The sequence below is a fragment of the Nannobrachium achirus genome, assembly GCF_963921795.1.
Source record: "Nannobrachium achirus genome assembly, chromosome: 24".
In the NCBI taxonomy this organism is placed as follows: domain Eukaryota; kingdom Metazoa; phylum Chordata; class Actinopteri; order Myctophiformes; family Myctophidae; genus Nannobrachium; species Nannobrachium achirus.
Genome location: NC_137831.1, coordinates 41999427 through 42143605, shown reverse-complemented (window position 1 = coordinate 42143605; position 144179 = coordinate 41999427). Strand labels below are relative to the sequence as shown.

Below are 144179 nucleotides of genomic sequence, written 5' to 3'. Positions count from 1 at the left end.
CATCAATAAGTTGAGTTCTATTGGACTAGATTTAAAAGAGGTGCATTGTTAATGACAAGATAGATATATAGCAAATATCTTGATATACCGGTATGCAAATATCTTGAAATATACCCTTTTATATAGCATATAGAAGTACTTTTTAAATTCTAATTTTTATTTCACTATTATTTAGAAGTTAGCCTAAATGAGATAATGTATGAGAATGACTTCACATCATAAGCTTTCACAGGGACATGCTGCGCCCCTGATTCAGCCCGGGAGAAAGAGTTGGAGAGGCCCTCATTGCGCGCTATAGAGAGAGATCTCTCTCTATAGTGCTGCTGCTACTCAAAGATTTGCCATTTCAGATCATGACAAGTGACAAGCCAGTGGGCCAATTAATGTACATGAGTTATATTTCGTCGTTGTCGGGTGGAAATCTTATATGTCCAAAACCGTTTGTTTTGTATTTATCATTTTAAAAATGATTTAAACTAGTGAAAACAGCCGATCTACAAGCACACAACGCCTCGCACCGTGAGGCGTTGTGTGCTTGTAGGTCTGCTGTTTTCACTTCTTTTGTACAACAGCCTTATATGAAGCAGGGCTTTGCCTTTGCGAAAAAATGTATAAATTTGAAACTTGGAGATGCGAGGTTTCTGCCCGACAGTGACGATTTACTTTGTTGGCCGCCCAGCACCCCAAAATGGAACGAAGGCCGACATTTCATTTTTTCCTAATGGCCGGCCTGGACCGGCTGGGAATGAACCGGCCGTTCGGGAGTTGTCCCGCTTTTCCCAATGGCCAGCACGTCCCTGAGCTTTCACTCTCTCCACTGTTATCTCCTCACCTTCTGTAGACAGTTGTAAAATGACAGTCAGTGGGTAAGCTGCTATAGACAGAACATAAGTTAATATCCCAGTTGAATTGAAGACAAATTAATATTCTTTAAATGGTGGTTGTTTGGTGCTTTTTTTTGTATAGAGAATGTCCTTATTATTCCAAATGCAATATATGCTCCGTCAAATAATGATTGAACATGAGAGAACAAGCTGATTAAAGTTTGAAATTTTGATGGGATTTTAATATTTTCCATTATTTTGTTTTTTATGTAAAATAAAATGACCTTTCATGTATTCATTTAATTATGTCATAGAATGAGCACATCTGGAGATTAAATGTAAATGCCATTGCATTATATATTCATTTTTGTCTCATTATGTCGTTAATTATCATGATCAATTATAATGTTTTGATCATTGAAAATCAAATGATCTTTTATTTGTCACTTTAATTCTGTAATTAATTAATTGTGAATATCAAACGGGGGTCCTAAAAGAAGACAAAATAACGAAAAAGGTACGAAGAAGAAGTAAGAAAAGGTTGTCACCCCCGATCTGTTCAATGTACCGGTACATATTTTTTATTTCTGATTTGTTTACTGAACATAATTTTTTTTCTTCTGATTTCTGACTGTTATATGATGTTTTGCATAGTATTTTTATGTGTCTGTCATTCCATTTTTCAATGAATTGAGTACAAAGGACCCCAATGGAAAACAAGCCATAGTGACCTTGTATTGAACTGTAGCCTACTTTCCTGTGCTTTTTTCTCCCAATATCTGCCACATCACCACACGTCACAAAATGATCCAATCGTTGTCATGATCCAGTGATAGTCTAACGTCAGGAACTTCATGCAAATGTATGATAGGAGGAACCATAAATATGGAATGACTGAATGTAATTTGACTTCAGCTATTATTAGCCTGAGGTAAGTGGCTGATTCAGTTCTAGTCCTGTTAGAGCCTGTGATCTTTTGCATTTATTTAACACATCTTTACAGATGAATCTAATATACCTTGTGTTTTTTTTGCTGAATTGTATCTCCTTTTTTTCTTTAAGGTTAAGACCTTCCTAATACTGTATATGTCTACTGTCAATGCAATGGAATGTGAAGGAGGGAGAACTGTGACCATATTGTCATGGAATGTAAATGGATTTCCAAAGAAAAAGACGGCAGTGTTAAATCACCTTAAATCCCTGCAAGCTGATATAGTGTTTCTTCAGGAGACTCATATTGGACCAAACAAAGACAAACCCCTATCTACTTTGACTGTTGAACCCACATTGAGTCCAGATTACAGCTTGGGAATCTTCACATTGTACAAAGCCAACAGCCGTGGGGTTGGGGTGCTGATCAGAAACAACGTGGGTGTGGAGGGAGTCACGATTTCCGAGGACGCCAAAGGAAGGTACATAGTCATATCTTGCACAATTTCCGGGGAAGAGTTTGTTTTTATTAACATCTACAACCCAAAAGATGAGAAGATTGACTTTGTTGGGAACAGTGACATCTCTTTCTCGCATCCGAAATCTGGCAATTTGATAATAGGAGGAGACTTCAACACTGTCCTTGAGAAGCATTTTGATAAGACTTCAGATATAAAAAATCGTTCCCATATAGATATGCTAAAATTACTGAGGGTATTTTTAGATAAGGCCAAGTTGGTTGACCCATGGCGAAGTCTTTACCCAGATGCCAAATGCTTCACTTACTTTGGTGACTCGAAAAAGGGGAAATCAAGACTGGACTATTTCTTTGTCCCGATAGAGGTCTTGCCCATGGTGAGAGAGTGCAAAATTCATGACAGACCTCGACATGAAGGCAGGCAGGACTATATTTCTGACCATGCGCCCATTTCAATAAAGATCCAAATAGATAATAGCAGGTGGCAATTTAACAAGACTTTATTAGAGCAGGAGAACAGCGTTGCACATTTTTCAGCAACAATCCAAAACTTCTCAAGAAGGGACAGACAAGCAGACGAATGGCCTTGCTTGAAGGCAAGACTGAGCATTGAAGCTGTCGGATGTGAAAAGAATAGAAGAGAAGAACAAACCCAGTGTAAAAGGCTTAAGCAAGATGCAACATTCTCTGCTACCATAGCAAAACATGCGTCAGATGGAACAGCTCATAGATTGATGGTCTTGCAGGAGCAAGCAGAATATGGAGGTAATTCAAAATATATACATTTGAGCGTGTGTATGTTTGCACAAGTTCTGTAGTGAAATACAACTAGCTTCTATCAGATTTAAATATGTTTTTTGCCTAAAACACTGATTGTGCTTTTCCTATAGGTTCAACCTTAACAAATGAAGGGCTTCCCATAGCACCACAGCAAAGTAAGAAGACAGAGCTTCTGGAGTTCTTGGACAATCTGCACAACAGAGGGAAATTTGAGGAAATACATTGCATTCTAAATGCCGTTTTAGTTGAGGACATTTCAAAGAAAGAAATTCTGACAGCCATCCTGTCGCTCTGTGATTCAAATGAACCACGCCCCGATGGCTTGCCTGTCAAATTCTACCAACATTTCACACACCAACTCCTTGACTATCTTCAAACATTTTTCAACAAGCTCCTCAATACCAAGGCAGTCGCTTCCAATTTCAGCGAATCATTCGTTATTGATTCTTCTGTATCTGTTGAGCACAGTTACTGCAAAGGTCTGCTACAGCGAGAACAGGTGTTCAACTGTGACTATGAGATTTTGACGTGGATTCTTGCAGAGAGATTGCACGGTGTTATAGATCATCTCCAAAACCCAGGCCAACATAGTCCACGTCATCATATTCAAGCTTGCGTTGAAGCTTTTGAGAAAGCAAAAGTCAGCAAACGTCCTACTCTGGCAATTAGACTGAAATTAAATCCAGGGACACCAAATTGGGCATACGTGTCACAGATGCTGCAGTATCACAAGATACCAGAAGGATTTCAAACTGTTCTCGAGCTATTGTTAAATGGTCATAGTAATGACTCACAGGAAAAAGGTTTAAGAACTGGGTGTCGTCTTACTCTACTTTTAGTACAGATCTGCCTGCATTCCCTCACTCAAACCATTAATAGAGAGGAGACAGTTCCTATCACAAGTTGTGATAAAGTTGGGGACAGCGATAGGATGAGAGCATTGATGGACTCTGATAAGGCCGTGTTTTTCATTCCAAATCAATTCCAAACGGTTGAGGCCTTTGAGGAAGCGCTCGTGAGCTTTTTGGCCAGCTCTGGCCTTGTGGTTGATTACGGATGTTCTGAAGTCCTCTCCGTTGGGTTTTCAGAGTCCTTAGTATGTTCTAAGATGTTGAAGCAGTTCAAAAATGTCTCAGATGGATTTGGTTTCCATGGTAAGTTTATAGGCTAGAGCAGGGGTTCCCAAACTTTGTTTGTCTCAGGGCACCCCATACATATTGTCCAAGGCACCCCTACATTATAATTTTCACTCCCAGCACCTTATATTTATAGCATATCATCATTGTCGGGTGGAAACCTTGTATGTCCAAAACTATTCGTTTTGTATTTATCATCTATAAAATGTATTAAACTAGTGAAAACAGCAGATCTACAAGCACACAACGCCTCGCATCGCGAGCCGTTGTGTGCTTGTAGATCGGCTGTTTTCACTAGTTTTGTGCGACAGTCTTGAATGGTGAAGCAGGGCTTTGCTTTATTTGACACTTGGAGATACAAGGTTTCTGCCCGACAGTGACGATATTTTAGTGATTATGTTGCGAGGAAAACGTTGAGATAATAGCCATTTTGGTTAGAACTGACTGAAAATAACTTTGTACTTCAAGTTTAAAATTATACTAAATATTGTGTAAGTGTCCAAATAAATTCCAAATATTATCATATTATCTCGCGGCACCCCAGGACTGCCGTCACGGCACCCCAAGGTGCACCGACTTTGAAAACCCCTGTTCTAAGATGTTGAAGCAGTTAAAAAATGTCTCAGATGGATAGGGGCTTTAAAGCCGTGACATCATTTTGTAGGCAGAGGAGAACTCTGCCCCCAGAGCATTTTCTGTCCCTCGCTATTTCAACAGATCCGAGACAAAAATAACGACTAAAGTATAATTCTAACACTTTCCTTTCAACAACAAAGAGAAGAAAAATGTGTAAATAGTAAAAATAGTAAAAAGAATCACGGAAACTGGGGGCAGAAATTCTCCTCTGCCTACAAAATGATGTCATACTTAACAGCCCCATACCAGGGGTTCTTGAATGTTCTTATATCAGAAAGGAATTACGGTACATTTACAATGCTGTGATTCCTTCCTGCTGATTCTATATCTCACCAATGTAGTTTAAAGGCTACAGAAAGATGTTTCTGAAATATTACAGCTGTGCCAGGGATCCTGCTTTCATGTTCATAATGTCAGGAAAAAACATGTTAGCTAAAGTAGAATAAATTCTGTTCTAACAACGGAACATTATAACCAGATGCTTGAATTTGGAAACTACCGGTAATATACCAATTGCATTGAAGACAAATTAATATTTTTTAAATGGTTGTTGTCTATACCATTCAAATGAAATAGTTTACCAACTAGTATATTATCTCTAAAGCAGCTTTCAAAATGTATGTATAGAGAAATGTATATGCTCAGTCAAATAATGATTGAACATGAGAGACCAAGCTAGAAGCATCTACTGATGAAAGTTTTACACTTTGATAGGATTTTAATATTTTCCATTATTTTATTTTTAAGTTAAATAAAATGACCTTTTATGTGCGAATATCAAACGGGGGTCCTTGTATTTAAAATGTTGAGAAAAAAAGTTATAAAAAAGAAAAAATGAAGAAAAAGGTAAGAAAAAGTTACAAAGTCAAAGCCTACCCCCCAATCTGTTCAATGTACATCTTTTTTCTGATTTTGTTTACTGAACATAATTTTTATTTCTGATGTTTTATATGATGTTTTGCATAGTATTTTTATATTTGTCTGTCATTTCATGTTTCAATGAATTGAGTACAACAAACCATGGTGCTTTAAACCCTCTTAGCAGACCTTGTATTGACCTGTAGCCTACTTTCCTGTGCCGATAGAGTTTTGATTGCTTGAAGACTTTATTATAGCCTAAGTTTGCATAGGAGAGGTCAGTTAATAGTTTCATGACAGTACAGTTCACTGGTGGCTTACAAGGTCAACAAAAAGGATCGACACCTCAAAAAAGATTTTGGGCTTGCTATGCAGAAAAAAGAAGAAAAAGAAATCCTGTACATAGTGTTTTTATAGCTGTGATATTATTGAATGTTTTCTTTGCTTGCTATTTATTATGTCCACATGAATTAAATACAGAGGGCTTTCAACGTAAAAAAAAGACTGTAAGGTCTTATTTGGGATGTTCCTTTTAGGCAGGGTGTTACTGTACTTGTAGGCTACTGTACTACATTTCAGTTGTATTGACTATACTGTTCTCCATTTTTTGTCTAATAAAATAATCAATCAATCATATAACATTGAATGACAGACAAATAAAACAGTTTTATATGCAGTGGCCTACAATGCAGGAAACAAATAAGAGAAACAGTCGTAAAACACGATGCAACATAGAGAGGTCAGGGGGAGGTAAGGTTCTTTTGTTGATTGATTGAAGAATTTATTAGAAGTTTGCAATAGAAAAAAGTACAGTTTCATGGCAGCACAAGTAAAACTAAACTATAGAAAAAAGTACAGTTTCATGGCAGCACAAGTAAAACTAAACTAAAAGGAGATCCTAGAAAGCCGAGGCTTATTTCCACAGGAACCACACTTTAAGTATCTCATATAACATTGAAAGACAGATGGATAGAACATAGTACTTTATCTAGGATAACATCAATTTCAAAAGCAGAAAAAGCATAACATAACAGGTTAGGCTAAGATTTCAATCAATCAATCAATCAATCAATCAATCAATCAATCAATCAATCAAGTAATCAATCAATCAAGCAAGCAATCAATCAATCATCAATAAATCAGTCAATAAATCAGAATCTGAGAGTGATTCTCAACATGTTTTATATTAGTATATCATTTATAAATGTATTATTCATATATTAATATTATCATAATTATTTGTTTTCAATTAAAATGTTTAGCTCTCAATTCTAGGGTGTGAATGTATTTTTTTGTTTATAAACATTATCCTCTCATTATTTTTATAATCTTTATTCAAACATCATGACAGATACAGTACAGTACAACACAAACACAAATGACAAGTTATCAACATCAATATAAAACAAATCATAGCCAGTTGTTGATATTATTGACCCTGACTTTAATCTTTATTGGTAGAATGTGCTGCTGTTTGGCTTTGATGGTAATTGTAACAAGAAAAGACACGAGGTAGCCTATTTATAATTAATTTAATAATCATTCAGGCCAAATTTCACACCCAGGCCATAAGTCTAAATTTAGTCACTCTAAAGGCACTAGGCAGCCATTATTCATGTTATTTGAGATGGAAGCCAAACAGTATATTCAAACAATTCGTGACTCAAAAAATAAGAAGGCTGAGAAAACTATTATATATTTTGTGTTCACATTTTAATATTTTCGAATGTATTTTGAGGAACCCCCAGGCCCGCTTGACGGTGACGTTCTGGGTCACGTGACGCCGTGAGATACGCGGAAGTGTCAGGGTAGAGGAAGCCTTGGCGGAAGCGGGCAGCTGTCAAGGAAGGAAAAAGAGATCTTTGGCAGAGAAATTTGACACAAAAGAAGCCGCAAATAAAACCATTACAAAACGATTTAGATCCTAAACCCCGTTCCTAAGTCCTCCTTCCGACCCGGTGCGTCCCTCCGCCGCGATGATTCTGTTAGAAATCAACAACCGGATCATAGAAGAGACGCTGACGCTGAAGTTTGACGCCGCTTCCAATGGGTGAGTTTTTTGTTCCATCCAGACCAGTTTAGCATCGATGCTAAACGTCTGGCTAGCAGCACGGGCTAGCCGATCAGCCCGTCTGACGGCCAAAGAAAGGGGAGGAGATCGAAGCGTGCACGATCCAGGGTCTGAAATGTTTGCTGCAGTTTATAATTGATCATTTAAAAAAAATAGGTAGACAATCGGGCACCGCTAGCCAACACACAGACACACCTAGATGGGGTGTGTCTGCTGCTGGGTGCCATGGCATTGGTCCGAAATGGCATTGTTCCTACATCCCATTATAGTCAGAATCAGGTGATGTTAACCTGGTGAAAAAGACTATGCCTAAACCTAACACTAACCTCAGTAAAACTATGCCTAAGCCTAACCCCAACCTCAGCAAAACAATGCCTAAACCTAACCCTAACTAAATTCGGACTAATGAGATTTCGGACTTATGGGCAGTCCCCTGTCTGCTGATGCTAACAGGCTACCTACATTACAGCGAGCTATTAGCATGCTAGCGGTTTTGTAAACGGGACCTGGACGGTGATCAGTTGTGTTATTATTATATAATATGATCACTATGATGATGTCTCTCTTGGTGATTTAAGAATCGATCGATCGAATCGGCGTTTAAACAGCTAGGAGGTTGATCGGGTTGATTTCCACATTGAATGAGAGATGGTGTGGTGGTGGTTCTGCCAGCAGCCACTGTCAGGTGAACTGCATGTTATGAGCAGAGAAGTGGTTCTCAAACATTGCAATTTGAAGGTCTTCCCCTTAACTTTGACAGCGTACAAATGGAACCAAATGGACCCGTCCGGGTCCATTTGGTTCCATTTGTACGCTGTCAAAGTTACAGAACCTATTCGGTTCAATTTAGACCCCCATAAAGGAACCTAAGAGTCCCTGGAATCCACTTTTTGAGAACCACTGACATACTACATGTCATTTCTCATTTGGCCAGTGATTATGCATGATAATTATGCATGCCATTCATCCGTGTAACGTTAAAAAGCACTGTAAATGCAGTAATGCACCAGTGTGGGTGTTTGTGTGTGCCACGGTGGCCAGACCATAAACCTAGCCCAAGACATCGCCCTTTCCCCCGGCGGCGTTTCTTCCGCATTCCTGGGTCAAGTCATTGCAAGCCAAGGCTTAATACTGTAGCCCTGCAACCTGGGCAAGTCTCAACAGTGCTGTTTTGCAGAGAGTTTTGCAGTTTTTCAGAGTTATGAATAGCAGATATAGAATATCTAAAAGGTTGGCTTATATAAGTGTGTGTGTGTGTGTGTGTGTGTGTGTGTGTGTGTGTGTGTGTGTGTGTGTGTGTGTGTGTGTGTGTGTGTGTGTGTGCGTGCGTGCGTGCTACCTTGTATAAAATGTCACAATGCGACATAGTTTACACAATGCTGTACCCCCTCCAACTGTAGGCTATATATGTTCCCCATTTTCAACAGTTTTTATTGTATTTGTGACACTTGCTTTGGCAATGTAAACTTGTGTTTCTCATGCCATTAAAGCTCATTTGAATTGAATTGTATATGCATGTAAGTATATGCATGTAAGTTAGTTTAAATATTTATCAGGAATTCAGGATAGTAACCCTATTGTATACTGACAAATAGCCTTAGCAATCTACAAGCTCACAATGCTTATCACAGAGCTTGTTGTGCTATTTCTTTTTAATGTGGGGAGTCTGGGGACATTTTCACCTACAATCATGAGCCCAAATTGGGACGCCAGGTTAAGAGTTGTTAAGCAATAGCTCAATAACATACATGCCTTCAAAATAACAGTGGGTTTCTTGAGGTTCAAGGTTACTTTATTTACCCCTTAGGGAAAGTTCTCTTGGACATGCCAGCTGCCACATAAAAAAATATGTACTGTTACCACCACTGTACAATTATGGTGCAGTAGAAACACGAACAAACAAGTACAGACCTAGTGCATTCAAGTTGCTTCAAATACTACAGTGTGCATCTGTCACCTATGACAGTGTTTGTTCTCAATCTTTACGTCAAACTGTGTTTTCTTCTTGGCAGAACCAAACCAGAGGCTGTGGAGGTGACCTTTGCAGGTGAGGTCATATGTAGTTGTATGTTATTAATGTGAAACATCCGTTTCATTTTTTTCTTAATATGCATTAAGAAAAAAATGTGGCATTGTCATTAACCGTTTACTTCCATGTCGGGATTATCAGCACAGTAAAAGAGTTAACTCAAGTGTCAAAATGTATCCTTATGGGTCAACTTTGGGACTTAAATTAGGTGTAGAAGTGCTCAATAAGAGAAAAATGTCTACTAATAGAATAAAATGAAATTAACCCAACCGATAAGAGATTTGCAGAAGCATTACTGACTGTGATATTTAACCTCTTGGAACGCTTGCGTCCCTATTGTGTGGTCTGCCAAAATTGCATTGTGAGCGTTCTTGTGAGCTTGTTGATAGGCTATTTCGGCAAAGAGATTGGGTGTATAGGGAAAGGAGGACAGAGCCTAGTATAGAGTCTTGGGGGACTCCGTTTAACTAAGTATATAGGGATTACGTGGTTAAAAAAAGATACATACTGTAGTTACTGCCCTTGGCTCAGCCTTATAGATGACCAGTAGACCTTATGTGACAAAGCTGATTCTGATAGATGCCCTATAGGGTGTCGCTCTCCATTACGACATGTCGCCGCTCCGAAATTGACTTCTTATTGTCGGAGTGGCAACACTTCCATAGGGGTTAAGTTTAGGGTAAGGGTTAGAGATAGGGTTAGTGTCAGAGTGGCGGGGTGTAACCAGCCTTATATGACGGTAGACCCTAAGCATTTCTCTGCTGGCCGTAGATTTCGATGGCGTCCTGTACCACATCTCCAACCCCAACGGGGACAAGACCAAGGTGATGGTCAGCATCTCCCTAAAGTTCTACAAGGAGCTGCAGGAGCATGGGGCTGACGAGGTGAGAGAAGTACACCTACACACACAACGAGGGTGGCTTTTTTTCTTCTTTTTATATATTTTTTACACACCCTGAGGTCTATTTCCCAAATAGGCTGTGTCTGTAGGGTCTTGTTCCTCATAGACTTGTTTTTCTTTTTAACAAGTTAAGACAGAAGCTGACATGTTTGAGCCAGGCTGCTCTTGCAATCACTTACCACAAGATTTATCTGTGCATATGTGTTTATTTAAAAGAAAAAGTCACACACACAGATGAATCTTGTTGGAAGTGATTACAAACCTCGCGCGCGCACACACACACACACACACACACACACACACACACACACACACACACACACACACACACACACACACACACACACACACACACACATATTCATACAGACATAATTTACACTCTTCCTCTCTCACACACACGTGTGTGCACGTGCTCTTTCTTATTCACACATACATGCTTACGCACAGTCCTGTTTCTGTGCATCAACTACTGTGATTCAAATCCGTCTGTCACGTGATGGTTTCATGAGAGAATGTAGTTGGGTTTTCGCTGCTCAAACCGGCCTAAAGGCAGAACCCCCGCTGTCGACTAATAAATGTAAAACCTCAACATGAGTAAAGCTACAGAAAAGCTGAATATGTCGGCACACAACACCCTCTTACAGACACACACACACACTCCTTCTCCTTGTATGGAGATAAAGCCTCTGCAAGAGGCCTCTGCTGAAAACAGGAAGCTTGCTCTGTGAGTCAGCCCGAGTGAGGAAGTGCTGACTGTGCCGGAGCGCCGCCCGCCGCTGCTGAATGAAGTGCCTTGGCCGGCTTCCAGTGGACGTCTGCCAGGGACGTGCTGGGCCCCTGATTCAGCCCGGGAAAAAGAGTTGTAGAGGCCCTCATTGCGCGGCATATCTCTCCATAGCGCTGCTGCTGCTACTCAAAGATTTGACATTTCAGATCATGACAAGTGACAAGCCAGTGGGCCAATTACATGAGTTATATTTTGTCGTTGTCGGGTGGAAACCTTGTACGTCCAAAACCGTTTGTTTTGTATTCATCATTTAAAAAATGATTTAAACTAGTGAAAACAGCCGATCTACAAGCACACAACGCCTCGCACCGCGAGGCGTTGTGTGCTTGTAGATCTGCTGTTTTCACTACTTTTGTGCAACGGCCTTGTATGATGAAGCAGGGCTTTGCTTTGCGAAAAAAATGTACACATTTTAAACTTTGAGATACGAGGTTTCTGCCCGACAGTGACTATTTACTTTGTCGGCCGCCCAGCCCCCAAAATGGAACGAAGGCAGACATTTTATTTGTATTTTTTTCCTAACGGCCGGCCTGGACCGGCCGGGAATGAACCAGCCGTTCGGGAGTTGTCCTGCTTTTCCCAATGGCCAGCACGTCCCTGACGTCTGCCCTCCTCTTTCGCTCAGATTCTACGAGTGCAGACGCAGGGAGGCACTGGGGTTCAGCAGCACCATGAGGCCCACATGAAAAGGAAGCCGTTGACCAGACGGGATGCAGAGTTAGCACTTAGCAGTGGTGGACAAGTAGGCAGCAGCTCATCCCCAGACCCCAGTTCAAGTCAAAAGTATCGATGCTACTGGTCAAATATCATTCCACAACACAAAGTGAAAAAGTACAAATCACAAACAGAGTAGGGCATTCACCAAATATTCGAATATTCTAACAATCGAATATCAAAAGTCACTATTCAACGTTGTTCACCAAAGTCGAATATTCGCTTATTTTATTATTTTCTCTTTAAAAAAATATATAGATTATAAAGCTTGGCTAGATAGGAAGTCATAATAATGAGTTGTCAATGTCCCTGGTGGATGAATTTGTTAATGCTCTATAACGAGGGATTCTCAAACCTTTTTAGGCTGTGACCCCCAAAAGAATCATATTTGAACTGGGGACCCCCACCCTGACAAGCACTTGGAATTGTAGGTATTACATTTAATTTGACTCTGTTTCGCAGATAAATATTTTGAAAATAGCAGATCTAGTAGATCGGCTATTTTCACAATGTTCGCCTCTTGCTTACTTAATATTTGACAGTTTGGCCAGTCCTGTCGAATATTTGACTATTCGAATACTTAGAGGTTGAATAATTAGAATACTAAAAATCACTATTCGTGAATGCCCTAAAACAGAGTGCATTTTGGTTTTGTATATGAATGCATACTGTATTGAAATGCAGATATGAAAGTCCAGATATCTTTTTCACTATATATGGCTTAAGTGGTTGGTTATTTCATGATGTACCTTTTCCCCTTTTAGAAATGTAGTTGTGTGAGAGAACACTATTTGTCTTGGAAATGTAGTGGAGTGAAAGTATCCAAAAATACAAATACTAATTTAAGTATAGATATTCAAAAAAAGTTTTAAGTACAGTATTCAAATAAAGGTACTTTTACTGTCCACTGTTCCAAGAACTAGAAGGGTTCCTGCCTGGTAAATCCAGCATGTTTCCAATGAAGGCTAATCTTGCAACCGATGCATATATCAAGCATTGTGTTATCCAGTGGTGCTTTGGGATTTTCTTTTCCGGGCGGACGGTCATTTATTTATGCACGCGTTTACACAGTCGTGCACCGTTCGGTGCCGTCCGTGCGTCCGTGAGGGAATTTTTCCGACCACACGGCGTCCGGTCGCGTCCGGCCTCCAAAGCGCTACTGGTGTTGTCTGTTGTAAAGAACTAGAAGAGTTCCTGCCTGGTAATCCAGCATGTTGCCAATGAGGCTAATCTTGCAACCGATGCATATCAAGCATTGTGTTATCTGTGTTGTGTTACCAAACCATGGGCTTCGCCACAGCTTTTCTGTGAACTTGAATGCTAGCTAGCGTTCTGCGTGGGCAGGCTGGAGCAAGAGTGAATCCTCTTTCACCTGAAACCCCACAAGAGCTGCGTCAGTGGCGTCAGTTCAGAAAAAGCTAAGGTATGGCAACATGATACCAGTCATGTTGCCATATCTTAGCAAACAGGCATGATACATTTATTTTAAGTAAAAAAAAAATCTCCCCGTTTCTACTGTTTCTTGGGCTGGATATGGCAGGCTGGAACAGTTGTTCAAGTGCAGCTAAACGTGCCACAATTAACAATAATGCATTGCACCTGTGCAGCTGACCTGCGGAACCTGGGAATATAGCATTCTGTCAAGACGGGGGAGAATACAAGTGTGGAGAATATAATTATAATACTTTGTTAAAGTGACCATGTTGTTTAACAACATAATAAACCAGCACAGATAGACAAAGACACATTCATGGATTTATATTTAAAAGTAACTATTATTCCCCCCCCCCCCTGGACCCTGGGTATGGCAGCTGCATACCCCTGCCATACCCAATTGACGCCCCTGAGCTGCGTGTCTTCCATACCTCCGCCTGATTTGCATGATACCACCTAGCTTAGCGCTGTCCATTCCGCAGTGACAGGTAGCGATTTGGGACCGGAGCTCCGTGTCTATTTTCATCCTAGCCGAGCTGCAATTATCTGCTCAACACAAGCCGCCTCTGGTTTGTCACTAATAGACAAACCCTGTTTGTGGTAGGGCAAGTTTGTCTTGCTGGCTTTTTGGCTTTCAAAGATGCTGACAGATGACAATAAACTATCTCATGTGAAAGTTGATAGTCTACCAACCTTACTTGACCTACCGTAGTGTACAGTATGTATGTTTTTCCCGTTGATACCGATATATATATGATACACACATTGTTTCTCAACCCTTTTTAAATTCAAAGGCTTGACATCTCTTGTCTGAGGGACCCCAATCTACACTCTAAAATCCACAGTGATAATTTAATAACTGTAACCAAATGGGCCCGTAAGTGTTCATTTGAATGTTGATGTCACATTCAAAGGCATTACTGAAATGTCTAATATAGAAGTTGCAGAAATGTCTATAATATAAAAGCTACAGATCTTTAAGGGTCCATTTGGCTCCTAACTTATCAGTCATTTAACCATGTTGAGAGCCAGCGGGATAACCGGATGTTGTGATCCTAATTTGTACTAAAAAGAAACAAAATAGCTCGCACTCACTTTCTCTGTAGCTCCAATTCTTTTATTTAGCAAACAGCAAAAAAATATACGTTTCGACCCGTAAGGTCTTCTTCAGTATGACAGGAAACAGGAAACCCATGTCTTTAAGTACATTTGTGACACTGATAGTCATTAGCCCCACCTGGTGTGTGGGCGCATATCAGTGATAAGTTAGACATGATTTCGTAGTATAACAAGATTCACAGCAGTTGTATAATTACAAATAACTGTACATGATTTTCTAGTAATATTTTTTTATGTTTTTTTCTTTTTTATAAAAATAAACAATTCTAAAATTAAAAACTTTTCAAAGGAGATCAGATCCTAACTCGATTCAACCCTTATGTTTATCAAATCACAGCAATATAAGTAGACTCTCACAAAAAGTAAACCACCTGTTATTTTCTTTTACAAAAACGGTCTAATATCAAAGTCCTCGTTTAGACCTATAGGCGCCATTGTTTTCAGATATTCAATCCACCACACTTCTCTCTTTAAAAGGAGATTGTCTATATCACCTAATTTGTACTAATCCATATACAGTTGACAGTACCACAACAGTAACACAATGATGAAATACACTTGCTACTAATACTACTGTAGGTTGGATTAGATTTTTTTTTATCCAACTTTTGTCCAGCAAAACCTCACAGAGCCACCTCAGCCCCATACGAGCCAGAGTTCCAGGGAGGCGAGAGACCTTTCTCATGAAAATGACTTCTACAGACTAAATACATCAGCTAGGGCTGTCACAATTATGACATTTTACTTGACGATTAATTGTCACTCAAATAATTGCGGTTAGCGTTTTAATTGTGTATTTGTCGTTGACAATTACATTTCTGTTTGGCTTTGTAGGCTTTGAAGTTGCACATGGCAGTTATGACACATAACCTAAATGTACAAAGAAATGACTGACATATTTGACAACTTTATAAAAAAGAACATTGATTGTGGAAATAGCCAATCTACAAGCTCAGAACGCGCCGCGATGCGACGCGTTGTGTAGATCTGCTATTTCCACTACTTTTTGAAAGTGTTTGAAATTATTTTAACATTTCTCAACATGGAAACGATTATGACGATTAGGCAAAATAATTGTGATTACCTCAAATAATTGCGATTAGACGATTATGTAATAATTGTGACAGCCCTAACATCAGCCAATACATCATTAGGCTGGCGGAGTTGCCCATCGCCGTTTTCATATGAGCGAGCTCTCAAGTCACAGAACGCTTTGGGAAATGTTTTGTTCACATTTTCTCCTCAGTTTCATGATAGGATTCAGGTTAGAAATAGGCAAGCTTTCCCTTTAATGTTCCTTTTATTTTGTAATGTTTCGTCTAACGGCTGTGTATTCCTATTTGCCTCGGTTTCATTGTTCATCGAGACGAAATAAAATGTGTTAATCGTGTGATTCCTGTCATTTCAGCTGCTGAAAAGGATCTATGGGACATACCTTGTTGCTGCAGAGTCGAGTAAGTTGCAGTGCAGACCAGTGTTGATTTCGTCGACTAAAACTATGTAGAAAAATGATTGTCGACTGTTTTTTTTTTTCACTTACTAAAACTAAGACTAAATATATTGACAATTTCGTCAACAAAATAAAAACTAGACTAAAACTTTAGGGAGGGACTAGTGGAGAAGAGTCATTTTATGTTTGGTTGCTCTCAGGTGTTTTGTGCTGAAAATAGCTGATCTACAAGCTCACAACGTGTCCAATAAATGACATTTCTTCAAAAGACTGACTAAAACAACACTGGTGCAGACAAAGCATTCAGCCTGACATGGCTTGTGTTGCATGAAAGAGATTCCCTTGAACCTATCCGCAAGTTCATCCATTGAAGCTTTTGTCCTCAAAGGTATTTGACCGTCCATGGCTTAAATCATGGCTTAATTGGTTGATTGACAGCCTGTCAGAGTTGGTGCCTTTGAGCCTGTGCGTTCACCCAGTGAAGCCTTTGTCACCTTGTCATCAAAGACGTCTAGTTTTGATTTCCGGTTTATCCGGTCCGGTGTACGATCTTAACCCATTTAGGCCTAGAAATTATTGAATGCTTTAACCAGTGAAAAATAGCAGATATACAAGCTCACAGCGCGGCACCGAGTGCCGCGCTGCGAGCTTGTAGATCTGCTGTTTTTGAAAAAGTAACGAAAATGTGTGCAAATCTTTGAATATATGTATTTTCAAAGCGAACGTTTGTAACTCAAATTTTGCTTCTGGGGGGTCCCCGGAACTAGATATTTTGAAATGGGGGTCCGTGTGGCCAAATAAATATCATTTTGGCGGACCTTGACATGAAAACGTTTGAGAACCACTGACATAGTAGTCTCTCAAGAACAGACAAACTGAGCTCCATTTAAGTGAAAAGGACTTTTTCTTTGACGATGGCTGGCCAGATTGCTGACATAGAAACATAGGGTTTTCAAAAAACCTTAGAAGGATTCAAAAGACACTTATAGAATCGGGTCAAAATTCTAATTTTCACGATTTAAAAAAAATAGCAGATCTACAAGCTCGCAGCGCGGCACCGAGTGCCGCGCTGTGAGCTTGTATATCTGCTATTTTTCAATAGTTAAAGCATAAAATAATGAAACACAAAATGTGTACCCGTTCTAAATGGGTTAAAACCGGTTTGAATTCATGAGGATCGACTGAACATGTACACTATCATTACGAGACGCGCTGGCAAATAAAAAAAATAGCCTACAGCAACCAATGTCAATATTGTCGCGTTTGCTTACGTGACAGTGCTAAATCAGCAGTCTGCATTTTTAATAAGCCATATTCCATATATCATTAAGCCATATATTGCATTAATAATAAGCCCTGTTTCATGTGATTTACATAATGCTTGTTTACATATGGAGTTATGCACTGGGCTTAGATGGGAATCAACGATGCGTAGCGTTGCACTGTGGAGGGTTCTGTAGGCAAACCGGACATTGCGGTTGCACAGTACAACAAGCATGTATTACGCGGCAAAATCTCGATATTCCGACGGCCTGAACGTCCGACGGCATGGAGATCCGAATCCGATGTCCCAGAGAGAGAGGTCCCCCCCCCCCCCATGCGCAGAGGTTGGCATGATTCAAATAATTTATTAATTAGCCTAAAAGCCAGCAAATAAATAGCCAAATCTGAGAACATATCAATATATAAGGCCAAATCTCATTAAAAAAAAGTATAAAAGCTATTTGAGATGTTTATAGATTAGAATCTTTACACACCTGTTTCCAAATAATTAATTATATAGCCTAATTCCAGTTCACTGCGCATATTATGTTGGTCATTTCAATTAAGCTCTCTCACTCACTGTCAGCGCTAGTCTGAAAAGAGTCGAGCAGCTCTAGTTTAAACTATAGGCTATAAAATGACACATAGGCTATATAGAATGGATTTTCAGCCAAGAAGTTGTGAATGAAAACGTAGGCCTGTGCTTTGTTAGTGTCCTCGCCTCAAGTAAAAGCTGGATTATTATTTCTTCAAATTGACTGGATCCAACCTTGGTCACAGAATAAGAGGTAACATTCAGGTTTTTATCCATTATGCTTTCACATCAAACAAAGTAATCACTCAACCTGTGTGAGTGTAACCAAGTTTAACATCTTAAACATCACATGCTGCAAGCGTCGGCAACCTCAGTCAGCCCGGCCGCCTCTCTTCCTCTTTCTCTCCTCCTCCGGTGTGTGTCTCCGCTCTCATAGGCTACTAAATTGAACAGCCTTTCGGACTTTAAGGCAATCGGAAAATCACCACGCGCCCGTATTACGCAGCAGCTAGTGGTTGCCATAGTTGTACACATTGAACACACAAAAAAAACATACAAAAAGAGCGATCAGCGAGGGAATGACTGAGCTGACCGGTATCAAGGAGTCAAGGAGGAGATCACATGGTCACACAAAGTTTGTTGATTAAGTTTACAAAGTGTGAATATCTAAACATTTGACCCCATTACCTGCTGTCTAAATCGTCAAGGGTTATCTTATCCAGTGTCCATAAGATCAAAAGCTCGTCTTTGTCAAGTAAGCTTCAGTTGGTCAATCAGAAAAAACGTTCATTGTGTTTTGACAAGAAATGTCTCCTGACAGAGTGACTAACTTGGTGTCAAAGAACATAAAACCCGTGCCAATATGTCAACATTATGGATTTGAATCTGATGATAGAGATGTGCAGAAAGTGAAAACACGTAAAGACTTCCTTTAAAAATACTTATTTATGACAACTGCATTTCCCCCACCTGATCAATACGCACCCCCAAGTGGCCAAAGTAGCACCTGCATTCCCCATCCTAAGGATAAATGAAGTGGAATCTAATCTAATACATCATTGTGATACCCTATGGTGGTATCATGCAGATATGAAACAGTAGGCTTCTAAAACCTATATGTTGCAGATTAAATCCACTGCTTCCATTGCAGTGCTTTGTGACGTCATAGTTCCTTTTTCCCCAAACGTGACTGTCGATATCTTATCAGCCGACTTCCTCAATTTGAAACTGTTTGTTTTGTGTTGATACAAATGCCTACCGTAAAAGTTACATTACGATAGGCATAATAAGCCTTTTCGGTGCAATTTTGTACTTGTAAATTAAACCGTAGTATCTGTTCATGTTCTGCTAAAAGGACCAAAATAAACTGTTCAAACTCTTCAAAGTAACCCTACACAGTAACTTTGTGTTTGCATCTCTGAGAGTGTTCAAATGTTACCAAATGGACCTGTAAGGTCAGCGTATTTTGGATTCATGGCAATTTGTGTTTTAAAATATTTAACCACTTGTCTTGAACCATCAATACTTAATAAACTTGACCTTTCACTCTGTACTCTGCTCCTTTTCCCCTCCACACCAAAGCTCCTTGCCGAAAATAGCCCATCTACAAGCTCACAAGGCCTTGCAGCGCGAGGCCTTGTGAGCTTGTAGATCTGCTATTTTTGGCTAAAGTTCTCAGAATGTGGACTCTAGGGTTCAAGTGGTTAATATAAAAAAGGCGAAAAAAAAGTTTCTATCACTCAAAGATTTTGAGGACCCTATGTAGTAACCCCTGGTTTACACTCAGAGTTAAATTAACTAGGGATGGAAATCGGAATCGGACAATATAAAAAAATCGGCAGGTATGATATCAAACCGGCCGAATCGGTGACCAGCAGCACTGACATAAATACCAGTTTTATGCCAATTGTGTCTATGGCACTGCACAGCATGATGCTCTGGTCCTGTGACTAAAGTAAACATTAGCAAGTAGCAGCCAGTCTACTTAGTGGCAGCCTACAGAATACAGATGGTGCTGATTACCTTTGCAATAATCCTGTGTCAATGTCGTCTCCAAAAAGAATAGGAAAAATGCGTCACCTGCTTTCCTCCTGCCTAGTCCAGACGGTCATATTAGACTGGATATGGTCTGTGATTTTGGATATTGTACTATTGTGATTGATTTGGCATTAGTGTTCTTCTAGCTTATTGGTACTCAAATTGAAGTCTTGTAGGCCTACTTGGCCTGAAAAAAAGGGTATTGGAGCAACCCTATTTTCTAGTTCGGTAGAAATCGGTATCGGAAAAATCGGTTTTGGCAGGTCAGACCTTCATAAAACCGGGGGATCGGTATCGGCCAAGATTTTTGCAATCGGTCCATCTCTAAAATTATCCAATTAATAATAATTTTTCTCAGGCTACAACGTGTCCCTGCTGTACGACCTGGACGCCGTGCCGGCCAACAAGGAGGAGGTGATCCACCAGGCGGGCATGCTGAAGAGGAACTGCTTCGCCTCCGTCTTCGAGAAGTACTTCCAGTTCCAGGAGGAGGGCAAGGAGGGAGAGTCCAGAGCCGTGGTCCACTACAGAGACGACGAATCCATGTAAGAGTCTTCCTGGTCCCGTTTCGAAAAGGGAGAAAGCTCATTTGAGATGGTTTGACTCGGGAAATGTTATGTTTTGGCACGTTTGTCTCGGCGAGATATCATGTTTTGCAGGGTTCCCACGGTCATGAAATTCCTGGAAATATTTTGAAATTAGAAAAATATTTTTCCAGTACTGGAAAAGTTTTGGAATGTATCAAGGGTCCTGGAAGGTCCTGGGAAAAAATAGCTATGCATAGGGGTGGCTCGGTATCAACATTTTGTTATCGCGGTTACCGTCCTCCCATTTACCGCCGGTATTGCGGTAATTACCGCACCCCCGTATCTATTAATTAAGGTTCGGCGATAAGACAAAATATTCCTATCATCTGCCCAAAATTCGTCTCTCCACGGTCCTATAAGCACGACTGCTCGAGTTCCCCGTACAGCACAGTGGGTCTGGCTTTTGAAAGTAGCAGATCTACAAGCTCACAACGCGTCGCGTTCGCAACGCTTTCTGAGCTTGTAGATCTTTGCAGTGTCGGGTTACTATAGTAACGTAGGCTACAGAGGCGTCAATTGGGTATGGCAAGCTATGGCACCTGCCATACCTAGGCTACAGGGGGAAATAATAAAATGTACTTTCATCGTGCCTGTTGCTAAGGTATGGCAACATGACTGGTGTCTGTCATGTTGCCATACCTTAGCTTTTTCTGAACTGACGCCACTGGTAGGCTACTGGGGCTTCACTGCACGCTGTTTGTGAACAAACCAGATGAGACGGGTATAGTGATTGTGTACGGTCTGTGATTATGCAAACTCATGTCTCAAATCGCATTGATTGAGTGGTGATATAAACATAGTAAACAGGTTTTAGTTACCAGACTTGACAGAAAAGGTTGTAGTCGAACAATGACGGGCACACGCGCTATACTGTAAAAGTACTCACTAGCGCTGATTCCATTTTCGGTTTTAGTCCTCGCGTCGCGCTCCGCCCGTATGAATAAAAAAGAAACGGCCACGAGGTATGTATAAACATACTTGTGTGAGTTGTGTCGTGTGGATTATGGAGAAAGTTTAACGCTGCTGACCGAGGCTACTGCACTTCTCCAGTGTCTACTGTGTCTCACTCTCTGTCGGAGACTGTGACGGGTCAAGTTTCCAATTGTTCCAAACATGTGGTGCGCGGCCCAGAGCAGAGCGGCATGAAGCGCATGCGGTCCTCGCTTCTCCCCCGTTTTAAAACTCGCTCGTTCTCATTAAAAATAGCCTATTTTTTGTCTTTTTTGACCGCGGTAAGGACCCTGACACCGCGGTAGGCTGCGGTATACCGCGATACGGCGGTACGGCGGTTACCGAACCCAGCCCTAGCTATGCATTGTCTTTGGTTATTGATTGTGTTAATACCTCTGAAATGACAAATTAAACATGGGCCAAATTGTCAAAATTAGAGGCAGAAATTTTGAAAATAGCAGATCTACATGCTCACAACGCCTCGCGATGCGAGGCGTTGTGAGCATGTAGATCTGCTATTTTCACAATAAAACCGTGTTATACAAAATTCCTCAACTCTTAGTGCTCGTCAGGGTGGGGGGGGGGGGGGGGGGGGGGGGTCCCCAGTTAGAATATGATTATTTCGGGTTCACGGCCTGAAAAGGTTGAGAACCACTGGCAATACACTAACCTGTCTTTAGGCATTGCGCATAGGAGTAAGCGACTCGTTATTGAGCTGAATTATTGTTATATAGTCCTGGAAATTGGGTTAAATATTCTGGAAAAGTTTTGGAAATTAATTGGTAAAGAAGATGTGTGGGAACCCTGGTTTTGGCACATTTGTCTGTCTACCAATCAACACCCAAATTATCTTTCATCGAGTGGTGCTAACGGCTCCTACGTTTGGCTTTGTGTGTGTATGTATGTATGTATGTATATATATATATATATGAGCACGGAGGTCTAACGTCACGGACAGAAAGGCCCATACAAAGGGATATGCATGTGTGTCGTGTTTTGAAGTGTTTTTTTTTTCTTTTTTTTTTTTTAATAATGGACTGACTCCTTGTCCACCCCCAAAATCTTTTTTTTTAATGATTACTCACGCCATGGAGACTGGAGTTCAATAAAAAAAAAAAAGTATTACCGTATTTTCCGGACTATAAGGCGCACTTAAAAGCCTTTAATTTTCTCAAAAAACGACAGTGCGCCTTATAGTCCAGTGCGCCTTATATATGGATCATTCATTGACATTGACATTCCCTTTAGCACAGCTCCATCTGTTGGATGCATAAGCGTCTATTATGTGCGCCTTATAGTCAGGTGCGCCTTATATATGAAAACAGTTTGAAAATAGACCATTCATTGACAGTGCGCCTTATAGTCAGGTGCGCCTTATAGTCCAGAAAATACTGTATTTGCATTCCTAAGACAGAAAATTGATTATAGTAAATTTACCCACATTGATTCTGAATGGGGACCCAAATACAAGGCCCTGGATGGGGACCCAGATGCTTTTGGGTGAGAATCAATGGGGGTAAATTTACTAGGCCGTTGACCCTAAATTTACCCCCATTGATTCTGCTTTGGTGAGGGTAATTTTAGTATAATCAATTTCTTTGTCTTTGTAATGCGACGAATACAAAAAAAATATTATTGAACTCAAGTCTCCATGGCATGACTAATCAATAGAAAAAAATGTAATTTTGGGGGTGATCTACTCCTTTAATATGGAGTCATATAACATAGATAACATCACTGATGACTAACGTAATGTCATAGACTGCACAAATATGGAGTTCCACCCGGCCCGGTGAAGACATGTGCTCCACTGAGAAAATTGGTTACACCCCGCCACTCCGACATGTCTCCTTTCCGACATGTCTCCATTCCGACACTAACCCTATCTCTAACCCTTACCCTAAACTTAACCTCTATGGAAGTGTCGCCACTCCGACAATAAGAAGTCAATTTTGGAGTGGCGACATGTCGGAATGGAGAGCGACACCCGAGAAAATTGTTCTAGTTTCTTAATTTTTAACCCAATAACCCGGTGGATGTCTAAACGTCAAATTCTTTGCAATTTCTACCTAAACATTCACGACCAGCTCAAGGCAAAGTGCAGTTAAGACTCTGACCGACCTGCTTAAGATTCTCGCCAGATTGCGGTGTGACCTTAAACCAAACGCTTTATTTTCCCCTTATTTTCATTCCTACCTTAATCCTTGTATAAATGGAGGTCACGTCACTTGTCATGTTGTGTCCTCAGGCAGGGGCGTCGCACCAAATTCTGGGCCCTGGGTACAAGGATTCACTGCGGGCCCCCTGTGAATGTTCTTCACAGGGGTAGGGGGTTTAACCCATTTAGACTGGAAAAACATTAGTACACGTTAGTTTGTGCTTTAACTATTGAAAAATAGCAGCTCTACAAGCTCACAGCGCGGCACCGAGTGCCGCGCTGCGAGCTTGTAGATCTGCTTTTTTTGAAAAATCTTGAAAATTTGTGCAAGGTTTTTTGAATGTTTCTATGTCAGTGGTGCTCAAACCTTTTCATGTGAAGGACCCCCAAAATGATATGTATTTGGCCGCCGACCCCCATCTCAAAATATTTAGTTCCGGGGACCCCCCAGAAGCAACATTTGAGTTACAAACGTTTGCTTTGAAAATACATTATATTCAAAGATTTGCACACATTTTCACGACTTTTTCAAAAATAGCAGATATACAAGCTCGCAGCGCGGCACTCGGAGCCGCGCTGTGAGCTTGTATATCTGCTATTTTTCACTGGTTAAAGCATTCAATAATTCTAGGCCTAATTGGGTTAATCCTCGTCACTTGTCACGTTGTGTCCTCAGGTATGTGGAGGCCAAGAAAGACCGGGTGACGGTGGTGTTCAGCACGGTGTTCAAAGACGACGACGACGTCATCATCGGCAAAGTCTTCATGCAGGTCAGTGGGTCGTCGAATGCAGGGGTCTTCAACGTTTTCAGGCCAAGGACCCCTTAGTTGAGAGAGAGATGAAGCAGGGACCCCCACAACCTGTTTATAGATTCCATATTGTGTAATCGTTTGACAGCACAATCATCAGTGTATTTTGGATTCATGTCAATTTGTGTTTTCAGATATTTAACCACTTAAACCGTCAATACTTAATAAACTTGACCTTTCACTCTGTACTTAGTGTGCTCTTTTTCCCCCTCTACACCAAAGCTCTTTGCCAAAAATAGCCGATCTACAAGCTCACAACAACTGCGAGGCGAGCTTGTAGATCTGCTATTTTTGGCTAAAGTTCTCAGCATTTGGACACTATGGCTCAAGTGGTTAATATAAAAAAAGACAGAAAAAAAGTTTCTATCACACAAAGATTTGGAGGACGCCCTACATTAACTCTGAGGACCCCCTAGGGGTCCCGGACCCCCTGTTGAAGACCCCTGGTCTAATGGTCGGGTCGGCGGGACGGGAGCGAAACCCGACCGCACCTTATTTGTCCAAGCTTAGGGTCTTGTGTTTAGGTTCACACTGGTCTGAATTTGTACAGGTGTAAAGGGTGAATGGAAACTTGTGTACTATCACAAAATGAGGCTTTCGAGGTTTTCTCCTGCAAGATAAAGGTCCATTTTATTTTGGGGCCGGCAGGGGCGTCAATTGGGTATGGCAGGGGTATGCAGCTGCCATACCCTGGGTCCAGTGGGGAAAATAAGTTACTTTTAAATATAAATCCATGAATGTCTCTTTGTCTATCTGTGCTGGTTATTATGTTGTTAAATTACAGTAAAATAACTACAATTGCTAAATGTAACAAAATGGTCACTTTAACAAGGTATTATAATTATATTCTCCACACTTGTATTCTCCCCATCTTGATAAAATGGTATATTACAGTTTACAGTTTACAGTTTAGGCATTTAGCAGACGCTTTTAATCCAAAGCGACTTACAATAAGCAGATACAACATCGCAATAATAAACAAGATAATAGGTCAGTACATTAACAGCAATATAACAATGTAAATGGATATCTATCTAGAGAAAAACACAATATAATCAAGTTCTAAAGAAACCTAACAAACAAATGTTAACTAGCTTCATGTATGGTCATGGTATATTCACAGGTTCCGCAGGTCAGTTTCATTATTGTTAATTGTGGCACGTTTACTAACATGCCAAGTTTAGCTGCACTTGAACAACCGTTCCAGGCTGCCATATCCAGCCCAAGAAACCGTAGAAACTTGGGTAAAAACGGACAAAACCCGACCCCATCTTTGCCCTACCCTAGCTTTTGCTGAACTGACGCCACTGGGGGCAGGGGGTGAAAGATTCTTCTCTCTGTATGTCAAACATTGCGCATATCTTTTTACACGTGTGCATATATGTTTGTGTGTGTTTAGGAGTTCAAGGAGGGCCGGAGAGCCAGCCACACGGCCCCACAGGTGCTGTTCAGCCACCGGGAGCCTCCTTTGGAGCTCAAAGACACAGACGCAGCCGTGGGAGATAACATTGGATACATCACCTTCGGTCAGTCCTTTACCTAACTGGTAGAACCACCAAACCTTAAAGAGTTAACATTGGAGAGGCCAGTCGTAGCTTTTAGAACCACCCAACGTTAAAAGGCAAATTAGTCCTGATGTTTTAATTTTGCGTGGATATGTGAAATTCTCACAATGCTGTCCTGTGCGTTCTGTGTCAAGAGTTCTCTCTCAAAAGATCCCACGTTAACAAAAGAAAGGGCCTACATTAACAAAAGAAAAAAAGGAAAACACATTTATTTGAATTGTTTAAAGGGGCACTCCACCACTTTTCAACCTATCTTCATATAATAGGTACTCACTAATGTTCATGATAAAATATCAAAATTTTTTTCTACTCAGTTTGGGTCTCATAGGAGAGCTGAGGGTGGGTCAAATCCTTCTACCGGTGACATCATCAATGGGAAATGCAAGCTAATAGAAACTGCAGGCTTTCTATTCCTGAAAAAGTTGCAATGTTAAAGTGGAAGCCATTGTTCTCGTGATAATAAAAATCTAAATATTTTTTTTCAAAAACATTATTATTATTTTTTTTTGTCAAACGGTAGAAGGAGTTGACAGCTCTCCTATGAGACCCAGACTGAATAGATTTTTTTTTTGCTATTTTATTATGAACATTAGTGAGGACCTATTATATGAAGACAGGTTGAAAAGTGGTGAACTACTCCTTTAAGTAGCGTTTATTTTAATTCTCCTGTAAACAGGCTCTTATTTCATATGCTACTGCAGTGTTTCCCAAACGTTCAAATGTCAAAGTCTCCCCATAACTCTGACAGTGTACAAATGGAACCAAATGAACCCGTAAGGGTTCATTTGGTTCCATTTGTATACTGTCAGAGTTACAGACTTGTATGGGTCAATTTAGACCCCCCTAAAGGAACCTAGCCTCGTACCTGCCCTCTTCCGGAAACCATTTCATTCCTGGATAACGGAAGTTGGTCGTTTACTAGGCTAAAAGGAACCCACAGAGTTGCTGGAATCCACTTTGAGAACCACTGTGCAACTGTATACTATTTTCTTGTCTTGTCATTAATGTTATACTACCTGAATTGCAAGTATTTTAGATACACAGAATCTAACACACCCTAATGTGAGCTAACCTCTGGCGTTCTCTCTGTTGGTCCAGTGCTGTTCCCTCGTCACACCAATGCCAATGCCAGAGACAACACCATCAACCTCATCCACACCTTCAGGGACTACCTGCACTACCATATAAAGTGCTCCAAGGTAATGCTTAGTTCAGCGGTTCTCATACTTAGAAAAATACAGGAACCCCCAGTTTGATATGCATGTTATATTTGAGTCGGACCCCAATCTACATGATAAAATCCTAACTCTGGCAGTGTACGAAACTTTGAATGGAACCAAATGGGCCAAGGCCGGGCAATATATTGAAAATATATCGATATCGAGGTATCAACATGCGAAGTATACATATCAATGAAGACGGCTTGAAATGAGGTATTGGTGATAAATGGAAATGGAAATAAGGCATTTCATTTCTTTATTCTATGGGTACTGTGCAGTTTGCATGCATGGATATGCTATTCATTATCTGGGTTAGGCAGGCAGTGGACCTAAAGCAGAAAAACAAAAAACTATTAATGCAATTGTTTTTACTAATATCGTGAGTAATATCGATATCAAGGTATTCAACGATGATATCGAAGGCTGTCCAAAAATCGCCCAGCCTTAAAATGGACCCATTCTTGCACTCCCAGAGTTACAGAACCATAACTCCTCAAGGACCCCTGGGGGCCCCGGACCTCAGTTTGAGAACCACTAGCTTAGTTCACGTGTACCCGGTTGTATAAATGAAGGCAATAGGCATACATGTGTATTAGGGCTGCATGATTCTGACGAAACACAAATATTGTTATCGTTAACAACAATTCTATTTATCAGAATAAAAAAAATGTTCTATAACTATTAACTAAATTACCGCGCTCAAAGCGGTGTGAAAGTCTATAGGCGTTGTTAGAATATTCCCAAGGCTGACGGGTACGGTATGTGAAATTCGGCTAATGGTCTCTAAGATCAAACATAGCGAAGTGAACGCTTCATGCAACCGGTGTTTATCATTACTGACCGCCCTCCTACTCCTCTCGTAACAAAAGGAGTCGCCGGCCTCCATTCCTTGCCTTTACGTAATGACACGTTCCATGCCACATTCACCGCGTTACTGAAACTCGTACACAATAGAAAGTCCAGTGGAGCGGGTGGGGGTGAGTGGGTGTACCGGTGAGAGAGAGAAAGAGCTTCCAATTTGACCTTAACCTCTAATTAAACCTGTTCCCTTACATGATTGGCATTTCAGAGGCAGTTATGTCAGTAGTAACCTAGTATGTCAAAAATGTTACGATGTGACACTGAAGACAAATCGTCTCCAATGAAAGGCTTCACTACGTTAACCCTGGCATCCCTGTTTTGGGCCATTTTCTTTTTAAAAATGCCGTAAAATGGACCCGCAAGCTCACAATGTTTAGATTTGCAGTTTTCACTTGTAGCTAGGGCATTCACGAATAGTGATTTTTAGTGTTCGAATGATTCGACCGCAAAGTATTCGAATAGTCGAATATTCGACAGGACTGGCCAACCTGTCAAATATTAAGTAAGCAAGAGGCGAACATTGCGAAAATAGCCGATCTACATGCTCACAACGGCGTTGTGAGCATGTAGATCGGCTATTTTCACAATATTTATCTGCGCAACTGAGTCACATTAAATGTAATACCTACAATTCCAAGTGCTTGTCGGGGTGGGGATCCCCAGTTCAAATATGTTTATTTTGACATTGACAACTCATTTTCATGACTTCCTTCCTATCTAGCCACGCTTTATAAACTATTATTTCTTTTAAAGAGAAAACAATAAAATAAAAAAAAATAACAAGCGAATATTCGACTTCGGTGAACAACGTCGAATAGTGACTTTGATATTCGAATGTTCGAATATTTGGTGAATGCCCTACTTGTAGCTGTGCTATTTTTACTATTTGTGGTTTGTAGTATCTAGGATGGCATGGTATATGTGGGTTAAATATGTAAGTAAGAAGCTGTAAGGAGAAGAAAGAACAGTTTACAGTTAGGCATTTAGCAGACACTTTTAATCCAAAGCGACTTACAGGTAATACATCAATATAATATGCAAGATAATATGTCAGTACATCAACAGCAACACAACAAATGCATAGGAATATCAATCTAGAAATTCTAAAAACATTGGTAGACCACTCACTTAAGCAGTAAAAATACTTTTCTAAAGCCTAAAAAATGCTATCTAACTTCATAGAAATACTTTTCTACAACATAAAAAATAGGGTTTTTTTCAAAGTGGGTGACGGCAGTCCAGGGTGCCGCGAGATAATTTGATAATATTTGAAATTTATTTAGACACTTATATTATTTAGACACTTATATATATAAAATATTTAGTATCATTTTAAACTTGAAGTACAAAGTTATTTTCAGTCAGTTCTAACCAAAATGGCTATTATCTCAACGTTTTCCTCGCAACATAATCACTAAAATATCGTCACTGTCGGGCAGAAACCTCGTATTTCCAAGTTTCAAATGTGTATGTCTTTTGGTAAAGCAAAGCCCTGCTTCATCATACAAGACCGTTGCACAAAACTAGTGAAAACAGACGATCTACAAGCACATCGCGAGGCATTGTGTGCTTGTAGATCGTCTGTTTTCACTAGTTTAGTACATTATTTAGATGATACCGGTAAATACAAAACGAACGGTTTTGGACATACAAGGTTTCCACCCGACAACGACGATATGCTATAAATATAAGGTGCTGGGAGTGAGAATTATAATGTAGGGGTGCCTCGGATTAAAAAAATATGTATGGGGTGCCCTGAGACAAAAAAGTTTGGGAACCCCTGTTCTAACTTCATGTGTGGTCATTGAGGGAAGGGAAGTGTTAAGTAGTGCTATGGGTTAAGGTGGAGTCTGAAGAGGTTAAGAGCGTTAATCATGTGCTTTTACATTGATTATACCTTAAATGTAGGTTTTAACTGAAGAAAATCATTTGCATAGATACTACTGTACACTATAAATCAGCATATCACTCACTACTGTATGTGTGGAATATACAAGGAAATTATCCGACTGGGTGTGTAGTGTCTACTCTAGTGTGTAGTGTACGCTGGCCTTTTGTTTGTTTTTGTCTGTCTCGCTTGTTTGTTTGTGTGTGCGTGTGTGTAGTAGTCGCGTGTGCATTTATCGGATGAATGAATGTGTCGAGGGAACAATAAACCCTTTTGCAAATCCCGCCCCATTCTGCCCTGTTACTATGATGGGACATTAACCCTGGGCAGATTGTTTTTATAGTGGAAGTGGATGGGATTTTTTTTCCCTTCATAGCCTCATTACAGCTATATAAAGTACCAAAGGTAAAACACCTAGGTGATATTAATAAAAAGGGAAGACAAAGGTACAGTAGTTACATTGCAAAACAGGGGATTTACCCGAAAATATATGTTTTAATTTGTTTAATCCCAGTGGGACAGAATCCTCTTTGCAGATTCTTTTATAGTGGTAGTGGATGCGATTTTTTTTCCCTTCATAGCCTCATTACAGCTATATAAAGTACCACAAAAAACACATCTACGTGATATTAATAAAAAGGGAAGAAAAAGGTACAGTAATTACATAGCAAAACAGTAGTTTTCCCCCGAAAAATAAATGTTTTAATTAGTTTAATCCTCTGGATCAGAGATAGAAATAGAAGCGCATTGCATCTTGGGTACTAGGAAGAGGACAGAGAGAATGTTTCTCCTCACATAATAGGCTGGCTTTTCGTAATTCTGCCCATTTAAATTATATGTACCCAATCGTGACTCTTAGACCATTGATAAGGTACATGTGAACTAGTTTGTTGAAGCTTATTCGTTATGATGAGCGAGATCGCTTGACGCTTGCCGTCGCTATCACCGTACCGGCCGATCTCCGTGTCGCGCACTGCGGACAGTTTTTGAAAGGCTGAAGCAACATTCTCCACTGCACAAACTCCACCCCCGATAGCAAAAAGTGAATGTTTTTTTCTGGTTGGCCAGTCAGGGAGTCTCAGGGACCAATCAGAAGGCTGACAAACGGTCTATTGGGGCGTGTGTTAAGTATACGATTTTGAGTGTGCGTTTTATCCCACACACACGCACACACACACACACACACACACACACACACACACACTTAGACCGGGTACATTATTGCGTATTATTATTTTATGCTTTAACTATTAAAAAATAGCAGATCTACAAGCTCACAGCACGGCACCGAGTGCCACGCTGTAAGCTTGTAGATATGCTGTTTTAGAAAAATCGTCTCTTCTAAATCCTTCTAATGTTTTTTTTGAAAAACGCATGTTTCTATGTCGTTGGTTCTCAAACCATTTCATGTCAAGGACCCCCAAAATTACATGTATTTGGCCGTGGACCCCCATCTCAAAGTATGTTGTTCCAGGGACCACCCAGAAGCAAATATTTGAGTTACAAATGTTCGCTTTTAAAAAGATGTGTTGTAAAAAAAGATGTGTTGTCTTTCTTCAAAAATAGCAGATCTAGAAGCTTTCAGTGCCGCTGTGAGCTTGTATATCTGCTATTTTTCAACAGTTAAATCATTAAATAATTCTAGGCCTAAATGGACTAAACTAGTTTTGGTTTGCATGTCCCTTCCACAGGCCTACATTCACACACGTATGAGGGCCAAGACCTCAGATTTCCTTAAGGTTCTGAACCGAGCCCGACCCGACGCAGAGAAGAAGGAGATGAAGACGATGTCGTAAGTAGCCGCCGAGTCCGCCCTACCCTGCACCCTGCCATCTTGTTTCTGTTCATCGAAATGAGGAACTCATTTACACTTTGGAACCTCATTTTAAATACGATAAACGTGGGTGTTATATGGTCGGGCGGTAGGAGCAGGACTTCAAATTAGGGGTGGGCGATATGCTGATACAAATCGTTGAGACGATACAATGTACTCCACGATATTCCTTTTCAGAGATATCGTATATATCGTGATACAATCCTGTTGAAATGTTAATACAGAGATTCATTGCAGAATCCATTTAAACCTAGCCTAGTTAACTAGACTCCTCCTGCCTTCTGATTAATTTAAACCTCTGACAGTGTACAAATGAAACCAAATGGATCCGTAAGGGTTCATTTGGTTTCATTTGTATACTGTCAGAGTTACATACTTGAAAGGGTCAATATACTGTTCTGCTGGCATTTACTTTCGTTTTGAGCTTCCCTGACACTGAACTTAAAATTGACAAAGTCTAAAAATGGCCAATATGTGTGGTTTTCTCTTTTCCTTATTACTGTGCGAGAGTGCAATCATTCAATGCACCAAGCAACAAAAGTGAACATCTAAAGAAGGTTATTGCAGGCCTGCCAGGCCAGTTTGACCATTTTTGGAGGGGCGCTACCCTCACGTTTGGCTGTGTTGCTCATTCCACGAATGCCAGATCCTTACAGTCTGTACTTTGTTGTAAAGGTGACAAATCAACGATAACAATGATATCAAACACACAATACCATTTGGCATAATTAAAGGGGAGATATAATGGACCGAATGTTGGCAAGTTTTGGGTCGGTGCTACCCACACGTTTGGCTGTGGTGCTCATTCCAGGAATGCCTGATGCTTACATACTGTACCACCTCGTAAAGGTGATGAATCAACGATAAAAATGATAAATACAATACATTTTGGTTTGATTGATTGAAGACTTTATTAGAAGTTTGCATAGGAAAAGGTACAGTTTCATGACGGTACAGTTCACTGGTACAAGGAGATCCATGAAAAGACTAAGCTTATTTCCACTGGAAACCATTGAAGTATCTCATATAACATTAAGGGGAGCTATAATGGACCAAAGTCAAGTTTCCTTTCTTTTTGTGCTGAGTTTATAATAAATAATCACTAAAAACCCTGCTTCTCAATTAACCTACATGATCAAGTCTGTTAGAGATTCTACATTCCGGTTTCAATATATCTGTGGTTAATTGCCCAGCCCTGCCCTGGTTGTCATCCATGCAATTAAAGCCAAGGTTTGTAGTTTTGAACACACTCCAACCAACCACCGAACAAAGGTATAGGGCGTGTGTATGTGATGGGTTCCAGTCTGTCTCCATAACTCAAATGCTTACCTCCCTTTTATATTACCACTTGTTTGTTATTTCAAGTTATGGCTCCATATCCATATCTACGTAAACATCTGACTTCAGTTTTTAGCTGTACTGTGAAGTAAACCGCAGCTTGATTTTCATTTTTCAGATAACCTCACTGATAAAGCAGTCAGGTGCTTTGTTTTAATTTGTTTTCTTACAAGGATTGTAAGAAGTCGGTGAAGTCAGTGTCAAATACACATTCTGGCTTCTCTGAACCCAGCTGCGGTCTTGGGAGCAATCTTTGCTTTGGAGGTGTGGGAGTTTTGGGTGTTTTATAGCTAGGCATGACTTGTTGCACTGTTTGAAGTGGGGCTGATTGGAATTTTTATAGGCACTTTGCACAGACGACATGCAAAGCTGGGACACAGGGCGAGTCGGGTCGGGGCCACACACACATACCCCATTTAACCCATTTAGAACGGGCTTTAACTATTGAAAAATAGCAGATATACAAGCCCACAGCGCGGCACTCGGTGCCGCGCTGTGGGCTTGTATATCTGCTATTTTTGAAAAATCGTGAAAATTAGAATTTTGACCCGATTCTATAAGTGTCTTTTGAATCCTTCTAAGGTTTTTTTTTTAAAAACCTATGTTTCTATGTCAGCAATCTGGCCGGCCATCGTCAAAGAAAAGGTCCTTTTCACTTAACTGGAGCTCAGCTAGTCTGTTCTTGAGAGACTACTATGTCAGTGGTTCTCAAACCTTTTCATGTGAAGGACGCCCAAACTGATATTTATTTGGCCACGGACCCCCATCTCAAAACATTTAGTTCCAGAGACCACCCAGAAGCAAAATTTGAGTTACAAACGTTCACTTTAAAAATACATATATTCAAAGATTTGCACACATTTTCACGACTTTTTCAAAAATAGCAGATCTACAAGCTCGCAGCGCGGCACTCGGTGCCGCGCTGTGAGCTTGTATATCTGCTATTTTTCTATAGCTAAAGCATTCAATAATTCTAGGCCTAAATGGGTTAATCCTTTAGGAGTTCATAACAATCGGTGTTTCCAGCCCCCATGGTGTCTGAGAACATTGCAATCCCTTTGCTCAGATGTTAATGTTTAACCGGAACAGTATCACCTAACAGTGGCTTTGTTCCTGTGCATCAACAATGTTGCTGGGTGAGAACTGTTTATATAGTAATACGGTTCTACTACAGTAACCATTAGCTGCCCGGGTTTCAGGTTGAAATAATGAAACTCAAGGAATTATGTTTCTGGTAAAAAAAGAATCCCAAACTGGCAGCAATGACAGGGGTTGTCAACGTTTTGTTTTGGTTACATTTTTGCTTAGCTATAAGAGATAAAAAAAAAAAAGAAAAAAACATAACTGCCTGGTGGTGGGGAATTCCTGCTTGTTGTATTCATTTCTGCGTGGTTAACAAAAGCAAAAAGGTTTATTTTCCGTGTTTTCTTTCCTGCAGGAGTATTAAATAATGTACATTGAAGATTGTCAAATAATCTGGTCCACTAATAATTACCATAGTCCAATAAACCACAACTGACAGTGTTGGTATTGTATGTAGGGCTGTCACGATTATGACATTTTACATGACGATTAATTGTCACTCACATAATTGCGATTAACGATTTAATTGTGTTTTTGTCGTTGACAATTACATTTCTGTTTGGCTTTTAGGCTTTGAAGTTGCACATGGCAGATATGAAACATAGCTTAAATATACAAAGAAATTACTGACATATTTAACAACTTCACACTTTAAAAAGAACATTGATTGTTGAAATAGCCGATCTACAAGCTCACAACGAGTCGCGACGCGTTGTGAGCTTGTAGATCTGCCATTTCCACAATTTTTTTAAATGTTTGAACATATATAAACATTTTTCAACATGTAAACAATTAAGACGATTATGTCAAATAATTGCGATTAGACGATTATGTAATAATTGTGACAGCTTTAATTCCATCCAAGTATTTGGTGTAGTTACATTTAGGGACGACAGGAGATCAAGTAACAAACATTGGCCAGTGTGTGACCTTAAAAGCCCCGTATTGTTTCAATGCTAGATACTATCAGGTGTAGCTTAATACAGTTGATAGCTTCACCTGTCTTCTCACGCATGTGTTTGACGTGTTGCTACATCTCTCTGCTCATGACTTATGGCCACTAGGAATGAAAGGATTTCGGTGTGTTGATCAAGTTGGCACAGTGTACACTCACTGTATGTAATTAGAACTCATATTTCCTCATTGTTGAGTTTTGATGCCTTTTGTTAAACTTGTACCGGCGTGTCATCTAGACATGTAGGCCTATTTCAATGGTGTTTCTATTGCGACCGTCAGGTCGCAGTTACAATCAAAACCTCCACCGGCTGTCTGTCACATCACGTCACGTCACACTTTTCCCCTTCTCATATCTCGGTCACCGTTGCCCCTATCCATGGCAAACTTTGCACACACACTCCTTGGCTGCCAAACCACAACCTCCACCCCATCATTTCTCACATGGCCCTCTTCTAGTGCCACCATGAGGCTGATTCTTGCAAAACACATTTTTGGACACTGCTCCTACAGATTTTGCCCTAAAATCACGCAAATTGCTACACACACTCCTTGTCTGCCAAACCACAACCTCGACCCCATCATTTCTCACATGGCCCTCTTCTAGCACCACCATGAGGCATTTTCTTGCAAAACACATTTTTGGACACTGCTCCTACAGATTTTGCCCTAAAATCATGCAAATTGCTACACAGTATGTCTAGAGTCATGTCATCAACATGGATCTGTCCCATTTAGCGCCACCATCAGGCCGATTTTTACATGCGACCTGGCGGCGCTTATCTCCCAATTAGGGAGCATTACTGGTTATATTGCCATAATACTGTACGCTTACTACTGTACAGTAGATGAAATTACAGGCATAAAATTGGTAACATGTCATTAGGTCGAACACCCTTTACCACCAAACTCTAACCCAAACCCTAACCCTAACCTCAGTAAAACTATGCCTAACTCTAACCCTGAACTTAACCTCAGTAACCGTGACGCGGGTGATTATCTAACCTGTCGACGCTCGCTGTTCGACCCAACGGGAGTATGGGGCAGTCCCCCATAAAATCACATTAAAACCACACAGTAAATCACCAACTAAAAGAAAAAGGATACAGGAAGTCTTTAAAATGATTCTATCATGTCCAGTTAAGAAACGTTTAGCTTTTTATTTTGTTGTTGTTGGGGGAAAAAAAATAATATAAATAATATATTTTATATATAAATACTTAAAGTGCAAGATCATTAAACTGGGGTGGTCTATCATAATCTAAGGTCATACAAACATATTTCCCTCTGTTGTCCCTCTGCCAACTTCTACATTTACACTCAAGCAGATCGTGTTATTTTAATGCAGGGGTCTTCAACGTTTTCAGGCCAAGGACCCCTTAGTTGAGAGAGAGAGATGAAGCAGGGACCCCCACAACCTGTTCATAGATTCCATATAGTTTCATCGTTTGACAACACGATCATCAATGTATTTTGTATTCATGACAATTTGTAACAGATATTTAACCACTTGAACCGTCAATACATAATAAGCTTGTCGTTTCACTCTGTACTTAGTCTGCTCTTTTTACCCTATACACCAACCTCTTTGCCGAAAATAGCTGATCTACAAGCTCACAACGCGGCGTTGTGAGCTTGTAGATCGGCTATTTTTGGCTAAAGTTCAGTATATGGACGCTAGGGTTCAAGTGGTTAAATAGAAAAAAGGAGAAAAAAAGAGGACCCCCTGTAGTAACTCTGAGGGGTCCCGGACCCCCTGTTGAAGACCTTGTTTTAACGTTAATGCTATATTATAGTAAACTGTTCATTCTTTACAGGGGAAAGACATTCTCCCGCTGAGGCCACGCCCCCCCCCTCCATGACGCGCAATCCGATCTGATGTTTTGCACCTGGACACGCCCTAAAAGCGCCCGCACCCCGCCGAGACTCCACGCCACATCGGACAGGATTCCAGGATGCTCTTATGCTCCGCCCCCACAAATTGTGTCCAGTCTGTTTTTTTGTTTTTTTTTCATTTTTGTTTGTTTTTTTTGTTTTATTTCCAAGCTAAAAATAATGATAAAGTTTGCTCTTCTTTAAAAAACAAAGTTGGCTCTACTTAGGGAAGGCCCGAGGCTTGAGAAAAAAAAAACATGAAAAAGGGCATTCCTTTGCTTTGCATACGGTAGTTAAAAAGAGAATTATTAGTCCTATATAAATATATATATATTATGAAAAAAAAAGAATTTTTTGATACGATATCTTTTACTCCATTTGGTACTCTTGCCTTGCCTGTTCTGTCCATCATGTACCGTGACCCAACCTCTGGTGTTCCTTATAGTCCGAGCATTTCGGGCAAAAATCGTGCACTTTACGATAAAAGCATGACATTTGGCACACAGTTAGAACATGCCATATGGAACATTTTTGGCTATAGGGACATCCCAGATTTATCTTGGGGAAACTTGTGGGAGCCTATTAAAGTTGCTGTCTCATAGACTTTACTATACAGTAAAAATAACTGATTCCGAATCCATTTTGAACGAAAAACATTCCTTTCCAAAAAACGGTCCCCACAAAACTGTGAAAAGTGATGACTCATAAACCAACGTTTTATGGGGTGCCGTTTTTAGCCCAAGGAATGTTTTTCATGCAAAACAAATGCTTGCACTGGATTCAGAATCACGTAAAACCCCTAGTTTGACCCCTTAAAGCTTTTTTCTTTTTTTTCCCCAAGACAAATCTGCAATGTCCCTTTCGCCAACAATGTTCTGTGTGCCAAATGTCATGCTTTTTTCGTAAAGTGCACGATTCCATGAAATTACTGCCCGAAACGCCCAGACTATCATCCCTCCGCCCCATTCATCCAGTAGTAACCGTGCATTTTGCTCAAGTCAACATACTGTACCAACGTCCCCTCTTTCCCTCTCCGTCAGTCTCTCTCTCTCTCTCTCTCTCTCTCTCTGTGCTTTCATGTTGTCTGTACCATTGTCATTGGAAAAAAATAATAATTAATAAATCGATCTTGTAAAAAGAAGCACGTCTCTCATTTGGGACAGGGGTCTTCAAAGTTTTCAGGCCAAGGACCCCTTAGCTGAGAGAGATGAAGCAGGGACCCCCACTACATATCGTATAAAATTGTGTTGCGATGTTCATGAATTTCTTATACAACTTAGACTTGTTTGACAGCAAACAAGTTTGTCTAGGTTGGATTAATGTGTATTGTCATACATTCAACCACTTGAACTGTCAATACCTACTAGTCTGCACCAATCTACACCAATCCTCCTTGCCAAAAAATAGCCGATCTAAAAGCTCACAACGCCTCGCAGTGCTAGGCGATGTGAGCTTGTAGATCTGCTATTTTTTGGCAATTGTTCCATATAATAGGGATGCTAGGCTTCCAGTGATTAATGTATAAAACATGATTAACGACCTCGACCTTTTACTCTGTACTTACTCTGCTCTTTTTCCCCTCTACACCAAACCTCTATAGTCGATCTACAAGCACATAACGCCTCGCAGCGCAAGGCTTTGTGAGCTTGTAGATCTGCTATGGTTCAAGTGGTTAATATAAAAAAAAGAATCTATCACACAAAGATAGGGGGTCCCTGTAGTAACTCTGAGGACCCCCTAGGGGTCCCGGACCCCCTGTTGAAGACCCCTGCACTACAGAATCTGTGGCAACCTCCAATACTGTGATGCAGCCTCCTTATCTCCTTTTCCCTCCCCACTGCGCACGCAAAGGTCAGAAACAAACCTCAGCCTGTTGACTCAAGGCATTTCATGGAGGTTTCAAAATCCTGAATACTTCCTACCAATTTTGTGGAACTAGATTGGAGCTCCAATGTACATGACAAGTGGAGTGCAGGTCAGAAAAACGTTCTTTCCCTGACCCCATCAGTGCATGATTCTGCAAGACGCAGACTGGGAGACAACAGATCTTAGGTTGACTTCATATGGCACTATAGCCTTAGATTTAGGCCATGGCTACACGGAGCTGGATATTTCATATATCCAGGTTTTTCAGATATCCACATAGAAAAATATCTAGGTCCACACGGAGCTGGATATTTCATATATCCCGGTTTTTCAGATATCCACATAGAAAAATATCTAGGTCCACACGACAAAGATATCTAGGTCTAACAAGCAAACACACAGTAAAGTCTTCAGAAATATCCGGGTATCATGACTACACGGATCCAGTGAAGCGGATATTTTTCAGTGTCTCCACTTATTTATCCGGATTGAAAAATATCCAGATTCACTGCCAAAATATCCAGCTTTGTGTGGCTACAAGCCCCAACAGCACCAAAAAATGTCTAGATTCACAAATATCCTCCGTGTAGCCTTGGCCTAAGGCACTCCTATGTTTTTTTGTCCATCTACAATCATCTTAATCTAAGGCTAATGACAGCAGGGACGTGCTGGCCCTGATTCAGCCCGGGAAAAAGAGTTGTGGAGGCCCTCATTGCGCGCTATAGAGAGAGAGATCTCTCTCTATAGCGCTGCTGCTACTCAAAGATTTGCCATTTCAGATCATGACAAGTGACAAGCCAGTGGTCCAATTACATGAGTTATATTTCGTCGTTGTCGGGTGAAATCTTGTATGTCCAAAACCGTTTGTTTTGTATTTATCATTTTAAAAATGATTTAAACTAGTGAAAACAGACGATCTACAAGCACACAACGCCTCGCGGTGCGAGGCGTTGTGTGCTTGTAGATCTGCTGTTTTCACTACTTTTGTGGAGATACTTGGAGATACGAGGTTTCTGCCCGACAGTGACGATTTACTTTGTTGGCCGCCCAGCCCCCAAAATGGAACGAAGGCCGACATTATATTTTTATTTTTTTCCTAATGGCCAGCCTGGACCGGCCTGGAATGAACCGGCCGTTCGGGAGTTGTCCCGCTTTTCCCAATGGCCAGCACGTCCCTGAATGACAGTAATGTGGGCACAGCTGTAAGATATTTACTTTCAGGTGACAACATTACAATTCTTTAACCAGAATGCAACAGCGACCTCAGCAGAACCAGCTCCTTATCAGTTCACCACTTCATGGTGGTTAAAAAACAGTTTACCTTGAGACAAGTCCTGGTGTGCCCTGGAACCACACGTTATTATTGCAATACATGCAACGATTTTTTTTAACCACTTTCAGCCTAGTGTCCCCATTTGTGACATAAAATTGTTTTACTTTTCTTTTCTTTTTTTATTCTCAAACAGTGAAAATAGTATAAAATTAATTTTGACTTCCGTTGATCTGGATCATACGGATTGTCTCCCTCTACTAATGCCTGTTAGTTTCATCCTCTGTAGCCTATATTTTGAGTCAGTTGGTGATTTTTTGTGCTCAATAAGCTTTATATAGACCTGTGCTTTGGTAGATGTCACGTACATTACTGAAAAGAAATTCTGATTGTGAGAAAGGCAGCAAACCCAATCGGAATAACATTTTGTCTGAAAGAGTTAGCCAGGAAATGTAGGCCTATTTCAAAATCCTTTATACAAGGCATACACTTAAGGGATAATAAATAAGAACATAACATAAAATACAGGAAGGGATAGGATTAAAAAATAAGTTCAAAGCAAATAAGTTCAAAACAAGTTTTGATACCCTTCATGCATTCATTAAATCTACATTTAATCACGAATAGCCTAATTGATAGAGGGAAGCCCTCATTTCATTTGCAATGGTTTCACTATTATGCAACAAAATATCACACCAACACAAACGTGTGTAAAACAGTCAGATGAGTAAAACAGTCAGATGATGATTGGTGATGACCTAACCCCGAAGCACCCTGGGGGGACAAGATAATTCAGTTTTAAGCCACTGCAGGACATTCCAGCCATTTCAACTGTCTTCCAAGAACTTGGTCCACTTTCAGCAAAAGCTTGTCAAGGAGAATGTCATTGTGTCATACCATTGTGCATTTTGTAAATGGAGTAATACATTTAACAAGTCACACATCTAGTGGTCTGCGAAATGACAGCAAAACATAAATGTTGCAGGCTGAAAATATTCCTTTGAAAATATTATTTGTATTTTTGGTGTTATTACGATACCAGGCCACAAGAGGGCAGTTCGTGGCCCGTGTATTGGTGGTGGGTCACCAGCTCTGGTCCAGAAATGGCCCAGCTGGGTCACTAACATAATCACTGATTAAATACTGTCGACTCGTTCGTGTGTGACTCCCGGTGTGTTTACGCAAGCACAATAACACAGAAACAAAAGTAAGTTCATACATAGTATAGTATTAAATAGCCTAAAACATGTCTAGACTCTGCATCCCCATAAGCCTAAAGAACCAAAGACTGGGAGGTGTGTGAGCCTATCAGGAACACCTGGTGAGTCCTAGTACCGTGGGCTGAAAGTTAGTCACACAAATTCGGGGACTGTTGTGACCCTTTTTTGCTTTTTAGCCTACTCTATTAGGCCTACTAAATAAATAGCCTTCACACAAAGATTTGGAGGACCCCCTGTAACTCTACAGGGGGACCGGCAGTGTTTCTCAAACTTTTAAATTTCAAGGTCTCCCCTTAACTCTGACAGTGTACAAATGGAACCAAATGAACCCTGACAGGTGGTTCCATTTGTACACTGTCAGAGTTACAGACTTGTATGGGTCAATTTAGACCCCCCTAGAGGAACCCACAGAGTCCCTGGAATCCACTTTGAGAACCACGTGCCCTATGGGTCCTGGACCCCTGTTGAAGACCCCTGGCCTACTATATGGGTCAGTTCTTCCGCTATGTCAAGGTAAATAATTTATAGGCCTATACACATTTCAAACTCATAGAAAGTGTTCAGAGACATGTTTTCTTTAACTTGATGTAAACAAAGTATTTGAATCCCTCTAAATCGTATTAATTTATATCACAAAGGAGGTGTGCATTTCCGGCACAACCGAACCACATGTGGTTTCCGGATGTATAGGTACAACTTACCCCCCTGACAACGTTTTTTGTAAAACATAATATGTCTTGCTTTTTGATACTGACAGTCAAAACTTAGCCTACGTGAGATCATTGTGGACAGATAGATAATTAAAATACGGTATATTGTGACTGTTTGACGACTAAATCCAAATCACTGGATGAACATTTGCGGCAAGAAAGCTGATTGACAGCATTTGATTTGACATTGAGTGATATTCGCTTAAATGGAGAAAAATCATTTTAGCAGACCTATATTTTACTGTACTTCCCTGTACTTGTCTCTGCAAACGGTTTAATAAAGTATTCAATCAATCAATCAAAAGGTTATCAGTAAGCCTACTCTTTGTGTACATTTTCCATCATAGGATATATATTCCAAAATAGCCAAAAAAGTATTTACTTTTTATGTGAACACTGTTATTCTGGATTTCATTTCTTACAGTATGATATTCCATTAGACTGATGAATTCACAATCCAGTGTACTGTTTAGCTTAGTTAAAATGCCTTTTTTCACACACTGATCACTGATAATTAATATCCATCCTTGGGAGTTGGGTTGTGCTACTGCACAATAATATTAAAGTGAAATATAAGGTAAACTATAAGGTGTAGGGTGTTGGTTGTAGGCAACTAAATGTCATGTCCTGTGTGTCTATTTACTTCCTTATTCAACAACATGAAACAGGTTTTCTTATGCTTGTGCAACAATGTCAACAATTACAATTTCTGCACACCTTGGCAAATACAATAAAGTGACTCCCATACTGCAGTGCCTACAGTAGCAGAACGCCGATCTCATTACTGCTGTTGTTGACAGCGCAATGAATGATGTCTTGTGCTCTTTATTTGATCTCGAAGAGATAATGGCAAATCCACGCGACAGGTTATTTTAATCAGATGCCACTATTATCACAGATCAGTGCACTATTACTCTACCAGGTGTGTCACACCAAATTCTGGCCCCTGGGTACAAGGATTCACGCACATTTTGTGCTTTAATTATTGAAAAATAGCAGATATACAAGCTCACAGTGCAGCACAGAGTGCCGTGCTGCAAGCTTGTAGATCTGCTATTTTTGAAAAATCGTGAAAATTTGTTCGGAGTCTGAATATTTCAAATCCTTCTAAGGTTTTTTGAAAAACCTATGTTTCTATGTCAGTGGTGCTCAAATATTTTCATGTGAAGGACCCCCAAAATGATATGTATTTGGCCACGGACCCCCATTTCAAAATATTTAGTTCCAGGGATCCCCAGAAGCAAAATTTGAGTTACAAATGTTCGCTTAAAAAGTACAGCCGCGCTGTGAGCTTGTATCTGCTATTTTTCAATAGCTAAAGTATAAAATAATTAAGGTCCCTCCACCTTGGGCCCTAGTAACTCAGTCCCACTTTCCCCCCTTTTGTGACCCCCTTGTACTCTACCCTGACAGAGACTATCTGATGATGTGTATACTATATCGGAGATGTTTGCGGTTCTTGATGAGCCATTCAGCAGCTTGTGGTAAGCTATGTGAGCCAAAGTGTTTTAAAAGGTGTTTAGAAAGTAAACCCCCATGAGCCATGGCCCTTCAGAGTCTCATCCTGGGTTTCCAATGAGATATTATTCTACAACGAAAGCTTTATTTTCCCAACTACAAATGATGATTTCACGAGTAATTTTATTCATTCATTATCCACCTGGATACCAGGCAGACCGTATCTCATTAATATCTTACCTAGAGGCAACTTTAAATAATTTGATTTACTAAATATTAGCCTACTTTTTGTATTTATATGAAAACCTGCAGATCACGTCTGTCCGTCCGTCTGTCACGTCACGCTGAGGCATGATCTGATGTCTTGATTTTTTATTTTTTATTTATTTATGTTTATTGATTATTTTTTTTCACACAACGCAATACATACACTACAGGCATGATCTGATGTCTTGATGACATCTGATCCCTGATGTCATCAATACACATCCTTTTCCCTTTGATGCCCATATATGGAGAGCACTGATGTCATCAATATGTCATCCCATATCTGGGAATGCCCATATATGGACATATTGTGTCAGTCTCGTGTCAGACATCTATGATGTCAGACTTCAGTTATCTCCCTATTAGGGAAAATTTGGCCACATTTTGTCCAACTTAAACAACCAACAAGGTCTGTGCATTTTTTTGGGTCAAAGTTGATCCCATGCCAAAGCGCCAGCGCTCGCCTAGCAGTCTGCCTGGGGGTGCAAGAGTGGGCCGGGCCCCCTCACGCAGACCACCTTGCCCCTTCCTCCGCTCATCCGTGAAACCGGTTTTACCGGTTTACCGAGTTGCGAATACTCTAAAACAAAGGCGACTTGCTTGAAACATACATTTGCATAATATGGTTGCAACCTTCACTTAAGGCTTAAGCTGCATTCACACTGCAGATATATAGTTGAACGTTTAGCTTGCTTGGTCAATGTTATCTCAATGGAAACCAGCTTTAAAGCTTCCAAACCTTCGTTTGGTGTGTCCTGTATCTTTAAAGCTGGTTTCCATTGAGATAACATTGACCAAGCAAGCAAAACGTTCAACTATATATCTGTAGTGTGAATGCAGCATTAAGCTAACAGCCCCCTAAGCCCTTGAGTGAAGGCAGACTGTCTGGGTGACGGCAGACTGTCTGCCGTCACTCAGGCGGATGCTTGCATGCGCCCATGTTGTGCACGACCACGCCCTAGGTCGCTTCTCGCCCTCAGGGCGTCTTACTAGTGATAAATTGTCCTATTCAGGTGTAATGTGAAATAGATAAAATGTCAACTGACTCTATGTCAGTCACACCGAAGTTTAATTCTACCTACAGTATGGGGGTGGATTAATGCTTTTAAATGGGAACGGAGCGGTAGTTGTCATTTGCAGATTTCTGCCAAAAAACACTTCCCATTGAAGAGTGCGTAACCATGCCCCGAACCAAATATTGACTCTGTAGCCTACAATAAAACAATACATACAAAATCCACCCTCAGCTAAAATGATGGATAATTTTGTTTGTAGTTAAAGGGGAAGACCACCCATTTTCAATATTGAACTATGTCATTAATATACCTTAGAGGAGTTGTGTGGAAATAGAAAAAAAGTTCCCCCTCTTCTGTGTTGCCTAGAACTGGAGGATTGATTTTGGGGGTTTGTATTGTAAAGTACAACTTGATGACATCACACATTGTACTTTACAATACAAACCCCAAAATCAATTCTCCTGTTCTAGGCAACACAGAAGGGGGGGAACTTTTTTTCTATTTCCACACAACTCCTCTAAGTTGTATTAATGACGTAGTTCAATATTGAAAATGGGTGGTCTTCCCCTTTAATATCATATTGTTTGATTTATAAATATATATTTTGCCATGCCCCCTGCCACCTTCACCCGGAAGGCCTACCATGTTAATATGGACTGTGTGTCACTGGTTCCCTGCTTACTGTATATATGCCATGTCCAGATTACAACCTTGTGGTATTCTGTGCAAAGCATCCACAAGGCCATGCAGTAGTGTCAGTTCAGAAAAAAGCCAAGGTATGGCAACATGACTGGTGTCTTGAACGCGCGCAAAGTCGCGTGTGCAAGACACCAGTCATGTTGCCATACCTTAGCAACAGGCATGATACATTTATTTTAAGAAGTACATTCTATTTTTCCCTCGTTTCTACGGTTTCTTGGGCTAGATATGGCAGCCTGGAATGGTTGTTCAGTGCAGCTAAACTTGTTAGTAAACGTGCCACAATTAACAATAATGAATTGCACCTGTGCAGCTGACTTGCGGAACCTGGGAAATGTGGGAATATACCATTTTGTCAAGATAGGAAGAATACAAGTGTGGAGAATATAATGCCTTGTTAAAGTGACCATTTTGTTAAATTTTGCATTTGTAGTTATTTTACTGTAATTTATTTAACAACATAATAACCAGAACAGATAGACAAAGAGACATTCATGGATTTATATTTAAAAGTAACCTTTATTTTCCCCCCTGGACCCTGGGTATGGCAGCTGCATACCCCTGCCATACCCAATTGACGCCCCTGCTTTTTTCCACCACTGGTTGTCATCAAAACAATTAAATTGTCTATGGAATTTCAATTGTCAAAAAAAGAAAAGAAAGTAGTCCCGCACTAAACGGTGTCAACATTTAAAATGGTAATAGTTTACTTAACATAAAAATGATAATTAGACCTTCTTGCTGAAATGCAGTTTTCAGTAGAACAGGGCGCAGCAGCCAGCGAGGGTTTAAATGTCTTGCCCTTTGACACATATTGCTTCCCTGGCCTGGGACAACCAGGGCCCCTGGCTCCCCAGGTGGGCTCACTAATCTATCATGGCCGCCCCATAACTTAACAGAACTGTGTGCTGTATACCTGTTTAAATTCAATGATAAACTATTATATTTGGTGTACGGCTCACCAGAAAGTAATTTTGAGAGAATGATCTCTTGGACCAAGCGAACCCAATGCGAACCCCTAAATGCAGATGTAGTCATGATGGCACTGGTTGTCAGCTAGTGCATCTATATTGATATTGGCCTATATATATATATTATATAGTGTATAATTGTAACTAGGGCATGCCATGCACCTCTGGTTATGCAATACCCGTTGTACCCATTGTCAGAGTACTCATTTTCATAGCTACCGGCACTTGGAGACCTGTCTATGACGTCAGTACAATGACGACATATTTAGATGAATGATGACATCAGGGATCTCAAAAGTTTGAAGTCAAATGGTTAGACGGAGATATGTGCCTTTTAAAACAGGGGTGTTGTTGGCTGGATTATTCATGAAGCTTTCCCAGAAGAGATTTTTGGTACCCCCCGCGAGGTACCAAAAAGATGTTTTCTCCCCTGGACTCCATTCATTTCCCCCTTTGATTTTCTAACCTTAATAAACATCGTCATAAATACTTTATGGTTCCTGTCGCTAGTGAAAAACTGCCTTTCAATTACCATGATATGCGTTTTGTGCAAATATGGTCACATTTATGTTAAAATGTATGATAAAGTTGCGGGGGCCGAGGCCAACTAAGCTGATACCAGCCGGCTGTGTTCTTCTTCGTGTGCTTCGGGAGGCTCCGACCACATTCTCCCATGTATCCCTGCGGTTGCACGTGACCGTTGGCAGCCAATAGCATTCCTTATGATTCCTGGGGTACCATTCAAACAATGATGGCGACACCCATATAAGGGACAAAAAAAGCGTCATTTTCGCTGCATAGAAACCAATGGCTTCGCACCGTCCATATTTTTTTTTCACAGTCTATGGTTTAAAGCCATTGAATACATATTCCAAAAGGGTCAAGTGAAACACTAATTTATGAGAAATCAAGATCTTGTGCCTGGGATATGAGGATATGGATATATGGATCAGGGACATGCTAGGCCCCTGATTCAGCCCGGGAAAATTAGTTGGAGAGGCCTTCATTGCGCGCTATAGAGAGAGATCTGTCTCTATAGCGCTGCTGCTAAGATTTGCCATTTCAGATCATGACAAGTGACAAGCCAGTGGGCCAATTACATGAGTTATATTTCGTAGTTGTCGGGTGGAAACCTTAATGTCCAAAACCGTTTGTTTTGTATTTATCATTTTAAAAATGATTTAAACTAGTGAAAACAGACGATCTACAAGTGTGCTTGTAGATTGGCTGTTTTCACTACTTTTGTGCGACGGCCTTGTATAATGAAGCAGGGCTTTACTTTGCGAAAAAAATTACAAATTTGAAACTTGGAGATACAAGGTTTCTGCCCGACAGTGACGATGTACTTTGTTGGCCGCCCAGCCCCCAAAATGGAACGAAGGCCGACATTTTATTTTATTTTATTTTTTCCTAATGGCCGGCCTGGACCGGCTGAGAATGAACCGGCCGTTCGGGAGTTGTCCCGCTTTTCCCAATGGCCAGCACGTCCCTGATATGGATAGGTATTGGATATTAACCCCCTACCATTTCACAACAAAAGAATACATTTCTCTCTCACACACACACACACACACACACACACACCCACACACACACACACACACACACACACACACACACACACACACACACACGCTGGATACCTTGCAGTGTCCAAGAACAAGCGATTCTGGTTGGGTTTCTGTGATTATCAAGTTTGGCAGGAGGAGGAAAACAGACACGGCTATGAATCACTCAGTGGTGGCCTATAATTACATTTTAACACCATATGGGATGACCGTATAAGTGACGCAACACATTGGCATGAGAGCACAACTATGTGTTTTATGGGTTATGCGTGGGAGGGATGCATGTATTATTGCCTGCTCAACCAAATACAAACAGTGGTAACAGGCTATTAGGCGTCGCCACCTATCCCTCAGGGGTGTCGCACCAAATTCTGGGCCCTGGGTACAAGAATTCACTGTGGGCCCCCCCATGAATGTTCTCCATTTAGACTGGGAACGCATTATTACACATTATTTTGTGCTTTAACTATTGAAAAATAGCGGTGCCGCGCTGAAAAATAGCGGTGCCGTGCTGCAAGCTTGTACAGTAGATGTGCTATTTTGGAAAAATCATGACATTTTTTGCAAGTCTTTGAATATTTCAAATCCTTCCAAGCAGGGCCGGATCTCCCCATAGGCAAGGGGGGGCATTGCCCCCCTAAATGCCCTGTCTGCCCCACCAAACAAGATGGCATGAAAAAATAAAAATAAAAATATATATATATATATATATTTTTTAATATTATGCTACAGCTGTCGCACCACCAAAACCAACACCATTTCATTATATATACATTTTAAAAACTCCGATCGCCAATGCCATCTCTCTCCCTCTCTGCACCTCAAAATAAGTAAAACAAATAATAATGTTCCAGCCAGGCCAGCAGCTCCGCCCCCGATATGCGTTGAATGCGTAGGAGGGAACAGCAGTCAGTCTCGTCTCGACAGACAAGTACACGCACCACTTCTGGTTGCCAACTAACTTCAGTTTTGTCCAGCGCATTAAGGAACTAATCGAGAGAAGGAACAGTTTGTTTTTTAGTTGTGCTTGCAGCTTGTTTCACTTTAACTTCTGTTCTCTTTCTCTGGCTCTTTCGGTCAATATGCGTCGATTTCTGGTTTCTAAACCTCGCGACGCGAGTAGCACTGCTGCTACGGCTCCAGTCAGTCCAGAGGCAGGCTCCGAGCCGTCGTCGACTCGGGGTACAGCTGCTCCTCAACCCGACCCAAACCCTAACCCCCAATTGAGTTCCACAAGCACGGCAACAAGCTGAAAGCGTCGCCGTTCGCAACGCAGCAGCGGCCGCCGATAACAGCACACAGGGAGCAGGAGGTAGAGCTGCTGCTCCTCGACCCGACCCAAACCCTAACCCCCAATTGAGTTCCACAAGCACGGCAACACAAGCTGAAAGCGTCGCCGTTCGCAACGCAGCAGCGGCCGCCGATAGCAGCACGCAGGAGGGTAGACCTGCTGCTCCTCGACCCGATCCATTGAGTTCCACAACCACCGCAACACAGCCTGAAAGCTTCGCCGTACACGACGCAGCAGTGGCCGCTGCTAACAGCACTGGCTTAAGCACAACAGCACCATCACAGCCCGCTAATCTTGTGTTTCCAAAACGTCATTTTGGCAAGACGGCACGCGCATTCAGCCCGGGCTGGTACCGTGGAAGACCATGGCTGGAATATTCAGTGAAGCTACAGTAGATGCGTGCTTTTGTTTTCCTTGTCGCAAATTTGGAGGAAATAATGACAATGTCATTGTCTGTCTAGTGTCATGTCTGTCTGTCTGTCTGTCTGTCTGTCTGTCTATCCTATCTAGTGTCATATCAATCTATCCTTCCAGTATCATATCTATCATCCATCTAGTGTCATCTCAGTGTCTCAATCTATCCAGTATCATATTTATCATCTATCAAGTGTCATATCAGTGTATCAATCTATATCTATATCAGTTTATAGTATCATTTGTCAATCACATCAGTTTATATAGCTATCACACCAGTAACATGTCTGCCTTTTGTCTATCACATTATTTATCATTTCTTTAACCTTTTGTTGTTTTTTTGTTTTTTTTTACTTTTTTGTGTATTTTATTTCTTAAGTTCTGTGACTTGTACTGTACACAGCATGGTGTGTCATTGGTATAAAGCCCATTTTCCACAGGCCCAACACCACACCACTCCACACCACACCACCCACTTGTGCCAGGTTTTCCACTACAAGGACCTGGGTAGAGTGGTGTGAAGGTGGTACTAAACGTGGTACTAAAAAGTATCCACTCTAGAGTAGGTCTGAGCTAGGCCAAACAGGGCCAAACACTTCATAATGACTGATCACTCTCTGACTTTTCATTTAGACCACCAGGATATAGTTGTAATACATGATAATAGATTCTATTGTGTTATAACCACTATTATAATCTATAGTGTATTATAATTCTCATAGTAATACATTAATACTTTATAGTGTATTATAATCTCAGTTATAATCCATTATAGTGTATTACTGTATAATTTAGGATAGTTGTAATACTAATTTATATTGTATTATAACCAGTAAGACTCCCTAATCGGGAGATAAGCGACCGTCAGGTCACATGTATACACAAAGAGGGCTGTAACTGCCATTGCTTCCTAGTTGTGTGGGCAAGGTATAGTTTAGGTTGGCAGAGAAAATGTGGGGTGAGCTGTGACATGGTTGCGTTTATGTGGGCAGAAAACGTGTAATATGTAGCTGGTATTATAATCACAGTTAAAAGGGTCCATTTGTTTCTTACCAATAGGGGTACTTTTGTGTAATGGAAAATGTAGATATTTTTATGTGGTGCGGTGTGGTGTGGTGTAGTGTGGTGTGGTGTGGTGCTAAAGCTGCAGTCGAAAAGGGGCTTAAGTGTGCCAAAATGCATAGGTTTTTATGCATTTCTGGCGTTATGACCCCCTAAAAAGGTTGCCCCCCTGGCATTTCCTCTCGCCCCACCTACTACTAGAGCTTACATCCGGCCCTGCTTCCAAGGCTTTTTGATAAAACAATGTTTCTATGTCAGTGGTGCTCAAACTTTTTCATGTGAAGGACCCCCAAAATGATATGTATTTGGCCACGGACCCCCATCTCAAAACATTTAGTTCCAGGGACCCCCCAGAAGCAAAATCTGAGTTACAAATGTTCGCTTAAAAAAAAACACATATTCAAAGATTTGCACGCATTTTCATGACTTTTCAAAAATAGCAGATCTACAAGCTCGCAGCGCGGCACCGAGTGCCGCGCTGTGAGCTTGTATATCTGCTATTTTTCAATTGCTAAAGTATAAAATAATGAAGGCCCCCTCCACCTTGGGCCCTAGTAACTCAGTCCCACTCCCCCCCCCCTTGTGACGCCCCTGCCTACCCATGCAGGAAGAAGGTTGTCTCTTCGTTGTCTCTAGGCTATGGCAAGTCTGTTTGGTCCTCCCCCCTGTCATTATTGATACCGATGTTAAGGTTATCATTTCATCTCTCTTTGCTTGCGTTTTTCTCACGCCAACGAGGAATGTTCAAGTGAGCAAAACACAACAATGTGGTTGATATTCAGGCGTCACACAGATCTACAAGCTGACAAGCTCACAGCGCGGCACCGAGGGCCGCACTGCCAGCTTGTAGATCTGCAATTTTTTTAAAGTCTTGAAAATGTGTGCAAATGTTTGAATATATGTATTTTTTAAGCGAACATTTGTAACTCAAATTTTGCTTCTTGAGGGTTCCCTGGAACTAAATATTTTGAGATGGGGGTCCGTGGCCAAATATACATATCAATTTGGGGCTCCTTCACATGAAAATATTTGAGCACCACCGACATAGAAAGGATTTGAAATATTCAGACGCCGCACAAACTTTCACGATTTGTCAAAAATAGCAGATCTGCAAGTATATCTGCTATTTATTCAATGGTTAAAGCACAAAAAGTGAGTGAATCCTCGTACCCAGGGCCCAGAATTTGGTGCGACACCCTTGGATAGGAGGATATCATTTATCTCTCTTTGCTTGTGTGTTTCTCACGCCAACAGAAGGAATGTTCAAGTGAGCAAAACACAACAATGTGGCTGTAATTCAGGTTGTGTGGAGTTCAGGCCCCCACTTTATGGTCGAAAGTTAAGCAAGCAAACATGTGTCTAATTGCCAGTAATGTCTGTCACACATCTCGTCTTTTATGTGATGCAATGTTGAGCTCACAGGACAAGCAGATGATTGTGTTGCTCAATTAGTCGTGATGCCACAGCGCCACCTATGGGCTAGCATCAGTTTACTTTCTTTTCTCTCTGTTCCCATCAAGTGTTCTGTTCCTACAATGTGTGTAACAATGCGTTATGTAATAAGTCATTGCATAATGAGGTGGTTATTACAGCATATGGAAGTTGCACTTTTTCTATGATAATGTAATATGGGGCAAGTAAACCAACCAAAATACATTTGTAATGACAACAATAGTTTATGTATTCTAGCATGAAGAATTCCCTTTCCCTAGCTTAATAGTAATTGTACTTGAGGATTCATATTATTGACAAAACTTATATTATTGACAAAAATTATTGAGTGAAACATGTATGGGTGGCCATAGCTGAATGGGTAGCTAACCCCAAACTCTGAGCACTTATCAGAACATCTGTGCAGCCATAAGCTGGGTGAAGGTAGAAATACATTTCTCCCATGGGATTAACCAGGTCTCCCCTTTTCTTCGTGTAGGCCTCTGGTACACACAAATGTCAGCTTTGCCATTAAGTAATCAGGATTATGTCAAATGCATACAGAGAGATAAGAAATGTGCACAACAAAATACCATTATGGAACAGTATAGATTCTTTCAAATTAATGAATCTCTCAATACCCCATTATGTTTAGGCAAAGAACGTGTAGCAAACTAGACGTGTAACGATAACTACAGCAAAAATCTGCGATATCATTGCAAACAGCAAAATATCATATCGCTTGACTTTATCGTATGGAATCATTTTGAAATGCAAATAATCGATTGTTTCAATTCTATACTTGTTATTTAGCAATTTAAAAGAGAGAGAGAGAGAGGGGTTTAATTACCTTTCCATTACATGTTGCTACATTTAGTTTATCAATACATGTTAGATAAACATTTATTTTATCTCTGTGTTCATGTCAAGGTGCAGGTTTGTACATGTGTTCAACAATATCCATGCATTTGCCAGATAATCAGTGTTTACATATTTACATATCCATAATATATTTTCCCTTAAAGAAGCTGCACTCTCCATACATTTCACATAGATTTAATTTTCTTTTCTTTTTTTTTTTTTTTTTTGCTAAATCATTGAATGGTATATGGTATCGCTATGAATGAACCAATATCGTCCATGTATCGTTTCATCAACCATGTATCGTGATGCGTATCGTATTGCTGTTAAAATGTATTGTTACACACCCCTATAGCAAAACTGTTGTGGTCAACAACAATTATAATGTGTGTAAAATGATTTAAAAAAATGTGCGAGCTCTCAATATTGAAGTTTAAGAAATAATATGGAAGAGAGAATTATAGAGAGGAAATGACTTGTCAGCCTCGATAGAACTTTACCATCCAACACAAATAGGCCATATGTCAGAGAGAACAAGGGAAACCAGTTGCTCACAGGAGGTAAAAATAGTGAAGGGAGTAGATGGTGCTCACTGATCAGACAGGATCAATGCATAAGAAAAAAAATCACACTTGTGTGAACTGAGCGGTGGAGGCTGCGCGCGTGTGTGTGTGTGTGTGTGTGTGTGTGTGTGTGTGTGTGTGTGTGTGTGTGTGTGTGTGTGTGTGTGTGTGTGTGTGTGTGCGTGCATGCGAGCGTGAATGAGTGTGCCTTGCCTGGCCTGGCCTGAACAACAGCGCCCCTCCCTTAACATGTGTGGTCAGAAAAGGTACTGCAGGCTACATACAGACAGACAGACAGACACGCACACACACACACACATACCCACACACACGGCCACGTATAGGAGACGGTGTCACCACCGCTCAAAAACTGAGGAGATCCAGCCAGGCACTCGAGCAGTGGCGCCAGTTCAGAAAAAGCTAAGGTATGGCAACATGACTGGTGTCTTGCACACGCGCAAGACACCAGTCATGTTGCCATACCTTAGCAACAGGCATGATACATTTATTTTAAGAAGTACATTCTAATTTTCCCCTGTTTCTATGGTTTCTTGGGCTGGATATGGCAGCCTGGAACAGTTGTTCAAGTGTAGCTAAACTTGGCATGTTAGTAAACGTGCCACAATTAACATTTATGAATTGCACCTGTGCAGCTGACCTGCGGAACCTGGGAATATACCATTCTGTCAAGATGGGGAGAATACAAGTGTGGAGAATATAATTATACCTTTTTAAAGTGACCATTTTGTAAAATTTTGCATTTGTGGTTATTTTACTGTAATTTAACAACATAATAACCAGAACAGATAGACAAAGAGACAATCGTGGATTTATATTTAAAAGTTACTTTTATTTCCCCCCCTGGACACAGGGTATGGCAGCTGCATACCCCTGCCATACCCAATTGACGCCCCTGCACTCGAGGTCAGAAAGAGGAAGAAGCCTTTATTAAATTAAAAAGGCAACTGCCAAAAAGAGGAACAATTCTTTATTAAATCAGAAAGGCTTGTTCCTCTTTTTAACCTTGAGTACCTGGATTGCCTCAGTTTCTTTCCTGCAAATAGGCCATAGCTTTAAATGTTAGACATTCGAGGGCTCTATTTTTGACTTATGCCTTAACTTAAAGGCCGGTCCGAACTGTCTCCGACTACCGGTTACAAAATGGCGTCACTCGCATCCTCTGAAAAGCATTACCCCGAATTAGAGTTCGGAAAGCTGCACGTCGGAAAGACGGAACTCTCCGACGAAAGGTTTGTTGGTTGGAGACATTATGGACAGGCCTTTAAGTTAAGGAATAGGAGCTGGGGGGGAATCTCGCTCTTTCGAACGACCGCCAGTTCGACAAAGGAGCGTCGGGAGGGTTAGCGACTCACCCCACGGAGGTTAGGTTTAGGGTAAGGGTTAGGGTTGGGTGTCGAACAGATGACATGTAGTAACAGCGAAGCCCGGGAGCTGGTACCAAAATACAGCCCTATAGTGTGTGCCAGCGGCTACGTCATTGTAGTCCTTAGCGGCCATTTCTTGGGTAAAAACACAGGTGTTTCAGTTGTTTGATTGCATAGAACTAATGCTTTACTCCAATCAGAACACCTGTGTAAGGCTGTGTTTACCCAAGAAATGGCCGCTCTTAGAACTACATTTGGCACACCCTATAGGCTAACAATACACTACCTGGAACTGCTACAGTAAAATGTAGATTTGTATTGTAAAGTGTTTCTGTTGCCTTTACTACTTTTGTAGTGATGATTTATTGTCTTGGTTGACCTGTATGTTTGAATAGATCTCTCGCATGGTTATTCTTGAAGCTGCTTGGTGAGTTTTGGTGAGGTGCCCAAAGGGCGGCACTTAACTGGCCACAATCACCACATCCTCTCCCCATTGTGCATTTCCGTTTGATCAAATCACTTCCTTGAGTGCTGTGATCTTTTTCACAGATGTATGGACACATGCGAGTTCTTACTTCATCTCACGTTCTGTGTGCAATCATTTTTGGGGAGTCTTGCACACCAGCATGTCCCAACACATGCTGAAAATCAAACATACGTCAAACGTTGTTTGTTGTTTTCAGTGAATTTATAATTTTGGTTTTCACCTTGGACTGAATAACAAGGCACTATGTAGATTCCAAAAACCTTCAAATGAGTAATTCATTCCTTATTTAAAGGAGCTATACTGTAGTCAACTTTTTCTTGAAAAAAGCTAAAACAAAGATAATGTCGAAAATATTTTATAAAAAAGTTTAAGCTTCATATATGTGTCAATTTAAAAAAATTACCACAAAAAGCGTAAAATAATGATAAAATAATCATTTTGGCCGTTGTGAGGCTGACTTTGTTTACATCCCTTATCAATCCATATAAAAGAATAGAAGAGGGATATAAACAAAGTCAGCCTGATAATGGCCAAAATGATTATTTTATCATTATTTTACGTTTTTGTGGTCATTTTTGAATTGAAACACATATACAATATTTTCTAAACATTATTTTTATTTTAGCGTCCGTCTTTAGTCAAGAAAAAGTTGACCACAGCTCCTTTAAATGTTTGTTTAGAAAAAATAAATATCATTTGGTTTTGGACTAGTAGCAAAAACAACCCGTTTACTGTATTATAGATTACAACATCAGAACGAGGACACATGTCATGTATGTTCCACAAATGCCACCGTGACATCCTGAAGTGTAGGAACTTGGGTTTTGTAAAACATCAATCGATTGCCAAATGATTTGCAACATGGAGACATCACTGCGGTGTACAGTATTCTGCCTGGGTCATGACTTCTGCTTGTGCAGTGCACGCTTGATGCAAAGATTATAGACTTACGTGATTTTCACCTTGTGAGATGTGACCTACTGTAGGCCCATGCAATCCGCTCTAAGGGCTTTTTCATGGTTTTATTCAGTGGTGTGTTCTACCGTGTTACACCACCATATACTGTATGTCAGGGGTCTTCAACGTTTTCAGGCCAAGGACCCCTTAGTTGAGTGAGAGATGAAGCAGGGACCCCCGCAACCTTTTCATAGTCATGGATTCCATAGAGTTTCATGATCATTTGACAGCACAATCATCAGTGTATTTTGGATTAATGTCAATTTGTGTTTTCAGATTTTTAACCACTTGAGCCGTCATAACCTAATAAACTTGACCTTTTACTCTGTACTTAGTCTGCTCTTTTCCCCCTCTACACCAAACCTTTGCTGAAAATAGCCAATCTACAAGCTCACAACGCCTTGCAGCGTGAGGCGTTGTGAGCTTGTAGATCTGCTATTTTTGGCTACAGTTCTCAGAATATGGACACTAGGGTTCAAGTGATTGGAAGATTTGGAGGACCCCCTGTAGTAACTCTGAGGACTCCCTAGGGGTCCCAGACCCCCTGTTGAAGACCCTTGCTGTATGTAGTATGACGTGCAGAATGATCTTTGAGAAAAGCGTAGCCCTCTAATAACCATTTTGTCCATTGAAACGTTATCTCCGCGACCTGTCGCACAGGGAATGATTATTGTATCTCTTTGAAAAGAAAAACCAGAAAAACCACAAAAGAAATCGCGATTTACGATATTATCGTGATCATCGAAACCCATTGTCCTGGGGCGGAACATTTGCCAAAAAATAGCCGATCTACAAGCTCACAACGCGTTGCAATGCGACGCCTAGTGAGCTTGTAGATGGGCTATTTTTTGCCAAAGACATCTGACAGAGAGTGAAAAAAGAAAGTAGAAGAGAGAAAGTACCTTTTACCAATTACAGTGGGTTTAAATCGTACCAGATATGCAGCTCAGCAAATAAAAGGTGAATTGATCCCAGTGCATGACGGAGGACGATATCACGATAAATTAAATCTCCACGATACGATTATCGTGAGTGTTTTTTTTATCACGATAAACGATAACATCGCTTATCGTCCCATCCCTAGCCTACTGTACCTTAAGTCCATGTGGCCTGTTGGAAGTCTACTGTAAGATACTTACAGTAAGCGGGATAAATGTAATACATCAAATGCATAGAGACAGTTTAGTGCCTCGGTAATCTAGGATAGCGTCGTTGTCGGGTGAAAACCTTGTATGTCCAAAACCATTCGTTTTGCATTTATCATTTTAAAAATGATTTAAACTAGTGAAAACAGCCAATCTACAAGCACACAACGCCTCGCGGTGTGAGGCGTTGTGTGCTTGTAGATCTGCTGTTTTCACTACCTTTGTGCGACGGCCTTGTATGACGAAGCAGGGCTTTACTTTGAGAAATAACTTACACATTTGAAACTTGGAGATACGAGGTTTCCACCCGACAATGACGATAGGTAAACCAAGAGCCTATCATCAGTCTAAACCAGTGCTATTCAACCTGAGGCCCATGGGCCGCATTCGGCCCCTGCAGCATGTCTATGCGGCCCGTCATGGTTATACCAATAAAAATATATTTAGTCTACTTTCAGTGTGGACAAATTATTTTGAATACATTTCTCTCCAAAGCCACTAGGAAACAATTTTTGTCTTGTTTTAAAGACAAGGCCTTTTTTCTTTCTTTTTTTTTGCTATTTTGTTTGTTCATCATGACAATATTTTTGTTCAATGAGGTTTGGCCTTATCTTATAGATAGTAAATGTGTCTGTTTTCTGTGTGTTTCCTAAATTCTTTGACTACTTATGTTGTGTGTTGCAAAATCATTGTCTAGACATTGTTCTAGACAAATGATTGTCTAGTAGACAATCATTTTAAGCTTGAGGCCCTTAGACTTTTGGTATTTTGCTGAGTGGCCCCTGAGCCATCTTAAGTTGAGTAGCCCTGGTCTAAACATATCAAAAATATGTAATATGTGTACAATACATTGAAACTATACAAATTATTGAATGCCAAATCAAACTGGCATCTGTCTAAATAACATGCAATTTAAATTACATTTAACCTTTGCATAAGACTGCATGGTCGTCAAAGCTTTTGCAGTCTAGTGTCTGTAGGCCCCCCCTAATTGCTCCTTGCATGGTTTCCTCCGCCATCGGCGTATGAATGTATGTGTGTGTGTGTGTGTGTGTGTGTGTGTGTGTGTGTGTGTGTGTGTGTGAATGGGTGAATGTAATGCACAATCTACGTATATAAAGCGCTTTGGAATAAAGTGGTACCGGTATACTAGCCTCGGAAAACCAGACTTATCTCATTACTGACTGCTTATAATACATTAATTGTGAGTCTGCTAGCTGTGAACTTGAAGTTGTTACCATGAATTCTTCTTCTCTTCCCCGCTCAAACACCTCCATCTGTAACACAATAACCAACACAACACACAATGTTACACACCTCCAAAGATATATCTCCTTTGCCACCCTTTGGTGTCACCACAGGCAAGGTAGCATCAGACGACTCACAGTGGCCTATAATGACTGTATGAGGCTGCTGCTGAGAGCTCAGAGAAGCTGCAGTACAAGCCAGATGTTTGTCAGTGTCGGTGCCCACCTGCTCTGCTTTGCTACGCAACCTAATGTACAGGTTTATGTGTAGGGAATCTGAGTCAGTTAACATCACTGTTATAACGGACCCTACATGCAGTTCTGTCAGGTTCTCATCTAGACTGTGGAACCATTGGCGCACATGTCTGTATGTCAGAAACTGAGCATTTGGGCGTGGTGCATTTTGCTTCTTTTTTTTAATATATTTTTTTTATTGTTATTTTATTGTGTTGTGTTGTAACTGTGATATAGATTGTGATAGATGTTACGCAATAACACACACAACACACAATTTTACACAATAACACACACACACACACACACACACACACAAAATAAATTATGTTCCTATATGTAGAGCAAATACTAATGTGACACACAGGTTGCTCCCGGCCATAAAGGAGTAGTTCACCCCCAAAATGACTTTTTTTCTATTGATTAGTCACGCCATGGAGACTAGAGTTCAATAATATTTTTTGTTTTTTGTCGCATTCCTAAGACAAAAATTTGATAACAATAAATGTACCCCCATTCGTTTAGAAACGGGTCCCCATCCGGAATCAATGGGGGTACATTTACTCGAAACAAATTTTTGTATGTGTATGTGTACGTATGTGGATATGGATTCATCTAAAATCGTATTGGTATGGGTATGGACACCTCACGCTGTTTACTGAGACACCCATATCAACATTTTGAAAGTAGTATTGCCAGGAGGGACAAACAAACACCTACGTAGAACAGCCAACTTACTGGCAGTAACACCTTGTTCTCATGAAACATGACTATATATGGTCAATCTGTGGTCAACATTTAGTTTCAATACCTAGAAAAATAGGCCTTGCATGTTGCACTTATGGGGGGGGGGGGTATATCCTGGGCGGGGGTGTTTGGGCCACATAGCTTAAGAGGTGTTAAGGCAGAGGTGTTGTATTTCCTGACACACACACACACACACGCACGCACGCACGCACGCACGCACGCACGCACGCACGCACGCACGCACGCACGCACGCACGCACGCACGCACGCACGCACACACACACACGCACACACGCACACACACACACACACGCACACAGCAGCTAGACTGACTGATGCTATGAACAGGAAGCGAGTTTCTAAATTCTAGGAGAGCGCAGGCAAGGAGCGCTCGTTTTCAACGACATTCAGTTATTGTCCACGACATTGCAAGCGGCGCGAAGGCCAGCGGACCTTGGTCCTGCTCTTCGCCCCCGAGCGCCGCAGGCGCGAGTGGCCGCGAAGAGCGGGCCAGGGCCGCGCGAGTTACGAAGCCGTGGTGAATGCAATCGTTATATTTATGCCCAGGCCTGGGCAAGCGCACGATAAACGCAACGTTTGGTGCACCTCGCGCGGTCCAAGTGACTACAACGGAGCGCTCCCTACGTCCGGTTCAGCCAATCACAAGCTTCAAAAATGAGTCCGGGGCGTGGTTTTGCCTTTGCTCTCCTAGAATTTAGAAACTCGCGAACAGGAAGCATGTTTCCTCTACAGAGGGTATGCATCATATGCCACTCATCTAGACCAGTGGTTCTCAACCTGTGGGCCAGGACCCCCAGAGGGGTCTCCAAATTATTATTATTATTATTATTATTATTTTCTTTGGGGGGGGGGGGGCAAATGATTAATTTAATGTGCGACATTGTTTTCTCACTCAACAGCAAACAAACCAACATACAGTTTAAGTGTATAGAAGGTATCTGCACATTTCTAAAGTGACAATTTAACAACTTTTTAATACTTCTAAAATGACAAATGAACATTGGCCAAATATTAGAGCAGAAATCGTGAAAAAAAATGTAATGCCTCAACTCTTAGTGCTCGTCAGGGTGGGTAGTTAAAATATGATTCTCTTGGGGGTTGAGGACCACTGATCTAGACTGACAAAACATAAAACAGCATGATGAAACATTGCAGTTTGGAAGGGCTCGTTGGGAAACTCCTCATGACTCCTACTGACTCTGATTTTGCCACTCAGTAGGCGTTCGTGCATAACCTCCAGGTACGATGATGTCACATGCATACCCTCTATTCTGACCTTTCTGCACTGACTATCTGTTAAATACACAACTTGTAATTGAAGCTTTTATTATTAGTTGTTAAAAATTAGCTGAATACAACTGTTCTCCTTTATGTAAACCAGGCTGGTGAGTGAACCCTCAATATTTAGTTAAAAGCCACCAGCATTTACTGTATAGTTGTGTACATTGTGTGTATTGTGACGGTTCCCTATACTGTGCGTAGTTGCTTATGTATTTCAGCTTCATATGTTTCACTTATGAAGATTGTATATTGTTGTCTATGTTCATATGATTGACTTAGGTTCTATTGTTATGTGTATTTGTTTATACTAGCCCTTACCCGTTCAAAGATATGAGCTCCAAAATGATGTGCAGTATGTGGGTTATGGGATGTGCACTGTGCACACAGTATATGAGGGATGGAAAGTAACTTTAACTGGTTTAATGGCTACAGAGATACTGTCCCCCCCCCCCCCCCCCCCCAGCCCGCCCGCCCGCCCGCCTGCACACACACACACTCCCCCCCCCCCCCCCCGTGTGTGTGTGTGTGTGTGTGTGTGTGTGTGTGTGTGTGTGTGTGTGGGTTTGTGTGTGATTGTGCATGGCCTGAACAACAGCGCCCCTCCCTTAACATGTGTGGTCACAAAAGGTACTGTAGGCTAAATAGATATAGATACAGCATAAAAATGCGAATATACAGCATACGATTTGTGAAAGTGACAAACGGGCTTCACAGTTATGTCAGGTGTGTTCATATGCTGATGGTGATGCGATTTCAGATCAATTGCTCGAGCCACCGAGGAGAAACGCTGGGACAGACAGACACTCACTCACTCACTCACTCAGTCAGACATTCGCAAAATTATAGTATAGATGTTAATATGTTTCACTTAGGTTCTGTGGCTCTGTGTGTTTGCTTTGCCTTTCTAATGCTGTGTTTCTATTTGTGCCTAGGACTTGTGGAGTACCTGGGCCCGGGTGCTCATGCCCTTTTAAAAAGCCTGCTCCCCAGTCTGCGAGGAGTGGAATCGGACCTGGCTGTTGCCAAAGTTCACGCCCCTTGCGGCTTGGGTGCTTTTGTTTGCATGGGTAAAGGTACTGTACAGTACACTTCACTGGTACAAGGTCAACTGCCAGTGTGCCAGTGATCACCCTCCCCTGTGCCAATATTGGCACCTGTGCCTATAAGGTTGCCTACTCCTGCACTACACTGTCTCATTCTATGATCCTATAGTTTAATGAGACACTACGCTGTCTCTCTGTCTCTGCATGCATGTTTATAATACATCATCTTTGCACAAAGCTACTCCTACCACAATGCAACACCTACGTAGAGCAGTAAGACCTTGTTCTCATGAAACATGAATATCTGTGGTCAACATGTAGTTTCAATACATAGAAAAATAGGCTTCGCATGTTGCACTTGGGGGGGGGGGGGGGGGCAGCAGGGGAGTGTATATCCTGTATGTTGGGGGGGAGTGCACTGGGCTACAATGCGTATGGGGGGCGGGGGTTGTATTTACTGGGCGAACACACACACACACACACACACACACACACACACACACACACACACACACACACACAGACTGACGAATAGGTACCGGCCCCGGCTCTCCCGGTCGCTCCTAGCCCAAGTTACGGCATTTTATGTGCGCTGCAGTGGCAGGGGGTCCTCCACTGGGGGCGCCACCACTTTTGCATCCGTTCTGGAGCACCAGGAGTCGGTGGTCCCCGGGAATTCCCCGTGAGCAGCCCCGTTGGGGTGGTCATTTGGTCATCTTTGCACATTTGGTCATTTTTTACACCTGGGGGTCCCTGGAGCTCCGGGGGTCCTTGGAGGTTGTAGTTTGGCAGGCAAGGAGTGTGTGTGCAAAATCTGGCATGGATCGGGGCAACGGTTGCGGAGATATGAGCAGGGCAAAAGTGTGACGTGTGACTGACGCACGGACAGCCAGTGGAGCTTTTGATAGTAAATGCACCATTTACCATGTGACTTACTGTATACTGTTGTACCTTAGGCCCATGCCTATTATACTGTAGGTCCAGATGTGACCCAATATATGCATTCATCATCAAGGGAAAACTGGTTTCAAAATGTTTACCTTGATGATAATAGCTTGAAATCATATATATTTTTAAGCAGAATATCATATTGATCTGCTCATACATGTGCATGCCACATTTAAGGATTCAAAAAAATCAAATTAACAAAAATGAAATTATAAAATGTCTCAAGCTTTTGAGATGATCAATATTGAAGAGCAGGCAGGAGATTATGCAGGACGAGATAATGCCACCTTTGGTTGAGAAACCTGATGACGCATGTGTAGATGGAGGGAGATTGCAATGGGGAAGTTACATTGTGGCAATGATGTTTGTAAAGATGCCTATAAAATCCAGCCCATTTGAACAGCATCTCTCTTCACGTGAACTCTTCTTCTCGTCTCAAGTCCAACATTACCCTGTAAAAGGTTAGTCACCTTTGTAAGCTTCTAAAATTTGACACATTAACACAAGAATGATACTTATTCAAAGCATCATAGCTTCTGTATTTGATATGCTGCTATTTGAGATTTGTTATTACACGCTGATATTTTTTTGTCAAATTTTAAAGGTAACTGCAATTTGTGTGAAGCGAATTCTTTAGTGTAAGAATTTCGCCCTCTCATTTATATTTACATCTGTAAATTTGTGATGTGACGATAAAGTGAAGTTGATTGTATGTAAATTGTAAAATGAACAACAGTCTCAGACAATGAACAACACACACACACACACACACACACACACACACACACACACACACACACACACACACACACACACACACACACACACACACACACACACAAAATAGCCTATTATGAAATAGGATTAAAATCTAAACAAGTCTATAAATGTGTTAAGTGTGTTTAACCACTTAAACAGTACAGTATATCATCTCTCATATCTATCGCCATATTTAATTTTGCATACAATAATGCAATTTGTTATTTTATACTTTGTCGTCCGAAAGTAATGAAAATAGCTGACTACATTGAAAAGTATTAACAAGAGTTTGTGACTTTTCCAATTTCCTGAAAAGTAATGGTTTTGGATATTGTAGTTAAAGTAATGGTTTTGGATATTGTAGTTAAAGTAATGGTTTTGGATATTGTAGTTAAAGTAATGGTTTTGGATATTGTAGTTAAAGTAATGGTTTTGGATATTGTAGTTAAAGTAATGGTTTTGGATATTGTAGTTAAAGTAATGGTTTTGGATATTGTAGTTAAAGTAATGGTTTTGGATATTGTAGTTAAAGTAATGGTTTTGGATATTGTGGTTAAAGTAATGGTTTTGGATATTGTAGTTAAAGTAATGGTTTTGGATATTGTAGTTAAAGTAATGGTTTTGGATATTGTAGTTAAAGTAATGGTTTTGGATATTGTAGTTAAAGTAATGGTTTTGGATATTGTAGTTAAAGTAATGGTTTTGGATATTGTAGTTAAAGTAATGGTTTTGGATATTGTAGTTAAAGTAATGGTTTTGGATATTGTAGTTAAAGTAATGGTTTTGGATATTGTAGTTAAAGTAATGGTTTTGGATATTGTAGTTAAAGTAATGGTTTTGGATATTGTAGTTAAAGTAAGTTATACCCAGGGCCGCCAGGTCTACACAAAATATTTAATACAATTTGTCATGTTGGGAGCTTGTAGATCTGCTATTTTGTCTGAATGTTTGCCCCAGAGTAAAGAAGCAATTCAAATGTTTGCTAACTTAACATCTTAACATCCTTAGGCATTTTTTTTCCAAGTCTATTTGTCCACATGGCAAAAGGAACATTAGATGATTTTTGGGGGGGCTTTTAATTTGATATGTTGATATGTTTCTTATGTCCATATAACCATAATCGTATACCTCTCTTCTGTCCCCAGCCATGTCCATCATCTTTCCCTTCGACTATGGGGATTTTGATTTGTATGGACCAAATGACACCAACTACAACATTACCACCTTCGATCCAGACCCTAGGACTTTAAGCTGTGAGGCCAGCGGAGTAGGTCATGTAGCAACCGTAGCCCTGTTCGTGGTCCTCATCTGTATCTTCCTTTTAGCCATACCAGGAAATTTAGTAGTGGCGTTGGTGATTGGCTCCAATCGTCAGTCTCTGACCCCATCGGACGTGTACCTGTTTCACCTGACGGTGGCGGACGGTCTGCTGGCTCTGACGCTGCCGTTTTGGGCCACGGCGTCGCTTCAGAGCTGGGTCTTTGGAGACTTCCTTTGCAAGTTCCTCAACATCGTCAAGGAGGCAAACTTCTACACCAGCATCCTCTTCCTGGTTTGCATCAGCATCGACCGCTACCTGGTCATTGTGCACGCCGCGGAGTTCGGAAAGGACCGCCACTGGATTTGCAGTCGCGTGGCCTGTGCTGTGGTGTGGGTGTTTGGTTGCGTGCTGGCACTTCCGGCGCTCTTCAACGACGCTTTTCAACCAGACAAGGCCTCAGATAAGATCATCTGCGCGGAGAACTTTGACGTCGGCGACGCCGCCTCCTGGAGACTGGCGACGCGGTGGCTCCGCCACATCCTGGGCTTCTTCGTCCCGGTGGTCGTCATGGTGACATGCTACGGCATCACCATCGCGCGGCTGCTGCACACGCGCGGCTTCCACAAGCACCGCGCGATGAGGGTGATAGTGGCCGTGGTGATCGCGTTCCTGTTGTGCTGGACGCCGTACCACTTGACCGTGATCACGGACACGCTCATGAGGGCGGACCCTGTGCGGTACACCTGCGCCAAGAGGAAGTCGGTTGACTTGGCTCTGTTCGTCACCCATAGCCTGGCCCTGTTCCACAGCTGCATCAACCCCGTGTTGTATGCCTTCGTCGGAGAGAAATTCCGGAAGAAACTGAAGCTTTTTATTCAGAGGACACGCAAAACCGAGAGGCTCTCGGGGGGATCCAGGTATAGCAGGTCTACGTCACAGACCTCTGACGGAAAAGGGGCGATCTTCTGAAACTACGGCTCTCTGGCCCTAGTGGTTCTCAAAGGGGCCTTTTCCACCGGCAAAGAACCGGTTCTGGTTCTTTCTCCCGCCTATGGGATGAACCAGAGGTGAGCTTTAACACCGAGAACCGGAGTTGGTTCCGAACCGTAAAAGTATAGGTTCCGAATGGGAACCACAAAATCCGTTTCTGGTGGAAACGCACGCCGGTTTGCAAGAACGAACCAAGGTTCCAAGAAAGTTGAACCAGAACCAGTGCCGGACTGGTTCTGGAACCGGTTCTTTGCCTGTGGAAAAGGCCCCAAATTGGGGTCCAGGGACCCTCAGGTTCCAAATGGACCCTTACAGATCTGTAACTCTAGAACAGTGGTTCTCAAACTTTTTATAAAAAAAAACAAAAACAAAAAAACACATAACTGAGAGTGTACAAATGAGGGGACAATTTGTAGGCTACTCTCAGAGTTATGGGGTTATTTGAAAACCCCCTGCTAAACATCAGTGACTGGTTTTCTCGACAGGTTCCGCTTTCACACGGAAGAAGTGAAACAATTTGACTTCACAATTCCTAATTAAAATGATTAACTTTACATCTTTGTTCCCTTTTTTAAAATTCATTTCCAATTGCACCATGGTCACTTGATACCACTTCAGCCCTGCCTGTGGAACTCGCCTGTCGGCTTGTTGCTGCAGCAAGGCTGGCATGCCAATAACCACGATAATGCACAACCTTCTTGTTCCGGAACTGCAATGAAAACACGCCTTAAAGGAGTAGTTCACCCCCAAAATTACATTTCTATTGATTAGTCATGCCATGGAGACTAGCGTTCAATAATATGTGATAACAATAAATTTGATAACAATAAATTTACCTCCATTCGTTCCGGATGGGGACCCGTTTCGAAACGAGTCCCCATCCGGAATCAATGGGGGTAAATTTACTCGAATCAAATTTTTGTCTTAGGAATGTGACAAAAACCCAAAAATATTATTGAACTCTAGTCTCCATGCATGGCGTGACTAATCAATAGAAAAAAAGTCATTTTGGGGATGAACTACTCCTTTAATATTGTAATATTGCTTAATTTCATCCGGGGTAAGACTTCCCAATCAGAATGGATGCATATTTCTTTCTTTCTTTCTTTCTTTCTTTCTTTCTTTCTTTCTTTCTTTCTTTCCAGATTATGATTCTGTCTCTTTGGTGTGTGTTGCTGCCACCTATGGGTTTATTTGGTCATTCTCTAAATCAACCTACAATTCTGTCTTTAAAAGAAATGGCCTATAGGCCAGGCCAGGCGTGGGCAACTTCGATGATGGAGAGGGCCACAATGCAGATATACATAGCAAAAATAGCAGATCTACGAGCTTGCAGATCTGCTATTTTTGAATTGGAATCCTGAAAAGTAAAAATGTATTTATTTTGTTGTTTGATTTCAACTGCATTTATGTTCTTATGTTAACTACTGTATATGAACTTAAATACAAATACTTTGGACAAAAAAAAAAGAAAATTAATACTAGTCATTAAGAAACTGATATAGTCGGAAGTAATGACTTTTTCCATGTTTGGAATTGTAACAGCTAAATCAATAATATATCAGTACTCCAATATCAACCTGCGGGCCGCATTAAGTGAAGGTTGGGGCCGCATGTGGCCCCCGGGCCGCCAGTTGCCCATGTATGGCTTATGCTATATTTAATAAAATATTATTCTAAAATCATTATTTATTTAAGCTTTATCTGCTGGATATTGTTATCCATAACAAATGATGAAAGATAAATACATTTATTTTGGACATATACAGCGTTCTATCATACAGTAAGACCAAATTTTCCCCTTTGTTTCCAGCTAATGTTTTATACAGTTGTGTTGTGTTGTACAATTCCATTAAACGCAACAGTTTGAAAATGTCTGACTTGTTATGTTATTATAAGGGTAATAATAATATGTATTATTATTATTGAGGTTATGATGATGATGATGATGATGACGATGATGATGATGATGATGGGGCACGTAAGGGTATTAAAAGAAGACCTATTACACATATTTATTTATAAAAGATTATAATTGATAGATCTGGCATAACTTTTGATTGATTATAAATATATTTTTGTGACTACAATGGTTCGTTGATTTTGATGTTTAGATTATTTTATTTGACTGTTTAGATTTGAACAGATGACACTGATAATTCCTTGCCAAGTTTCCTCACCTTTTTCATGCCCCTGACTGGTAATAATGGAAGATAATGGACAAAGGGGGAGTGGAAGTGGGATATTGACTCTGGGATAATACTGCCACCTAGCGACTATTTTAGGCCTGGTTTGCATTATTCAAGTGTTTTATTTAATGTATTCATTTAAATGTAGAGTGAATGGGATTTGTAACAATTCACGAAGGCTCACATTAATTGAAGCAGAACTATCAAGCGCTGAATAATTGCAAAAGGTCCAGTTTCACATTAATTGTGTAGTGTATCTTTGTCATGTACTGACTCTGGTGTATCTTTATTGTGTAGTCCTAGTGTTTCCTGTTTTGCCTTGTTACTGTCACCTGACTTAAAGTAAAGTACAAACAACTCAAAAGCGTACTTAAGTACAGTGTGATGGCCACAACACATGTGATGGCCATCACCAGCAGCCACAAAGTGAGTAAAGAAATGGTGGACATAAGTGTTTGAGTTGTTCATTTAAGTTATATTTATTATTTTCAAATCTACATACTTCATGCAAAGGACTACACTCAACTGTTAATTGACATTCTGTTTAATGCAAGTTTGGTGACAAAGTTATGGACGGTTTATATTGCCATTACGTTTCTGTTGTCAACGCCATCTGTGCTTATTGCGACCGTCAAGTCGCATTTACTATCAAAACCTCCACCGGCTGTCTGTCAGTCAGTCCGTCCGTCCGTCCGTCCGTCCGTCCGTCAGTCTGTCTGTCCTGTCACACTTTTGCCCTACTCATATCTCCGCCATCGTTGCCCCTATCCATGTGAAATTTGGCTTTACTTATCAACCGTTTGTCGTACAAACCTGTGGGTGGTCTCAATTGACTTGATTAAGAGCCCTTAACCTTAATTGGTTTAACTTTGCCCCGCCCCCTCCTCTGATTGGCCGAAACTTTATTTGGCTTTACTCATCAACCGTTTGTCCTACAAACTTGTGGCTGGTGTCAATTGACTTGATTAAGAGTCCTTCACCTTAATTGCTTTAACTTTGCCCCACCCCCTCCTCTGATTGGCCGAAACTTTATTTGGCTTTACTCATCAACCGTTTGTCGTACAAACTTGTAGGTGGAACCAATGCCACTTACAGGCCTCTTTGTGTATACTGTGACCTGACGGTCGCTTATCTCCCGATTAGGGAGTCTTACTGGTCAGGAGTCATTTAAGTTGTGTTGTTTGTTGAGTTATCAGTTACTGAAGTTGGCATTAGTGGCATTAGAACCAGCTGCTTCAGATGAGCTGGGCAATTGGACTGTGTTAGGTATTTTGTTGTGGTTTATATCATCTTTTTATCATTTCATATTGATGACCAACTGACCACCTGACCCGAAGGCACTGCTCGTGACTGGGTCCTGCTATAATGTCATGTACAGTACCCACAAGGTCTCTGTCTGGTAGAAATGAGGCCTTATCTGCTGCCATGGAGCCTGTAACTAAAACAATGAGAATTGTTTTGGGTTATAAGGCTCAGCCTGGTGTCATGCAGACACTGCAGGGAAGGACATCCCTTCAGGAACCTATGAACTCTTTGCCACGTATATGGAACCCACTTGTGGACAAGAAACATCCTATGAACTGTTGAAACGTCATCCATTGACTGACCAAATGACCATACATAAACTCATGTCAAAACATAATTTGTCAGAGAGAGCACGAACCATTGAACCATTATTCTGTACTGTACCTGTCTTGAATTCTCTCTCTCCATAGTAAACATTCCATTTTCACTCTGAATCACTCTCCTGTCTTATTGCTTTCTGATGGATTATTGTATCTCATAGGGGAATAAGAAGGTGTTGTTGTTTACAAATAATATATTTACCAGACTGCACCATGTCCCCTGTGCATATGGGGAGGGGCAGGGGTTATTATATGAGTTACAAGTACTTACTACAATTGTGAAGAGATATATTTGAATATTTCAGTTGTAGGTAATGGCTTTGTTTAATATGAGTTAATGTTGTAATGGATTATGTTGAAGTGATTTCTAGTGTTTAAATGTTTTTCTTTTGGTTTCCCCCTGTGTGTCAAGAGTGGTCTGATCATCCACTATATATGTTCCCCTCATGTTTCATTTTGATTAGGTATAGAGGGTATGCACGTCCACTGGGACTCGCCCCCGTAATCTAGACTGAGTGGCAAAACATTGAGCAGCATGGAGCATTGGATTTTGGAAGTGCTCGTTGCAAATCACTCAACGGCCCTGCATACCACCTGTTTCTAAATTGCACATAATGCAGGAGGCAGCAGGATGTTGTGTTGTTGAAAACGAGTGCTTCCAAACTCTGACACTTGGAAAAATAAAAACCTGCACAGAATGTCTTGACAGAAAAGTAGCTCATGACATGCCTATGGTGGTTTTATATGAAACAAAAACTTTGCAGATAGAAAGAGGATAATTCAAGCTTTCAGCACAGCCGCAATGTTGGTGAGTTTAACTTTGTTTATTCAGAAAGGACTTTTCTGTTTGCTGTCAATGGCAGAAATTAGTTTTTTGCCACTCAGTAGGGGTTCCAGCATCAGTGATGTCACACACATACCCTCTATTGTCATGCTGTGCAGTTGTCTATGTTGACCACCATAAAGAAAGAAAATACATTTTAAGAAAACTACACAATTCTCACTGCGTTTCTCTTGCCGACCAACTCTGGTCCCTCACATACAGTACTGAAGTAAATGCACTTAGTGACTTTCCACCACTGCTTCCTACATGGTCATAAAGCCAGGAAGCCTATGTTTAACTCGGGGATTAACACCCTTCTGCAGTAAAGGCATCAACAACACATGGCACAACGCGACACATTCTCACCGATCAGAGTCTCACAAAGCATTCCGCAGCTGTTGCAGGAGGCAGCAGTTGGAGGAGAGAGAGAACTTTACAGTACGGTATATTATTCGACCCACATGTGTCCGGTATAGGACAGTGGTTCTCCAAAAAATGTGAACTGGGGACCCTCATTTATAAATCACGCCATTAACTTGAACGAACACACATTGTATTGAGAAAGAAGAAATCTCCATGAATTCAATGCTTCATGGGGTGAGCTACTCCTTTAAATGTTTACTTCTCAGAAATCCTGGACACCGCAAGCCAGTGTAGTCTAATACTGTTTTATGGGTAATAGTCCAGTAATTTTAGGCCAAAATTAGGCTAAACCTCAAACAAATTGCAATAGTAGCAAACTCAACTGATTTTGTATCCTCATTATGTCCTTAGTGAGAGAAAAAAAGTCCCAAGGAATCCCATCAGGGGAAAGTTTTGAAAACGACCTACCTACCTTCACTTATATACACTACACTATAAAGGAAAAAATGACTCCCAAAAGATCTGCTTTAAGTGGGATGTGAGGGGTCAAACTAGGGTTTTTTAATTATTCTGAATCCATTGCAAGCATTTGTTTTGCACGAAAAACATTCCTTGGGCAAGAAATGGACCCTCAAAACGATGGTTTAGTGATGAGTCATCAATTTTCACAGTCGTTTGGACTCCTTGGGACTTTTTTTCCCTCACTAAGGACATAATGAGGATACAGAATCAGTTGAGTTTGCTACTATTGCAATTTGTTTTAGGTTTTTTCATATAATGACTGGACTATAAAGGTTTGGAGAGGGCTGCATTCACTGGACCTTTTCAGGGGCCCAGCTAGCTCTGACTGTGCTCAGCGCTTTTTGATTGATTGAATACTTAATTAACACAACTATTAACAGTGCAGGTAGTACAGTCAGAGGTTATGCCTCACTAGTAGTCTATTCGTTAAAGTCTCTATATTTGTGCTGGAAAGTTTTGTATCTGCTTGATTTGATTGGCAAGCTGTGACAATCTTGGACTGTATCAGCTGTATGAGATATGCTGTGTGTGCAACACATTACTGTACATCAGGGTTCCCCAATAGGCGGCCTGCGGACCATTTGCTGACCACGGGGGGGGGGGGGGGGGGGGGGGGTTCTGTCCGGCCCCCACCAAGCCCAGTCAATTTCTTCTTTTTTTTCCTAAAGCTTTTTTTCCGTAAGCTTACCATAATCACAATAATCCTTAATCATTTTCAATCATATTCAAGGCCTTTTGGAGAGAAATGAGACAGACACAGAGCAGTGCAGAGGGAGAGTGTGTGTGTGTGTGTGTGTGTGTGTGTGTGTGTGTGTGTGTGTGTGTGTGTGTGTGTGTGTGTGTGTGTGTGTGTGTGTGTGTCCATCTGATGTAGTTGACTGTCCCTCGTTAATGGAAAAAAGCAAGGCAATTATGTCTCTGCACTGTCAACTGGCTGCTGTTATACAGATGCATACTTTTCAAGCAGACTGGTTAATTGGTTAACTTATTTTGTTTCAACTTTAAGGAGTGCATTTCTCATAATAATTATAATAATGTTGGTATAAGAACAGCAACAACACTAGTATATCTGAACTGTCACTGGAGTAGCAGGAACGCCGCCGTCGCCCCCCACGCAATGTTGTGGCCCTCGGCTTGGTACCCTAGACATAATTCGGCCCTTGGGGAAAACTAATCGGGGAACTCTTGCTGTACATAGTCTGTTAATGAACCATTCGATGCTGACATGCAATGCTGAAATGAAACGTGATGAGCACAAGGGATGCAAATAAAATGTTTTAATTGGATAACAGGGGGCAAGGGCCAACACTTTTCACAGCCGGACATGTCAGACATGCCTACATACATACTGAAGGAGATTTTAGCCTCCATCCACGCACGCACACACGCACGCATGCACGCACGCACTATGGAAATAATAACAGTCAGACAATCCTTTATACCAGAGAGTGCTTATAAAAGGGATTGAGTCCAGCATACAATAGGCTACAGATAATGTGTTATATCCGTAGATAGCAGGTGGGCTGGGCTCACATATCAACACTATTAAACTGCAAAGTTGCCTACTTAAGCTAATACAAATAGCTGACAGCTGCAAAGTAATAAAGACAAACAATGTAAGGTAACATTCCATGTAAGTGTCAAAGCTTGCTTACATGTTATGTCCTTCACACACATGTCAGTGTGATGGACAGTCCTTTATTATTGTAATTTGATCGACCTTCGGTGGAAACCGACTATGTTAACTCCTGCAGGACAAAGCAGAGATCATCAGAGAGAGAGAGCTTCATGTCATACACAATCTATTTACACTGCCTAATGCCACGTATGGAAATTACAAATCCGTATGAGAACTCAATAAATAGCTAAATGAATTAACTAATCGGAAAAAGAGATAAACAAAATATATATTTTATTGTATAGTGTGTGTGTGTGTGTGTACAATATATTACACAGTCTGTAAGTGAATCATTTTATGCTTGAAATTATCCTACTGTATGTCAACCACATTTTTATTGGCTGACAAAACTCCAAATTATTTATTTGGACATGACATACTGACACCACCACCTGCCTCCCAGCAGTGGCGTCAGTTCAGAAAAAGCTAAGGTATGGCAACATGACTGGTGTCTTGCACGTGCGCCTTCGCGCGCATGCAAGACACCAGTCATGTTAGGGTTAGGGTTAGGGTTAGGTCTACATTTTATTTTTCCCCTCGATTTGAATGGTTGTTCAAGTGCAGCTAAACTTTGCATCTTAGTAAACGTGCCACAATTAACAATAATGCATTGCACCTGTGCAGCTGACCTGCGGAACCTGGGAATATACCATTTTGTCAAGATGGGGAGAACTAGTGTGGAGAATATAATTATAATACCTTGTTAAAGTGACCATTTTGTTACATTTTGCATTTGTAGTTATTTTACTGTAATTTAACAACATAATAACCAGCACAGATATGGCCAGGATATGGCAGCTGCATACCCCTGCCATACGCAATTGGCCCCCCCTGCCTCCCAGTTATTCAGATTATTTGTAGTCAGCAGATATTAAATTTAATAGCCACTGGCAAATACCACGGAGCAACATGTTCACCTCTTTCACTAAATACCAAGTATGGGGTGAATGTTGAAAGTGGCTTTTAAATAGTTTTAATGACTAGATGGATACCATTGCGTGTGTGTGTGTGTGTGTGTGTGTGTGTGTGTGTGTGTGTGTGTGTGTGTGTGTGTGTGTGTGTGTGTGTGTGTGTGTGTGTGTGTGTGTGTGTGTGTGTGTACACGTGCGTGCCTTGGATAAAGGCACTATACAGATCCATCTAAAAAATAAATATATTGTCTAAATATTAAATTTCTTCTGTAATATAATTCAATAATCAAAACTTTCACATATTCCAGATACATTGTGCATGCAGTGAAGTATTCAAAACCCATGGCATGGCATACTTTTGAATGTTTATGGCATGCAGCTCATGAATATGAAATATTTACAATATTACACGAGACCACTCAAAACAAGCATTTATAATGCATAAATGTCAACCTTCTGAAGTCAGAGTTGCTTGAAGTTTCCGCAGCCGATTTGGGGTGCTATGGCATCTGCATGTTTTTTTGTTTGTTTTTTAACACAATATTCAGAATTTGTAGATGGATATGTACATGCACCATTTACCATTTACCACTTTATACTACTACTCCATTACATCACAGAGGCAAATATTGCACTTTCACTGAATTTGACAGATTTGGTTGGTTCCTTCAGATTTAGATTATTCTTTACAAGGGTTAGTCTTTACAAGGGCAAGACGTGCTGTGATGACTATACAAGCACCCTGCCATTTATGCTATTTTTACCTACAGTAGCCATGGTATGGACATATGTAATGGTATGGGACATGAGACTTGCATATCAAAGAAGCACTATCAAGTTTCATTGGCATGATTTGGCCGAGAAAGGACCTTTAAAGGCCGTTCCAACTTTAACTTTCTGCATAGCAAGCAATAAACAACTAATATAAAAGCCTGCATGAGGCGGTTGGCTCAGAACCCATTGCGGAGGAGTTCAGAGTTCCATACGGTGGTGAGTGAGCCTTCATCCGTCCTTTAAATGTGTTAGAGATGTAAGCTATTCATAGTCATAAATGTTTCAGAGGTGTTAGATATTCATAGTCATATAAATGTTTTAGAGCTTTGTAGTCATATGAATCTATTAGACATGTTGGCTTTTCATTGTTAACATGCCTCCGTTTAATGTGCCACATACTGTAGCTACTGACATGACCCACCTGCACACAAATAAGAATGAGTGGACACTGATCTGCTTAATTGATGTTATATTGTACGGATTGAAATGATCGATTGTGTATTATTTTATTTATAATGATACGGGTTTGGACCAGATTGGAGATTGGAAAATACATTTCAATGATTATTTAAATCATACATTGCATGCACTTTTACTTTTTTTTTTTTTTTTCAATTATGTTATGATTATTTAAATAATGATTTGCATTGCATGCACTTTTACATTATTATTGTTGTTGTTTTAAAGTGGCAAATATCGTTTTGGTTGAACTTGAGTACAGTTTGGCTATAGTCCACCCACCTCTGAATGTAACTATAATTCATGGAATTATGGAATGGAATTAAAGTGTATTTGAAAGAAAAACATATAGCATTGCTTCAATACAGATTAAAAAAAAGACACGTCTGTACTAACAAAGATTACTTGGGGAAATTAGTAATAAGCAAATAACAAAAAAACAAAAATAACCAAATGGGCATTTCATTGCATGCACTAATATTGAAACGGATCACTCTTTTCAGATGTGGAACTAACAAATGTAAAAATGTCGCTCTTATGAAGTGGTGTGTGGCAAGAATGAATATTAGGATGCACATAATCTGATTTAATTCATGATTATAAATGGTATTAAATCATTGAACTCATGTTAATGTCCTCATAATGATGTGTTTTTTCCTCCCACGCTTAAGGGTTTCACACAAGGTTCCACTTCTACTGGTAGAGGGGAAAAGTGAGTGTTCATCATTTCTTCTATTAAACATACACTAAGCTACAACCATAAGTCCTACTGTAGGCTATACAGTATGTGCGTTGGCTCTCGCCAATGTGCCTGGCACTTTGGCTGACTGGTCAGCGCGCATACCTGGCAAATCGGGGTCCCGGGTTCGCCTCCCGGCCATGACGCTACATTGGTGGCAGCGGTACAAATAGGAAGAATGAATCCTCAGCGTTGTAGACCTGGCCGGCCAGTAGTCGACGACTGTCCCCCCCCCCTGAGTTGTGTTTGAACCCCCCGGTTTCAAAGTCGATCTTAGATCCTGGCCGGTGCGCGTGGTTGCGCTTCCAGGTAGAGGGGACGACTGTAGGCTATACTGTATGTACGTTGGCTCTCGCAAACGTGCCTGGGACTTTGGCTGACTGGTCAGTGCGCATACCTGGCAAATCGGGGTCCCGGGTTCGCCTCCCGGCCGTGACGCTATACTTTAATCAGCAAAGGCATCGACACCATTTATTTAAGGGTTTCTAAAAGTAGGTGCTGTGATGCAAGTGGTGCCTCAGAATACTTTGAAAATATTTGGATTCGATCAATCATCACTTCAGTTTAACCAGCTTATACTTTGTAAAACGGCCCTGAGTTGCACTTTAACTTGCTGTGATCTTTTCTCAGCCTACGGTACACCAAGTCTCTTCACCAAAAATACAGTAGGCGATGTACAAGCTCACGTCGCCTGTGAGCTTGTAGATCGCGTGAATCAAAACAGCATCCCGGTTTCGACAATGGAACAAGGGGGGGAGCGCTTGTTTTCGGTGTAGATTACGGAGGCATGCCGGCGTTATATTGTAAACACAATCTGATCTAGCAATCATGACATAGGCTATTTATTTAATCACTAATTCACTATGAAGTGTCTTTAATTATAATTAAAGTAAAAATAGTCAAATAACAAACAAGGACAAATTGTTCTGCCCACAACCAAAAACCAAAATGCCTAAACTACTGTAAATGTGCCTATTATAACTATGATAATGGTTCTTAGTTAGTCTCAATTATTAAGTATAATACTTGACCTTATAAATATAGAATGTTTATGATTATATATGTTATGAAACATCGCATAGTCGAGCGTTGCGACGGTCGCATGAGCCGACTCAGCACCGTTACCGACTTATGTGCCGTTAATAGAATAGTAAATCTTCAGCCCCCCGAATTTCGTCAGCGCTCCCTACCTCCGGTTCAGCCAATCACAAGCTTCCACTGCCGATACCAGGATGCTGTTTTGATACATGCTTGTAGATCTGCTATTTTTGGCAAATGTTCTCCACAGAATTGGGATGCTGGGGTTTAAGTGGTTAAATAAATGCCAAGTTTAAAAGTTACGTTTGCGCTGTCCTAATGGAAACAAATATTCTCTCAAGTATTCCCTGTGACATGTTGTATCATAGGGGGAAAGATTTACATAATATGTGACATATTTTAGACCTTTAGACCTATTTTATACCTAGGCTATTTGAAAATAGTCAATCTACTGTGAGCTTGTAGATCTGCATTTTCAAACATGTTGTACTTTTGCTTTTGGTACTTTAAGTATATTTTGATGCCAATACTTTCGTACTTTTACTCAAGTGCATTATGAATTCCAGACTTTTACTTGTAACAGAGTCCTTCTACATTGCAGTATTGATACTTTTACTTAATCAATCAATCTTTATTAGCGGACTCAGGTCCATAAAACAGGGTACAAGACATAAAACAGTGTACAAGACATAAAAGAAACACAACAGGCAATACAAATCAATAAGAAAATGTAAAATAAATAGTACATAACTTAGCCCACAGGAAAAACACACAGGCATTTTAGCCAGTGTACCCTTAGTCTGGATGTATAGCGTGAACTGCTCATAAGGGGGCTTGAAAGCGCGACAATGATGCCGTTAGTAGATACATCCAAACGTTTCATGAATTTGAACATTACGTTTCTTAAAAGTGCTTTAAAAGTCCTCACTCCAGCAGTGACAAACATCTCACTAGCACTGCCCCCTCTGGGTTTTTTTTAAGGAGTATTCTCATAGCATCATTATATGCAACTTGCAGCCTATGTACACTAGATTTCTTATAAGATGACCATAGGTGAGCAGTATAGAGCGGTGTGCAATATGTCTTAAACAATGACACTTTCACTTTAGTAGAACATTGACTGGACTTACGAGCAATAGTGTTTGCTTGAGCATACAATTTTCTACACTGTCTGAAGATATCATCATCATCATCATCATCAGTCATTTAATCAGTAATAAAGTGACCAAAGTAAAACATTTGAGTACTTTTTCCACCACTGGGTAAAACATGCAAATACTTTCTCCACCACCACCACCGATCTGTTTGTCCGTCTACAGAAAAAGGCCGCCACCATGAGTACGGACGCCGAGATGGAGCAGTACGGCAAGGCCGCCATCTACCTGCGTAAGCCGGAGAAGGAGAGGTTGGAGTCCCAGAGCAAGCCCTTCGATGCCAAGTCTGCAGCCTACGTGGTCGACAAGGTGGAGCTGTACCTCAAGGCTAAGATCCTAAAGAAGGACGGTGGCAAAGTCACCGTGGAAATCCTGGACAACGATGGAAAGCCCACCGGGGACGTAAGTAGAGGTGGAGATGGATCTAGGGCATTAACGAAAAAGTCGACAGGTCGACTCAGTTGACTTCATTACACAATGTTAAATAAATGATTACGTTAAATAAATATGGATATGGATAAATCCTAGGGGTGTAACGATATAGTCCATAACCAAAATAAGACAGAGACGAGCCAAAGGACAATCAATAAATTGCTGTATTGAAGATCAGACAAAGAGACAAAACAGTGAGCATACCATCCTAGTGGCAGCTTGCTAATTCTCTCTTCCAAAGATAGAAGTTAACATACAGTATATAAAGAATACAGATTATGACAGTTAGATCGTGGGACTCATTGATTCGTTCCCATTATCATAACAAGAAGAAAGAGATACAGTATAACCAAAACATGATCTCGTAGTCAGGGTAACCACAGTCACCATGACCTGTAATCCACTAGCCTGAACTTACAGTAGCCTACAACCAAAACATGGTCTCCTATACTGTGAGTTCAGACAGTAGTTCATAATACCTAATAAATGAATCATATAATTATGTATCATAAATCATATCTAACAATCAATATGAATTGATAAAAGGATGATATTAACCACAACAAAATACCTTTCACACAAGTCGACTCCCACCAGGAAAAGTCCAAAGTCGAAGTTGGAAAAAAAAATACTCTCTATTGTGAAAATAGCAGATCATCATGCTCACAACGCCTCGCGTTGCGAGGTGTTGTGAGCATGTAGATCTGCTATTTTCACAATTTCTGCCTCTATATATTTGACAATTTGGACAATGTTTAATTTGTCATTTTAGAGGTATTAAAAAGTCCTTAAATTGGCACTTTATAAATGTGAATATACCCTCCCAATCTAAACTAATGTCACCTTCTTAAACTGAAATGCCTGGATCTTAATAATTTCACCCAAAATGTTTATAACACTGTTAACATAAAAAATAACTCTTCTCTCGTCTCTTTAGTTATTTAACATAAGAGGATTAAATAGGATTAAATAGTATTGGTATTACACCCGATTTAGGCCAAATTATTTATACTGACTTACTCCAGATAGACTTACGGGCCATTCACAATGAGCACTATATTTGTTACCAGAGGTGGCTACGGTGTCATGAGAAATATAAAATTTTAGTCCTAGGCCATTAGTTTAATGGGTAGGCTACACATTAATGATGGGAACACATTTTTGTGTATTACAGTACATGTACATTTTATGTAGCCATTTTTCTGATTCTTTTCTATGAATGCCAAAGGTGTAAGCCATCAAATAGTTTTGGAATTATGTTTCTAGCTGCTACAGAGGCTGAGTGAGTTTTCCAGAAAAACATTGGGCAATTTGACTTAGGCCTAAATGGGTTAACCCATTTAGGCCTAGAATTATTGAATGCTTTAACCAGTGAAAAATAGCAGATCTACAAGCGCACAGCGCGGCACTCGTGCCGCGCTGCGAGCTTGTAGATCTGCTATTTTTGAAAAAGTCGTTAAAATGTGTGCAAATCTTTGAATATATGTATTTTCAAAGCGAACGTTTGTAACTCAAATTTTGCTTCTGGGTGGTCCCAGGAACTAAAAATTTTGAGATGGGGGTCCGTGGCCAAATACATATCATTTTGTGGGTCCTTCACATGAAAAGGTTTGACACAGTAGTCTCTCAAGAACAGACTAACTGAGCTCCAGTTAAGTGAAAAGGGCCTTTTCTTTGACGTGTGGTTACGAAGTTACACTCAGTCAAGCCTTGGAGAGGTGAGCACCGCTCAAAAAAGGATGATAGGACATTATTTTAAGAGGGTGACGACAAAATAGTGACACAGTACAATTGCACTTGCAAGACGTTCTAAAGTTGTGTTTTATTTTTAATTTTTTTTAAGGAAAGAACTGTGCCTGAGAAAGACGTCACCCCTATGAACCCTCCCAAGTATGACAAGATTGAGGACATGGCCATGATGACCCACCTCACTGAAGCCACCGTCCTGTATAACCTCAAAGAGCGTTATGCAGCATGGATGATCTACGTAAGGTTTCCTTCACAGTATTGCTACTGTCCATATAGCAAAGAAAGAGAAATACACGCACGCGCACCTTCACGCGCGTGCAAGACACCAGTCATGTTGCCATACCTTAGCAACACGGCATGAAACATTTATTTTAAGAAGTACATTTTTCCCCCCGTTTCTACGGTTTCTTGGGATGGATATGGCAGCCTAGAATGGTTGTTCAGTGCAGCTAAACTTGGCATGATAGTAAATGTGCCACAATTAACAATAATGAATTGCACCTATGCAGCTGACCTGGTAATATACCATTTTGTCAAGGAGAATACAAGTGTGGAGAATATAATTATAATACCTTGTTAAAGTGATCATGTTGTTAAATTTTGCATTTGTAGTTATTTTACTGTAATTTAACAACATAATAATCAGCACAGATAGACAAAGAGACATTCATGGATTTATATTTACAAGTAACTTTTATTCTCCTCCCTATGGCAGCTGCATACCCCTGCCATACCCAATTGACGCCCTTGAAACTCATGGTTCTGAAGTCAACTTGCTCATTAGTTGACTTGTGACTGTAATCCCAGCAGGGGTCGTCACCATGCTGGCTTGGGGTGGAAATGTTTTGCATGCAATTTGCCACGTGTCCGTGTACGCCGGACATGTTGATGACTCCTGAATCCCAGCTCCAATGTTGTTTTTGACAGCAAATTTTAATTTAGTTTTAGTCATAGTCTTTTGAATAAAATGTAATTTCGTTTTAGTCATAATTTAGTCACCTGAAAAGTTTTAGTTTTAGTCTAATTTTAGACGACTAAATATCATAAGATTTTAGTTGACTAAATCTACAGTTGATTTAGTCAACTAAAATGCATTTTGGCAAGCCTTGATGGCATCGTAATGAAGGACTTTACACTTGGTTGCGTGCTGAAATAGCCGATCTACAAGCTCACAACGCGTCGCGCTGCGACGTGTTGTGAGCTTGTAGATCGGCTATTTTCAGCACGCAACACCTGATAGCAACCAAACATAAAATGATTTTCTCCTCCACTAGTCCCTCCCTAATGTTTTAGTCTAGTTTTTATTTTGTTGACGAAATTGTCAATATATTTAGTCTTAGTTTTAGTCATCACACCTTAGTTTTTACTTCGTTTTTATTTAGTTTTCGTCAGTGAAAAAAAATGCAGTCGACAAACATTTTTCGTCATAGTTTTAGTCGACGAAATCAACACTGGCCAGCTCTAATGATCCGTTGTCCCAGATATGTGGCATGCTCAATGCTATGTTGTGTGATGGTAATGTCTCTCTCTTCTCCCCTTCAGACCTACTCTGGCCTGTTCTGTGCCACTGTGAACCCCTACAAGTGGCTCCCAGTGTACGACCAGGAGGTTGTCAATGCCTACAGGGGCAAGAAGCGTATTGAAGCTCCACCCCACATCTTCTCTGTCTCTGACAACGCCTATCAGTTCATGCTGATGGGTACGTACTCTGGACAATGTAAAACATAACTAGAATGGTTTTGTGCCATATCCATGATTGATTGATTCAGATAAACGGTCAACTGAAACACCCAAGAAAGCCTGATGGCGTGTTTGCATTGGGGTCTTTTTGTACTCAATACATAAGACATAAAATGACAAATATACTATATATATATATATATATATATATATATATATATATGTTACAGTCAGTTTGGGTAACTCAGTGAGATTGGGGTAAGAGCGCTCGTTTTGTCGTTCACCACACACCCCTAACACCACCTGGATCGATTCACCTTGATAGTCTCTTATCAGCGCACCTGTGTAATTCTGCGTAATCACCATGAGATGGCGACAACAGCCATTCACTTGTGTAGTCGCTGACGTCACTCGTTTGCGACACCTCTTTCGTTTTTTATCTATTAGCCTAGCTCAGCTGTGTTTAGCCATTAGCTTACTATGCCTAACTCTAACCCTAACCTTAACCTCTGTAAAACTATGCCTAACCCTAGCCCTAACCCTAACCTCCGTGGGGTGAGGCGCTATCATTCCTGCCGACGCTACGTTGTCGTTGTTGTGGATCAAAGCGACCAGCTTGTTCCGCCCCGTGCCTCACTACGAGCGCTCCTGTTCTCAATTTCACTGAAACTAAAAAAAACTGTGACATATATATATAAAATTGTGGCTAATAGTTTGCTTTACTTTCCTTTTTATTTACAGACAGAGAGAACCAGTCTGTCCTGATCACGTAAGTTTCCCATCTACTACTAGACATAACAAAGTACTTGTACACAAATTGACAAACTGAATTCCTCTGAAAATATGCTTTTCTAACCAGTGGAGAATCCGGTGCTGGAAAGACTGTGAACACCAAGCGTGTCATCCAGTACTTTGCAACAGCAGCTAGTAGTGCTGGAGGTGGTGAGGGAGGCGGATCTAGCGGTAAAATCAAGGTACATAATGTAGAGGTTTTGAACTTTAACAAATGCCTGTTTTGGAACATTTATAAGCATTTATGTTCAATATAGTAATTCAATTTAAAATAAGTCTGACCACATTGTTGTGATGTCTAAAACATTCTAGGGGTCCCTGGAGGATCAGATTATTGCAGCCAATCCCTTGCTGGAGGCCTATGGTAATGCCAAGACCATTAGGAATGACAACTCCTCTCGCTTTGTAAGTGTAAACTAATGCCATTTTATGAGGAAAAGTTGCTCTTAATTCCACAGTGTAGAGAGGGATGCAACAACTTGTGCTATTATATCAAACAGGGTAAATTCATCAGAATCCATTTCGGCGGAACCGGTAAACTGGCCAGTGCTGATATTGAGACATGTAAGTATGAAGTTCACAGATGAAACATTAATTATACTAGCCCTTACCCGTTCAAAGATATGAGCTCCGAAATGATGTGCAGTGTGTGGGTTATGGGATGTGCACTGTGCACACAGTATATGAGGGATGGAAAGTAACTTTAACTGGTGCTTGCATGATATGTAGGAGCATCAATGTAAGAAATACCCGTTTCGTTTAATGGCTACATTAAGATACTGTGTACCGATCTGCATGATTTTTGGACAACATCTGTAACAGGGCCAGACAACTTTTTGGAAAATTATATGTTTGATATGCCTCCAGTATTACATTTTGAGTTATGTCAATTATTATTATTATCATTATGAATATAGATCTGCTGGAGAAGTCCAGAGTGACCTACCAGCTTTCTGCAGAGAGAGGCTACCACATCTTCTTCCAGATGATGACCAACCACAAACCTGACATCATTGGTAAGTCAAGTGGAACTGACGACGCTGCGAGAACCTAAATGAACCAGAAAAGGTGCTCCTTAATTGGAAGGACAACTCCTCCCTAAATCACTTCTAGGCTTATTTTCCTACTTATATTGATCCAAAAGGACTGTCCATGGGGTCTATTAGGCAGAAATGCCCCTGTTGTCCAGTTTCCCCGGCAGAACCCAGCAGCTCTCATAGCTTAGAGTGGAGCCTATCCACAAGTTTCCGCGGGAGTTTACTGGAGACTATCAGGACCAAACTTCCGGGTTTAACAGCAGACATACAAGCTCACGTCGCGTCGCAGATGCAACCCGTTGTGAGCTTGTAAATCGGCGGCGGAAGATCGATGCAGACGTTTGCGCAATGCACTATGGGGCGTAGGAAACTCGTGGATAAGCCTATCGCTTTTACACTATTTGTTGTGGTCAAAAGAGTTTTTTATTTTTCATGAATGTGTTAGTAGTTGTCATTACAAACACATCCATGCCATCGTTGTCCCACACAAGCCATCACACTCTACTAAACAGATGTTAGGCTTTTATGTGTTTTGCCAAGTCCCGGAAAAGAAGCCCTGTGATTGGCCAGTACAGTCACTTTGATTGGCAGTTGTGCCAAATGCTCACCCCAAAACATTATTTATGAGATTGTGGTGGCTTGTGTGGGACAACCAAGGCATGGATATGTTTGTAATGACAACTAGTAACACGTTCATGAAAAAGAAAATCACTTTTGACCACAACAGATAGTGTAAAAGCGATAGGCTTATAGGCTCCACTCTATGCTATGACAGCTACTGGGTTCTGCTGGGCAAACTGGAAAACAGGAGCATTTGTGCCTAATAGACCCCATGGACAGTAATTTTGACAGTAAAGTAGGAAAATGGGCCTAGAAGTGATTTAGGGAGGAGTTGTCCTTTAATTGGAGAACAGCTTTCCGCCAGGTCAGGTAGGTCAGTGGTTCTCAACCTTTTCAGGCCACGACCCCCAAAATAATCATATTTTAACCCACCCTGACGAGCACTTAAGTTAGAGTTGAGTCATTACATTTTGTATAACACGGTTAGGCAATCTACATTATTTTCACATTTTCTGCTTCTAATATTTGACAATTTGGCCAATGTTTAATTTGACATTTTAGAGGTATTACAAATTCCTTAAATTGTCACTTTAGAAAAGTGCATATACCCTCCTCTATATACTAAAACGTTATGTTGGTTTCGCCTCCGTCCGTCCGTCCGTCCATCCGTGCGTGTGTCCGTCCGTGTGTCCGTGCGTGCGTGCGTGCGTCCGTCCGTCCGTCCGTCCGTCCGTCCGTCCGTCCGTCTGTTACAGGCTAATCTTTGGTGCCGTTGTCTTGGTCTCAGCCAGACTGTGCACACACACTCCTTGGATGCCAATTCAGAACCTCTGCCCCCCATTTTTCACATGGGCATGGTCGGCTCTATAACAGGCCGATCTGTGATGTATGAATCGCATTTTTATGAATCGCATTTTTATGAATCGCATTTTTATAGCGCTTTTCCAAGTGCTCAAATCGTAGCGCGAGGCGTTGTGCTTGTAGATCGGCTGTTTTCACTACTTTTGTGCGACGGCCTTGTATGATGAAGCAGGGCTTTACTTTGCGAAAAAATGTGCAAATTTGAAACTTGGAGATACGAGGTTATCTGCCCGACAGTGACGATATATAATTGCGACCGTAGGTCGCATTTACTATCAAACCCTGCACAAAGTGTCAGTCCGTCAGTCAGTCTGTCTGTCACACCTCACACGTCACACTCTTGCCCTGCTCATATCTCCGCAACCGTTGCCCCGATCCATGCCAAGTTTTGCACACACGTTCCTTACCTGCCAAACTACAACCTCCAAAGACCCCCAGAGCTCCAGAGACCCCCAGGTCCCTGGGGGACCCCCAGATGTACAAAATGACCAAATGTGCTAAACTGACCAAATGACCACCCCAACGGGGCTGCTCACGGGGAATTCCCGGGGACCACCCACTCCTGGTGCTCCAGAACGGATGCAAAAGTGGTGGCGCCCCCAGTGGAGGACCCCCTACACTGCAGCTCACATAAAATGCCGTAACTCCGGCTAGGAGCGACCGGGACAGCCGGGGCTGGTACCTATTCGTCCGCCTTGCCGGCGCGGAGACCCCACCCCTCATTTCTCACATGGCCCTCTTCTAGCGCCACCATGAGGCCGATTCTTGCAAAACACATTTTTGGACACTGCTCCTACAATTTTTGCCCTAAAATCACGCAAATCGGTACACAGTATGTCTACACTCATCCCATCAACATGAATCTCTCCCATATAGCGCCACCTCCAGGCCGATTTGTAAAAACACATTTTTGGACACTGCTCCTACAGATTTTGCCCTAAAATCACGAAAATGTCTACACAGTATGTCTACACTCATGTCATCAACATGGATCAGGAAGATTTGGCAAAACACATTTTTGCCCTATTTGTGGAGATAAGTGACCTACGGTCGCTTATCTCCCGATTAGGGAGTCTTACTGGTATATATATGGCCAGATTGATGAATCGGGACAATGTCACCCTGTTGTAATCCCTTTTAAAGGAATTACTGACGATAAAGCGAGAACATGAATGAAGTGATTAATAAATAGAGTGAATAATAACTCAATGTCGCCCTGTTTTCATCTCTTTTCAGAGATGTGTCTGATCACCTCCAACCCCTACGACTTCCCCCTCATCAGCATGGGTGTGATCACTGTGGCCAGCATTGACGACAAGGCGGAGTTGGACGCTACTGACGTCAGTGAAAACAACATTATCGTTTCATCTTTCAAATGCTAACTCGTTGTGCTACTGCAGTCAGTGTTGTTCATTTAATGCAGGGGTCTTCAGTGTTTTCAGGCCAAGGACCCCTTAGCTGAGAGAAAGATGAAGCAGGGACCCCCACTACATATTGTATAAAATTGTGTTGAGATGAAAAAAAATCATAGATTTCTTAGACAACGTAGACTTGTTGGATTATTTCAGACACCACTCGTGACAAAAATATACAATCTACAAGCTCACAACGCCTGCTATTTTTGGGTAACGTTCCTCTCAGAATAGTGATGCTGGGGTTCAAGTGGTTAATGTAAAAAAACATGCCATCAAATATTTAAAGACTCCTGATCTAATGCTTAACCCATTTAGGCCTAGAATTATTGAATGCTTTAACCCATTTAGGCCTAACCTATAGTTAGGCCCAAATCAGAAATTAGCCTACAAAAACAAATATGTTGATACATACTGTACATGTACTGTAAGCCCCTCCCATACACTAAAATGTGTACCCGGCCTGAATGGGTTAACCAGTGAAAAATAGCAGATATACAAGCTCACAGCGCGGCACCGAGTGCAGCACTGCGAGCTTTTACTGTAGATCTGCTATTTTTGAAAAAGTCGTGAAAATGTGTGCAAATCTTTGAATATATATATTTTCAAAGCGGACGTTTGTAACTCAAATTTTTGCTTCTGGGTGGTTCCTGGAACTAAATATTTTGAGATGGGTGTCCGTGGCCAAATAAATATAATTTTGGGGGTCCTTGACATGAAAAGGTTTGAACACCACTGACATAGCAGTCTCACAAGAACAGACTAACTGAGCTCCATTTAAGTGAAAAGGACCTTTTCTTTGACGATGGCGAGCCAGATTACTGACATAGAAACATAGGGTTTTTCAAAATAATCTTAGAAGGATTCAAAAGACACTCATAGAAACGGGTCAAAATTCTAATTTTCACGATTTTTCAAAAATAGCAGATCTAGAAGCTCAATATCTGCTATTTTTCAATAGCTAAAGCATAAAATAATGATACACAATGATGTGTACCCGTTCTATCTCAATCTTTTGAACTGCCATCTCTGCTCAATGACATCAGGAAGCTATTGAAATCCTGGGCTTCAACTCCGATGAGAGGGCAGCGATCTACAAGTTCACCGGTGCAGTCATGCATCATGGAGTCATGAAGTTCAAGCAGAAGCAGCGCGAGGAACAGGCAGAACCTGACGGCAATGAGGGTGAGCGGCACCTTTATTACTGGCGCCAGCAGAGCGCATACTTTTCCACGTGTATTGTATTTACTTATATTATAAATTAACTAAGCTGAATATACCTTTCAATATATTTCCAATACTTAATTGTTGATATTATACTGTTTAAACTGTTTAAACTATCTCTACACTTTTTAGTAAGGGGACTTTATAAGATATTTGACTAATCTGCGAAGTAAATCGTTACCAAGAAATTTCTTCACCAATGTGTTTCTAAAGGTGTGTAATAATATGTACTAAAAGGTTGAAATTAAACTCCTGGGGGAAACCTCATAAAAAAATGATTTGTGTTTGTGTCCCATTAACTTTACTATACAGGAAAAAAATACAAAAAATACATATGCTTTAAGTAGCATGTGAGGGGTCAAACTAGATGCTGAATCCATTGCAAGCATTTGTTTTGCACGAAAAACATTCCTTAGGCTAAAAACGGTCCCACAAAATGATGGTTTAGTGATGAATCATCACTTTTCACCGTTTTGTGGGGGCCATTTGTAGCCCACGGAAAGTTTTTCGTGCAAAACAAATGCTTGCAATGGATTCAGCATCATGAAAACCCCTAGTTTGACCCCTCACATGATACTTAAAGCATATTTATTTTTTGTATTTTTTTCCTGTATATTAAATTAATGTGACACAAACACAAATCGGTTTTTATGAGGTTTCCCCCAGGAGTTGAATTTCAACCTTTTAGTACATATTATTACACACCTTTAGAAACACATTGGTGAAGAAATTTCTTGGTTTAGACTATTGCCACGCATTTGACTTAACCCTGTGTTTACTTTTGGACTGCCCATAAGTCTGACATCTCATCACTCAGACTACGCGGCTTAGGTTAGGGATAGGGTTAGTAATGGGGTGAGCCGGACCAACGCAACGTCGGCACCGCTTACCTTGATTAGGAGCGTCAGCCAAATGCCTAAATTGTAAATTGCAAATTGTATGAACATTTCAGAGGCTGACAAGATTGCCTACCTGATGGGTCTGAACTCAGCAGATATGCTTAAGGCATACTGCTACCCCAGAGTGAAAGTGGGAAACGAGTATGTCACTAAGGGACAGACCGTGGCCCAGGTGAGTCTTATACATGATTTCCATGGTCTGATTTCATAGGGCCCTGGGATACAAATACACAAAAATAGTTTTTTTTTTCGTATCTAGTGTTAAGGAATGCCCATAATGATTACCACGGATAAGCTCCAAAAGTGTGTCATTTTTATTTTTCATTTCACTAGGTCTTTAATTGTTCTGGGTTAAGAGTGTCCTAAAATTGTAAGGGAGGGGTTGTTTTTTATTAAGAGGTGTTACTGGAGAAAATGTATAAGCCCTGATATAAAATGCCATGACCCTCCCTCTCAATTGGGGAAAAAATCAATCACCCTACCCAAGCATAAAAAAGGGGAAAAAAAGAAAAAAAAAATAAGATTGACCCTCCCCTACAACATGACATTTACCACAGTAAAATTATGCCTAAAACCTAAACTTATAGTTATTCCTAACCAGTGGCGAGGTCAGAACAGAGAAGCAAGTTCTGGGTGGGCACTGCGAAATGTATTTATGTATTTTTTTCCCCCTGGGTTTTACTGTAAATTATTAGGGTTTTTTAGGGTTAAAATCGGGTGCGGGCAGCAGCAGCAATGAACAATAATATAATATATTGAGATCCCAGCTGTACTTCATCCCAAAAACACATTTCCAAATATAAACTAACACACCCTCCAAACTAAAGTAACACACAGTGTTACACCTGTGCACAAGACAGAGAAGGTTTGTAACAGCTGCCATTCATTTTGTGCTGTTGATTGCCTGTGGTCTGGGTCAAATGCGCATTTTCAACAAACGATCGTTAACCTATTGTTACATGAATAGTTGCCTGGCAGTGTTACCGGACTATTTTTTAATTAAATATTGCATGACCCTCCCTTGAATTCAAAGTGAAATCAGCAGACCCTCCCTAGGACTGAAATTAGAATAGCATGACCCTCCCCTATTCTCCACCAGGGGGTGCTGTTCATAAAAAAAACATTGCTCCCTAAACTGTGTAAATCACACCCATACTAATAACGTCCCTATTTCCTTAGGTCAACAACTCAGTCGCTGCCTTGGCCAAGTCCATCTATGAGAAGGAGTTCTTGTGGATGGTCATCAGGATCAACGAGCAGCTGGACACCAAGCAGCAGAGAAACTACTACATCGGAGTGCTGGACATCGCTGGTTTTGAAATCTTTGACGTAAGCATGGGCATGTTTTAAACGGGAGACTCATTATTTTTTGTCACAGTTACAATAGACTGCAAGCCAGGGACATGCTGGGCTCCTGATTCAGCCTGGGAAAAAGAGTTGGAGAGGCCCTCATTGCGTGCTATAGAGAGAGATCTCTCTCTATAGCGCTGCTGCTACTCAAAGATTTGTGACAAAGTGACAAGCCAGTGGGCCAATTACATGAGTTATATTTCGTCGTTGTCGGGTTGAAACCGTTTGTTTTGTAGTTATCATTTTAAAAATGATTTAAACTAGTGAAAACAGCCGGTCTACAAGCACACAACGCCTCGCACCGCGAGGCGTTGTGTGCTTGTAGATCTGCTGTTTTCACTACTTTTGTGCGACAGCCTTGTATGATGAAGCAGGGCTTTGCTTTGAGAAAAAAATGTACAAATTTGAAACTTGGAGATACAAGGTTTCTGCCCGACAGTGACGATTTACTTTGTTGGCCGCCCAGCCCCCAAAATGGAGCTAAGGCCGACATTTTATTTGAATTTTTTTCCTAATGGCTGGTCTGGACCGGCCGGGAATGAACCGGCCGTTCGGGAGTTGTCCCGCTTTTCCCAATGGCCACTACGTCCCTGCTGCAAGCTAATGATTGTTCCCCCCCACCCCCCACTCACAGTTCAACACCCTGGAGCAGCTGTGCATCAACTTCACCAATGAGAAACTGCAACAGTTCTTCAACCACACCATGTTTGTTCTGGAGCAAGAGGAGTACATGAAAGAGGGAATTCCCTGGGATCTCGTTGACTTCGGCATGGACTTGGCTGTCTGCATTGAGCTCATTGAGAAGGTATACGATTATTATTATATTTGTATATATTATCTTGGACTTGGCTGTCTGCATTGAGCTCATTGAGAAGGTATACAATTATTATCATATTTGTATATATTATCTTGGACTTGGCTGTCTGCATTGAGCTCATTGAGAAGGTATACAATTATTATCATATTTGTATATATTATCTTGGACTTGGCTGTCTGCATTGTGCTCAGGGCAGGAATTTAATGGAGGCCATAAAGGCAATGGCCGTCGTTGCCCCTCAGTTTGGTGCCCCACAAACAAATGGCATAACTTGAGGCACAGCCCCAGCCACTTTCTCCTCTATCTCTTTCTTTTCAATATGTAGACAGTAGACACCAGTGTCTCTTTCTTGTCATGTAGACACCAGTGTTCTTTGTTGAGATTCTGAAATCTTAACTTCCCCCGAGTCCCCATCTTTAAAACAATCCAGTGACTTTGATTGGTGCAGGGCTGAGCATGGATCAGATTGTAAATAACATCATTTATCTATTTCACTGCAGATTAGGTTATCATCCCTAACCCTTAAATTCAACAAATTCTTTCAATGGACTAAAATCTTGTTTTATCTGATGGCCTTCCTGCCCTGGCATTTGGCCTTTGTGCCCTCAAAAAATGGACAACATCAAAGGCCAGGTTGCCTTGACCCTAAAATGATGAAATTCCAGGCCTGATTGTGCTCATTGAGATTGTATACAATTAAGTTGCGTTTTTTTTTTTTTTTTATAATTTTTATCCCACAATTTTGTAACCCATTTTGTCACCCAGTGCTAATTGCCTATGTAATCCTGGGCTCTGCTCTCCCTCTGCCGCGCCTGGGGAGACAACGGACTGACCTCATGCTTCCTTCAATGCATGAGGAGTCCAAGTTGCTTCTTTTCACCTGACAGTGGAGATTTCCCTGGTTTGGACGTAGCGCGTGGAAGGAACACGTTATTCCAACCAGTTCCTGGTTTTTGTGAGGGTATCAACCCTAAGTTGCGTTTTAATGGACATGATGTTAATATCATGTTTTTTGATGATTTGTCCCTTTTGTCTCCTTTACAAAGCCCCTGGGCATCTTCTCCATCCTCGAGGAGCAGTGCATGTTCCCCAAGGCTACGGACAAGACCTTCGCCGAGAAGTTGCTCGACCAGCATCTCGGGAAGAACAAGGCCTTCGAGAAGCCGAAACCGGCCAAGGGCAAGGGCGAGGCCCACTTCTCCCTGGTCCACTACGCCGGAACCGTGGACTACAGCATCACTGGCTGGCTGGAGAAGAACAAGGACCCGCTCAACGACTCTGTGGTGCAGCTGTACCAGAAGTCTTCAGTGAAGCTGCTGGCCGTGTTCTACCCTCCTCCCGAGCCTGAAGGTATGTTTATTAACCCATTTAGAACGGGTACACATTATTGTGTATCATTATTTAATGCTTTAACTATAGCAAAATAGCAGATATACAAGCTCACAGCGCGGCACCGAGTGCCGCGCTGCGAGCTTGTAGATCTGCTATTTTTGAAAAATCCTGAAAATTTGAATTTTGATCCGATTCTGTAAGTGTCTTTTGAATCCTTCTAAGATTTTTTGAAAAACCTATGTTTCTATGTCAGCAATCTGGCTATAGCCATCGTCAAAGAAAAGGTCCTTTTCCACTTAACTGGAGCTCAGTTGGTCTGTTCTTGAGAGACTACTATGTCAGTGGTTCTCAAACTTTTTCATGTGAAGGAACCCCAAAATGATATTTATTTGGCCACGGACCCCCATCTCAAAATATCTAGTTCCAGGGACCCCCCAGAAGCCAAATTTGAGTTACAAACGTTTGCTTTAAAAATACATATATTCAAAGATTTGTACACATTTTCACGACTTTTTCAAAAATAGCAGATATACAGTACAAGCCCCCAGCGCGGGGGAAGTATACGAAATGGTGTAGAGAAGATTGGCACGACAAGAATAAGAAGAAGACTCATGATTCTAACAAATACAAACAGATAATACGTTGTTTATAACTAATGATAACTTATGATTCTAACACAACTAATGATAACTCATGATTCTGACAGATATATAACTAATGATAACTCATGATTCTGACAAATGTAAACAGTTGCTGGCGGCGGAGGCAAAAAGAAGAAGGGAGGCTCTATGCAGACTGTGTCTAGTGCTTTCAGGGTAAGAATATGTATTCATTATTATCAACATTATTATATTATTGTATTCCTTCATGGTTAATATAGTATGTTTTAGAAAGTTTTCAAATAATTGTAGTGGAGGATATTAATATTGTATCAGTTTGTACTAATCATTTACTGTGAGCCTAATTAAATTGTCTCTTTTATGTCTCACTAGGCAAACTTGGGGTTGCTGATGACCAACTTGCATCGCACGCATCCTCACTTTGTGCGTTGCCTGATTCCCAATGAGACCAAGACTCCAGGTAAACACGCACGCACGCACGCACGCACGCACGCACGCACGCACGCACGCACGCACGCACACACGCACACACACACACACACACACACACACACACACACACACACACACACACACACACACACACACACACATAGATTCAGTGGTGTACATTTACTTAAGTACTGTACTTAAGTACACTTTGAGTTATTTGAACTTTACTTTAGTATTTCCAATTTCCAATAGTTTTAATTCTACTCCACTACAATATTGTACTTTTACTCAACTACATTTATTTGAAAACTTTAGTTACTAGTTACTTTGCAGATATACATTATAATATCATAAAACATACATAATCCACTTTAGCCCTATTTTATACCTTGGCCATTTGAAAATAGCCGATCTGCTATTTTCAAACTTTTTGTACTTTTACTTTTGGCACTTTAAGTACTTATTGATGCCAATACTTTTATACTTTTACTCAATTTACATTTTGAATTCCGTACTTCTACTTGCAAGAGAGTATTTCTATATTGCAGTATTGATACTTTTACTTAAAGGGGCACTCCACCACTTTTCAACCTATGTTCATATAATTGGTCTTTTTTTTCAGAGGAGGGCTGTGGGCAGGTCAGAAACCCATCGTCTTGTGACATCATCGATTGGCAATCCAGCTTATAGAAACTGCAGGCTTTCTATTCCTGAAAAGTTGCAATTTTAAAGTGGAAGCCATTGTTCTCGCGATAATAAAAATCTCAATATTCTTTTCAAAAATATTGATATTTTTTTTTTGTGGAAAATGATGATGTCACAAGACGATGGATTCTGAAAAAAAAATCCATTTAAACAATGATTGTGAGGTGATCATTTAATGCTACCGGTACTTTGGCCAGTGTGTAACTATTTTCTCTTAATAATAATGAACAATTATGTAACCATATTTTTTCTAACATAGTAATATTTTAATCTTTACAGGCCTGATGGAGAACTTCCTGGTCATCCATCAGCTGAGGTGTAACGGTGTCCTGGAGGGCATCAGGATCTGCAGAAAGGGCTTCCCCAGCAGAATCCCATATGCTGACTTCAAGCAGAGGTATCAATTCCTTTTCCCTGCACGCTTTTAGTTCCACCCCGAATAACAGCGAGGCACGCAAAATGACCATGAACTTCTACAAAACAGTATAGGGCTGCGAATCTTTGGGTATCCCACGATTCGATTCAGAATCCATTCTTGGGGTCACGATTCACGATTTTTTTCAGATTCTTTCAAATCCAAACGATTCGAACTCAGAACGATTTTTTTTTTTTTCGATTTAAAATCGATTCTCGATTCAAAACGATTCTCTATTCAAAACAATTCTCTATTCAATTCATATATCAGGATCTACACCAGTCTGCTGGCATGAAAGCAGAGTACATTTATGTAGCTTTTATAATTGTAAAGGTTTTATCAACTTATTGCAATAATGTAAACACACAAAGGTAAATCCAAGACAACATGTCTGATTTATTCATGCTTGCTCACATTCTTTTAACTTGTACAAACACAACATAATATCTAATAAATTATCGTAATAAAAATATCACAATACAATCATAAAATAAAAATCATAATTATAATATCTAATAAATAAAACGAGAATCGATTCTGAATCTTACCATGTTAGAAACACGATTCGAATTCAAATCGATTTTTTCCTGCACCCCTACAAAACAGGTACAAAGTACTGAATGCCAGCGCATGTCCTGAAGGCGCATTCATGGACAACAAGAAAGCCTCAGAGAAACTGCTCGGGTCGCTTCCCGTCCCTGTTGAAGAGTACAAGTTTGGACACACCAAGGTAAACACACTGTGAACCTGGTTTAACATTATCCAGAGAGGACTAAAAGTAGATAGTTTAGGTCAGGGTTCCCCAATAGGCGGCCCGCGGACCATTTGCGGCCCGCGGGGGGCTACTGTCTGGCCCACACCAACCCCAGTAATAATGGTGGTATAAGAGCAGCAGCAACACTAGTATATCGTCGTTGTCGGGTGGAAATCTCGTATCTCCAAATTTGTACGTTCTTTCGCAAATCATACAAGGCCGTCGCACAAAAGTAGTGAAAACAGCAGATCTACAAGCACACAACGCCTCGCACCGCGAGGCGTTGTGTGCTTGTAGATCGGCTGTTTTCACTAGTTTAACTCATTTTTTAAATGATAAATTCAAAATGAACGGTTTTGGCATACAAGATTTTCACCCGACAACGACGAAAACTGTCCCTGGAGTAGCGGGAACGCCACCGTCGCCCCTGCAATGTTGTGGCCCTCGGCTTGATACCCTAGACATAATTGTTTAGTTAGATTGTTAGTAAGATTGTGTTCAGGTTGTTTAGTTACAGTGTTTACTGTTCAGGTGTTCTTCTGTTGTTTAGCTACAGTGTTTGTAACATTGTATTCAGTAGATGTTACAGTTGTTTAGCTACAGTGTTTGTGACATCGTATCCAGGTGTTTAGTGTGTTCAGGTGTTCTTCTGTTGTTTAGTTCCAGTGTTTGTAACATTGTATTCAGTAGATGTTACGGTTGTTTAGCTACAGTGTTTGTAACATTGTATTCAGTAGATGTTACGGTTGTTTAGCTACAGTGTTTGTGACGTTGTGTTCAGGTGTTCTTCAAAGCTGGTCTGCTGGGCGTCCTTGAGGAGATGCGAGATGAGAAGCTGTTCGCTCTGGTCACCATGACTCAGGCTCTCTCACGAGGTTTCCTCATGAGGAAGGAGTTTGTCAAGATGATGGCAAGGAGGTATTTTGAAAACATCCTTTATTCAATATTTAGTGTCATTTGGAAGTTACTGTTCAATACGATTTTGTTATAACGTCAAACCACTATAATAACTGCATATATTTCTTCCATCACTGTCCACAATCACGTTTTGTTTTTGAGCGGTGCTAACCGCTCCTATAGACCGCTTTTTTACCAAAACTATGATGTCACAAATGATGATGACATGAGTTCGCTAGACCAATGAAACACTTCGATTCTGTTGATCTGTCCATGATGTCATAGTCACAGAGGCTATAAATGATAGGCAGCTAATACAAGTTTAAAATACAAATGAAGAGACTTTGAAAAACTAAAATATTCATCTTCTGGCCTCTTCTCGCCTCTCTGGAGGTAAATAAGGTCACTTATCATTACACTATGACACTCTTACAAGCTACAATCCGTAGCTTGGTCAACTAACTGATGAGAAATGACAATAAAGACTTATATAGTCTGAGCAGACCTCTAGACTGACATCATACACAACAAAAAGAATATTGCCATGCATGCCTATCAACACTGATTTGCGCAGGAATTAGTTTGCACCGCTCACTTCGCACGGGTGCGATTTCTTTTCCACAGAGAGGCCGTTTTCACCGTCCAATACAACATACGGTCATTCATGAATGTCAAAACATGGCCATGGATGAAGGTCTACTACAAGATCAAGCCTCTCCTGCAGAGCGCTGAGATGGAGAAGGAGATGGCAAACCTGAAGGAGAACCATGAGAAGTTGGTCGCTGACCATGCCACCGTCGTGGCCAAGAAGAAGGAACTAGAGGAGAAGTTGATAGCGATGACCCAGGAGAGGAACGCGCTCCACACGGCTGCTTCATCAGTGAGTACACTGGACAGGGACGTGTCGTGCACACATACATCAAAGTGGGCCTGCTTGAGCCCCTGCCCTTTTATCCATCTGTAAAAAGTGCCCTCTCCAGACCTAGCCGCAAAGTGCAACACTAGATTTTCTTTAATCTGTTGAATCTAGGGTTGCAATACCTCCCATAGGCAGCGAATGCATCAAAACAGTTTTTATTTTTTTGCTATCTTAGAGTTGAGGCATTACATTTTGTAACACGGTTCTATTGTGAAAATAGCCGATCTACATGCTCACAACGCCTCCCAAAATTTCTTTCTCTAATATTTGACAATTTGGACAGTGTTTAATTTGTCCTTTTAGAGGTATTAAAAAGTCCTTAAATTGTCACTTTAGAAATGTGCAGATACCCTCTAGACACTTCAACGTTATGTTGGTTGGTTTACTGTTGAGTGAGAAAACAATGTTGCACATTAAGTTAATCATCTGGGGACCCCCCACAGGTTGAGAACCACTGTCCTAATCTATGGGGCCCCCTCACAGCAATACAGGGCCCTTTTGATCTGAAAACCCATGAGACATAAGGTCTAATTTCGCCCCTGTCTGTAGCCCTCCAACGGGCAACTGCAAAAGCACGTATCTCTACCAGAACAAACGCTGACATGTTTCCTCCCTCGTGTTTTTTTCCTCTACCTTTTTCCGTTGACCACCAGGGAGACGAGGCTCTGAACGACGCCGAGGAGAGGTGCGAGGGTCTTATCAAAAGTAAGATCCAGCTGGAGGCCAAGCTCAAAGAGACCACGGAGAGACTGGAGGACGAGGAGGAGATCAACGCCGAGCTGACCGCCAAGAAGCGCAAGCTGGAGGACGAGTGCTCCGAGCTCAAGAAGGACATCGATGACCTGGAGCTCACCTTGGCCAAAGTGGAGAAGGAGAAGCACGCCACTGAAAACAAGGTTCGCGATCACACCCTCTCTGGGGTTTCGTCAAATTTGTCTCAACAATATTTATCACCATATCGCTCCTAATCTCCATATGTGAACCTTTTGTGTGTGTGTGTGTGTGTTTTTTTTCTTTTTTTTTTCTTTTATTAATTAGCGCCCTACTACTCACAACACCAGCGTTGTGAGCTTTTTTGTGAGCTATTTTTGGCTAAAGGTCTAGGGTTCAAGTTGTTAATATATTTAAAGATTTGGAGGACCCCCTGTAGTAACTCTGGGGACCTCCTAGGGGTCCCGGACCCCCTGTTGAAGAACCCTGTATTAACATTTATTATTATTGTTATTATTGTTATTCAGGTGAAGAACCTGACGGAGGAGATGGCCTCTCAGGATGAAGGTCTTGCTAAGCTGACCAAGGAGAAGAAGGCCCTCCAAGAGGCCCATCAGCAGACCCTGGACGACCTGCAGGCAGAGGAAGACAAAGTCAACACTCTGACCAAGGCCAAGACCAAGCTGGAGCAGCAAGTCGATGACGTGAGTTCAGAGAGTTGGTAATATGTTTACTGTCGTAACAGAATAACACTATGCTCCATACCTCCAAAACCTGATCAACCCCTACAACCCCGACCCGTTCGCTCAGATCAGCCAACACAGGGATGCTGACAGAACCCTCGCTAAAAACCCCAGGACAAAAATCCACTCGTCCTGGACAATTTGCCCCAAACTGTGGAATGAACTCCCTGTCGCACTTAGAACTACAGACTCACTCCCTAGCTTCCGCCATGGACTGAAAACTCACCTCTTCAGACTCCACCTAAACCCATAGCACTACTGTAACACTCCCCTTCCCTCAATGACCCCACATGAAGCTAGAAAGCATTTTTAGGTTTTAGAAATTTGATTAGGTGCGTTGTCTACCTATGTTATTATTATTTTCTCTTGATTGATATTCCTATGCATTTGTTGTATTGTTGCTGATGTACTGACATATTATTGTAAGTCGCTTTGGTTTAAAAGCGTCTGCTAAATGCCTAAACTGTAAACTGTAATAACAAGACAAATACGTTGTCGTGCAGCTGGAGGGTTCTCTGGAGCAAGAGAAGAAGCTCCGCATGGACCTGGAGAGAACCAAGAGGAAGCTGGAAGGTGATCTGAAACTGGCCCAGGAAGCCATCATGGACCTGGAGAACGACAAGCAGCAGTCTGACGAGAAGATGAAGAAGTAATGTGGACCAACAATAATAATAATATTATAATAACGTTATGAAAAAAAAAAAAGTGCCTTTCAGATGGGCGTTCTCGCTTGGATTCAGCGGAGATCGCACCGCGGTGGAGACACAAACACTATCGCTCCGTGCAGGGGTGTCGCACCAAATTCTGGGCCTTGGGTACAAGGATTCACTGCGGGCCCCCCCATGAATGTTCTTCTTCATAGGGGGAGGGGGTTTAACCCATTTAGACCGGGAATGCGTTATGTTGTGCTTTAACTATTGAAAAATAGTAGATCTACAAGCTCAAAGTGCAGCACTTAAATGTGTGCAAATATTTGAATATTTCAAATCCTCCAAAAAGGTCTTTTCTATGTCAGTGGTGCTCAAACCTTTTCATGTGAAGGACCCCCAAAATGATATGTATTTGGCCACGGACCCCTATCTCAAAATATTTAGTTCCAGGGACCCCCCCAGAAGAAGAATTTGAGTTACAGATGTTCGCTTAAAAAATACATACGGTATATTCAAAGATATGCACACATTTTCACAAAAATAGCAGATCTACAAGCTTGTAGATCCAAAAATCTACAGTAACTAAAATAATGACTTCATGTGTTCCACAGGAAGGACTTTGAAGTCAGCCAGCTTCTGAGTAAGATTGAAGATGAACAATCGCTGGGCGCTCAGCTGCAGAAGAAGATCAAAGAACTTCAGGTATATATTTTTTTCTTCTTCTTTAAAATCATAACGATAATATCATGTAAATCTGGATTTTAACACGTCCATCGATTTGAAAAGGCCCGTATTGAAGAACTGGAGGAGGAGATCGAGGCGGAGCGCGCCGCGCGCGCCAAGGTGGAGAAGCAGCGTGCCGACCTCTCCCGGGAACTGGAGGAGATCAGCGAGAGGCTGGAGGAGGCCGGCGGCGCCACGGCCGCGCAGATCGAGATGAACAAGAAGCGCGAGGCCGAGTTCCAGAAGCTGCGTCGCGACCTGGAGGAGTCCACCCTGCAGCACGAGGCCACCGCCTCCGCCCTGCGCAAGAAGCAGGCGGACAGCGTGGCGGAGCTGGGCGAGCAGATCGACAACCTCCAGAGAGTCAAGCAGAAGCTGGAGAAGGAGAAGAGCGAGTACAAGATGGAGATCGACGACCTGTCCAGCAACATGGAGGCCGTCGCCAAGGCAAAGGTACGGAAGGAGTGCCCTTGTATCGTATCATTCTTGTTCTAAAACGGCTAGTTTCATTCCTTGGTTCTGATTGGCTGGTTTCCCTTTAATTGGTGTGGTATGTTAGACTATAACCCACACCTTTAATCAGTTTATATCAAACCCAGGTGCGTTATTTCTTTCCACAGTGTTGTGAAGCTAGACTAGAGAACTTGATTGCAAGTAACAGGTGTGTTGTTTCTGCAGCCTGGCCGGGATACTTTCTTGTAGCTGGGGACTACTTTCTTGCAGAGCAGACCTTATAGTGAATTATTAGTCAAATAGAACAGTTTTAATTGGTACATGTCTATGATTTTTCATGTTGCCATATTGTAAGCGTTTTAGAAAAGCAATAAGCCACGCGAGGCTTGTGGTTACCTGTATTTTACACCGGCTGAGAGGGGCTGCGCCTCGTGTCTCCCTACGCCTCTCAGCCGGTGTAAAATAACAGGTAACCACTCGCCTCTTGTGGCTTATTGCTTCAACACAACACTCACATTTTCATTTCGCCCTGAAATCCTTTGTGGCCGTGAATTTGGAACCCTCGCTCACACAATCGCGTCGAGTGGCTTTACTGTTCAAATCAAAGCCATGAACCTTATCAGGGAATAAACGATGATTGAATATGTCCAACGTTCATTTCCAGGGAAATCTCGAGAAGATGTGCCGCACCCTTGAGGACCAACTCAGTGAAATCAAGGCCAAGAGTGACGAGAACGTTCGCCAGATCAACGATGTCGGAGCTCAGAGAGCGAGACTGTTGACAGAGAATGGTAAATGTCCATCTTATGGTCTACGTTGCCTACGTGATTTGTCGATGGTACTTGAGAAAACTGACCATAATTAGATATTGTCGTTGTCGGGTGAAAACCTTGTAAGTCCAAAACCGTTCGTTTTGCATTTATAATTTAAAAAATTATCTAAACTAGTGAAAACAGCCGATCTACAAGCACACAACGCCTCGCACCGCGAGGCGTTGTGTGCTTGTAGATCAGCTGTTTTCACTACTTTTGTGCGACGGCCTTGTATGATGAAGCGAGGCTTTGCGTCGCGAAAAGATTTACAAATTTGAAACTTGGAGATACGAGGTTTCTGCCCGACAGTGACGATATAATGCTTTGATCAACCATTATTTGATGATTTGTTTGACATTTTTTAAACAAATAATCCAAATTTCCCAATCAGGCGAGTTTGCTCGTCAACTTGAGGAGAAGGAAGCACTGGTCTCTCAGCTCACCAGAGGCAAGCAGGCCTTCACCCAGCAGATTGAGGAGTTGAAGAGACTCATTGAAGAGGAGGTTAAGGTAAGGAACAGTTCGCGTTGCGAGGCGTTATGTGCTTGTGGATCAGCTGTTTTCACTACTTTTGTGCGATGGCCTTATGATGAAGCAGGGCTTTACTTTGCGAAAAAATGTACAAATTTGAAACTTGGAGATAGCCTACGAGGTTTCTGCCCGACAGTGACGATATGTGTGTGTGCAGACCCACCATTGCAGTGAAGAGAATAAGAGCATAAGATGAAAGTGGAGAGGGGGGAAAGGAGACACACAAGTGCATGATATGTAGCTAATCTGCATAATATGTCAAAGATGTATCTAAAGTTGCCAGATGTATGATAATTATCGTATTTGTGCGATAATTTGACTCTGTACGATGTACGATCAACCAAAAAATGCCCAAATGTGCGATAATTTAGGCATATCGCCAAAAACAGCGTGAATTTACTGAATTCCCTGGCTGCTGATCCGGGATCCGTTTTGGCTTCTCAAAATAAGCCAGGAAATCAGTCAATCTGACCCTAGATCTGTACTTGGATGCATTAAAAAACGCCAGTCGTGTCTTTCCAGACCAGTTTTAGGCTTTTATTTGTGTAAGCTCCAGGAAGTTGCCTGCCTCCACACAGCATATGTGATGTGTTTTTGTCACACAGGAGTCTCAAACAAGGTTCTTTCTTACACTAAAGACACATTTTTTGGTGAAATTACTTTTTTACGCGGGTGATTTCTCTTTTTTGGCTGTGTACGATAGTTTCATGTCAAATACGATAATTCTGAGCCTCCGGTACGATAATTCAACATTTCCCATCTGGTAACACTGGTGCAGAGAGAAGCTAAGTGGCAACAGGCTTCAGCTAACATTATTTTGTTTTGTTTTTCTTTTGACAGGCAAAGAACGCCCTGGCCCACGCTGTGCAGTCTGCCCGCCACGACTGTGACCTCCTGAGGGAGCAGTTTGAGGAGGAACAGGAGGCCAAGGCAGAGCTCCAGAGAGGAATGTCCAAGGCCAACGCTGAGGTGTCTCAGTGGAGGGCCAAGTATGAGACTGATGCTGTCCAACGCACTGAGGAGCTGGAGGAAGCCAAGTAAGTCACTAGTGTTTTAACCCATTTAGACCAGGTACGCATTGTTAGTATTTTATGCTTTAACTATTACAAAATAGCAGATATACAAGCTCACAGCGCGCTGCGAGCTTGTAGATCTGGTATTTTTGAAAAATGGTGAAAATTAGATTTTGACCCAATTCTATAAGTGTCTTCTAAATCCTTTTTTGAAAAAACGCATGTTTCTATGCAGTGGTTCTCAAACATTTGAGTCAAGGACCCCTAGAATTATATGTATTTGACTGCGGACCCCCGTCTCAAAATATTATGTATCAGGGACCCCCCAGAAGCAAATATCTGAATTACAAACGTTTGCTTCAAAAAAGATATATTCAAAGAATTTTCACGATTTTTCAAAAATAACAGATCTACAAGCTCGCAGCGCGGCACTCGGTGCCGCGTTGTGAGCTTCTATATCTGCTGACACGATGCATATCTAAATTAAGCGCCTTTTTGAGCGGTGCTCCCGGAAGGAGCTAAGCTCCAACATCTGTCTTGCATGGCCTACATCTGGCCTACATCTTGGCACAAAGCGCTCAAAGTTTGTTGTACGCCCAGGGTCACATTGGCCAGGCTTCACGGGATGTGGAATGTATATTACAAATTATTGACAATGTTTTACACTGTCAGGTACCTCTCACCAGTGGTGTGAAGTAACTACTACACAAGTACATTTACTTACAGTACAGTACTGTACTTAAGTACACTTTTGAAGTGTCTGTACTTGACTTGAGTATTTCCAATTTCCCTTACTGTTACTTCTACTCTACTACATCTTGGATCCAAATATTGTACTTTCACTCTACTACAATTATTTGAAAACTTTAGTTACTAGTTACTTTGCAGGTATAAATGATAATTTTATAAAACATACATAAACCACTTTAGCCCTATGTCATACCTATAGGCTGTTTGAAAATAGCCGATCTACAAGCTCACAACGCGTCGCGATGCGACACGTTTTGAGCTTGTAGATCTGCTATTTTCGATATTTATATATCGTTTTTGTAACGGAGTACATCTAATAGTGCAGTATTGATACTCTTAAGTACAACATGTGAATACCTTTCTCTTTTCCACCTCTGCCTCTCACTATGCAAAATATTGCCCGTAATAATTTGGTTCCTTTCGACACTGACCAACAGGAAGAAGCTCGCCCAGCGTCTTCAGGAGGCAGAGGAGCAAATCGAGGCTGTGAATTCCAAGTGCGCCTCTCTGGAGAAGACCAAGCAGAGGCTCCAGGGTGAAGTGGAAGACCTCATGATCGACGTGGAGAGGGCCAACGGTTTAGCCGCCAACCTCGACAAGAAACAGAGGAACTTCGATAAGGTGCTTTGACATTCACTAGTTTAAAACCCAAATAATAGGCTCTATGCACAGCAGCCAATTTGGAGAGAAGTTGGATGGTCTTCCCACTTCCTTCAAAGGTGTTAACAATGATACTAATGAAGGCTCTGTTCCATTTCATGTTGCACAGTGGTTCTCAAACCTTTTACGCCTGCATTTGGTTCCATTTGAACACTCTCAGAGTAACACCTTTTAAGGGGTCATTTGAAACCCCCAAGGAAGCACAAGGGTCCCTGGGCCACACTTTGAGACCCCCTGGTGTAGCAGAGTGTTTCCAGTGAGCCAACATGCACAATATCAGCACCCTGACTCTGTTTGAGCCGAATGGAACAGAGCCTTCATTAATATTATGGGTAACACCTCCGAAGGAAGTGAGAAGACCATCCAATGGCTGCTGTGCATAGAGCCTATTCTTGACTCCTTCAAGCGGGGTAAATGACACGTCATTACAAATGCTGTGCAGGTCCTCAAAGTGGTGTAAATGACACGTTTGATTACAAATGCCGTGCAGGTCCTGGCAGAACAGAAACAGAAGTATGAAGAGGGTGTAGCAGAGTTGGAGGGGGCTCAGAAGGAGGCTCGTTCTCTCGGCACTGAGCTGTTCAAGATGAAGAACTCCTACGAGGAGTCTCTGGACCAACTGGAGACCATGAAGCGCGAGAACAAGAACCTGCAACGTGAGTCTTTCTCTACGTAATTCTTTAAATGTTCAAGATCTTGTTGTGGATCAGGCTACACACAACTTTATTCAAATGCAAAATGCAAAACAAAAGTTCCCAATTCTTTCTTTTCAATCGACTGCAGAGGAGATCTCAGACCTGACTGAGCAGATGGGTGAGACTGGAAAGAGTATCCATGAGCTGGAGAAAGGCAAGAAACAGGTGGAGACAGAGAAGGCAGAGATCCAGACAGCCCTGGAGGAAGCTGAGGTAAAACCTTTTAGGTCCTGGATGAACAAAGAAATTGTCTATATTTTAGATTTCGTTCGATGCGTTTTATAGTCGAGCAGCGTAGCAGTATACGATCTATGTTATACATCGCAACCTTTCGATGCCGTGTCACGTTTTCAGGGTACTCTGGAGCACGAGGAGGGCAAGATCCTTCGCGTGCAGCTGGAGCTCAACCAGATCAAGGGCGAGGTGGACCGCAAGCTGGCGGAGAAGGACGAGGAGATGGAGCAGGTCAAGAGGAACAGCCAGCGGGTGATCGAGTCCATGCAGGGCACCCTGGACTCCGAGGTCAGGAGCAGGAACGACGCCCTGAGGGTCAAGAAGAAGATGGAGGGAGACCTGAACGAGCTGGAGGTGCAGCTGAGCCACGCCAACCGCCAGGCGGCCGAGGCCCAGAAGCAGCTGAGGAACGTCCAGGGACAGCTCAAGGTGCAGGACACTTACAGGGGCGTCACAAGGGAAGGGGGAGTGGGACTGACTTACCAGGGCCCAAAAGTATTTTATACTTTAGCTATTGAAAAATAGCAGATATACAAGCTCGCGGTGCCGCGAGCTTGTAGATCTGCATTTTTTTTTGAAAAGTCGTGAAAATGCGTGCAAATCTTTGAATATACCTGTATGTATTTTTTTTTAAGCGAACATTTGTAACTCAGATTTTGCTTCTGGGGGGGTGGGGTCCCTGGAACTAAATATTTTGAGATGGGGGTCCGTGGCTAATACATATCATTTAGGGGGTCCTTCCCATGAAAAGGTTTGAGCACCACTGACATAGAAACATAGGTTTTATAGGCACAAATCTTCACGATTTAAAAAAAAATAGCAGATCTACAAGCTCGCAGTGCGGCACTCTGTGCCACGCTGTGCTGCTATTCATCAATAGTTAAAGCACAAAACAATGCGTATATAATGCGTTCCCAGTCTAAATGGATTAAACCCCCTCCCCCTATGAAGAACATTCATGGGGGGCCCGCAATGAATCCTTGTACCCAGGGCCCAGAATTCGGTGCGACACCCCTGGGTGCAGGACACAGTAGTCGGACACATAAGCCCTTTTTCCACTACGAGGCGGCACCAGAACTTTCCAGAACCTGAACCTATTTTTTTGTTTCCATTGTGCACGGCCCGGTTTCAGACAAGGTTCTGGGGACCATTGTTTAGGTCCTGCTCTTGATGTAGTACTAAACTTGAGTTCTGGGAACCTATGGGCGGGGCCAGCAGCGCTGCTGCTCATTGTTGGGACCTTCCCGGTTAGGTCTGGTTATATGGAAACCTAAGCAGAACTTGGTCCCGGAACTTCACAGCTTCTTGAAAATTCGTGGCTCTAGAAAGTTCTGGTTCTAGTTCTGGTTCAGACCTTATGGAAAAGGGGCTTTATATTCAAACAGTGAAACCTCTCAAACAACTCCCATTTGGATGTTTCTCTCAACGTAACCGCCTCCAATGTGATTTCCTTCAGGATGCCCAACTGCACCTTGACGACGCCCTCAGAGCCCAGGAAGACCTGAAGGAGCAAGCCGCCATGGTGGAGCGCAGGAACGGCCTCATGGTGGCCGAGATCGAGGAGCTGAGAGTGGCTCTGGAACAGACAGAGAGAGGCCGCAAACTGGCCGAGCAGGAACTGGTGGACGCCACCGAGCGCGCTGGACTGTTGCACTCCCAGGTACGCAAGTCAATAGAAAACGCTCAAGTGTGTTCTGAATAAAACAACATTTACACCATGCTTACTACTGGTCTGTTGCACTCTCAGGTACGTGAGCGTGGTGAGCTCCCCTCCTACATTTCTTCCAAATTCGAATTGGTCAGAAATGGGCTAAATCTCAGATCAAATGCCTGGTTACGCTGCGTAGTACCTGCATTCACATCTGAGGGAGGCAAAAAAATGCCTCTCTTTCTTTGGTCCCTGGTCGTGGAATGACCTTCAGACCAGACTCAAATTGGCCGTGTTAAAGTTATACCATGTAACTTTTTTTATAAAACAAATCTTAAAATTGTCCTAAATGTTAAATCGCTAACGTTTTAGAACACCCACTCCGTTATTTTCAGCTTCTAAAGCCTTCTCTTTATATGTTTTCTATGATCCTGACCGGGCCCCGGTTTTCGCAGAAAATTTACGTCATCACACTACCGGCCAATCACAGCGAGGGTTATACACTGCCGGCCAATCACAGCGCATCTTGAAGTGGGGTCGCTAGGGCGGCCATATTTGTAGTCTCCCGTGTGTCTCTATACTCGAGTGAACGGTGAAGCATGGGTGAAGGAGTCGTTTCTCCGGAATGCCTGAACGCACAGGAACCAGGGACCCCTTAAAAGATAGATCTCGGCGAGGTGGAGGCAGACACGGGGGTTGTGAGGCCCGGTCCACGGCGAAAAACGGCCGAAAGACGCGGACGCGACCGAGGTTTGCTATAGAGCTACTGACCACTGGTTGAGCAACTTACACAGTATAGCTTTAATTCCTCTGAGAAGCTTTAAAAAATCACTTTAGATAGATATACAAACACTTGCACTTGCTCGGATGTTTACTAGTTTCTCAGTAGGTTTTTTTTTCCTTTTTTGGTACAGGTTTCACACTGAGTGTGTAGTTCTGTCTGATGTATGTAAACTAGCTTTTATATTGTGTAAAGTGTATCATCTTGGAGTTAATAGGTATTTGTGGTGTATCATGGATGTTTTATTTTTGTTGTCGGTGTCTTATATGTGCAGCAAGAATTGTGTAATTTGTATTTCTACCTCTCTACCAGTTCCCACTTGCAAAAGAGACTGTGTCTCAAAGTGTTTTTTACTGGTTAAATAAAGGTTAAATAAAAAATTAAAAAGTCAAGTTTGACGCTCACAATAAAACAACATTTACACTGTGCTATGCTCACTCTCTTCAACTGAATCTATGTTTTAGAACACAAGTCTTTTGAACACCAAGAAGAAGATCGAGGCAGACCTGCTCCAGGTCCAAGGCGAGGTGGACGACAGTGTTCAGGAAGCCAGGAATGCTGAGGAGAAGGCCAAGAAAGCCATCACTGATGTAAGTTAGGATGCCCTTGCCTGGTTAAAACCAGACTCCACTCAACACCACCCCCTGGTGGTAGTGACGAAGTGTGTGATAGAGTCTGGTTTATTAACCAGGCAAAGGATGCCCTACCCTTATCTATTACAGTGGTTCTCAAACTTGGGGTCGGGACCCAAAGTGGGGTCCCCAAATTATTTTGTGGGGTGCCCAGATGATTAGCTTATTTTTCTCACTCAACGGTAAACAAACCAACATACAGTATAAGTGCATACAGGGTATCTGCACATTTATAAAGTCACAATTTAAGGACCGTTTTAATACGAAACTGGCCAAACTGTCAAATATTAAGTAAGCAAGAGGCGAACATTGTGAAAATAGCAGATCTCCATGCTCACAACGCCTCGCACTGCGAGGCGTAGATCTGCTATTTTTATATTTATCTGTGGAACCGAGTCACATTAAATGTAATACCTACAATTCCAAGTGCTTGTCAGGGTGGGGGTCCCCAGTTCAAATATGTTTATTTTGGGGGTCACGGCCTAAAAAGGTTTGAGAACCCCTGATCTATTAGATCCTCATGTCATCGCTCTGGATTAAGTTTCGTCTGCTAAATGCCTAAATTGTAAATTGTCATCGTGCTTCATATTAACATATCGTCACTGTCTGGCCAAAATCTCTTAACTCCATTTTTGAGGTTTTTGTTTTTTTGGCATGAATCAGGGCTATTGAACACCCTTTACAGCTGAGTGTTGGTTAAAATAATATTGAACCAATGGAAAGTAGTAAAAAGTGCTTGGGACAAAACCTCCTAACTCCACACTTCCTGCAAAACCATCTACCTCCACCCGATTGGCCCTCTCTTATTTTTTCATAAATATGTGCTATTGAACACCCTTTACATCTGTGTGTTGGTTAAAATAATATTGAACCAATGAAAAGTAGTAAAAAGCCCCTTCGGTCAAAACCTCCCAACTCCACTTGAGCTCATTTTCCCGAAAATGAACATTTTGGAGTTAGGAGGTTTCAGCCCGACAGCAGAGATAAGATACAATGATATACGTTAGGATGCCCTACTTACCTTATCTATTAGACATCTTCATGTCATCATGCTTCATATTAACATGCAACACAATGCAACAATGACCTTCTCAGGCCGCCATGATGGCGGAGGAGCTGAAGAAGGAGCAGGACACCAGTGCTCACCTGGAGAGGATGAAGAAGAACCTGGAGGTCACGGTCAAGGACCTGCAGCACCGTCTGGACGAGGCCGAGAACCTGGCCATGAAGGGAGGCAAGAAGCAGCTCCAGAAACTGGAGGGCAGGGTAAGATGCGTGGTTCACTTCAAACACAGCTTATTGTTAGGGGTGTATAACGATACATTTAACAGAGATACGATACGCATCACGATACATGGTTAACGATACGATACATGGACGATATTGGTTCATTAATGGCGATTTGATTCAATGATTTTAAATCGATATAGTAACTATTTAGCTAATACATTTTATCTGTGTAAAACGTGTACAAAATCTATTATTATGGAAGTAAACACTGCGATTATCTAGCAAATACATGGACATTATATTTCAACACATATGGACAAACCCACCTTGACATGAACACAGAGATTACACACATTTATCGATAGACCAAGAGTAGCTGAATGGAAAGGTAATTAGACCCCTCTTTTTAATTTACTTAGTTACTTAGTTATTTAATTATTTGCATTGCAAAACGATTCGATACCGATTACCGCATTTTAAAACGTTACGATACGATACAAAGCCAAAACGGTACGATATTTTGCTTTTGCAAACGATATAGTAGATCATTGCAAATTAAAATCGATTTTTCGATTCAGTTACTATATCGTTACACCCCTACTTATTGTCACGGATAACGCAATGAGAAGAAATAATAACCTCATGCTGTATAATTCCTCGGTGAAGGTACGTGAGCTGGAAGCAGAGGTCGACGCAGCCCAGAGAGGAGGAGCAGATGCTATTAAGGGTGTCCGCAAGTACGAGAGGAGAGTGAAGGAGCTGACGTACCAGGTACTGCTACACCATGTTCACCCTGATGACTAGAGATGGGATTTATGGCTCTTTGAAGTGAGCCGGATCTCTAGGATCCGTTCCTTTCAAAGAGCCGTCCATAAGACTGGCTCGTTTTAGTTACTAGTTACTTTGTAGATTTTGTTCTAATTACAAATCATTTCAGCCATATAAACACTTCTGCCATTTGAAAATAGCCGATCTACAAGCTGACAATGCGTCACAACGCGATGCATTGTCAGCTTGTAGATCTGCTATTTTCTAATGGTTTTACCACATTTTATTCATTGGAAAACCTGTGAAATCACTGAAATGGGACATTCTGAGTACTTTCTACTGTTGGTACTTTAAATACATTTTGATACCAGTACTTTTGTACTTTTACTCAAGTAGGCCTACATTTAAATCCGATGTGGCAGAGTATTTATACAGTATTGATACTTTTAGTTAAGTAAAGAATTTACTCCCCCTCATCAAAAAAAGGAAGGGCTCCCAATACTGCAAATCAGATCCCATCGTTCATTTTCAAAGAGCGACTCGATTCGATCCCATCTCTACTGATGACCACCATCGTGCCTCTGACCACATGAATAGATTGACACAATCCAACTTTGGCGATCGACAATACAACTAAAGTTATGAATTCACTCTGACTTCAGACTGAGGAGGACAAGAAGAACGGTGCCAGGCTACAGGATCTGGTAGACAAGCTGCAGCTGAAGGTGAAGGGCTACAAGAGGTCGGCGGAAGAAGCGGTAAGACTAACACATGGTGATGCATTTTCACTTGTGGCTGCCATGGACATAGTACCGCTGGCTCTGTGTAACTAAGACATGATAGGAATCACAGTTATGTCAAAAGCAAAGTAAGCCATTTACCATGAGAGGGAGTGGGTTGTTGGCTGATTTACCACTGTTTCAGGGTTGTCAAACAACCCTGAAACAGTGGTAAATCAGCCAACAACCCACGACCCTCGAATGGTAAATTGCTTTTCTACCACTTCTACCATATTAAATGAAAGAAAACACAGTTGTAACTTGCAAGGTTATTTAGTTACAATCTCGTGTTACAACTGCAACACAACAGTGGGCGGGGTCCATGAGCCCACTCAAGGTTGTTGACTGATTTACCACTGTTTTAAGCCAATCAGAATCCAGTATCTGAACATGTGACCACAAAAAGTGGTAGAAGCTGGTATTTTGTGAAGATGACAAACAGCGGAGCATGTTTCCGTGTCCATCATCGCTGTTTCCACGAGCGGCACGTGGAATCTCCAGATTGCTGTGCTGATATGGCCTCCGCACCGCGAGCTGTTCCACAACAATGCACATTATGCTGCAGACGCAGGCAGTGTGCTTTCAGGCAAAATTGTAAAAGTGGACAGCAATAGATTTTATTTCTTCTAAGCTGCGATTTTTGCTCGGGTGCCGATCAAGAACACAAACATGATCGCACCGTTCCGATGAGAACCTGTCCATGCTCGTTCATGTGGTCCCAAGGCACCCATTAACACGCCACATGGGCTAGTAGTGGTTCCCAAACTTTTTAGCTTGAGACCCTAATGAGAAATTAGACATTTGCCCGTGATACAAAGCAGATCTACAAGCTCACAACGTGTCGCTTCACGCCGTGTTGTGAGCTTGTAGATCAGCTATTTTAACTACTTCTTAAACTTTTGTTATTTTTTTTCTTCATGAAATTACTGGGAAAAAAAAACAGTACATTTGTTTTAAAAAAAATCATCATATTTTTGTTTTTAAATAATTAAAAACTAAATATAAGTAACCAAAAATTAAGGGACCCATACAGATGTGTACGCGACCCACAAATGGGTCCCGACCCACTGCTTGGGAAACAGTGGGCTGTACTGCATTAGCCACAAACGCACTTTACAATTTCCTGAAATTGTCTATAAATGCAAGATGCTCCTTTCACATACCGAGGCTTTGAACCACATCTCTGTCATGTTGTAGGAGGAGGCAGCCAACTCCCACCTGACCAAGCTCAGGAAGATTCAGCATGAGCTGGAAGAGGCGGAAGAGCGCGCCGACATCGCTGAATCCCAGGTCAACAAGATGAGAACCAAAAGTCGTGACGCCAAGGTAAACGCTACGTTCAATATGACGGTTTATTAAGATGATTATCTTTAACTCAGATTAGGGTTGGGATGATAAGCGATATTATCCTTTATCGTGATAAAAAACACTTAATTCATCGTGATATCATCCTCCGTCATGCACTGGGATCAATTCACCTTTTATTTTCTGAGCTGCATATCCGGTACCATTTAAACCCTCTATCGGTATAAGGTGTTGGTATAACGTGTTGCAACGCAACGCGTTGTGAGCTTGTAGATCTGCTATTTTTTGGCAAATGTTCTGCCCCAGGATAATGTATGTTGGGGTTTTGATTATCACGATAATATCGTAAATCGCAATTTCTTTGATCACAATAATCGTGATATGACATTTTCATATCGTCTCATGCCTAACTGAGATTGAAGTAAAGATTAGTGTTGAATATCTAATGGTATATTCCCATTTTTCTACAGGGAAAAGATGCCGCTGAATAAGTTCTCCAATTCAAGTCACCATGAAAAGTCATAAAATATGACCAAATAAAGGTGGAAGCAATATAACTGTGTTGTTTCTTGTTTTTATTGTCTCGTCAATCATTTCTATTGTCAGGTTTGTCAGAGTATCCAACATGTCCACCATATACTTCAATTTTGTAAACCAATTGCAAAGATAAATACATTGTTTAATTCATGTTAGATTTATTTGTCCATAGCATTTATTAGACAGAACAGAAGACCAGAACAATCTTTTTTAGCGACACAGTACAGTAGCCTATACTCATATTAAGATGAAAATAACACAATATAAACAATTTATAAACATAAATAAATATCATTCAAACTATGTAACAGAAATGTATATAATTCTATTCGACTATATTCTATGGTAAAAAAAAAGAAATAACATATTGACATTATGTTTGAACATAGTAGGGCTGTCCTCGACTGGAATTGTCACCTAATCGCCATACGAATATGTCTGCATATGCTGTTTTCTGTATAAGCCTACAGTACATGAGGGGTCCATGTGTTTTCAATTATTATTGTTGTTGTAGAGAATCATATCAAAGTATAACTAACAACCATAAAATATAAAACAAGGAAAGGCAATGACATATAATGTGGTAAATACAACAGATGAGCGCACATACGACATATATCAAACAATAAAGAAAAGAACACAGTTACAAACATACAAACAAAAGCAGAACAACAACAGACACTCATACTTGCCCTCATACTCCCCTATAAAATAAAGGGTAGAGAGAGAGAGAGAGAGAGAGAGAGAGAGACGCGCACACACACACTTTAAATGTTAGGGTTTGGGTATTTCCTCTGCGGTGGAAAGTCTTGTGATGCGAGGAATAGGCTATATGAAGCAAGGAGGCAGAAATTAAGGTAGACATTTAAGGTCAGTCCAAATATCAAGAAAAGCTATATGAAATAAAGAATTGGCACAAAACAACCCCATCAATGAGTCTGGTACAAATAACCATAGCCTACATGACCTAACATAATACTTGGCAATGCTTACTTTCTTGTTAGCACTTTTGATTTGTTCAAATGTAAAGTGCATTCTAATTAATCCATGTTATAATCCTAATCCTAGTTATTACCGTTTTCATTTTCTGTGACAACACTCACTGCCCTCTTCGGTCTGGAGGTGGCTGCCATAATTAGGCCTGACTTGAATGAGAGAGATGAGTATTACATACAGTATGGTTGTAGCCTACCTACCGGTAGTTATTTACAATCATGCAATATATGTATGCATGGATAATGGTAATGTTAATGTACAGTAGTAAAATGCCAAATTAAACTATTCCTCGTTTTTTTAAGTAAATCTTAGTGTCAATGTCCTAAACTTGACACTATTGTCCATTAGAGTTCGACAAAACATATTTTATTCTTACACTTTCAAATAAAGAAATAAATTAAACGGCTAAACACCAAGAACACCAGCCTAACAGTGACACAGTCAGTCAAAAAACTGTCTCTCCACTCAACAACACCTAGGCCTATCGCTGATTACACAAATAACCAAGCCACCTTGGCCTTGAACTTGGAAGTGAGTCATATGGCTCTAACAAATCTTTTTTTATTATACATTTGAAATAAAACACGACAAATTTTGGAAAAATAACATCAGACAAAATAACATCCAATGTAAAATAACGTGACATCTGTCAAATGTATCTGACTAACATTTATGGAATAGGCCTATCCTACTTCATTAGTCAGAAATGGATGCTGACGACAAACAAAAAACAGGAAGTGCAGAATATGGTATTGTTAGGGATATTTCACTTTAAAGACCAGATGGTATTTATGTCCGATGGCGTTTTGTTCTGAATCAGATGTTAAGGGTTAAAGTCTTGAGTGTTAATTTAACTGAGAGTGTATGAATGTTAAGAGTCAGAGTTCCTGTCAGTGTGGATGCCTGTGCACGTTACCAGAGCATCAAAGTTCTTTAGTTTTTTTGCCCAGGCAGTCAGGTTGCTCAACGAAGGGCTGAAAGTGAAACATAGGTAAACATGGGCACTGTACGCATTTTTTAATTGTACACTGTTACACTGTATGGTATTGTCATTGTTGGGACTTGTCTTGTGTGGCCTGCATGGTACTGGTATGTGGGTCCACACTCTTATCGGTCACTGTGACCATGTCTTTGTGTAATAAGGCTGAGAGTGCTCCTGGCACAAGCATTGTATCACTTCTATGGATATGTGTGACAATAAACCTGAACCTGAACAAACACACAGCCTACTGAGTACACATACCTGTATACTCAGGCCTCAGTCAGTGTTTGAATAATAATCTGGGCAACCAGTGACTTCCAGGAAAGTCTGGATGGAAACCGAGGAAGGTCGGTGACGCTGGAGAGACAGATGACCACCAGGAAGAGCCTGGCGTGGCATGGGTGTATGAGGTTAGCAACCTCATGCACCAACTCAAGCTACAGACATTTATACAGATACCCTCAGAGTCTCCCGAGAAGGGGGGAGTATGTGAGACTCAACAATACAAACATAACAGTAACAGTCCTTAACTAATCACAGCTAATGAGATGGCTCACCTAAACAACATCAGCTGGGGATAAATTGGAAGTAAAGTGTCACTGCGAGAACATCTGCAGGAACGCAAAAGGTAAAAATACATCAAGCTTGGGGCGCCCGCTGGCCTGGTGGTCAAGGCGCGTACCATATACTAGGCTATGATGCCTGCTGGCGTCGCCGGTTCGATTCTCGATCCGGACGACCTTTGCCGCATGTCATTCCCCACCTCTCTCCCCATTTCCTGTCAGTCTACTGTCCTGTCGAATAAAGGCATAAAAAGCCAAAAAAACAAATCTTTAAAAAAAAAAGATACATCAAGCCAGGACCAAGTGTGGAGAAGAGGGGTCACAGGTGCAGCACACAAATTGGTTGGTGAGTTGGTGAGACGAAGGAGAACTCCAGGCAGAAATAACCCCACTGTACTGGAGAACTCCACGCACCTGTGTCACCTCAAGACCTCAGGAGGGACCCACCCAATACCTCCCCAGAGGAGCCTCTTGTTGGGAAAAAACAAATAGAGCAGGAGAGGGGAGTTTAGCCTTGGCCAGGAGGAGGAGATGGGCAGTGATTTGGCCACCACTGCCGACCCGGCCATCAGGAGGGTGTAGCGGTTCACGGGTCGAAACACCTGATGATCGATGGTTACCGCCTGAAGACATCAAATTTTCCTGGCCAAGGCTACATTCACCAAACGTGAATGGAGGAGAAGCATCGTTAGATGTAATTATAATCATGGATGCCTGATAAGAGGATGCATGATGTAGCCTAGATCACAGCAAAACACAACTAATTACACTGCTGCCATCCCAGACGGACAGACATGTATTGATTGATTGATTGAAGTATATTTATTAGAAGTTTGCATAGGAAGAAGCCCATAGCACCCCCAAGAAATTGCTCAGCCAAAGCATTTTTTTCAGTCATCAAATAGAATTAGTATCTGCATTGTGTGCAGCCTATAGCCTGCCCTATACTTCACTCCTTTTGTTGATGGTATTACCATTTATTTAATGTGACTTAGCACTTGTGATGCAATACTTGAATTGTACTGATTGAACAGTGATTCGCTTTGTCAATAATAGTACACTAGGCTTTTTTTCTTTTTTTGGTTGTTTAACAGAATAGTGGATTTTGCAATGCAGCACAAGATATTTGGCTGTACGTATAGGCTTTTGGAGCCTAGCAAAAATAAAGATAAATAAATTTGTGTTTGTTTAGCTCTTATATACGTAAATTGGTAGGCTATATCCACAACTACTTTTAGCACCTCCATTAACAGCCAAGCTCCCTTCCAGCACCCCCATTAAAAATTGTCTGGAGCCGCCACTGACTGGAAAAGGTACAGTTTCATGACATGACAGTACAGTTCACTGGTACAAGGTCAATGCTTGTAAGCCGTGGCTTGTTTGCATTGAGATCCTTTTTTAAATTCATATAAAATTGAATGAAAGACAGAACACAGTAGGCCTATATGCAGTAGATATCAGAAAACAGAAACAGAAAAACAAACAAAAAAAAACTATGGAAAATAAATGTTATTTACAATAGAGGGCCTATGCGCAATTTCCATTTTCCAACAATGGTTTTATTGAAATTACCACACCTGGTTACAGATGGACTGCTTTGTTGCATGTGCTACGTGCATGCATAGTGTGTCTGTTAATTAATTTGACACATACACCAATACCTCATTTCAAGCCGTCTTCGTCGATATGTGTATACCTTGCATGTTGATACCTCGATATCGATACATTTTTGATATATTGCCCAGCCTTTGTGGGAAAGTGAGTTTAACGTTGTTTAACATCGTTTAATGCAATCAGATAGGACATTTCTGTTTTGATGTATCAAAGTGTCAAGGCCAGAAAGGAGTTTTTGCCACTCAGTAGGTGTGACTGCATAACTTCCGGGTATGATGATGATGTCAAACGCATACCCTATAGGGTCAGGGGAGGGTAATGTTATAGTGGCAGCCGCCTATAGATAAGTGTTTTTTTTTTCTTTTTTTTCAGAAGTTAGGGATTTATCTTTATCTTAGGGCAACCACACTAATAATATTGTTGGCTAAATGACTCCCCAGACAGACACACTACTAGACAGACACAGTATTTAGCACAAAACGGGGCCTCACACGACCTGGTTCAAGTTAGCCTTGTAAACTGCCTCCTCCTGCAGCTAAATTCTATTTGCTCAGTGCTCACCTGCAATCGAATCTGAATTGCAGGAATAGGCAGGTTTACAAGGCTAGGTTCAAGTAGCTTAGCCTACGCTGCTGAGCTGTGGCTTCTAGGTCACCGCCGAGGAGCCGACATACCCACTCTCTCAGACCTCAACTGTGCGCTAGGCCTGAATTATCTCAGAGTAGAGTGCCTTTGCACATGGAAAAGGACAGAGCGTTTCTGTCAATCATAGATGAAATGTTTTTATACACCTTATTATGTACACAGCCCTGCACACATTCCCCGTTGGCATACATTATAAAGCTCGTAGAGGACTTTTATTTTGTCCATTGCCCATTCCCTCTAGTCGTTATAATGCTTGTAGAGTGCATAGTAGACTGTAAAAGGTAGAGTGACAATGTCTACAAATTAAAGGTTCTACAAGCGTTATAATTAATGGCTAATTCCCCATGTCTCCTTTTGACGGGACCACCGACACTTAATCACCATCTGCATGATCTCAGATCAGGCTTTGGGCGAGTCCAGAATGTGTTTCAGCCACTGTTGTCTCACGTTACCTGTTTAACTGGGGTCCTCAAGTGAGGCACCCTCAGTCACCTCACCTCTCATGGTTACTGACAGTCCTGGCCTGGGCTCCCAGAGCGTTAATGAGAAACTATGTGACAACAGATTAAACCATTTGTCAATGCAAACTAGAAACACATTCCAAATTGAGGAATAATGCTACAAAGAGAATAACAGATGATCTTTGACCAAGGATGGAGCAGAGACAAAATACTGTTTTTGGTTCCTTAAATAAATAGGGTTTATTTTTTTAATAAAGAATGAAAATACAAAAGGTAGAAAAAAGGCTGAACAATATTGATTACAGTGAAAGAAGAGCCCCGCTGAGTGACCGTTATATCTGTAAATAGCAGGTGGGCTGAGCTCACAGATCAACACATTGTCAACTGACAACACTATAAATCTATACTGTCACCAGTATGGCTACAGTGTATGTGTATGCGTGTGCGTGTGTGTGTGCGTGTGTGTAACGTCTGGGATTAAAACCCAGATCTCCCGCGTCACTCACGGAGAAACCCGACCTGGGTCACAGCACCAATGTAACTCTCCCGCTTGAAAGTCCAATATCTTAACCATTGATCCAAATGGACATCCTTATACACAGAGGGAGATACTACTTGTGTCTGAGGCAGTTTTCTTTTTATTTATTTTTTTATCTCAACACATCTTAAAAACCAACCATCTAAAAAAATAACGTGACATAAAGAAAAAGCATCTGACATAATAAAACATCTGAACAAATACAGTAACATGACATATAACATCTGACATAAATAAAACATCTGAACAAATACAGTAACATGACATATAACATCTGACATAAAAATAACATCTGAACAAATAAATCTGACAATGTGGCAATAAAAAACAACAAAACATCTTGTAACCTCTGTGCCCTGCCGCCACTCCTTCCCTTCCTATGAAATTTCCACTGACTGGGCATTGTCCCCGCGAAATCTCACTATTTCTACGTCCCTTCATTTCAACTTAGGGAGTCAGCAGGTTAGCTACTCACCAGCGTCACGGTTACTGAGGTTAGGTTTAGGCATAGAGGTTAACATTCAACCTGCACGTTAGCTACTCACCAGCGTCACGGTTACTGAGGTTAGGTTTAGGCATAGAGGTTAACATTCAACCTGCACGTTAGCTACTCACCAGCGTCACGGTTACTGAGGTTAGGTTTAGGCATAGAGGTTAACATTCAACCTGCACGTTAGCTACTCACCAGCGTCACGGTTACTGAGGTTAGGTTTAGGCATAGAGGTTAACATTCAACCACGTTGGCACGTTAGCTACTCACCCGCGTCGGCAGGTTAGCTTTTCACCTGGTTAACTTAACATTCACCCGTGTCGAAAGAATGAACCGTCGAACAGATGCTATGTCGCAATATCGACACGCTCCCCCGTTCCCTAAGGCCTATGCAGGCAGATGCCCTTAGGGAACGGTCATGCCACACTTTTATTCTATCTATGAGGGCAGATTCTGACAATGCATTTACATGGGAATGGAGGGGTTTGCTTGCCATTTGCGGATCTCTGCAAAAAAAAGAGAGGCCCTCTCATAGGTAGACTAAAAGTGCAACATAAAATGACCACATTTCTTTTTTTAATTGAAATATATACCAATGCAGTTCAATGGGAATGGAGTGGTTTGCTGCCCTTTCAGGATGTCAAAAATACAAATACAAATAAGAAATAATATACTTCTTTCCCATTGAAATCCACCTTATAGGATTCTGAACAAATAAAATGTGACCTAAAAATACAGGGTTCACACCCATTTTTTACCAATGGATATCCAAAACTTTTCCAGAATATTTAACTCAGTTTCCAGGACTATATAACAATAATTCAGCGCAATAACAAGTCACTTACTCCTATAAGCAATGCCCAAAGACAGGCAGTGTATCAAAAATAAAGCGTGCACGCTGCAAACGGACCGTGGCGTGCATGCAGATCATGCACGATGGACATGCACGCACTTGCCCACCTCAAAAGGTAAGAAAATCATGGTAACTCTCAAAGTCGACGTAAGGCGGTAGTAAATGATTTAACAAAATCAATAACCAAAAACAATGTATAGCTATTTTCTCCAGGACCCTTGATCAATTCCAGTACTGGGAAAAAAGAAATCTAATTTCAAAATATTTCCAGGAATTTCATGACCGTGGGAACCCTGCATCTGAACTTAATAACATCTGAACAAATAACATGATATATAAATATCTGACAAAATAACATCTGCAATAAATAACATCTGAATGAATAAAATCTGTCATAAAAAACAACAAAATAACATCTGACAAAACTTCTTGTAACCTCTGTGCCTAGAGTCCCTTGCTTGTATCGAATTGTATGTGGTTTTTGTTTGCAGTGTGTCAATTATGATGTGATTTAAGTAAAAGACTGACACTTGACACAGAATGTTTGTGGCATGGAGAGTGATTCTGGCAGTCCAGGGTGAATGTGAACAGAGAGAGACTACTGTACGAGCAAGATGATTCATTTTGCTCGGTATTCGTTTCGGATTGGATTTCCCACTGGATGGATGAAAATGACTTTTAGGGCTTTTAAGAGGGCATCTGCGGATCTTAGTGCAGATTCTCTTAGCACCATGGTTGTCTTCTGAATTCTCCTTCAAAGCACTTCATTATTTTCCTAAAAGATGTACAAGCAGTTAGGAAAGAATATATAGGACTATGTATTAGACTATTCAGGTACAACTCAAATTATGATATTATTGAAGGTTGTTACCGTTTTCCGACTGCGATGGCGTAATCTGTAAACTGCGATGATTAGGCCTACACCAATGGCAGCTGCCAAAATACCCAGTGCCACATGAACTGTGGTGAGATGAGAATGAGAAAGATGAGAATTATCTGGGAAAAGAAAGCATAATTGGTAATGATTAATTAGTATTAGTTACTCCATCGATCCATAAAGCAATTCATCAACCTACATCTATGTCCAGTAAACCTGAACCTTAAATACAGTAAGTGGAGCTGAAAACATTTCTCACCACAAAAGGGGTCTTGTTTGTCGATGACCCTGGATAGTTCCTTGACAACCCCAGGGTATGGTCGCACAACGCATCGAACATGTGTGCCGCTGCTACAGAACCTTTCCAGTGTGACAGTACTGGTCACTGTGATGGTACCATTGGCATGGATGGTGGTGTAGTTTGAAGATACTTGTCTGTTGACCTCCAGAGTTACTGTCGGAGCAGGAACGGACACAGCGGAGCAGGACACAACCATCTGCTCTGTGCTGTTGGATTGTGTGATATGTAATACAGGCTCAGGATAAATTATGAGGCAGGTTTTTGTATGGAGGGTTCCTTCAGGAAAGGCATTAAATAAACATCTGTAACAGCCCTCGTCTGCTTTGGTTACATTCCTGATGACTATGGTACTGTTCTGCAGTCCTGTCTCTTTAAACTCCACTTTCCCCTGAAAGGGAGGGTTGATCATGGTGCCAACGCGTTTATTGTAGGTAGCCATGTTCTCTGTTCCTCCTGGTACCATTTTCTGCCATGTAACTTGAAGGACGTGTTTGGATTGTATCAGCTGGCAGGTGAAACAGGCCTCCTCTCCCACCATGGCCCTTACAGGATTATGTGTTAGGATCATCTCTGGAAGAGATGGAAGAGGTGATAGTTATTAGTAGTATAGTAAGTACTATAACATGGACTGTAGGAACAGGTGCATAGTGCATAGAAACAAGTGAATAGCGGTATATGAGACTAATTGTGGCATGGAAATATTTATTTATGCATAATTATGATATTTCATTGTTATAACCTCATAACACTTAGCTTTGCCATAACTAATGATTAATGCCATGTATCTTTCCTATTAGTTTGTGTACAGCTTGGGATGAGATGAGGTTGAGGTTCAGAACAAAATTGTGTGCACATTGATACAATTTGTATCAACAGTCATGTTATTGTCATTAGTTGTCAAATTAGAGTGGCAACATTAAAAGTTACCTTCCAGGGATTTGTTATTTTACCATTATATTATTATAGACCTACTGCTCTGTTGTTTGATTGTTTTCTGTCTTGAGTGTTATGCTTTTAATGCGATTAAAATATAGAACAAAGGCCAATTTTGTTTGTATTTTCTGCTTTTGTAAAAAAAAAAAGAAGAAAAAAAGAAAAAAAAGAAGAAAAAAAAACTTCAATGTTGATAGCAATCGAAGTTTTTTGGTCCAATGAATTACATAATATTTATTATTGTATTTATTATTTAATGTTTGGACTAAAAACATCCATAGATAGCTGTGTTCTAACCTGAATAGTATGATGAGGATGTTGAATATAGACAGAAAAGGCAATTTTGCAATGGCCTGTGTATTTATATGTCTATGATAGGCTACTGTTCCAAGGACGTAAATCAAATGGTGCCGAGCTGGCTAAATTTCACAACGTTTGGCACAGCAACTCGCTCCATCGGCAGTGCCTCTCGTGGATCAAGTCTGCCTCAGACGGAGCGCATCCGTCATTGTAACTGTTTTTTTTTTTTTACAAATTCACCACGTTGCAGCCAGACTAAACTCTACAAAGGTTTGTGTTATGTTGTGTGTGTTACTAGGCACATTGAGGACTGTTATTGCGGGCTCTGGGCAAGAGGGGGCGCAGTACACCACCAGACTAGGGCAAAAGGTAGCCACGCTGCGCAGTATAGTGGATCCCTGCAGGGATCCACTATACTGCGCAGGACGTGCATGTTGTCTTGGCACGAGAACAGAGCCGGTGTCGGGGGCCGGGGCCAGATCGTCTCGCCTGCAGAGCGAGTGGATTAACCCACACCGGTGTGTTCCTCAAGAAATAAACAAGAAGCCTGCCTATTATAACTTAAACCGTGTACTGGTGTCTTCACTATTGTGGGGACTGTTATTGTCGCAATAACAGTCCTCAATATGCCTATTAACACACACAACATAACAGTTTTGCAGAGTTTAATAGCCCGGGCTGTAATAAAAACGCTCCCGCGATAGGGTTTTTCACGCGTTTCCTAAACCCACCAGGCTTGAGTTAAGACCCGCCTCGCGGAAACGCCAGAACTTCCAGGAGTGATTATTGAGAGGGGCGTTTCCGCGAGGCGGGTCTTCACTCAATCCTGGTGGGGTTAGGAAACATGCGTTTTTAACGCGACCTTTCGTTTGCCAACGGGTCTGAGCTGCGTCTAGGCCTATCTATTCTGCATCTAGCTTAAGGCAAGACCCACATTCAGTGTTTTAACTAAAATCTTTGCTTCTGAGGGTCCCTGGAACAAAATATTTTGAGATGGGGGTCCGCCGTCCGCGGCTAAATAGCCTACATATCATTTTGGGAGTCCTTGAAATGACAATGTTTGAGAACTACTGATATAAGATTCAAAAAATGTCTTCTAAATCCTAAGTTTTCTGAAAAAGAAAAACAAATATTGGCCTATTTTGCTATGTCAGTGGTTCTCAAACTTTGTCATGTCAAGGACCCCTAAAATGATATGTATTTTTGGCCGCGGACCTCCATCTCAAAATATGTTGTTCCAGGGACCCCCAGAAGGGCCTTGCCCTAATGTAGATCAAATATCTATTCTGCATCTAGCTTAGGGCCTCAGAATGGTTGGGAAACGCTCATCCTGGAAACAACTAGCCTGATTTCAGAGAGTGGGTGGGTTCCTATTCCCATCATGAAACTGACACACACACTGTACAGTAAGAGTAAGTTGGTTAGAAACAGGAAGAGATGTCATAGAGATGTCATTTACATTTTTTGTTGTCATTCCCGTTTTGTTTCAGTTCAATAGAGGGTATGCGCGTGACATCACTGTTGCTGGAAGTTATGTGGGAACACGCCTACTGAGTGGCAAACAACTAATTTCTGCCATTGACAGCCCATACAGCCAAACAGAAAAGTCCTATCTGATTGTATTAAACAAAGTTAACTCACCAACATTGCAGCTGTACTGAAAGCTTGAATTATTCTCTTTCTATCTGCAAAGTTTTTGTTTCATTAAAAATTAAAAATCCACCATAGGCATGTTATGAGCTACTTTCTGTCAAGACATTCTGTGCAGGTGATTATTTTTCCAAGTGTCGGAGTTTGGAAGCACTGTTTTCTACAACACAACATCCTGCTTATTAGTCTAGTAATTCTAGGAAAATTGGAAAAAATTGTGTTATTTAGTTTCTCAACTGATTCTGACAGGAAATTAGGTCTACTAGCCAGCATAAAAAATATACCATCATCTGCTCACTGCAAATACCCACAGTGGGTCAGTGGCCAAATCAAGTTGGGCTCCCATCGACTTTCTATACAGGAGGAAAATACCCAGAAAAAAATCTGCTTTAAGTGAGGGGTCTAACTAGGGGTTTGTCATGATGCTGAATCCATTGCAAGCATTTGTTTTGCACAAAAAACATTCCTTGGGCTACAAATGGCCCCAGAAAATGATGGTTTAGTGATCACTTTTCATCAGTTCTGTGGGCGTTTTCTGGGGCCAATGAATGTTTTTTGTGCAAAACAAATGAGTGTAATGGATTCAGCATCATGACAAACCCCTAGTTAGACCCCTCACATCCTACTTAAAGCAGATTTTTTTTCTGGGTATTTTCCTCCTGTATAGAAAGTCGATGGGAATTTTTTCCAACCTCAGCTTTATTTTTACTGGACTATATGTGCAAATTAGAAACAAATGGTATGCAGGGCCTTGAGTGATTTGCAACTAGCATTTCCAAACTCCAATGCTCCATGCTGCTCAATGTTTGTTTTGCCACTGACTCAGTCTAGATTAGGGGGGCGGGTCCCAGTGGACGTGCATACCCTCTATTGGCTGGAGCCAGGCATGGAAACAACGCTCACCACTGTCACCAGCCTACATTTTCGTGGATTGGCTGGGTGCACCATGCCAGTATTTATTTTTGCTAATAATCCAAAATCGACAACGAGCTTTCAAGCAACCACTGAAATAAAATGAAGTCGGAAGAAAAGAAATGCCAGGAGGAGCTGTCAAAAAGGTTAGACTACGTGGGGTAGGCCTACGTTTAGATACGACACCGTCAATGTAGGCCCATGGCTAATGTAGCCCTGAATACATGACTCTCATGTATGAGAGTCATGTATTCAGGGCTAATGGCTAATGTAACGGCATGTAGCATTGATTTGAGATATTAAGACAAATAATGACTTAAGTGTGTGTGTTCTTTTCATTTGACCACGAATGCTGGTAGGCCTACGTTTTTTTAGATGGACACCTTTTTAGCCAGTGGAACTGGGTGTCGCGTCGCCATGTTGTTGTTGCTGCTAGCTGACCAGCTGATTTTCATGCCGTCACAATCACATTAAGACGTTCCTGCAGCGACTTCATCCCACGTCACAATGTGGAAGTCGCTGCAGGTTCGCCTTAATGTAAGGCTACCGTCAATGGTGTAAATAAGTCTGTGGTGGAAAAAGTACTCAAATGTTTTACTTACGTAAGTAAAAGTATCAATAGGCCTACTGCAATGTAGAAATACTATATAACTACAAGTAGCATAAAAGTCCGGAATTCATAGTAGGCTATACTTGACTTAAGTAAACTGTAAAAGTACAAAAGTAGGCTAGGCATCAAAATATACTTAAAGTAGGCCTACCAAAAGTATAAGTACAATGTTTGAAAATAGCAGATCTGCTACAAGCTCACACGCCTCGCATCGTACAGTAGGCCTACTGTAGCCTACGATGCGTTCGATGGGATTCCTGGTGGGACTATACTAGGGCAGGAACGAAGTTTAACTGCGTCACGTGGTTTTCTGCAGTCTGAAAATGTACGCGGTTACTTTACATCACTTGTCTACCGTTTTCTATACCACAACACAAACTGCTATAGCTATACACAATTATTTTAAATATTTTTGAAATAACAAAAGTGAGAAGCAAAATAAAATAAACAAGTGCACTGTTTGGGAAACATGACAGGAATAACTAATAAGATGGATATTATTAATCTATCAATTAAAATTCACCCGCAACCACTGCTTTATGGGCACGTAAAATACAAATAGGTCCCATATTGAGAAAATACTTTGCAGTTTGCACACATTGTAAAACAGAAAAAAATAAAATAAACAAAATCAAAATCTGAACACACAATTAAAAAGTTTACCTTGAACTGCTTCTGGGAAACCTACGAGTAGAAAAACAAGTGCTGTAATACTAGTGTCCATTGTCCTTCTCGACTGTCCGACGGCGACAATTAATTAAACTATTGCAATGTACTGACTGCAGTACTACAGTTAACTCAACTGTAGCGTACCGTACTAGGTACTTTGGAGCAGAGGCGTCAATTGGGTATGGCAGCTGACTGGTTACCTGACTGGTGTCAGGTATGGCACCAGGTGACACGTGACCATGACAGGTGTCTTGCACAGACAAGACGCCACCAGTCACGATGCCATACCTTAGTTTTTGCTGAACTGACGCCACTGCTTTGGGGGACAGAGTCCTAGAAGAATGTTAGCAGCATGGGAGGAGTTTTGAGGAGCTGTGGGGAAAAGCGCACTGATCAAAACCAGTTTGATCCGGTGACATAGACCTACATCTTACAGCTCAGAATGGCCCTTTGGTTTTCAGTCTGTTGTCTCAGTCACTGCTATAACTACAGTATATAGCACTTATTATGAAGAATAGCTACTTTAATTACATTAAAAACAAAAGCAATTTTTTGAAGTTTAAAATATGTTTTGCTTATCATTCAAACAACCATTCATTAAGGTGCAATAAGGTGTTAAATGGCTACTAGGCCTGATATAAAATCTCATTGAAAATGTATCTATTCATTTTGAAGTGGCTGATTGTAACCCCAATAATTAATCAGCCGGCAGGCTAAGCCTGGGAGATAAAAACTGTAGACGCACAAAACTAAAATCACTCGCATCAAAACAATTGCTCATAAGTTTAAAAATGATTTACTGTACTGATTTTCAGCGACCAATTATTACAATATACAATCCAATTAATACATGCAATAAATATGTCAAGAAATCAACAGTGAGCAAATAGAGAAAATGTCAAAGTGCTATAGTGCGAAAAGTGCGGTCAACAAAATACAGTAGCCTATCTCTCTCCCAGCTCACCCTGCCTTCCTAATGATCAAACCAGCCATGATGTGAGCAGGTGAGAGGCATCATTTTATAACCGCTGGAGGCCACCCACAGAGACATGACAAGAAGAAAGAAGGAATTCCTTCAAAGATCTAGAGCTGACAGTGGCCTCGCCCTTCCCAATATGAAGTTCCGTTACTGGGCTGCCAATATCTCTAAAATCATTTGCTGGGCCCAGCCGGCCCACTACCCCGATCTGGATGCTTGCCTCCTTTTACCATACCGCTCCACCTGGCCCCCACCCCCGCCTCCCCGCTCTCCCTCTATGTCCCAGACCACACAGCGCACACAGTGAGTTCTACATTATAGACTACATGCAAGTGATCACAGCACAATAGAAAATAACAAACGTGTGCTGTAATAGCAGTAAAATGACAACATGGTTACAGTATAGCCTCATTCTCACCGGGTAAAAACATCGTTATAAAAATAAATTCTCAACTAAAGAGGATGATAGTGTCATGCAGTGCGCATCGTGGGCGAAATTGATTATGACTTTAGTATTTTATTATAGACTAATAATCAAAATCTAAAAAGTAACTATAGTAAATAAAGCGTCATGTTGTCGTAAGCAGAACAACAGGAGGACGGCAGTTGTTGTTAAGTATCGATATAGTTATCTTTATCGCCGCTTAAATATGTTCTATTTTTCGCCTCTCTTTCGCCTTGTTTGTGAGCGACGTGTTTTGCTTCATTCCATTTTCTTCAGAGTGCAAAATGCGTCGCATCGTGGCGGAAATTGATTGTGACAGAAGTGTTTTGTCATAATAATAATACAAATTTAAAAAGTAGTCGAACTATGGTAAATAAAGCATCATGGTGTCAGCAGCAGGACCTTTTCTTCATTCCATAGCGTGGCCTGGGACAGAGAGGGAGAGCGGGGGCCGGGGCTAGCGAGGGTGGGGGCTAGGTGGAGCGGTATGGTAAAAGGAAGCAAGCGATCTGGACAAGTGTAAAGTCAAAGCCAAAATACATGTTTATTGGCCTGCCTTAATTACATCTAATTTAGCTATCTCTTCTAATCAATGTTCCTCTAATCCCATTGTTGTGAGTACTCTGCAGATATGGACCCAACTTAGAAACTTCTTTGGCCTTCGTGAGCTATCACTCTATAGTCCTACTGTATATAATAACCACATATTTCCCCTGGCAAGGACAGATCCAAACTTTTATATGTGGCATAGGTTGGGACTCTCTAAATTAAATCTATGATGGCATCTTTGCTAACTTCAGGCAACTAAATACCAACTCCCAAACTCACACCTAGAATCTATTTTGGATGCTCCCAGGCAGGTAAAGGGGCTTTTGTCTTTTATTTATAATGTTATCTCCTCAAGGGCCACACCTCTGGATAAAATCAGATCAGGCTGGGAGGGGGAATTTGGGGAACCTATCCCGGATGACATTTGGAATCAAGTTCAGATTCAAGTTTGATAATGATGTGCCATGCATGTACATATCATGTTTACTTTATATTACTTAAGACCATTCTTCAATTATTTAAACTGAATATTTAATTATATGATATGATATACTACATTTAATAAATATCATTTGTTTAGTGGTTTTACATTTTATATCAAAGTCTTACATACATTTTATATTACAGTATAAGTTCTTCAAAGTTCTTCAACAATGTAGAATTATGTAAAATACGACAAATCAAGGATGTGCTCCACAGTTATACAGATTGTTGCCTCCACCTCCATCAATCAGGAGATGTTTCTTGATGCAAGTACAACAGCTTTGCTGGCCAGACATGCAATAGTAACTCCTTTTGTATTTTATCTTCCAGAATAAGGACTGATCGGCAGGGCAGACCCAGAAGAAAGTGTTGTTGTCGGCTCCGAAGAGGAGGAACAAGGTATAGGTATGGTGCAATGCTGCAATCTGTTGTAGTTGTAGCACTCCCTCAGCAAGCTTCAGGGAAGGAGCCCCGTGGGAGGGTCATCCTCTAAATTGTCATCCTCCTCATTTACTGTATATATTAAATGCTTTGTTTTCATACTGTCATTTTCCTGCGACCGTATATCATCAAATAGTAGCATTTAATTAATTAATTAATACACAAAATCGATTTGGACCCCATTTAAACAAATCAGGTGGCTATTTGTAGCAGGCTTGCACTGGGCCATTACTTGGTTGCAGTTCCAATTAGGCTGAAGAAACTGCAATTAATAGCCCAGACGGACCCAAATGTGGCTGAACAAACAATGGCCCACCTGCAAATGATAGCCCTGGCTTTTATTTGGGACTCCATCGCTTATTTCAACCGGTGTTTACAAAATGGGGTCAGACCCCCAGCTACTATAAGGTACCCGCCTACTATTTGGTGATATTCTATACAGTATTAATTCAATGTAGGCTGTATGATTTTTAGGTTTGAAGGTGATGATCACATGTACCTGTGTCCACTTGTATTAAGATTGCAATGTTTTCTTTAGTTTTTTTTACAACATGCTATACATATAACCAAAAACTATAAACACATCAAGAAACAAATCACAGATGCAGATAAAGGGCTACATAAAGCAGGTGCAGTCCCTACGCATCCTCAAAGCACGTTATGGCCTACATTTTATAATGGTGTATAAATAACTGCTTATTTTCCACACCAAACATGTATACCAAAGTTGAAGCGATATTTATCAACACTTATTCTGATTGGTCAAGCGCTGAAATCAGCTGTGAATTATAGGCATGTAATGACCGCTGCGCTCTATAATTCACTGCTGCCTCATCGACGGCTCAGAGCACCTGCTGTATTTAGGCTGCACTGCGTGAATTTAGTGCCGTATCCAACATGTCAGCCATGTAAACAAATACACAGCGTCATTTACAACTAAACGTTGCTCTCAAGAATGTTTTTAGAAACATTTGAGGCGAGAAATAGACGACGCAGTATCAGAAAATGGATTATATTTGATCAGCACTTCCTTGTTTTCCAAGGCGACCGTGTTGTGCTGGGGGGGACACCCAGCGCAACACTTGTGGAATACTTTCAGCCGTCTGAAAACAAGGAAATACTTTGTTTTGTTTATAGTTTTGAGTCAAATTATTAATTGTATTTATTAGCCGGGTAATAAGTGCTATAAGGTCTTGCTGCTTCACTTAAGGCTGATAATTCCCCCTCGGCGCAATTATCAGCCTGTCGTGTCCATATAAGCCATAATGACCGCGCAGCAAGACCTTATCGCATACTGTACATCCTATACAGTCAATCCTAGTGTACATTTGGTCTGTCGTCTTGTCTACCTACCGGTACATGCTTAAATATTCTCGAAATGCCACAATTTTTACGACCTGAACAACCAGAATAGACTAAACAATGTAAGGACAGCCAATATTAGGAAATAGTTTCCCTGGACACCTCTTCCTTGGATGTCCGCGTCCGACACACACACGCACAGTCGTGCGCACACTTGCACCTACAGTACTTGCAAGCCCCCCAGAGCAGCTTTGTTGGTTCACTGTGGAAACACATTGTACCAAAGACAGTTGGACTACCATTGACCATAATTTGTCAAGTGACCATTTATTCCATAACGGTACAATCTTTGATAAGGAGGCTCCAGCCTACATGAATGCCATCAGTCACATCGTCATGAATGGAATTTGTTTGTATATTAATTGAACCCATTACTGGCGTTCGCAGTGCACGTTTGAGTTGGTTACACTAAAATAAAGCAAATTCCCTATGAGTCACGGCTGTGCACGCCAGATAGCCAGGCAACTAAGGTAGTCATAATCTGAATGTAGTGGTTGGAAGAATTAAATATAATGGATTAGATTGTTCAGTTTTTTGTCATGAAAATAAAATCGCTGTGCATATCCATGATATATGCCTTTATACAAGTTTAATATTTTCACAGGGATAATTTATTAGTGTGTTAAACATACATTTTAGAGTGGATACATGTGTCCATATGCCTGTCAGATGGTCAGACAATGCTACTTTGTGGTGTAGTCAAATCCTACACGCTTAGAATTTGACATGGGATCTGAGGAGCCTAACGTACGTACTCTAAAGTCAAAGTCACAATGCAATGATAAATTAAAGAATTTCTGTGACTGTTCATACGTAGAATGATAGTGTCTGTGAGCGTGCTACTGTTAGATACTGTATCATCCTTTCGTGCTGTGCTCTCACGATGCTGAGGAAGCAGAAACCAGTCCGTTGTGTGCGCACTGGGCCTAGTGATGCCAATTTGAAAGGACATAACTGAGTAATAGCTGTTTGATCTTTTCATTATAACTTTTGGGCCGTGCACTCATTGAGCTGAAATTGCATAATACATAAGTATGTGGTATAAAAATACATATACATATTAATGTATTTAATAGTGGAATGTGAATAGACATTTGTATTTGCATGTCTTTTAGTCACGCAGCAGATGGTGCTGTTTGTCTTTATTAGGATATCCTTTGAAAGATACCTGTAATGAACCTGCCCTATTCTGCTTACTGTAGGCAGGGGTTATTGGCCCATAGTAGCCTAGTTCCAGACCCTGAATCGCTAGCCACACCCCTTTCATTTTTTTGTTTTGGCGATGAAACGAAATGTCAATTCAGGCTGAGTGTCAGGCTAGGTCCATAGTGAAATTGACAAAGATGGGTTTCCTTTTCTTCATGGTATTCCAGTCCATTAATTATCTAGTGAAATGCGGGTCATCTGTTAATTTGTGTGGTTGCCTCTAGGTAACCAACACTATAGTTATTTCCATGTTATCCTCATCTGACTGTCTGTCTGTCTGTCTTCCTCTGTGCTTGGACTAATTTCAACTTAGTATTGTATTCATGATGAATGTTGATTGATTTCATTTGTAACACAGGAAGTGTAATTGCTGTCTGTTATGATATAAATAAATAAATATAAATCTGTATCAATGAATAGATAAATAAATGAATTGCTGTAAAAAAAAACTTGGTCTTTGTATCTTTTTAAAATAAAATGTGTGGAGGGTGGTTCATTACAACTGTAAGGTAACAAGTTCAATCCCTGCAACGGTACAGTAAGAGACAATTTTAAGATACTCTTAAAAAGGATGTACAGGAACTGATTGTACCTGATTCTACCATTTTGGTTAACACTCCCCCTCACCATCCTGTTTCCTGTCTCTGCACTGTCTGTCTAAATGAAAGCAAAAACCCACAACAAAATAACAGGCACTGACAACTGGACTCACAAAATAATTCTGTGCACTTCGGTTTTGTACAGCAGTGTTCATTTTGTTGACTAAGACTAAAAGACTACGATTTTGATATTTAGTCGACTAGTCTAATCTATGACTAAAGAATTCAGCCTACAGCTTGTCGCGGGTTCGATCCCCGATCCTGACGACCTTTGCTGCGTGTCACTCCCCCATCTCTCCCCATTTCCTTTCAGTGTGCTACTGTATATCTATATACTTATCAATAAAGGCAGAAAAGGCCACAAAAATATCTTAAAACTAATAATAAAATAGGACTAAAACTAAATGGTGTGTTAGTCAAAAGACAAGACTAAATAAGATTTTCTGTCAAAATGTACACTGTTGTACAGACCAGAAAGGTACCAGGTGCCCCCACCCCCAACCACACGCATTTTGAGTATAAGACCACTTCCTCTTGATTCATTGTCTTCATTGTATGTCACGATTAGAACAGTCTGGTGTAGTGATTTACTTTAACTGCTGATCATCATGACTGGAAACTGTTTTAAAATGATGCTCATTCTTTTTGGTCTCATTTTGCTTGATGATATATGTCACCCCACTGAAGGTAGGACATCTGTAAAGTCTGTCATATTTCTATGCTAAAAGGTACAGGCCACAGCTACAGTATACTGTATCTGCTTCCTCATGCTGCGGTAATGAACTCTTGAGCTGTCTACAGAGGATCAAGGAGGGATGTTTAACAGTGTTTTGTCTACACCATTTCAAAATTCAATGCGTTGTGTGTTGCTCTCAAGTGAAGACTGATAAAACAAACAAATATAAGCTATACATTGTTACATTTAATTTGCAGGAAGTCAAATTTCATTTTGTTAATCTTGACTTGTGCTATAGTGGTGGAAAAAAGCACTCAATTTCTTTACTTGAGTAAAAGTATCAATACTGCAATGTAAAGTACTCCGTTACAAGTAAAAGTCTGTACTGTAATTCAGAATGTACTTGAGTAATAGTACGAAAGTGTTGGCATCAAAATGTACTTAAAGTACCAAAAGTAAAAGTACAATATGTTCGAAGATAGCCGATCTATAAGCTCACAACGTGAGCTTGTGAGATCTGCTATTTTCAAATTGCCAAGGTATAAAATAGGGCTACAGTGGTTTATGTGTGTTTTATAATATCATAATTTATATCTACAAAGTAACTAGTAACTAAAGTTTTCAAATAAATGTAGTGGAGTAAAAGTACAATATTTGGATCTGAGATGTAGTGGAGTAGAAGTAAAAGTATTGGAAATTGGAAATACTCAAATGAAGTACAAATACCTAAAAAGTGTACTTAAGTAGGCCTACAGTACTTAAGTAAATGTACTTAGTTTACACCACTGGCTATACGTGTGCAAAACCTGTAAAGCATGTTAAGTGATGTTATTCACACTATTTAAACTCAACAAATATTTTTCTTAATGCAGTGTCTCTTGTGAAAACCATCGGTGAAGAACCAGATGTCACTCCAGTATGTGCCCGTCAAACATTTCATGTCATCATAAGCATAATATGTAATATCAAAACAGCAAAGAAAGGAGGAGAAGAATGTCGACTTCTGTATAGCTACGAGAATGGCATTGAGAGCTCTTGCGACTCTAGGATCACTCTCTTCAAAGAGAATGAGAAAATGTTTCTACACCTCAAGAACTTAACACCTGAATATAATGGCATCTATAATTGTGATTGTACATTCAGTGGAGGAAGGAATTTTGTCGGACTCAACATTACTGTGGACAGTAAGTTTTCCTTACCACATTAAAGTATTTATTTGTAGGCCTACATTGTGTGTTGGATGAACAGATGTCAATGTAACATTGAAAGGTTAGCCGTTGATGTTTGTGGTTTGTCCAACAATTCAATTCAAAGGAGCTTTATTAGCATGAGAAAACATACGTTTACATTGCAAGTGTCAAACACTGAAACAGTGAAACCAACACTGAACTCTTTGGTTATAGTTTGCAGTTCTATTTCCCAAGTATGTGATTAAATCAAATGTATTTGCTGTGAGATCAACACAGGGAAATGTAAGAGAAAATGCAACAAATACACTGATTGGTCCACTTACTGTAAACAGCCACCAATAACCACTTATATTAAAGCTGCAATCCATTATGTCTGTGTCTCCTGATGGAGAGAGGTTTAATTGCACAGCAATGTCCGGATGACAATAAAGATGGTGATCAAGTGTCCAATCCGGAGCAGCATCTACAGTATAGACATTATCAGGTGTCCTACCTACATAGAATGTTCAGTGGATGTAGAGAGACCACCTCCAACCACTGCAACCTCCAATTTCTGTCATTGGAAAGATTTGAAAAGTGAAGTGAAAGAAGTGAAAAGTCCTGCAATGTAGCTTTAACCCTTATTTGCAGAACTAGGGTAGGTTACCTTCCTGCCCTTGAAGTGAACGATGACATCTTATGGCATAAGAAAATGTAACACTATTTTCACCAGGTGGATGTGTCTGATACAATACTCTTAATTTCTCTTTCTTCTCTTTCTTAGTAACCCACACAGAGAATGTTGAAGAAAACAGCCTGCCTCCTACCCAAACAGTGCATATTGAGGAATACAGCCCGGCTCCTACTGTGTTGACTGTGGTCCTGTCCATATCTGTCCCTGTTCTCATCCTAACTGGGATTATCCTGTGGAAAATATGTCAAAGGTATAAAGAGTGACCTTTAATGTTAAATTCACACATATACAATTTGTAATACTTCATTCAATTATTACAAAGTGAGGCTCCAAATTAGAAATGTTTTGATAAATGGTGTATCATAATGCTATTTAGTGCTTTCATAGCAACATCATTACTGTTATTGTGTTATATTTTGTTTTCTATGAAACAGAAGGAGAAATGCATCCACCGCAGCAGCAACTCTTCGTTCTACAGTGAAAAGGGCAAGTTATTTTCTTGTATTGACAAAAATATAAACTTTGCCAGGCACACTACATCCGTGGTTCCATCATTTGCTCATACACATCTAATTAATTAAACCTTTTAAACGCATTTTCATAGGACCAAGAGGACCAAGACACATACACTGCTCTCCAGCACCCAGACAGTGATCTCTACCAGACTGTCCAGTCAGGACCGTTCCAATAGAATTATGATTGAGGGGCACAGTGGTAAAGTCCATTCCTACCATCGCAGAGGTTATGGGTTCGAATCCACTGTCTGTGGTTTGTTGAGTGTCTATACGAACGCCTGTGTTTCAAATGTGGGATGACCTGTGATTTCATGCCGTACTTTTTATTTCCGCTTTATCTATTAGTTTGGTCATTAAGGTCCGAAGAATGAGAGGGCCTGCTCTGCTGGAAACATCGCGAAAAAGAATGTTGGCCATCACTTTTCTTTTGATAAGTCATCACTTTTCACAGTTTTATGGGTCAGTTTTAGCAGGAATGTTTTTCATGCAAAACAAATGCTTGCAATGTATTCAGAATCATAAAAAAAAAAACTAGTTTGACCCCTCGCATGCTACTTAAAGCAGTTCTTTTTATATATATATTTTTTTCCTGTATAGTGAAGTCAATGGGACAGTGAATATACAGAACCTTTTTTCGATGCGATGTGTCCGGCAGAGCAGGCCTCTCATTCTGTGGACCTTAATGACCAAACTAATAGATAAAGCAGAAATAAAAAGTGCGGCATGACATCACAGGTTCAACCCTATATTCCCTGAGCTTTTGGGCCTGTGGATCCCCGACTATTAGGGGAAGGAAGCTGGCCCGTGAAGGTGACATTACTGCTGAATGCTGATAACACTGCACATATTCTGGAGCTGGGGCCTGGGGGCGGCACCTGTAATGACTAAATGGGGAGAAAAGGGGGTAAAAAAGAGACTTTGGAGGAGAGACAGAAGTTTGTGGCATTTGATTAGTGGAACAATAATATAATTGCTGAAGCCAATGTGATCAATTATGCTAATACTTTCTGAATAATATATTTGTTATTAACTACTGTATCATAAGTATATATAAAAAACATACAGTATATGTAAAAGTTAAGGCATATTGATTATCTAAAATAATCAACATTAGTTTAGCTTCTAGATTTTAAATCAAGTCTAGTTTAGAGCACACAAGTCCTGTACCACATTAATAAACACAGTACAAGGCATAGTAAGGAGGACAAGTCTACATTTTGTTTACTCACTTCCTCATAGGAAGTGGCCATCCTATGTTGTGCTTTGAAAAGGGTAGCTATCCTTTCTGGTATGTAAGACTAATGAAAACTGGCAACAGAATTACAATTATTTATATAAAAAACATTTTAACCTTCTTTTAACCTCTCGAACAAATTTTCATTTTAGTAACTTAATGTTGAAAGCAAAGCTGACATATTTTACAATGGTTCTAAGAAAATGGCTTTCCAGCAAGGTGAAGTATAAAGGAGCATTTCAACACTGGAAGAAGCTGTAGTCACAAAAACGTTGTTCCTCTGAATTGCTTTCCATTGTATAAAACTGTTATCACAGAGCCAAAGTATACTACCAGACCTCATAAGCCACTCCTGGTCGGTGGTGAGAAAACCCCCTTCACCAAGATGAAATCTATTATGGCCTGACTCTGCCACTTTGGTGTATTGCTGCCACCTATGGGTTTATGTTGTGTGATAATAGATTGGACAATCAGCATCCAACAATTTATAGTAAAGCTTAATTTATTTGGTAATTCCATAAATCAACCAACAATTCTGTCCTTCAAAAGAAATGGCCTAGCCTAGGCTATATTTGGTGATACAAAATATCATATTTGATATTACTATTCAAATAAAAACGTTAATTTATGTAACCTTTATCTTCGGAATATTGTTATCCATAACAAATGATATGACCACGAATGAATACTTTTATTTTGGAGATATACAGTGTTACTGTCATGTTCTAATCTACACTATCATAAGATCGCACCTTTCCCCTCTTTGTTTCCAGCTAATATTTTGTACAGTTGTGTTGTACAATTCCAATAAAATGCTATACTCTGCCATTATACACTTGATGTCTGACTTGACTTAATTATTATTATTGAGATCATGATGATGATTATGGGTGAAGTAGGCTATTCCAAGGGCCTGTAGCAAAACATAATGCATGGATTGCATTGATGTATTTAATGTAGAGTGAATGTGAGATTTCACATTAACTGAGGCAGAACTGATGTTCTCTCAGCTATATCAAACGCTGAATAATTGCAAAAGGTCCAGTTTCACATAGGCTACTGTGTAATTCACGTATTCCCTTGCTGTTGTGTCTTTCTACAGCAAACAGCTGGACTGGATAGAGCCTCATACAGCGTTGAGCTTTTCAGCTTACAATCTACACTGACTGCTGCCGAATGTGCTGATACAGCTACAGTACATGACCTAAAACTAAACTGCCTATTATGTACTGTACTGTACTGTACTGTACTGTACTGTACTGTAGGCTATGTGTTCCACAACTACTGTACCCTATTAGACTTGATACTATTTAGAATGTATGATGTTGTAGCTTACCACCCAAGACTGGATTAAAAGAGTAGTTCACCCCCAAAATGACTTTTCTTTTCTATTGATTACTCACACAATAGAAACTTGAGTTCAAGAATATGTTCTTGTATTTACAGCATTCCTAAGACAAAAAAAAAAGATTATCATAAATGTTTTGTCTTAATGTGACAAATAAAAAAAGATATTATTGAACTCAAGTCTCCATGGCGTGAGTAATCAATAGAAAAAAAGTCATTTTGGGGGTGAACTACTCCTGCCATGAATCAAAAGTCAAGAACCAGTCAACAGGGTAGGGCAGGGTAAGAATTACTGCAGCCTACCAGTATGTACTCCTACTGCAAGTTTAATCCAATTTCAATCCAGTGTAGTTCTATTTCAATACAGTAATAACACAGCTTTGAAATTGAAATTCACATGATCAATGTAGGCCTACTACATTGATTGGACTAACTGATTACATATTGAACTTGATTTTTCATCATTACAGTATTTTATTGATGTGTGGAAAGTGACATTCAATATGATCTAGGCCTACTTGACATCTATAGGCCTATTTGACATCTGTCAATATAATATTTAGCCTGAACCAAATTACAAGCATATCTCTAAACTTTCCCTCAGGAATGAATAAAGCCTACACTGTGAGCTTTGTTTTGTACCGTTTCATGACAGTATACAGTTCACTGGTACAATGTCAACTAAACAGCCTATTTACATTGGAAATCTTAAAAAAAAACGTGTATAACATTGAATGACAGACAGAACACAGTACTATGCAAAGGATATAATCAATGGAAAAAAACTGTTGTAGAACAAAAGAAAAATAAAGCAAATTCGTTGGTTAGTTGGATAGTAATTTTGTCACTGGAAAGATTGGATTCTACGATGCTCTTTTCTTGTTATTACAGTGTCACCCACTTTGATTGTGAAGTTGACTTTGCAGAGGTTATGATTTGACCCAAAGAGGATGGATTTGGTTTTACCCATGTGTATTTATAGTGTTGTTCCGTTCACCTCTACCACCTGTTTTCTCACCACGTAAGATTGCATCCATCTCACTGCTGCGCTATCAAGACCGATCAGAATAGAGTGCTACAGGGCCAAATGCCTTCTGGAGGTCCAGCATGACCATGCCGCAATATTTTCCATAGTCCACCTCACATCATTCAACTAGGCCTAGAGAAGGCATGTCACATGTGTCGGTGGAATGGGATTGAAGCCAGATTGGAACTCATAAAGCAATTTGTTCTAAGATACCTTGCAACCTGTTTGTAGACTATATAGTTTCCATTACTTTAGAGATGGAACACTAAGAATTTAAATTGGACGGTAGTTGCCAGGGTCTAGCTGCCTTTTTTGTGCAGGGGGGTTACTTTTGCTGGTTTGAAGTCCTGGGCCTGGGGGACATGATGACCCTGTTTGATTGATAGTTTATTGTGTGGGTAATGATTGCTTGTACTTTTACTCAAGTACATTTAGAATTCTGGACTTTTACTTGGAACAGAGTATTCCTAAATTGCAGTGATATTTTTACCAAGTACCACATTAGAGTATATTTTTCCACCACTGCTTAATATACCTTAGAGGAGTTGTGTGAAAAAGAAAAAAGATATCCCCCTCTTCTGTGTTGCCTAGAACTGGAGGATTGATTTTTGGGTTTGTATTGCAAATCACAACTTGATGACATCACACATTGTTCTTTACAATACAAACCCCAAAATCAATCCCCAGTTCGAGGCAACACAGAGGGGGAACTTTTTTTCTATTTCCACACAACTCCTCTAAGGTAGGTAATGACATACCGGTTGTTCAATATTGAAAATGGGTGGTCTTCCCCTTTAAGTAGATATTACATTCTCTTTTTTTGCATTTGTGGAAATACACTACAGTAACTGTAGAACTTTCTCCCAAAGTTCAGGTAATGCATGGATAGTTGCTACCACCTAGAGGGCTGTCAGGTTTATTACACCGAGAGTATTGTGTTAAGTCCTTTTTATTAATAGGCTAATTAACGTCCTAAACTAAAACTTCCGGTTGGTGCGGAACAGATGGAGCAGAGACAAACAAAATAGGCCTACGTACTGTTTTATAAATAGGGTTTATTTTTTTATAAAGAATGAAAAAAAGCTAGGAACAAGAGAAATGGCTGAGAAATATGCATTACAGTCTGGGGTTTCACACCAAATTCTGGGCCCTGGACACAAGGATGCACTGCGGGGCCCCCATGAATGTTCTTCATGAATGTTCTTCTTCTAACCCATTTAGACTGGGAATGCATTATAACTTATTATTTTGTGCTTTGACTATTGAAAAAGATAGATATACAAGCTTGTAGATCTGCTACAGTCCATTTAGACTGGGAACGCATTATTTTGTGATTTAACGAATGAAAAATAGCAGATATACAAGCTCGCTGCGAGCTTGTAGATCTGCTATTTTTGAAAAATCATGAACATTTGTGCAAGTTTTGGAATATTTCAAATCCTTCTAAGGTTTCTGTCAGTGGTGCTCAAACTTTTTCACGTGAAGGACCCTCAAAATTATATGTATTTGTCCACCAACCCCCATTTCAAAATATTTTGTTCCAGGGACCCCCCAGAAGCATAATTTGGGTTACAAAATTTGCTTGAAAAAACATATATTCAAAGATTTGCACACATTTTCACGACTTAAAAAATTCTAGACATGAGCCACAAAGTGCTGCACAAACATGAGACGAGGTAATAAAAACAAATTCAAAAGAGAAGCAATAAGACATAAGATGATCTAACATAATTACAACAAGAAGTAACCATGTATGTAAGCAAATAAATTAAAATAAACATAAGCGAAAAGCTAAAAAGAACAAAAGGTTGTTTACAGGAATGCTTTGTGGAACAAATAGGTTTTTAAAAGTGATTTAAATAGCCCAAGGGAATCAGCAAGGCGAATGTTCCCGGGTAAAGCATTCCACAGTTTAGGAGCTCGGACAGCAAAGGCCCGATCACCCTTTGTGACAAGATTCGCAGTACGAACGTTTAGGAGCCCCTTGCCTGCAGACCTAAGGTCACGAGGAGGCTCATACGGGGGCAAGAGCTCAGTGATGTATAATGGGCAAGACCTCTTTGGGCCTTAAATGAAATTAAAATAATGTTAAAATCTATTCTAAAAACAACAGGGAGCCAGTGAAGTGACATCAAGAAAGGGGTGATATGATCATGCTTTCTGGTGTTTGTTAAAAGCCTGGCGGCTGCATTTTGCACCAATTGTAAGCGGGAGAGTGTTTTTTGTTTCAAATATTTTCATTGTCAAGCATTTTCAAAACAGTAAATAGCGCTTCCTAATTTTTAAACAGAAAAACACACACACACACACACACACACACACACACACACAACAAAAGAAAATACAATACAGTGAAAGAAAATATTCAAGATGTACATTCCTCATAATTGTTTACAACCAAAGCTGCTTTGCATGACCAAAAATGTACATTCAAAACCAAATAAAGTAAAAAAAAGAAGAAAAAAAATCCCTCCCCTGAAGTGCTGCCCCCAATTACACACGATGCGGTTCATCCACAGGATTTAGCTTACTTCAACTATTCAAAAAGGAGATCAGAGGCTTCCAAATCCTTTCGAAATCTGGCAGTTTATCTTTGAGTATGAATCTAATTCTTTCCAAGTGCAGAGTTTCTGTCATCTCATTGAGCCAAAGCTTGACTGTGGGGACCTCTTTATTTTTCCAAAATAAGAGTATCAATTTCTTTGCAGTGATAAGACCATATGACAGCAAACGCTGTTGAGTTACTCGAAGTTTCCTTAAATCTTCTGACACTCCCAAGATGACCAACACTGGGTCTGGATTTATCTCTACCTCTAGTATTCTGGAGAGTAGTCTGACTATTTCAATCCAGAAATTCTGTAGGTTAGGACACAGCGCATAACACAGAGCAGGGAGAGTGTTTTTTGGGGTAAACCTGAGTAAAGAGTGTTGCAGTAGTCAAAGTGGGGTATATACGGTTCTGCACTTTTATTCTATCTAGGAGGGCGGATTCTGCAAATGCATTTACATGGGATTTATGCAAAAAGAAAGAGGCATTCATAGGTAGAAAAAAAGTGCAGTGTAACATAAAATCACCAAATGTTTTCTTTTTTGTGAAATATATACCAATGCATTTCAATGAGAATGGAGTGGTTTGCTGCCATTTGAGGATTTCAAAAATAAAAATACAAATCAAAAATAAAATACTCCATTCCCTTTGAAATGCATTGGCAGAATCCACCCTATAGGATTCTGAACAAATAACATGTGACATAAAAATAACATCTGAACAAATGACATTATACATAAACATATGACGAAATAACATCTGACAAAATAACATACATCTGACATAAATAACATCTGACAAAATAACATCTGACATAAATAACATCTGAACAAGTAACATGACATACAGTATAAACATCTGACAAAACATTGTAACCTCTGTGCCCAAGAGTCAAATGCTTGTATTGTAGGGGAAATCTCGCTATTTCTACGTTCCATCATTTCGACTAAGGGAGTCGGCAGGTTAGCTACTCACCCGTGTCACGGTACTGAGGTTAGGGTATGGGTTAGGTTTAAGCATAGAGGACGAGGTTAACATTCACCCACGTTGGCAGGTTAGCTACTCACCCGCATAATAATTGAATTTATATAGCGCCTTTCAAAAACCCAAAGCACTTAACAAAACAGAAACAATCACATTATTGTCCAAAAGCCATAGTAAATAAGTGTCTCTTCAATGCAGACTTGAAAGAGTCCAATGTTGGCAGCTGGCGAATCACCAAGGGGAGGGAGTTCCAGAGGATTGGGGCTGCCACACTGAAGGCTCTATCCCCAAGGGTCCGCTTTTTGCTGGGAGGGACGGTGAGGAGCCCCAGGTCAGCAGATCTTAGGTTCCGCTCCGGGGAGTAGTCCTCAAGGAGGTCTGACAGGTACTGTGGGGCTAGGGAATGGAGAGCTTTATAGGTGAGGAGGAGCAGTTTGTAGGTGATGCGGAACTTGACCGGAAGCCAGTGAAGGCGTTAGCTTTTCACCAGGTTAACATTCACCTGTGTCGAAAGAATCAAGTGCAGATTCTCTTAGCAACATGGTTGTCTTCTGAATTCTCCTTCAAATCACTTCATTCATTTCCTAAAAAATGTACAAGTCAAGGAAAAGCAGTTAGGAAAGAATATATAGGACTATGTATTAGACTATTCAGGTACAACTCAAATTATGATATTATTGAAGGTTGTTACCGTTTTCCGACTGCGATGGCGTAATCTGTAAACGATGATTAGGCCTACACCAATGGCAGCTGACAAAATACACAGTACCACAGAAACTGTGGTGAGATGAGAATGAGAAAGATGAGAATTATCTGGGAAAAGAGAGCATAATTAGTAATGATTAATTAGTATTAGTAACTCCATCGATCCATCCATCAAGCAATCCATCAACCTACATCTATGTCCAGTAAACCTGAACCTTAAATACAGTAAGTGGAGCTGAAAACATTTCTCACCACAAAGTGGGTCTTGTTCGTCGATGACCCTGGATACTTCCTTGACAACCCCAGAGTAATATTGCACCACGCATCGAACCTGTGTGCCACTGCTACAGAACCTTTCAAGTGTGACCGTACTGGTCACTGTGATGGTACCATCAGCGTTGGCTACATAAACGGTGGTGTAGTTTGAAGATACTTCATGTCCGTTGACCTCCAGAGTTACTGTCGGAGCAGGATGGGACACAGCTGAGCAGGACACAACCATCTGCTCTGTGCTGTTTGATTGTGTGATATGTAATACAGGCTCAGGATAAATTATGAGGCAGGTTTTTGTATGGAGGCCGAGGGTTCCTTCAGGAAATTCATTAAATAAACATCTGTAACAGCACTCGTCTGCTTTGGTTACATTCCTGATGACTATGGTACTATTATGCAGTCCTGGGTCTTTAAACTCCACTTTCCCCAGAAAGGGAGGGTTGATCATGGT

The 144179-nt window shown here is 40.9% G+C and overlaps 5 protein-coding genes across 5 annotated transcripts in view; 3 read left to right on the top strand and 2 right to left on the bottom strand.

The window, feature by feature from the left end:
- The first annotated feature begins 7467 nt into the window (after positions 1-7467).
- arpc2 (actin related protein 2/3 complex, subunit 2) lies at positions 7468-37458 on the top strand. Its single transcript, XM_080720698.1, has 10 exons — positions 7468-7692; positions 9726-9760; positions 10514-10626; positions 16109-16154; positions 20344-20530; positions 24358-24451; positions 25890-26016; positions 27154-27254; positions 31716-31816; positions 37051-37458. The coding sequence occupies exons 1-10, from the start codon at positions 7619-7621 to the stop codon at positions 37070-37072; spliced, it is 900 nt and encodes a 299-aa protein (XP_080576824.1). The 5' UTR covers positions 7468-7618; the 3' UTR covers positions 37073-37458.
- Positions 37459-60715: 23257 nt separating this feature from the next.
- LOC308280315 (C-X-C chemokine receptor type 1-like) lies at positions 60716-66259 on the top strand (the record flags this gene model as incomplete). Its single annotated transcript, XM_080720577.1, has 4 exons — positions 60716-60733; positions 61380-61383; positions 62212-62352; positions 65175-66259. The coding sequence occupies 4 exons, from the start codon at positions 60716-60718 to the stop codon at positions 66257-66259; spliced, it is 1248 nt and encodes a 415-aa protein (XP_080576703.1).
- Positions 66260-78735: 12476 nt separating this feature from the next.
- LOC308280314 (myosin heavy chain, fast skeletal muscle-like) lies at positions 78736-113052 on the top strand (the record flags this gene model as incomplete). The annotated part of the gene is made up of 39 exons (XM_080720576.1): positions 78736-78957; positions 80831-80974; positions 82279-82435; positions 83158-83185; positions 83276-83390; positions 83521-83613; positions 83709-83772; positions 84126-84224; positions 86904-87007; positions 88126-88264; positions 89256-89374; positions 90382-90531; positions 91187-91357; positions 92416-92719; positions 93452-93516; positions 93694-93781; positions 94738-94855; positions 95480-95603; positions 96409-96545; positions 97149-97404; positions 98097-98339; positions 98682-98858; positions 99401-99546; positions 100159-100249; positions 100334-100723; positions 101388-101514; positions 101927-102045; positions 102907-103103; positions 104267-104450; positions 104980-105145; positions 105273-105397; positions 105539-105847; positions 106875-107078; positions 108312-108437; positions 109575-109745; positions 110376-110480; positions 111140-111235; positions 112454-112582; positions 113032-113052. 39 exons carry the CDS (start codon positions 78736-78738, stop codon positions 113050-113052), a joined length of 5823 nt encoding a protein of 1940 aa, XP_080576702.1.
- Positions 113053-118391: 5339 nt separating this feature from the next.
- LOC308280313 (OX-2 membrane glycoprotein-like) lies at positions 118392-121956 on the bottom strand (the record flags this gene model as incomplete). The annotated part of the gene is made up of 3 exons (XM_080720575.1): positions 118392-118448; positions 121112-121200; positions 121377-121956. 3 exons carry the CDS (start codon positions 121954-121956, stop codon positions 118392-118394), a joined length of 726 nt encoding a protein of 241 aa, XP_080576701.1.
- Positions 121957-143830: 21874 nt separating this feature from the next.
- LOC308280312 (OX-2 membrane glycoprotein-like) overlaps positions 143831-144179 on the bottom strand; it is a gene marked incomplete at its 3' end in the record, with an annotated part of 2781 nt that continues 2432 nt past the window's right edge. The window contains exons 2-3 of the mRNA XM_080720574.1: positions 143904-144179; positions 143831-143857 (exon numbers count right to left, since the gene is read on the bottom strand). The exon at positions 143904-144179 is cut by the window's right edge and continues 158 nt beyond it. Of these exons, the coding sequence (XP_080576700.1) occupies positions 143831-143857; positions 143904-144179 (303 nt within the window). The remainder of the gene's footprint in view (positions 143858-143903) is intronic.

Coding starts and splice junctions, on each gene's coding strand:
- arpc2 (XM_080720698.1), top strand. CDS start 7,619: ATGATTCTGTTAGAAATCAACAACCGGATCATAGAAGAGACGCTGACG. Junction 16,155..20,343: donor CCTTGTTGCTGCAGAGTCGA/GTAAGTTGCAGT, acceptor AATTTTTCTCAG/GCTACAACGTGTCCCTGCTG. Junction 24,452..25,889: donor TCGGCAAAGTCTTCATGCAG/GTCAGTGGGTCG, acceptor GTGTGTGTTTAG/GAGTTCAAGGAGGGCCGGAG.